The 135,882-nt window shown below is 40.4% G+C and overlaps 1 protein-coding gene and 1 long non-coding RNA gene across 3 annotated transcripts; one reads left to right on the top strand and one right to left on the bottom strand.

Moving 5' to 3' along the window:
* Positions 1–55,199: 55,199 nt before the first annotated feature.
* On the top strand, positions 55,200–131,803 carry MXI1 (MAX interactor 1, dimerization protein). 2 transcript variants are annotated; one of them, XM_010969782.3, is made up of 6 exons: positions 55,200–55,696; positions 73,856–73,988; positions 94,566–94,595; positions 124,510–124,624; positions 125,241–125,412; positions 129,987–131,803. In XM_010969782.3, the coding sequence occupies exons 1-6, from the start codon at positions 55,435–55,437 to the stop codon at positions 130,148–130,150; spliced, it is 876 nt and encodes a 291-aa protein (XP_010968084.2). In that variant the 5' UTR covers positions 55,200–55,434; the 3' UTR covers positions 130,151–131,803. The 2 variants fall into 2 exon arrangements, with proteins under 2 accessions (XP_010968084.2, XP_074229751.1); XM_074373650.1 differs by lacking the exon at positions 55,200–55,696 and adding an exon at positions 72,161–72,473.
* LOC123612782 (uncharacterized) lies at positions 67,329–68,428 on the bottom strand. Its single transcript, XR_006720064.2, has 3 exons — positions 68,261–68,428; positions 67,851–67,936; positions 67,329–67,442 (listed from the first exon to the last, which is right to left on the bottom strand). It is a non-coding gene; the product is annotated as an uncharacterized LOC123612782 (long non-coding RNA).
* Positions 131,804–135,882: the final 4,079 nt, after the last annotated feature.

The following is a 135,882-nucleotide window of genomic DNA, read 5'->3' as shown; positions in this document are numbered from 1 at the left end:
CCAGGTAACTCCTGTCACTAGACAAAATACTAGTTCCTCACTAAACTCTATGCCAATTTAGATATTCCAATTTATTTATTTTTTTAACTTTTTTTATTGAGTTGTAGTCATTTTACAATGTTGTGTCAAATTCCAGTGTAGAGCACAATTTTTCAGTTATACATGAACATACATATATTCATTGTCACTTTTTTTTTCACTGTGAGCTACCACAAGATCTTGTATATATTTCCCTGTGCTGTACAGTATAATCTTGTTTAGATATTCCAATTTAGATATTCAGTGAAGAATATTAAATTTCTAAGGAATCATTCTAAAGATTTTTAATGTACTTTTGAAATAACAATCAGCATGTAGTGTTTCTCCTCATTGTTTGTCTGCTTACATTAGACTCCCCCTCAGAAAGCCAGTAAGCATGTGATCCCTATGGAAAGACCAGTTTGGACTGTAAATTATTGGACTTCTTAGACCAGAGAACATCCTATCAGGTTGATATTTAGGCTTGAGACTCTTCAAGAAAAAAAGTTGGGTTTCCTAAGGTAGTAATATCCTAACAGATAGGGGTGGAAATGAGGAAGTGGTATGACTGTAAAATGCAGGAGTTAAGAGGTAGACTGTTCTGTGGATTTCCTACTGGTCCTCTTGACTTAAATATTTTCTGGGTTTTCCCAAAAAAAGTGGTAGTGACAGTCCCAGCCTGGACCTGGAGCTGCAGTGCTGCGAGACATTTTCAATGATTCTCCAGTGTGTCATCACTTAATGTAAGGGCACTTTTTTCATAAACAGGATCTAAACTAATTGTGTTTTCCAAAAGCAGGAGCTTCTGAAGATTCTTACTGATCAGGAGCCATGGAGGAAGTCATTGGTTCACTCTATAACTCCCCCCTTTCCTGCTGAGTAATGCTCTAGGGGCTGGATTTCAGTGGTGACTGGTGTGGTAGACTTTGACTTCTGAGTGGCTGACCTCGGTTTTATGAGAGAGCGTGTAGATACAGCCAACTTGTTGGCAGGCACAGGCACATTCTCCCAAAGGTGTTTACTGGACTAACAAGTTAAGGTTAAACATTACTTCTTACCTGATTTCTATTTTGGAAATGTTGGCTTCAATTGTTTCAACTGAAATAAATGTCATTTGAGGCCACTAAGACAACCAAAAATGTATTCCAAATATTATCTACCAGGCCACAGTGCTGGGAGGAAGAGGGGAGGAGGCAGGGTGAGGCTCCCACCTCATCTGGATGTTTGGGTGTGTTGAGCCCTTTAAAATATGTTGCGTGGTATTTGAGATTTTTTTTTTGACTGAGACCTTTTTTCTTTTCTTAATATTTTTTTTTTGCAGGAGGTTAGGTTGGTTGGTTTATTTATTTATTTACTTACTTACTTATTTATTAATGGAGGTACTAGGGATTGAACCCAGGAGCTCATGCATACTAAGCACATGCTCTACCACTGAGCTACACACTCCCCCAAGATATTTCATTTTTAAAGTATCTCTTAAGTCATTGAGTATTTTAGAACCGAGGTATGGTCTCAGGTCTCCATTTTGACCTTTCAGTTAACATTGAGCAAGAGCACATAACATACTTGCTAAAGTCAAGCTGAGCGCGGGTCAATTAATTGCAGAGGAACAGGGCAGACCGGGTGGGGCAAGCTCTGGAATTCTACCCGCTCTCTGAGCAAAGTCAGGCACTGGGGCCACAGCTTGAGCTGAAGCAGCCAGGAGGAAGTCCAGTCCAGCCCAGCAGGTGAGGCATTGGAATCCGGAGGATGTGGCAATCAACCAAAAGCACAATCTGGGAAAGTGGTCTGCATCGGGGAAGTGTCAGCCCCAGTCAGGAACGTGGAGCAGGAAAGCAGGACTGCGGGAGTCACGCGGCACGTGGAGGAGCTGGGCCCCAGGCTGAGCTCGAGAGCAGCGCTTCCTCTACTTCCTGTGGGGCAATGGCACCATCGGGGCAGCACCACAGGCTGATGGGGACTGAGGACAGTTCTTTGGGACAGCAACTCAGATGTCAGGAGGGTGACAGACGGGGATCCTATGGTCAGAGCTGAGGTACATGATTCTGGTCAGGAGCCCAGGAGTGAAACAGGGCTTGGAGCCAAGACATAAGGTCGTGACTGGCCTGGAGACGGGCGTGGCTTGATGCTGAGCTCATCCCAGAGCGTGGAACTAGAGCCGCCCTAGTTCCTCCTGCCTCATCAGGCCTGGTCCTGGAGCCCGCAGCCAGGTGAGGGAGTCAGGTGGCTCCCGCCAACGGGGGAGGAGAGTGCTGCAGAGACGGGAGGGGCCTGGCCTGAGTCTCACAATGGAGGCGGCCCCATCTGATGACAGAATCAGCAGGGCATCCGGAACCTACCTGGGAGGATGGAACCAAGTGCTACCAAAACACTAGCTGTGAAAATGGCCATATGTTCCTTGCAAACAGTTTCCTCCATCTGAAGACACAGTTTCACCACAGAAAAATTAGCTCTAGTGACAAGTGTCACCCCCCTACTGGGAGTCACTCTAAGACACTCCTCAAGAGTACTAACTGGGCGGAGAGGTGGGGGGAGTGCTAGCTGGATATAATAGAATCAGAGAGCGGTCTGTATTTCCTCCTCCTCCTGGAGGAACCACGGCTGTGAGTTTAGCACAGCAGCTTTGATTCTACGTGGTGCATCCTCCATAACCCTCTGGTGGTAGTAATAGCCTGTTGCCCCTGAGTCAGACCTCTGGTTTGTCTTGCCACCACCCATCCCAAATAATGACCTCAGTCGATTCCTCCAGGCTGTGCCTAGAGAGGAAGGCTTCCTCAGGCCCTTCCCTGTCAAAGCTCAGATCTGCCATCATCACTCATTTGAATCATTCTGTCCTCTACTCCAGTAGTTGTCTCTAGAACACCTGTTCCTACTCCCTAGCAACCAGAACCTTTTTACACCCATCTCCCTGCATATACCCGGCAGAGGGCTTGCGCCCTCTCAGGTGGCTTCCCAGCTCTCCAGGCATCCTTCACCTGGCCCCAATGATGGAGGCTGTTACTCTTATCAAAATGACCTCCTTCTTTACCAAACTCCAATGGCACTTTAGGGTCATACTTCTCTCAGCCTGTCTTAAATTAACATTATTGATTATAGATCTGTCTCCCCTACAAGACTGTGAGCTCTGGGAAGGCAGGAACTGTATCTTGTTCATCCTTTTGTCCTCTGCCATGCTTGGCCAGAAACAGACGCTGTGTTTTTGTTGCTCATGATGGACAATACTGTTCATGTGGATGACGGGGGTTAACAATATGTGCATAGCAAAGAGATGTTCTCAAAGATCTTAAATAGCCAAAGTCAGGAAGTGGCTTGAGGTGAAAATCCTGCTTGGAGTTACTAGTTTGATCTGTACGGCAACTAATAATAGTAGTAATTGCTACAGTTCATCAAGTGTCTACTGTGCGCAGGCATTTACTACATGTTTGAATTACAGTATCTCATTTAGTCCCCAATTCTGCATGGAAGGGAAACTGAGGCTTAGAAAGAAGGTAATAAATTGTCTCATATCACTACCCGGAAGTGGTAGATCCAGGATCCAGACTCCTTGCCTGTTTCTTACTTATGCCAGTTTATTCTCCAAATGCAGCCTTCTTGTCATAAGCTCTTAATTATTAGACCATAATGTTTTATTATTGGACAAAGAAAAAATGCTACAACAATTTCAAATGTGGAAATTTCAGGATATTATTGGTAATTGTTTGATAAGATAATATGTAACATGTCATGTGCCAGAGCTAGAGTATTTTAGCACAAAATGACTGAGCAGGAAAGAAATAATGTAGTGGGTTATTCAGTTGATGTCTGCTGTCCCCAGAGATCCATGTAAATGAAGAGGATGAATAAGATAACAGTTATTCTTAGGGATCAAAGACAGTAGAAATATAAGCTCTCAAGTTTGATTTCATAGGTTTCAATCCCAGCTTTTGCCACCTTGGGCAACTTCTCTAAAACATTTGTTTTTTTCATCTGTAAAGTGGGGCATAACAGTATCTACATCAGAGGTTTGTTGTATTAAATTAATGCATCCATTTAAAGCACTTGGTGCTCAGTAAGTTGTAGCTGTTACATTTTACCCACAGAGTTCTAATGTGACAGCAACCTTCAATTAAATAAACAATGAATGAAGATCCAATGTGCAATACTTGAATTTAAAAAAAAACACTGCTGATCAGGACGTGGTGGCCATATGACTGTTGATTTAATAGTATACCTGTAATAAGGTTTTGCTAAGACCAATACCCCATCTTCTATCCTTTTTGTATCTCCTGATTTGTCCTTGGGTTCCTAACCAAAAACACATTGTACATGTGCACAAGGAGCCCTCCCTTACTCTAGGTTACTGATTGCAATGGGGCTGCCCAGGCAGTCTGCCCTGGGGTCAACTCTTCCTCACCTAGAAGCACTTTAGCCATGAGGGACACCGATTGGGGAAGGCTTCTCTGACGTTGCTGCAAGTTCTAATACTTGATTTTTCTAATACTCTGGACTAATCGGGACCTAAGTTTGATTCCTGGCTCTTCACTCTTCTATGAAATGGGTATAATAATTGTACTGACCTCTTGGGATGATTATAGATTTAAGTGAGATTGTAATACACACAAAACTTAGCATGGAGCCCAGGATTAGTAAGCCCTCAGTTAATGCTGGTATTGCTTTTTTGGGTCTTCTTCATCTGCTAGAAGAGAATGCATATCAGAAGAAAGATTAAACTATAGACGGCTTGTCCTTTTCACTGTTATCCATTTGAAATGTTGTCATTCCTGTTCTTTTCAGAATTTGCACAACCAAGACCAGATTTCCAGGCTTTGAAAAAGAAGGGCAGAAGATGACAAGGAATGAGCAGATAACCTTCTGTAACTTGTCCTTTTCCAGTAGGAAACCTCACTGTTGGAAGGTGTGGTTTGTGCCTTGGGTAGGTGATGGATGATCCCTCCCAGACAAGGACACTCAGGAGCAGCCACTTCAAGAGCAGTGGGAGTGCCCAGATGTAAGGCGGCTCCCTGGAGAATCCTGTAGGACTATGACAGGTCACTGTGATTCTAAGATGTGTTCAGTGGAAGCGACTGCCTTTGGGGCTCTGGTTGAAAAGGACTACATTTCCTAGCTCTCTTTGTCCCTTGAAAGCTGAGTGCTGTCACACAGCAGGTTGGTCACCTGCAGGCTTTGTGGCCCCAACTGTCTGATCTTGGCGATCTAAGAAAGTCCTTTATGAACAAGCTTAAATGATGCTTCACAATTTCAGTTTTCCATCTAGAGGATGCTCTGGTGATGGAGGTTAGTCTGGGATGTTCTCACAGTAGGATGGAGAGGTCCCACAAAAGGCAGGTTCCTATCAGTCCTGGGCTGGGAGAACATTAGTAAGAAAATAAATATGCATCATGAGAAAAACCTGTATACGCTCACAATATAATGGTTAACGGTGCAGGAGAGGGAAGTGATGTAAAAGTAAATGAGGGGAACCCCAGAATGTAAAATTCTTTGTACAGTTTGAAAAATTAAATATACCATTTCTTATTCATAGGGAAAAATAGGAAAGAATACACACGAACAGCATGTATTTAACAGTGGTGATTTCTTGGTAGTGGGATCACATGTGCTTTTTATTTTTTTGACTCTTTTATATTTCCAAATTTTGAATATTAAAATCTTGAAAATTCATAAGATCAAAATTTATGATAATTAGCAGAAATGTTCTTTTTAAGTCATATATCAGTATCTGCAAAGAGCAGAATAGTGCCTGTAGTACGCTACCGTTCATGTAATAAAGGAGGCAAACAATATATATTATTTGTATATGTATAAAATATCCCAGGAAAATTAAACCAGAAGTCAGTTGCAGAGGATTGACCATAGGAAAGGAAACTGCCCTGTGGGAGACAGGAGCAGGATGGAGACTTTTCACTATAAACCCTTTTAGATTTTATTTTTCATCCAGTACCTATGTAAAAAATTTTAAAAGTACAGTATATTTTCCCCTATTTTTATAACATCAAGAGTTCCTGAAAACTGTCAGAAAGCACATCATTATTAGTGAACCGTGTGTTCACCATTTCACACATGCTCAGTACATCGATCGTAGGTAGCATGCCTGCAAGACACCACGATACCATCCACACGCTGTGTGGTGCTGTTTATCTAAAGGCCCACATGTCAAATGGGTATCCTCATTAGACCCAAAAGGAAAAAAAAATAGTTTTAATATGACACATCAACTTTCTGTTTTTGTCTTGGCTTCCAGGAAGCCTAGAGCTATGTTTTGTCTTCAACCAGATTTTCTGGGTGAAGGGAACAGACTCTTACCTGTGCCCACCCCATTTATTACTCCACTCTCATCTTTCAAATCTTGTTCTACTAGCTTTCCATTTAGCTATAGCTCTACCTTTCCCTAGACGCAGTTTCAAAACCTCTTTGGAAGGCAATGGATATGTATGAGTTATCTCTTGCTAGGTAAAGAGTCGCTTTTATTAGAGGCTTAAAACAACAGTATACCTTTATTATATCTCACAGATATATTTCTTTGGGTCAGAAATTTAGGAGCATTCTGGCTTGGGATCTTTCAAGAGGTTGCAGCAAAGATGTCATCCAGAGCTGCCATCTTCTGAGGGCTTGACTGGGGCTGGAGACCCTGCTTCCAGGTGGGTTGGCAAGCTGGTGCTGCCTGTTGGTGAGACTTTCCATCCTCCCCACATGGGCCTCTCCACAGGCTACTTGAGTGTCCCCATGACAGGGTGGCCCACGGAGCAGACGGTCCCAGGGAGAACGAGGCAGAAACCACGATGCCTTTTGTGACCTTGCCTCAGAAGTCACACACTTTCATTTCTGCCATCACTTCTTCACGAGAAGCAAGTCACCAGGTCCAGCCAGTCTTCAGGGGGAGGGCTATTCAGCTCCACTTTTGTCAAAGAATTTTTAGTCATATTTTTAAATTAGCACAGGGTGTAGTAGATAATCAAAATGAGTCAATTAATATCATATTAGTTAAATAAGATGGTACAGACGAGAAATAAGGGAAGATCACTTTCAGAACTGAACACCTGCTATGTCCTAGGCTCTGTACTTCACACAAGATTGTGTTTAATTCCATCAAAACTTATTCTCAGTTTTACAGATGAGGAATGTGACACTCAAGGAGGATGTACAGCTTGTCCAAGGTCACCAAGCTCGTAAATATCGGAGTTGCACAGCAAGCACATGTCAGCCTGAGGTCACAGCTGTGCCACCACCCCATCTCGGTGGGAAATGGAAAGCATTGTCAACTATTTGCTACCTTGACTTATCTTAAAACCCATGGCCATTTTGCCACCAGAGAGAAATGTGATTAATACTCCCAGGTTGAATGAATTCTTATATAGAGCTATTTAACTCGTTTCTAAATCCTCTGGGATCAAACATGTTAATTCTCCTTCAGAAGCACCTCCCTGCCTTCTGCCATTGCCAGTGTTTGCCCAATCCGGGCAGTGCCGTGCCTCTCCTCACTCCTGACTCTGAAAGCCAGCCAACTTCTCTTCCCATTGCAGCTGGCTGTGATACGGAGGCCAGTGGGGTCAATGGAGTAGGTGACACTGAGCACAGGGGTGTGTGAGGGCAAGGCCCTCCCTCGTATGGGAACTGAGCCAAGCCCAATAGGGTGGAGATGGGACAGCCCATCTGCCCCGGTGCCATACTAGACTGCGGGAGCCTGATAAGGTCAGGGAACCACCCATCCCGTTCCGTGTCCTCTTCCAAATATAGATTTCTGCCGACACTGCCCTCCCAGCCGTTGACTGTCACGTGAGTACTTGCCTCTGAAGGTAGCTGGTGGCATCTTTGCTGCTGCGAGATGGGACCTGATCCAGGGCAGGACCAGCTCTTTGGGGAGCAGGTTTGCTGGCTGGGGGCTGTGGAGAAAGCACTGAATTCCTGCCTCTCCTGCCCCCACTCTCCTTCTCAGTCTTGGCTACTTCATTCCTCTTAGGAAACAAACTTCTGATGGATTCACTGGTCAGCACTGCCCTTTCTGCTGAGAGTCCATGCTGGAGAGTCCCTGGAATTCTGCTCCACTGGTGGTCTCAGCTCCTAAGGCACATTTCCTCTTGCAGAGAATTCTCCTGGGGTTGGAAGTTGAGGAGACAGTGCTGTTGTCAGAGCCAGCTCTGGAGTGAGAAGTCAGCTGGGCCAGTAACCAGGGCTCCAGTCTATAAGGCCACTCAGAACCATCCTTCTAGATAAAAAGGATGAAGAATCTCAACTTCTTAGAAAGTAGCTTTCAACCATTTGTGACTGAAAGGATATATGATGAAATACTTCCAGGCAGGGGTTGGCACTGAGACCTCTTGCAACAATTTATCGCCAAAGGTGAAGATCTGCTTGACAGCAGGGCTTTTTTTCTGGGTGTGGTCTGTGCATTTGAAGTCCATTGCTGCTCCCACCCCACCCTGCTTGGTCCTCCACCCTTCTCTGTGCTCAGCCTCCTCTCTGAGAGCCTCCTCTGCTAAGGAGAAACACATATTTAGAGGTTTATCAGCCGGGAGCTGCCACCAAGTTGTCAGCTCACAGAGAAAGACCCAGGGCTTGTCTGCCCTGGTTGGAACAGTGTGTGCTTGGGGCAGGCTGCTCTCTGAGCAGGGCCTCTGGAGTGGATCCGAGCTGCCCACGCTGGGATAGAGGGAGACTCTGGGAGGGACCAGACCCATAAACTAACTGCTGGCCGTTTGCTTTCTCATCAGAACTTTCCCCTGGCTTTATGGCCAGCAATTAGGTTGAACTGAATTTTCCTTTTCTTTTTTTTCAATTTTTATTTTATTCTATTTTTAATGGAAGTGTAGTTGCTGTACAATATTATGTAAGTTACAGGTTTACCATATAGTGATTCACAACTTTTAAAGCTTATACTCCATTTATAGTTATGATAAAATATTGGCTATATTCCCATGTTGTCCAGCTTATTTTTGAGAGAGAAGAGGGGGCAGTGTAGGGGTAGGGGACTAAGGGGTACAGACTATTAGGAATTTTCCCTGTCTTTGCAGCTGGGGCTGATCCCTCACTTGGAAACCTCAGAGACATCTGACACTGATGAACCAAGCAGGGTGAGCCCTTGAGTCAGTGCCCGTCCGTGTTGTGCGCCAGTGAATACAACTCCTGCCCCACCTGTCCTGAGACCCTAGGGGTGTGCGGGGTGGGTCCTGGGGGAGGCCAGCCTAGTAGAAATTCCGGAATGATGAACCCTGCCACTATACGTCTAAGGCAGTGCTCTGGGTGCTCTGCAAGGAGGGTGCATTCCTGACAGTGCCCCATGGGGGGGCTCCCATCCCACTCACCCTGTTGTGAGTGGGAAGCTTCAGGCCCACAGACGCCAAACGACTTGCCCCAGATGGTGATGAATAAGCGAGGGTCGGGACTCAGGCTGGGGAATAGGAGTCCAGAGCCCTTGCAGCCGCTGTGTCCCTCCTGAGAGGAGTCGCCTCTTCAGTGCCTGGGACCCCCGACTCTTGCCCCTCCCAGGCCTCTGCTCAGCTCTGCCCTCCTCCAAGGCTAGGCCCTCTCACCCTGGGGAGCTCCCAAGATCACTGCTGTGAGAGAGGCTTTTCTCTCTGGGGCCTGAAACCAGGGTGTGCATCCCTGGAGAAGGCAGAGCCCAGCCTGGTGAGGAGACGCTGGGCTATGGGGGCGCATGGCTGGGACCTTGGCTGTGGACTCCCCTCCAGGGTGAGGGGATGGGGTGCGGCAGAGGCTGAGCCACCCAGCAGGAAGCAAGCGTGTGACCTTTGGAGCCAGAACCTGGGCCCGGGGTCAGCTGAGTGACCTTGGGCAAATTTCTTCTCTGAGCTCAGTTTTCTCAGCTCTAAAGTGGAAACAAGCATATTTACCTCAGAGGGTCAATGCTGGGGATGAAACCAGTGTGGGCCAAGGGCCTGCCCAGAGCTGGCCCAGTCCAGACTCCAGGTGTCACTGAAGGGCTCGTGCGGCCCTTCCTGGGGACCCCCCCCCCCACTGCACCTCTTCTGTTCCTGCCTCCTTCCTCTTCCTGCTCCTTCATTCTCTGTCTCCCTCTTCCTTCTTTGTGGCTGGAGGCCTCAGTGTAGCCAGAGAGATGTGGCTGAGCGTCCAGGGACACTCTGGGAGGGGTCACTGGACACACCTGCTGGTGGCTTAGAACACTTCCAACCAGAAGGGTTAACTGAGCCAGGCCCCGAGTCAATCGGGAACCTGTGTCCTGTGACAGCCACACCTCATGCTTCTCACCCACCCGCCCACCCACTCACTCACAGGCACCTGTTTGCCACTGTCCCTGCTCACCCCTGACCTCCAGCCCAGGAGTTCCAACTACTGTCTAGGGGAAAGAGCTGACTGCAAAGAGACCACGGCCATGGTCACTTTTAGCTGGAGGGGAGATGCAGACTGCCTTTCTCCCTCCCCCCACTCCCCCAACCCATAGGAAAAGGGAGGCAGGGGATGGGGCCCAGGGATCTCCACGCTTGGCTGGCTGGCTTTCTGTGTGCCGGGTATTGAGGCCGCCTAATTGACAGATAGTAAACACAGATAAAGACCCTGGGGCAGAGAAGAAGGGGGGTGGCTGGAGTGAGACAGGGGAGGCACTGGGGGTGGGGTTGAGGGTCTTGGGAGAAGACCAGATGGCTCCCTGCCATGTTCCCATCTGGGCCTCCGCTAACTTTAAGCTGAGTGAGAAGGGCCTCATAGACAAAGGCTGATATGCACACAGAGGGGAACCTGGGGGGGTACGGCCTTGGGGGAAGTGGAAGCAAGGTGTTCTCCGTGGAAGGCCTGGCAGCTTGAGACTCCCCTCCAGGTGCCCCTCCTTCACTGGACCCAATTGTGGACATCTTGGGCAGTGTCCACACTGCCCCTCGGCTCACCTGTTCCTGGGAGGCAGGCCTGGGACAGCTCCATGTTCTGTGTTCGTTTTTCCTGCAAGAAGATGGGTCCTCTGCAGCTCTGCTGGTAGCAGCATTTAGGAAGAGGCCCCAGGATGTTTGGGAGAGCCTGGCCTGAGTCAACAGCCCTGGGACCCCTCCCTCCCCAGGTTGGCCTCAAACCCAGAGGCTCTAGGCTCCCACCTCAGGCTAGGGTTCTCAATAAGGTGGCAGGTAGGGAGCTGCCTACTCTCCTCCCAGGCCCACATATCACTCTTACTCTGCTTACTCCAAATGCCGGCAAGCTGGGTCATGATCTACACTGAACATACTTCTGTTTCCAAGGCTTGTGTAGAGCCCCCACTAGAAGTGAGAGGATCAGAAGCACCTCAGCTCCTTTTGGGCAAATTCTCTTATTTCGCCCTCTGTCCTGCTCCTCCGAGAGGCCTTCCAGCCCTCAGCCTGACCCACCTGAGCCCTGAGCTGCCCATCAAGCTGAGCCTCTCCCTGAGAACTGTCCTCCCTGGGCCCTCCCGGCCCTCCCAGGGGGGCCCAGGCTTCACCGTAAGCGCACTAAGGCCCTCCCAGAAAGACACCAAGACGGACAAAGCAGGCAGACCTGGATTTAATTCCTGTCTATAACTTTGAGCAAGTCACTTACTCTCTTCGAGCCTCAGTTTCCTCATCTTCAACTGGGAAAGCGGGCACCTCGCTGCAGATTTGTAAGGATTTAGGGAGGTAAGATCTATAGAACGCTCTGCCGTAACAGGCCATATGGCCACCTACCCTTCGCTGAATCTCTCCCTCTTGGCCCCTCTTCCTATTCCCAACATCGCAGCCCTGGTCTAGGCTCCTCATTTTTCACCTGAATACATCAAAACGGCCCCCTTACTGGTCTCTCTGCTCCAGCCTCACACGGCTGGAGAGGGAGCCCTTTAAAATGCAAATCGTGGTCCTGTCACACCCCTCCCAGAGTCTATGACTTATTGCAAAGATGAAAGTCAGCTTTCTTTGCATTCAGGAGACCACTGGGGATCTGGCCCAGCTTTATTTCCACACTCTGTCCACTCACCTCACTCCAGTCACTCGTTTCACACACATGTCATTGCTCGTGCTCTTTCCTCGGAGTGGCATGTCCTTCCCCAGCTCATCTGAGAGCCAACCCCTCATTCTCCCGGGGGAGAAGGGCCCCGTACACCCTGCTGTGTGCCAGGCACTGTGCTGGGCATTTGATTTGCATTATCTCATGGGGTAGGTTCATTTATCATCCAGTCCCTTGAGAGAGAGAACTAAAGTCTCAAGTGGTTGATTCTGGGCCCAAATCCACACCCTTTGTTACAAACATCTCCCAGCTCAAAGGCTTCCTCCCCCACAAAGCTTTCCTCAGCTCCAAGTATGGAGGCTGGATCTGGCTTGGTGCCTGGGGGGACAGAGTGTATAGACGAGTTTCAGCGAAGCAAAAAGTTTGTTCAGGGAAGTGAATGGTCAGCCCAGCAAACATGGATTCAGTGGTTCCTGTATTCAAGGGACAGGTGTGGATGCTGTGTGGGATTAAAAACCAATTGGTAGACAAAAACAAGTGTTGGCAGGGATGGGGAGGAATTGGGTCTCCTTATGTGGCTCTTGGGAATATAAAATGGCACAACCATTTGGAAAACACTTTGGCAGGTCTTCAAAAGTTAAACGTACAGTTACCCTAAGAGTCAGCAATTCCACCCCTAGGAATACCCCCAAATAATTGAAAGCTATGTCCACATAAAAACTTGTATACAAATGTTCATAGCAGCCTTATTAGCCAAAAAGTGTGACAACTCAAATGTCCATCAACTGATGAACGCATAAACAAAATGCGGTATTATTCATCCAGTAGGATATTATTCAGCAGCAGGAAGGCAGTACTGATACCTGCTACAGTACAGGTGAGCCTCAGGAACATTGTGCTGAATGAAGTAAGCCACATATTGTTATGATTCCATTTATGTCAAATGTCGAGAAGAATCAAATCCATAAAGACAGAATGTAAACTAGAGGTTTGCAGGAGCTAGGGGTATAGTGATTGCTAGTAGCTATGAGGTTTCTTTTGGGGGTGATGAGAATGTTCTAAAACTAGATAGTGGTAATGATTGCAGAACTCTACATCTACTAAAAACCACTGAATTTTTCACCTTGAAGGGTGAATTTGGCAGGGGAGGGTATAGCTCAGTGGTAGAGTGCCTGCTTAGCATGCACAAGGTGCTGGATTCAATCCCTAGTACCTCTGTTAAAAAAATAAATAAACCTAATTACCTCCCCCCAGAAAAAAGGGTGAATTTTATGGTATGTGGATTATATCTCAATAAATCTGTTTAAGAAAAAAAAAACTACATACAACTTAAAGTCTCAGAAATAGAAGACTGGTTGAGAAAATTGTGATACAACTGTTGGAACACTCCGCAGTGATTTCCAATAATATTAAATGTTAATATGAAAATGTTTTAAGATTATTGAGCAGGCATAAAAGGAGTTACAGAACTCAAAATAGGATATTTGATTCCACTCTAAGTAAATGTGTGTGGGGTGGAGGGTGCCTGCTGAGGAAAATAGAAAGATCACCAAAATATTACAAGGCTTCCCAGATAAAATTTATCCCTTTTTTTTTGGAGAGGGGGCTTCCTGGGTTTTCTAATATTTCAACACAATAAACATACACTAGTTGTGTAATTTCTAAAAAGAGTGATTAAGAGGTCATCCATGTCGTTCCACGGGCTTGCAATCCAGCAGGGAAGACGGATATGAACCCTGCACAGGGAGGCTAAGAGGCTGGGAGACGGTGGAGTTAAGTTTTACTGAGGGGCTTCAGGGAGACTTCCTGGAGGGGATGGAGCTTGAAATTATGGCTGGAAGAAACATGTTGGGGGCAAATCAGAAAACTGGGCCAATGGTCCTTGCTTTTCCAGAGGACAAACGGAGAGGGACAAAGGGTGTGGCTCATCCGTTGTCGCAAAGATCCTGTGTCTTGTGACCTAGCCCTCCCCTAAGCTTGTTGAATGGTTCAGCTAGTGATTATGCCTTCCCCAGCCCCACAACCACTGGTGGGACAGTGGGGAAATTTGTCAAAACCAATAACCAAGATTCATCCAGGTTGGCCCTGGCAGCCTTTGATTTGGGTCTGGACTAGAGTTCCCTTGGGGCAGCCACTCTGGTGGGTCATAGGGGGGTTCCCACTTTCCCAGAAGAATGCATAAAGAAAGGAAGGACATCGACTCTCATTAGCCTACTGTTTCCCACCTTCTACTCTGGGTCTTTCTTTTTTAAATGCTGTTTCCTCTCCAGCGAGGGGAGTGGCCAGTGGGCTGTGAACAGTAGTCAGAAGCTGTGAAATAAAACAACCAAGATCAACAGGAAGCAGGGAGATAAATCACAAAGAGAATGACTTGAGAAGGGTGTGTGTTGGGTTTGGTCTTATTTTTAGTGGTCATGGTGGTCATGGTGGTGGGGAATTGAGGCCAGAAGCAGGAAGCCGAGTTTCCCAGCCTTAGCTTTGATGGTTTCCGGGTCTCCTTGGGCCTGTGAAGATGGAACTCATTTCTGTGATGAAGCAGCTCTTTTAAGTTACCCTTTATCTTTGAGAAGTCTTAACATGTTCCTGTGAAACTGCTGCTCCTAGGAGGGGGTCCCTCAAAACATGAGCAAAGCAGAGCATGTCAGCCATGGTCCAGGTATGGCCCTTAAAATTGAAACTTTGTGAATGAGCCCTCAGCATGTACACTCACATTCGATGTTCACTCACAACATGGGGAAGATAGCTTTCATCAGAATCTCCAAGGGACCCCCAATCTGCCCCAGATGAAGACTCACTGCATGGTGACTATGTTAATAATACTGTACTGCATATTTGGAAGCTGCTAAGAGTAGATCTTAAAAGTTATCATCATAAGAAATTGAAATTGTTTTGTAACTATATATGATAACATGTTAACTAGACTTATTGTGGTAATCATTTTGCAGTGTGTGCCAAGACAGAATCATGTTGCACACCTGAACTAACTTAATGTACTATGTCAACTATAGCTCAATTGGAAAAAAAAAAAAAAAAAGAATCACTACTGAAAGGAAAAGAGCATGAACTGGGCATCAAAAACAAAGTTTGAACCTCTGCTCTGCAACTTATTTGCTGTGTGGTATTAGGCAAATTATTGACTGTCTCTGAGCCTTGGTTTCCTCACCTAGAAATGATGCCTAAATGAGCTATGGTAAACTCTCCAGAGGCACTGCCACAAAGAGCCACTTCTTCCTCTGTTTGTCCCCCTCCTGCCCTTTCTCACGCCGATGTTCACCCAGAACCACACCATACACCCATGCACCAACCATCTTACTCCTTTTTTGTTGGCTTTTCTAGCTACCACATATTTGAATTGGTGTCCTAACTCCTCCAGAACGCTGGGGAGCATCTGGGTTGCAGAACTGGCCTGGGAGGGAGGTTAGCAGAGTGGAGTCCAACAGACCTCACTTGAAGCCTGGCTCTACTGACCTGTGAGACCTTGGGTCACTCAATCCCTCTGAGTGCCTTCCTCCTGAGATCTTGTTTTGAAGATTAAATGAGGTGTTCCATGTCAAAGCTTAGGCAGAACGAGGTAAGCTCTCAATGAGTCTTAGTTATTGTTTCTCTTCTTTCCTCTGGCCTGTGCAGTGCAGCACCGAGCAGGGCCTCGGCTCCCGAAACTCAGCCAGGCCTGGTTCCTGCCCTTCCCACAACCTTGCCTTTGTGAAGGGCGCTCCAGCGACTGGCTTATTACAAACGCGCACTCTATACTCTAAACGCCTTTTAGATTACTGAGTCCCAGACCTGGCCACAAGCAAAACGACCTGGGGAAGCTTTTGAAAAATATAAATTCCCCAGGGCCCTCACCTCACCTACCAAATCAATCTCTCGGAACGGGGCCTGGGAATCCACACGTTTAAAACACTCCTCACGTGACTCACACACAGCCAGGACATCCCCATTTTAAAGGAAAACACTCTTATTTCTGTGAAATCTCCTTGTTAGTAAGCTTTGAGCCACTTGTGCTATTATTCAGAACACATAATTGACAATGACAAGATGTGTTTATATTTTCATTAATTCAAAAAATATTCATTGACTTTCTCCTGTGTAGAATAATAAGAGTTTAGGCCCTGGGCCACTTACACCTATCAGGATGATTATAACCAAAAAGACAGAGCATCACAAGTGTCGGTGAGGCTGTGGAGACACTGGACCCCTCATACACGGCGGGTGGGAATGTAACATGGTGCAGCCACTTTGGAAAACAGTCTGGAAGTTCCTCAAACAGTTACAGAGTTCCCAAATCCACAGAGACAAAGTCGATCGGTGGATGCCTAGGGCTTGGGATTGGGGTAAGATGGAAAATCACTGCTAGTAGGTATAGGCTTTCTGGGGTGATGGTTGTTCTAAAATTGATGGTGGTAATCATTGCAGAACTCTGTGAATATACTGAAAACCATCTCACTGTACACTTTGAAGTGAGTGAATTGTGCAATATGTGAATTAGATCGTGGTAAATGTTATAAAAAAATTTAAAAATTCAACTCCCCAGCTTGGAACCCCAGCTCTGTCACTCTCTAACTGGGCAATTTGGATACATGTACTATAACCTCCCCATGCCTTAGTTAAGCTCATGCGGTTGTTGTAAAGATTAACAGAGTTAATACATGAAAAATCTATGGTAAGTGTTCAGTAACTATTAGCTATTGTTGCTTTCAGCCAGGCATATTCTAGACCTGTGCTGCCCGACATGGCAGCTACTGGCACTTGAAATTTAGCTACTCTGAATTGAGTTGCACTAAAAGTATAAAATGCATACCAGATTTCAAAGGCTTTGTATGCCAACTAAATAAAATATTTCATTAATAATTTTATATTGACTGCATGTTGAAATAATATTTTTTATAGATTGGGTTGAATGAAATATATTAGTAGAATTAATTTTACCTTTTTCTTAATGTGACTACCAGGCCACCAATTTTAAATCAATGCACAATTCACATCATAATTAATGATAAAAGACTGAAAGCTTCCCCCTAAGATCAGGAGTGAGACAAGGATATCCATTCTTGCCACTTCTCCAACATTGTGCTGGAGGTTCTAGCCAGAGAAATTAGGAAGAAAAAGAAATAAAAAGCATCCAGATTGAAAAGGAAGAAGTAAAACTATCTCTGTTGACAGATGATCTTTTATGTAGAAAATCCTATGGAATCTACTGTTAGAGCTAATGAACAAATTCAGCAAGTTTTCAGAATATAAGATCTATATACCAAAATCAATTGTATTTCTATACAACAGCAATGAACAATCTGAAAATGGAATTTAAAAGCAATTCCACTTACAATAGTATCAAAAAAGTACAATACCCAGGAATAAGCTTAACAGAAGAAGTGCAAGATTTGTCCAATGAAAACTGCAACACATTGTTAAAAGAAATTAAAGAAGACCTAAATAAATGGAAAGACAGCTTATATTCATGAATTGGAAGACAATATGGTTAAGACAGTAATATTTCCTAAATTGATCTGCAGATTCAGTGCATTTCCTATCAATTCCTTACAGCTCCCTTGCAGAGGTTGGTAAGCTGATCCTAAAATTCATATGGAAATGCAAGGAACTGAGAATTGCCAAAGCAATATTGGAAGACTCACACTTCCCAATTTCAAAACTTGCTACAAAGCTACAGTAATGATGACAGTGTGATACTGGCCTATGGATAGGCATATAGATCAATGAAATAGAATTGAGAGTCCAGAAATAAACCCTCACCCTTATAGTTCAACCAGTGCCAAGACTGTTCAATGGGGAAAAGAAGTCTTTTCAACAAATGGTGCTGATGCAAATGGAGATTCACATACAAAAGAATGAAATGAACCCCTAACCTGATACCATCTACAAAGTTTGACTCAAAGATGGACCAAAGATTTAAACATAAGTGCTAACACTATAAAAACCCTTAGAAGAAAACACAGGGATAAATCTGTGAGCCTGGATTTGGCAGTTATTTCTCATATATGGCATCAAAAGCACAAGCAACAAAAGAAAAATAGATAAATATCATCAAACTTAAAACCTGTTGTGCTGCAGAGGACACCATTAAGTCAGTGAAAAGACAGCCCACAAATTGGGAGAAAAGCTTTATAAATTATGTATCTTAGTGATCAGGGACTTGTATCTAGATATATATAAAGAATGATCACAACTTAATAATAAAAAGATAAGTCACCCATTTTTTTTTAAATGAGCAAAGAATCTGAATAGAAATTCTCCAAAGAAGATACACAAATGACCAATAAGCACATGAAAAGATGCTCAACATCATTAACCATTAGAGAAATGCAAGTCAAAACCACCATGAGATGCCACTTCACACTGGTAAAATGACTACAAGAAGCAAAACAAAACAAAAACAAAGCAAGTGAGTGCTGATGAGGATATGGAGAAGTTAATACACTGCTGGTGGGAATATAACATGGTCCAGCCACTTTGGCAGTTCCTCAAAAAGTTAAATATAGCTACCATATGATCCAACAGTTCCACTTCTAGGTATACAACCAAGAGAAATGAAAGCATATAAAATCTATGGAGACAGAAAGTAGATTAGTGGCTGCCAGAGCCCTGGGGAGCGGTAGGAACGGAGAGCAACTTCTCATAGATACAAGGTTTCAGACCTTTTCGGGGATAATGAAAGTATTCTCGAATTAGTGGTGATGGCTACGCAAACTTTTGAATATACTGAAAACCAGTGAACTGTATGTTCCCTTTAAAGGAGTGAGTTTTATGTTATGTGAATTATATCTTATTTTTAATGGAAATATACATATATATGTGTGGCTCACATTTTTAAGTAGACTTTATTTTTTAGAGCAGTTTTAGGGTCAGTAAAAATTGAACAGAGAAAGTGCAGAGAGTTCCCATATACACTGTGAACCATACACGCACAGCCTCCCCCACTATCAATATTCCACATCAGAATGAGGCATTTGTTAAAACTGGTGAGCCCACATCGGCAAATCATTATCACCTCAAATCCATAGTTTACATTAGGTTTTTTCACTTGTGGTGTGGTACATTCCATCAGCTTTGACAAATGCATAATGACATATATCCAGCATTATGGTATTATACAGAATCATTTCACTGCCCTAAAAATCCTCTGGGCTCTGCCTATTCATCCTCCACACCCTCCTCACCCCTGGCACCTGCTGATCTTTTTGCTGTCTCCATAGTTTTGCGTTTTCCAGACTATCATATTGTTGATATCATATAGTACGTAGCCTTTTCAAATTGTCTTCTTCCACCTGGCAATATGCATTTAAGGTTCCCCCATGTCTTTTCATGGCTTGATAGCTCTGAATAAAATTCCATTGTCTGTATGCACTACAGTTTGTGTATCCATTTATCTACTGAAGGACATCTTGGTTGCTTCCAAGTTTTGGCAATTATGAATAAAGCTGCTATAAACATCCTCATGCAGGGATTGACATAAGTTTTCAATTCCTTTGGGTAAATACCAAGGAGTACAATTGCTGGATTGTATGGTAAGAGTATGTTTAGTTTTGTAAGAAACTGCCAAACTGTCTTCCAAAGTGGCCGTGCCATTTTGCATTCCCAACAGGAATGTATGAGAATTCCTGTTAGTCCACATCCTCACCAGCATTTGGTGTTTCAGAGTTTTGGATTTTCACCAATCTAATGGGTATACGATGGTATGTCATTACTGTTTTATCATATTATATTTTTATTGAACAGCATTGCTATAGACACTGGGATTCAGCAGTGAGACCCACAAAACCCCAGGCCACGTGAAGATCCTACTTTTGTGGAAGATCACAGAGACAAGCCACACAGCTCGGTTGGCTTCTCCCAAAGAATAAGACCAAAGACCTGGTCCTAACCAGCAGGTGTGCACAACAACTTAGGTACATGATTATTCACCACAGCATCATTTCTAATAGGAAGCAGTGGAAGTGATCCATGTTCAGCAGCAGCAGGCTAGTTAAATACATTGTGATGCATCCATAAAGGGCCATAATATATATAGCAGTTAAAAATGTCAGAAAGCTCTTACCAATAGGGAACAATTTCCAAGATCCATAATTAAGTTAAAAAAGTAAGATACAGACAAGATGCAGAGTAGGTTCGTTTTGCCCTGGAGACAAAAAGGGGACACAGTGGTCTTGTCTTCCCCTCCCCTCCACTCCAGAACAGGAGATAAGTAACTCACACAGCAATTATGCAGACAGAATAGCCACCCATTCCCCTGACCCCCAGATCCTGCTGTTCAGGGAGGCTGAGGAGCTCAAGGTTCTGCAGACTGGAGCTTTGAACTCCTGGGACATTCGGCACCCTTCCACTGTCCCTGGATGCAGCTCAGGGTGGCCTTGTGGCTCTTCAGGAGTCTTAGGGCTGCCCCAAGTCTCCCCCATCTGACTGAGAGTCAGGAGGTCTGGCTCTGGCCCAGCTCTGGCCCTGACATGATGTGAGGAATCAGACAAGTAGGTGACCTGTCTGTTCCAGCAGTCCTCCCATAATTCCTGCCCCTCCTTCACTGGGACAGGTGAGGATCACAAAGGAGAATGTGAAACAGCCAGGCCCTGACTGGTTTCTGGGGCACACCAGTGCTCCTAAGGGGAGTAAGGGGCTCTGTGGTCAAAAAAAATCTGAGGAATGCTGGGTAAGCAGAGTTAATCAGTCCTTCACTACAGACCTTGTCAGAGCCTTGAACGTGCTAACTGCATTATGACCTTCAGATGTGGCTATAATATGTATCATTTCCCAAACTTTTCTGACTACAGAACCACTTTGGAGGAAAACATCTATTAAAATCTCCCGGAATAAAAGTAATTCGTGGAACACAGTTTGACAAATGCTGTTTTGATAAAAGTAGAGTAAACACAAAACATGATTCAAAGGCACAATGATAGAGATAATGACTGCAATATAAATTCCAGTCATTAACACCTCCTGTTCAGCTTCCCTGGCCCTGCTCACAGTGTGAGGCGGTTTTTTTTTAAACTGTGGATCATAAACCATTAGTGAGTAGTGAAATCGATTTAGCAGGTCACAACCAGCTTTCAAACCAATGAATTGGGCTAGAATAGAAAATCACCTAGCACACTGCCTTTAATAGGGGTGACTGTTGTTTTTCTGAAACACACACACACCCATGTGCATGCTGGGTTGTGCCAGAAAATGTATTTCTTACTGTGGGTTGTGGTCAGAAAGTCTGAAAAACACTGCTATAGAGCTCCTCCTCTTCCAGACAGAAGGAAACAATTGTGTGAGGGGTACCCCCATCGTCTGACTCAACCTGTGTGACTGTCTGGTGAGGGCTCCGGGGACAGGGGCCTCTCCCTGATCATGCAATTGTGGGATAGATTTTAAGATTAGCAGTGTCACCTTGCCAGACCCAGAGAATGACAGAGGCCCCCTTGTTATTCACCGTGCCCCAGAAATGCAACTGATCTTTCATTCCTTTTACAAATGCTGCTTATCCTCCCCGACCAGAAAGCACCTCTCCATCTGGGAAAACAGGCTGGCTGAAGCTCTTGATTCTTGCTTCAACTTAGACATTCAGAATGCAGCTTAAACCCTGAAGACTCATTTTGGATTTTCCTTTTTTTTTTTTTTTAAAGATAAAAGTAGGGTAGCTGTTGGATTTTCCTTTTTTTTAAATGCAGTGCCTTGACCTACGTCATCTCTTCATGCTGGTGCTAATTCTCTGTGACAGGTGAGCATTGTTTAAAATGTTGGGGTGTTTCACACTGACTGATTAGAGTAAATATCCTGTGGATCTTTATTTATGTGCTTTGTCAGAGTCCCAGCTCAGCAGCTGACCAGCTGTGTGACTTTGGGCTGGTGACCTGATCCCTCCATGCCTCCGTCTTCTCATCTGTCCAATGGGGGTAATCAAATTTGCCTCACTGGGAAGTTATGGGGATTAAATGAGACAGCCTCTATTAGACACTTATCACAGTCCTGACGCCTAGTAAGAGCATAATTAAGGACTAATTTAGCCACCACTCCTCCTACTGTTTCTTGGAGTGTAATTCATCTGTTTACTTGAAACTTGAGGTGAACTGGTCCAGCCTCTGTGTCTTTCAAGATTTGTAAAAAGGCCTAGAGGATTCAGGTGTGAGTCCCCAAATCTCCAGATAACCCAGCTTTCTTTCACCTCCTGCCTGGGTATGTTACCAAATACAAGCTCACGTGCCTGACACACAGTGAGGCCAAAAAATACCAAAACGTCAGAGTTTAGAGCAGAGAAATGTTTATTGCTGAGCCAAGCAAGGAGAATATGTGGCTTATGCCCCGCAAACCCCAAACTCCCCTAAAGGTTTCAGCTGAGCCTTTTTAAAGGCCAGCTGAGGGAGGGGTGTCCCAGGGTATGCGATCAGTTTGTACACAATTCTGATTGGTTGATGGTGGTCAATCCTTAGGCACCAGAAGGTATAGGGGTTATGTGCCCCATCAAGTAGTTAATTTCTTTCATTTGGTGGTGGTTTTAGCATCTGAAAAGCTCAAGAAATATGCATGAGATACTATTATTGGGGACTTCAGGGAAGAGCTAGAGCAGAGGATATGGGGGAGTGGTCTGTCCCAGGGGTCCTGCTTGGTTACAGGTGGAGCCTACTGTCATGAAGTGGGCAGGCATGCTCTTGTGTGCCTTGAGGGAGCACTTGGGGCCTTCTGAAGTTGACCTCAACCTGCCTTCCCTTTAGGGTCTGCCCAGGAATTTCCACTGAAAGTTCTACATCCTGAGAACCCCCTCTGTCCCCAGAAAAAAAGGGTCAGTTACCCTATTTCCCAAGTTCCTCCCCTCACCCTCTGTCACCCCTGTGCCCCCAACCAGCATCCACTGCAGCCTCTCACTGGGAATCATCTTCCTTCTCCAACACTCCGCTTTCCTGCCCCTGGGCTGGGCTCTGGCTCCCACAGGCCCCAGATTTCAAAAGCCCCAGGTTCACTGACATTTCTCGCTTGACTTATTCACCTTCTCAACCAGACTTTGGTCCCTTGAGGCCAGGAAATATGTCTTGTCCTATCAAATTCAGCCTCGTGTCCCTCAGCAGCTTTCTTAGCTCAGAGCAGAGACTCAGAAGGAGGCTTGGTAAAGGCCAGCGACTAGGAGCAGGGGAGGGAGGGAGGACAGGAGATGGATGGATATTGGGCAGCCCGCAGGGACTTAGGGAGGCAGCGCCGGGAAGAAGTTCCAGGGCCTTTACTCCCTGCTCAATGCACAAACCCAGGAGCCCCCACCCTGCCCCTCTGGGATTCTATACCATTGCTATTGCCCCAAGCATGAGTAGGTTAACCAAGAGTCCTCCTCTTAACTACAACTGCCAACAGAAAGGATAATGTGGACTCTGACCCTGGTCAGTCTTGGTCAGTGGGCCATCTCATCAGGAAGACTCAAGGCCTTTATTAAAAACATCTCAGATAGACTCAATTAGAATGGATTCAATTAGAATCTTTGGGGGTGGAGCCCAGGAATCTGCTTTTGAACCAGTGATTCTGATGAAAACGAAAATTTAAGACACCCTATGGTCTAGTTGTAGAACTTCCTTCACCTGTCCCACTCCCAGGTACCTTCCTTGCCTCCACCTCCTTTCCAGGAAGACAAACATAGGCCCAGGAATTTCAGGGCAAGAGGACATGTGTGAGAGGCAGCCTGACCACTCAGAGAGAAAGGTGTGGCCAGAGCTAACCTTGGGATAGACCCCAGGATCTGGGATTGGTGAAGGAGAGAAGGGAAATTCAGAGCAACCTGGCCAAAGACCCCAGGCCTGTGCATCCCACTTCCAGTATCTGGTCTTTCTGGAAGAGTGAAGCCAAATCTTTGTCTTGAATTTTGATTTAAAAAAAAATAATAATAGTTATTTAAAACCTAGAATTGGACCCCTGAAGAGCCCCAGATCCCCTGAAATTAAATTGTATGTGTACTGGGAGGGTAGTGGGGGGTACATGCTTCTTTGAGGTAAAGCAGTATAGAATAATGGTTAATGATGCAGACTTTGGGGTCAAACTCACCGAATTTGAAGCCTGGCTATACCAGTTTACAACCGTTGACACAAGTTACTCAACCTCTCGGAGGCTCTGCTTTCTCACCTGTTAAATGGGGATACCCTGAAGGGTGGTTGCTAGGATGAAAAGAATCAACACATGTAAAGCACCTAGATCAGTACTTGGCCCCTGGCAAATATTACTGATCATTAGCTGTTATCACAAAATAATAGCTTGCGGCACATCTTCAAAAGTCAGTGATCCAAAGGGTGGTTAAGAAACATTGAAGTTCTCTGGGGGCCTGAGAGGCAGTGTGTGGCATGGTTGGGAATGCGGTATCCCCATCAATGAGATCTGAAGCCTCTGCCTGCTATTGTGAGGCTGCGGACAAGTAAGCTCACCTCTCCAAGCTTCTTACCTCATCTGTAAAATGGGCATAGGCATGGTACTTACTTCGGGAGATTTTCCTGAGGGTTCACTGGGAGGCTGTCTGCAGGGTGCTCAGCATACAGTGTGGCACAAAACAAGCACTCAGACAGGCTCAGCAACCACCCCATCATTTTGGTGCTCAGGCTTTCCTAGAGATGGGTGGGGAGAATCCACGAATCCCCTCAGAGCTGGGAAATGAAAGGTCTTCCTCTCACCCCCCACCAATTGGCAAATGTGGCTTCCCTCTGCGTTCTCCAGGCTCCCAGGGCTCCTCCCAGCCCTGCTCCTCGTATCTCTGGGGCATCAGGGCGGCTCTGAAGACAGCTCAGGTGCCCTACAGCCACCAGAAGGTGCCAGAAAGTCTGACACGTTGGTTCAGGAAAGACCCACCTAAAAATAGAATCACAAAATCTCAGCCCACACAGGAGTTGGAGCCCTGAGAGGCTTCTGATCCAACTTCCTCGGTGCGGGACTCCCTAGAGCCATGTTTCCCAGAATTGCTGAGCGCTTGCTAGAAACAAACTCTGGGGCCCTCCCTGGAGGTCCGTCTGTGGTTCTGGGGTGAGGCCTGGGATGCTGGCTTTGAAGGAACACCTAGGGTGATTCTCGTGACCAGGCAAGTCACAGCATCCCTGGAGCACCTCTGAGAATGGCGAACGCATTATCGCTTCTAGAGGGTGGGGGAGAGGGTGGACTTCGGAGCCAGGTAAGGGTAGGGAGCTCAGCTTTCCCATGTGCTAACCCAGCCCCTTTCAACCAGCTACTCAACTTTACTGAGCTTAATTTCTCCTCCGTGAAGTAGGGACACTAATTAATTGCAGGCCTCTACTTCCCAGGTGGTCAAGTTTACTTAAGGCAGTGCAGATAAAAGCGCTTAGCATAACGCTTAACACTGTCTTCAACGAACGGCAGCTGTGAGAGTAATAATAACAACAGCAACACAAAAGTAGTCTTACGTTCTTTTTTATGTTAAATACGTTAGGCTGCTGTCTGCCTCCCTGGGATGTGTATCTTTCTGCCCTCTGAAGCCCCACTTCCTAATGTTTTTTTGTGATAGGATTTCAGGTGTCTGGCAAATACTATACTCCACTTTTTTTTCCTTTCTAGCTTTACTGAAGTATGATTGACGAATATAAACTGTATATAAAGTGTACAACATGATTTTTTTGTTGTTTTTTCACTTTATGTGTATTTGTATTGAAGTAGAGTCAGTTTACAATGCTGTGTCAGTTCCCAGTGTACAGCATAATGCTGCAGTCAAAACACGAGGTTTTGATATACGTGGATGTAGTGAAATGATTTCACCACAATCAAGATAATATATATGTATCACCTCACATAGTTATCTGGGTGTGTGTGTGTGTGTGTGTGTGTTGAGAACACTGAAGATCTACTCTCTTAGCAAATGTCAAGGTTACATCAATATTATTAACTACAGTCCCTGTGCTGCAGGTTAGGTGTCCAGAACCTGCTCACCTTACAACTGAAAGATGGACTCTTTGACCAAAATCTCCACATTCCCCCCATCCCCCAGCTTCTGGTAACCACAGTCTACTCTCTGTTACTCTGAGTTTGAGTATTTTTTAGATTCCATACACAACTGAGGTCATATAGCATTAGTCTTTGTCTGTGTGTATATGTGTGTGTATATAGCGTGTGTGTCTCTCTGTTTATATACATATAGATGCGTACACACAACCCACCACATTTTTTATCCATTCATCTGTTGACAACACAGGTTGTTTCCATATCTTGGCCACACCCTACTTAATTCCCCCACCCCCACAAGATTTTTTTCTGCCCCTGAATGTGAGGACCTCAAGGCTGGGTGGCACCTTCCCAGGCTCAATTTGAGGGAAAGATAGAGATCTCCCCCTCAGACCTCCTGTGGTGCCACAAATCCCCTGACACTTCCCGTTTTACTTCTAGAAGTTCTCTGGAAAAGTTTGTGACTTGAAGGAGGGAACAGGTGACTTTGGCAGCCAATAGCCCATGAGCACAGCTTAGCTTTAGAGTAAATTGGAGGAAGAGAGCGAGCTGCTGAGGGAAAGGGCCCCAGGGCTCTGCCCAGGATCAGCAGCCCAGGGGCCTGCTGCAGCTGGCAAGCTGAGACGCTGATCCCAAGTGTCCTCCCAGCGCTGAACACAGGCCCTTCCCTCTCCGCACCAAGTCCCCTGCCCCGTCCTGGCATTAACACATGGAATAACTGCTCCCTCTTTCCTCAGGAGGGAGAGGGGCCTCTAAGAACTTCCCGTTGACTGGTTATCAGGGGATGGAGGACGCCATGGAGTTTTTTCCAGCTTTGAGAGGAATCCAGAGTTCGGTATAGCGGTTGAGAGCTTAGGCTCTGGAAGCAGACGGCCTTGGTGCTAGTCTTGCCCTCTAACTCTTAACATTTCTAAGCCTCAATGTGTTCATCTGGCAAAAAAGGGATAGTAACTAATATCCACCTCACCCAGCTACTTTGAGAAATAAATAGGCTAACCCATATAAAAGTATCTAGCAAGTCTTTGCTACTGTTACTGTTACAAACTAAAGCTCCTCTCAAGCTGTGTGGGGAGTGGTCCAAATGCGAGGTGTCTTTTGTTTTGCTCCCCATGGTTTGACTGGCCACGGCTGGTCTGCCTGTTTCCACAGCTGGGAAATATTTGGTCTAACGTTCTGGGTGTCAGAGCATCAGGCAGGGTCCCCTAAAGCCTACCTGCTGAATAGGACACTGGAGCAGCTGTTTGTTCATGAAGAGAGATGAATTATCTGGACCAAGGGTTGGGGCTCTGTCACCAACATCCCCAACCCTGAGCAGCTGCTCGCGTGAGGCAGCCTAAGTCAGGACGCGCTGGGCTCTTTAAGGAGCTGCCCTTGAGCCCTCCGTGACCTGGGCTCTGTCCAAGGCTGCTGCCCCAGGAAGGGGATGATCAGGCTCCAGGTCCTTTTCTTTGAACTTGTGTAGGCGCTCCGGGGGCCTGTGTGCAGGTCTGTGTGCAGGTCTTTTGCCGGGGCAGGAATGGTGTGACTTGGCAGCAAGGGCTTCTCTGGTGACTTAGGAGATTGGCAGGGGAGGTTTTGCGGTGAAGGGGTGGGGGCCAGAGGGGGGAATCTTTTCTCCTCCCAACAGCCTTGAGCCAGAGGTTTGACACCACCCGGGGTCGATTTTCCTTGTTTGTATTTGGGCTATGGGAGGTTAAGCCTGATGTGTGGTCCTTCCCAGAGACGTCCCCGCCTTTCTGCCTTCCTCCCAGCCCATTTATTGTGTAGCTGCTGTGGGTTGCTGGGCCACCAGTGGCCAAAAATATTTTTTTAACTGCTAACAAAGAAGACTTCCTCTACCCTACAACTGCATTGAGGATCAGTAGACTTTCAAACAGAGATGGGAGATTGGGCTCAAAATAAGAAACCAGAAAAAAAAAAATCTCATCCTGTTTCCCTGGTGGTTTTGCTGCAACTTGCAGAAATATTCCTGGCTTTGGAACATCCATATTTACCTCTCCCAGGTCTAAGAGCGGTTGCTCTAAAGTCTGGCGGGGGAGGACAAGATCTGCCTTTTCTTTCAGGTCCAGTGACTCCCGACTTGGGTCTTAGCAGGCTCCTCGGGGCTCTGACCTGGGAGGACCTCAGCATCACACAGGGAGCCCAACCCTGTTGTCACAGGTGAGGAACCTGAGGGGAAATGACTCACCCAAGATCACAGCCACATGAATCCTGGGGGAGATCATACTTCATGTCTCAGAGTTGAACAGACCTGCGTCTAAATCACCACTGTATGATGTTGAATATACAAGTGATCTTTCTGAGATATATGTTCACCCACATAAAATAATACCCCCTTTTGCAGGGCTGTTGTGAGGATGAAATTATTGTCTTATATGGTGCCTGACCCTTAATAGGACATCAACTAGTCATCCTATGAGCCCCACCTTCCCCTGCCCTCACACAGAGTTACTAGTCACTCCCTTCTCTGCCCTGGTTCCCACAACACTTGTATTGCTCTCTTGGGGTATTTTATTATTATTATTTTATTATAATAACTTATTTAACTCAGTCTATCAGTGAGCACCTTGAGAGAGTTAAAGGATCAGAGAGGCAACCATAGCCCCATTCCATTCCTGTGCCTGCTCCAACCTGAGCTCCAAAACTCCCACACCCCAGCCGTTCATAACAAGATGGCAGACATCAAACACCATTGGCCAATGGTGGCAAGGATGGCACCAGTAAAGTTGAGTGCAAAGGCCTTGGCTTTCCAGTCTTGGCTTCTCCCCTGGGGGAGGGAGACCTGCCCTCTTCTTCCTCAGTGTCTTGTGCCCGTAGGTTCTTCCTCCTCTCATTAAAATGCGAAAATGATCCTCAGCTTCAAAGGGGCCAATGGGCTGGTAAGGCTGGGTTAGGATTTGCACTTTAGAATAAACTAAAGACTTTCAGTTCCATGCGTCTTGAAATCCCACATGCACCTGACAGGCTTGTTGACAAATAGTTTGTAGTCTGAATCAGAATCAGGATGTGGGGCCCAGTAATCTGCATTATTTATCAAGCATCTGAAGTCCAGGCTGAAGTTTGAGAACAGACAGGTTGAGTCTCAGGCTGTGCAATTTGGGGCACTAACCACTGGGAAGAGAAGTTATTTAGAGGGGATAGATGCACTGACCTGCCTCTGACTCCCAGAAACATCCTATATGGAGCATCCTGACAATAAAACTTGGATTTTTTCAAAACAAGTGGGGGATGCACAGCTCACCTCACTGCTCATCTTTGCTCTTCCTCATCATTAAGCAGTGCTTGCTACTTATAATAAAAAAACAAAACAAAAAACCTTGAATATAGGTTGAGGCCAGTCCTCCATGTGATGGATGAGCAGCTAAGTTACTGCTGTGGTTGGAAGGGCACCAAATAGACCCCTGAACTCTAAAACCCTCCCCCAGCATCTAGTCTTGTGTCTGAAATCTCATTACAGATACAGCTGCATGTTCAGTGGATATGGCTTTGTGTTTCTGGGGTCCCTGGACATGTCCCTGGGAGTGCCAACTCAGCGGCAATCCATCATTAAACCACTCAAAGTCCAGCTCTTGAATAACCACAACTTTTCCTAACCCCCCCCCCCCACTACTGTGTGCTGATTTTCTTCTCATTTGCACTATTGATGTTTTGTATGGTGTTCTAAGAGCCAGATAGCATGTGTCTCTCTCTTGCTACTTTCTAGATTTTTCACTGCATATTAAGCTTACATGACCAAAAACTTACAATCGTGCCCATTTACCTTAAAACAACTATTTTTATCTTACGATGTCTTCCTATAGTCATTGTCACTATGCACTTAAGATTTTACTCAAGTGTGAATGCTTAGAAGCTGTTTTGCATTTTTCTTTTAACCAATATTATTTTATATGCACTTGTCCATGAATCTGCTTAAGCCTAGTTATTATCCTTCTTACTGGCAAAGTAATATTTCATCAATTTGATAATGAAGAGTTTGCTTAATCAATCCTCTTTTGTTGGACATTTGGACAGTTTTCTAGATTTTCATCACTCTGAATCACTCTGCTATAAATATCTTTGTACAAATAGCATTTTAACTTTTGACCAATTTCCTGGAGGTGGCTTCCCCAGAAGGACATTTCCCAGGACCCATTTGGATTTTGAGCTGCTGGAAGGAAGAAACTGAGCTTACTGGTTTGCTGACCTTTCATATCCCCTATGCCCACCTCTAAACCCCTGATCTCACCAAGGACAGAAATCTGCCCACAGGGAGGGCTCTGTGCATCTGCTGACTGACCTTGCAGGAGGGTAGCCCTGTCTTCCCTACTGTCCTTCTAGAAATGAGTTGGTGATCTTTATTCAAGAAATACCCTAGTCCTTGAAGGATCAGCTGTTGGAACACATTGTCCAGAGGTGGGTGGGGAGGACACTCCCAGTGACCGTGCAGGAAGGACCCTCAGAGTACTCGGCTCGCTGTCCACATGTCAGCTGCAGAGTTTGACTTGGGTTGTTCTCCTTGAGATCTCTTGTGGGTCCTTCTATTTCCTGGCAGTGAGTGATGAGGACAATGAGAAGTTCTTCACCCCAGAAAAAAAGGCTTCTGGACTGAAAAAGCCCAAGACCTTGGTGCTGAGTCAAGGTGAGGTCTAAGTTGTGTTTCCAGGAGATGAGGAACATTTCATTTGAAGCTATCTGCATTCAATAAATAAAAAAGCAGAGGTTAATGTCCCATTAGTGAGACTCCTCATGGGCCCTCAGTGCTGCAGCAGCTGGTATACTGGGGGCCGTGTGGGCCCTGGGAGTCCCAGTCCTGCCACTTAGGGGCTATCTATCAAAGGGCAATGACTTCCTTGGAGGCTATACAATGCATACAATGCTGGTCCTGAGGGGCTCTGCAGAGAGATTGTGAATTTCAACAATGTAATATATGTGAAGGTCTAAGCACTAAGCAAATGCCATGTATTTCCATCATTATTGGCATTTATTGGATTTTCATTGTTGGCTCATTGGAGAATGCTCTCTTTATGCTTTTGAATGGGGCTATGACCTGTGCCTTCTCTTAGAGTATCAGGTAACTGAGCTTAACAGCTCATCCTACTCAAGAAAACTATGACTTTGATCATCACATATTGAAAGTTATTTTATGTGCAAGACACTGAACTTCATGTAGAAAGAGAAGGAGAGTCTAAGTGTCTCTTATTCTCCATCCACTACTTTATTCAATTCCTACTACAACTTCATATGATAGATGTTCTTATTCTCATGTAATAGAGCAAAATTTACTTGCTACAGGTCCTATCTCTGTATATGCCAGAGCTGGGATTTGAACTCAGTCCATCTCCATGGCCTCTGCTCTTGCCCTGATACCTTGCTATCTCTCTCTCCCTGGAGACTTTGGTCTAGATGAGCAATAGATCAAGATATATAGACAGGGAGTATGAGAGAAAGTACACTAATTTGCATTTACTATTTGCATTAGTTAGCTATGGCTGCATAACAAACCACCTCAAACTTCAGTGGCTTGAAATGGAAAACAAATAAATAGCTTTCAAGTCTATGTCTTGGCGGCTAGATGGTTCCTCTGGTCTAGGATGGCCTCACTCATGTTCCTGTGGTCAGCTGTGGGTTGATCATGGCTGGGCTTTCTCACATGTGGGAGGTGGGGCTCAGCTGGAAAAATAAGGCTAAGTCAGCTCTGCCTGACTTCGTCTCTCGTTGTCCAGCAGCCTACCTTGTTCTCTGGCAGAGCCACGGTCCCAACAGAACAGAAGTGGGTAAGACCTCTTGGGGCCTAGAACTGGCTGGTTGCTACTTCTGCTGGCTCAGACTCAAGGAGTGGAGGAGTGGACTCTTATTCTTCATGAGGGCTCCTCAAAACCACATGGCAAAGGGCTTAACTGAGGCCACCTGTGCAATGAATCTACAGTACAGTAGTTCTGTTCTACATGCTTTATCTGTATTAAGGCATTTCATCCTCATAACACCTCTATGAGATAGACACTACTAATAGCCCTGCTTTACAGATGGAGACATTGAGGTACAGGTGGATTAAGCAAAACTGGCCCAAAGGGGTAGAACTGCTAAGTGACAGAGGCAAGAGATGGTCTCACATTGAGGTGTGTCCCCAGCATAGAGCTCCCCTGAGAAGGGGCAGACACCAAGGCCATGGAGGGGGATGAGAAAGGTTACATAACACTGATTGCCGACTTTGCAGCTCTAGCAGGTGGTCAGTTTAACCAACTTATGTGACTTCCTTCTCCTGAGAAGCTCCTGAGGGAAGAGAGGGAAGGGGCCCTGGAGGGCGGCAGAGTCCAGCCTGCACCATCAGCCCCCATATCATAGAAAATGCTTGTTTTATTGCATTTAATTTTTTAGAAATGTCCCCTGGCTAGGACTTCCCGTGTCTGGCTCGGTCTGTGAGTTGTTTGTCTGGGAAGAGCTGGGAAGCCCTTGGACCTCAGAGGCCCCGACTACGTCGTCAGCTTGGCATTGTCACAAAAATAGCCCTTCTCGGGGAAGGCAGGTACTTCCTCCGGTTGCGTTTCCCCTCTCAGTTGCGCCTGACCCTCAGAAGAAAAGAGACAAGAACTGACTGCACACAGGACTGGGATGTGGCTGGTAAGAGGGCTTTATGGGGACTCAACAGTAACAAAGGGAGGAAATGAATATGCAGTATTAGTAATTATACTGTACGCGTCCCAATTTGTATTTCAATATGTCATTTCCATAATAAAACTGCCAAAGGGAGTAACTAATGACACAGACTCACGTCAGGGAGTTGGGGGAGGAAGGGGGGGATGGGGCTTCTTTTTTCCTAATAGCAAAATTGCCTTCAGTGAGAAACTCATGGCAGACTGGCTGTTTACAAGGCAAATATATTCCAGGAGATGAAACTGCAACCCAAGACTTCTATGGAAAAGGTGTCAAGGTTGATTGGCCAACTGGGAGCTCCCTGAGTTCCATGAATCTGTGGACTTGTTCCAGGGCAAGGACACAGCCTACAGGATCATTAGGCCAGATCAGAATAAACTGAGATGGGCATTGGGCTTTGGAAAGCCCATAAGGTTAAAATACGAGCTGGCAATAGCCTTGTGAATTTAGCTGTCCAATTCAAGGTTCCCAAACCTATTACATTGCTGAAAACCTCCATGCCTTTGCACACGCTGTTTCTTCCACTTGGAATGCCCTTTCCCTTTCCTTTGTCTTCTTGTTTGTTTGTTTGTTTGTTTAAACTCAGCATATGATCACCTCCCTAGAAGGTATCCCTGACCACCAGTCCCCAGTGTCAGATTTCCTGTTCTGGAAGGATCTGCTCTCCAAAGATTCAGAGGATATCTGCAACACTTACCACAATAGCTGGTAATAATCACTTTACTTCTTCCCTCCCCCACTGGACTGTAAGCCCCCTGAGGGCAGAGAGCCCTGGGGTGAGCAAGACCCCCTTCTGGGTAAAGGGGGGAGCAATTCTCATATCCCTCTCCTCCTTCTCTATGGCCAGGTGAGACTTACTTGGCTTTGCCCAAAGCTCATTTCCCTACTTACAGATGGAATAGAATGTCATCTTCAGGAAAAATAAGAGAATAAGTGTCTGCGTGTGAAAAAAATAATAATAGTGCCCCATAATTGTATGGTGCTTTACCAATTACAGAGTTCTTTGTGGGCTATTGCAGCTGATTCTCTCACAACAACACCGTGAAGTAACTGGGCAGGTATTATAATTATTCTCATTTCACAGAGAGGAGGCAAGAATAAGTGACCTGTCCAAGGTCACACAGGTGCATGGAGCTGCGACTCAAACCTGGGTCTTCAGTTCCAATTCCAGAGCTCGTCCCACTGATATGGAATGTGTCAGAAGTGGCTTCATGAAGTAAACTCATCATCAAGGCTCATGTTATCATAGTCCTGGAACTAGAGGACTTGAGTTACCTTTAGCTCAATTTTTTTTTAAAAAGCCAATACAAAAAGATTTAAAATAATATATATAGGAAGAACTTGCTTCTTCCGAAGCTAAAATTGGGTGAATGCACTTTAGAAATATCCTCTAGTGAATTTTTATCTTAAAACCAGAAGTTTTGGGCAAAGTGAAAGTAAATGAAGGTGCTTGATTCCCTAGCTGAGAGACCCAGCAAACACAAGTTTTTTAAAGTTACAAAATCATGTATTTAGTTCAATCTTTAATTAATCAAAATTTTTTTCATCGTTTCGTCCTCTCAGCCAGAAATCACACTTAAGTAGTTGACTTTATCTTAAAAGAGAAAATAATATCAATCAACAAGCAAATAAGAAACATCTTGCCTCAGCTCCATCTTCCTTTTTGTCCTGCACTAGACTTCTAGAAAGATCTTTCTCAAGGTCTCCACTGAACTGTCTTCATTCAGACCCCCTTTCTTTCCGTCCACAACTCAGCCAGGTCCATGTCCCTGATGTGGTTTAATTAAAAGGCCTGTGGTGGGCAGAACACAGGATACATCCTAAAATGCCCACCTCCTAATCCCTGGGACCAGTGACTAATTACTGTACGTGGTGAAAGGGACTTTGCAGATGTGACTAAGCTAGGGATCCTGAGATGGGGAGAGTACCTGGATTATCCAGCTAGGCCCAACAGATAGAACCACAAGGGTCCTTACATATGAAAAAAGGAGGCAAGAGAGAGAAAAAGAAAGTGATTTGAAGATGCTACACTGCTGGCTTTGAAGATGGAGAGAGGGGCTACGGGCCAAGGAATGTAGGCAGCCTCCAAAAGCTGGAAGAGTCAAGGAAATGGACTGTCCTCCAGAGACCCCAAAGGGATCATAGCACCTTTAGGCACCTTGATTTTAGGGCAGTAAAATCCATTTTAGATTTCTGACCTCAAGATCTATAAGATAGTAAGTTGGTGTTGTTTTAAGACACCAAGTTTGTAGTAATGTGCTAACTGCAATAGGAAACTTAATACAGGGCTTTTCATAGTTTTTCCTGACCTGCTTTGCCAACCTCATCTCCTGGTGACTCCCCCTTCCCACATCCCGCCCAGCCTCTCAGCCCTCCAGCCCCTCAGACTTCCCTCAGACATGCTATTCTCTTTCACATCGCTGTGCCGTTGCAAAGGCTGTTCCCTCTGACCCAAATGCTCTTCCCTTTTCAGCTGCTTGTGAACTCCCCCTCGTCCTTCAAGACTAATCTCAAGTGTCATCTCCATGTGAAGCTGTTCTCTGCCCTTCAGGCTGGTCTAGCTGCCCCCCACCAACTCCCACCCAGCCCACTGAACAACTATCTTTGTTTGAGCCTCTGAGGTAGGTTCTATGCATTTTTTTCTGTTTTGTTCACTGCTGTATCCTCCACACCTGGAGCAGGCACTCAATAAATATGTGTTGAGTAGCTGTGTCTTTCTTCCCTAATAGAACACTGAATCCTGGCACCTAAAATTTTTCTTCTTTATATCTCAAGCATCTGGTACAATGTCTGGTACCTGGGAACTCCTCAAATGCAGTCCTAATTAATTAATAGCAGTAAACCATGGTTTAAAAATAGATTGCTCTAAAAGCACATCCAAGGTGGGGGTATAGCTCAGTGGTAGGTTGTGTGCTTAGCATGAGGGAGGTCCTGGGTTCAATCCCCAGTACCTCCATTAAAAATAAATAAATGTGTAAGTGCATCTGATTTCAGAAAAGTAAAACTTTGACTTCTCCCTTGCTTCCTGGAAAAACTGGAATCTTCCACGTCAGGGCAGCTTGCTCAGCACCCTGTCACCTGTTCCAGCTGACTGTGCTTGCCATGTGTCTGCTGCCTTCAAACATATTCTCTCATGTTTTCTGCAGCACAACCCTGTGTGGTCCACGGGGTCATCCCCCATTTACCCATGAAGCAACTATGAAGTCAGTCTTGGAGGCTGGATTCCAATCCACGTCTCTTAATGCCAAAGCCACAATTCTTTCCACCCAGTCTTATTGCTTGTGGGATGACCAGCACTCGTTATCTCGTGGACTGTTATCTCTCTCCTTCAAAGTTCTGTTCCCTACCAACTTGCAAGGGGATGGGAGGAGGGAAGAAAGGGGGTGGTGAGGGGCTGTATTTAAATCACAGACTGTATTGACAGCCATGCTTGTGTGCACACAGAATATCTTCAGAAGGATACACAGGAAACCAGGTGGCCGAGTGGTGGCCATCCAGGAGTAGGAAGGAGACATCCTTTGTGTATTGGGTCACAATGTGTTGAATACTGTTTTAGGTACTGGGTATACATCAGTGGGCAAGACAGACACAATATACACCCCTTTGAACTGTTTGAATTTATCTATGTAAATATTCCCTTTTAAAATAATTTAAACCATTTAAATATTAAATAAAGCTGAGGGGGGAATCACATCCATACCATAGAATACTAGATACTTATTCAAAAGGATGGAAAGAACACCAAGGTATATTTTTAATGTGAAAAATAATCACAATTTATTCTATATTATTTTTGTGCATAAGAAGTTTAATATATGAAATTTAATATGTTTACAGAGACGAATGCAAACATATGAAGAAAAACCTGGAAGGACTGTGGAGAGTGATGGGGGAGTGACAGGATGAATGAGGTTTGTATTTTTTACACTATTTACTTCTGTATCATTTCAAATGTGTTTATGCATAAAAATATATACTTTTTTAGATTAAAAAAAAAGGACCTGGCAACCTATGAGGCCATAGCTGGTCTCAGAACACAGATCCCAGTGGAGGGGAGGTTCCATCAGCACTCGAAGGCTGCTTCCACTCCAGGTTTGGACTGGCATCCCCAGTGCAGCCAGGGCTGAAAAGCTCTCCCTTCTCTTCTCTGGAAATAAAGAAAGCCTGCCGGCTTTGAAAACTGATAACACTATACCTGAAGATCAGACCCGAGCCCTCGGGGAGGCTGGAGGAGTGGGAGGGTCATGGGTGCTGAAACAGCCACATTGTTCATGGTGTCACCCAGGCCCCCACTCCAGGAAACAACAATGAAAATATATTGGCAACTTTGACATGGAGGAAATTGCTTTCTTCTATAGGAAAGAGGAGTTCTGTTTTGAGGACAAAAAACCACTTGCCCTGACAAAATGCTTAATTAGGAGATAAGCCAGGGAGCAGTGGGAGGAGTGTTGTTTGCCAGGGGTCCTGGGGAGCGAGTACACAGATGCTGTCCTGATGTCCCACGGTCACTGCTGATCAGGGCTTTGCAGGCCACTGGAGAAGAGATGTGTGAGCGATTATGGTTAGGGCTCTCCTGGCCCTGGGACAAACTAATGAATCTGTCTGTCAGAACCTCAGTTTATTTATCTGTAAACTAGTGACCACGGGTGGAGGAGATTAAGTGAGACTCTGCATGTCAAGTTCTCAGTGCTGTGCCAGACACCCAGTTCATCTGCTCAGTGGCTGGTGGCTGATGTCACTGTGTTGTTACACAGGCAGTTCTGCATGGTGGCTAAGAATGTGGGCTCTGGGGTCAGACCACCTAGGTCAGATTTCCTGCTCCCTCACTTATCAGCTATGGGACTTGGGCAAACTCTTGGCCTCCATTTGCCTTAGTTTGCTTATCAGTAAAATGGGGAGAATGCTAGTACTTACCTCATAGAGTTGTTGTTAAGATTAAATGAGCTAAGCAATGTTTGCCTGTCCCATGGTGGTTGGCCCTTGGTACATACTAGGGGCTGTTAACCATAACAATGATAATAAATGGAAGGCAATCATGTCCTGAGGGCTCAAAATCCTCTTTCTCACCAGACATTTACTCCTTGTCCAACCCTGTTATAAGAGACATGGAATAGGACATCCCTTCTCCCTGTTGCTCAGATGGATGACACAGAGGAAAGAGGTTTTACTCCACATCCCCGGCTGCCCTGCTGGAGGGTTGAGACCCAAGATCCCCATTTTGTTAGTTTCAGAACCAATGCACTTTTCTCTACCTGTGGCTCAAAGGCAACCTGTCCAGTCAGTGAGGGACGTGGACTGTGTGCCTACTTGCTATGCAGCCTTGAGTAGTCCCTGTGAGAAGGACAAAGGCAAGGTGCAGTTCCTGTGCAGAATCTGAAACTAGAGATGGCCAAGAACTGGGCACTACCACCACTGAAGCTGGCAACCTGCGAGTAGAGATGACAAGGTGCCTGTCCTGGTGGGCAGGCACCTTGAGAGACAGGCTCTGCTGTTTTGAATGGAATCACTTCTTCCCAAAAGGGGTGGGGAGAGTAGTACTCTCAGCAAACTACCCCTCAGTGTGGTGGATAATAGTTGGGGACACCTCACAACTACCTCCTCTGATCTCTGAGTGCCAGCAGCAGATATTACAAAAGCAGAGTCCAGTAAAGGGCCACACCACCCTCCTCAGACACCCACATCTGAAGTGCAAATTGCCATGGAAAGGTCCAAACTTTGTCATCAGCCTAAACTTTTAGCATCAGTTGAGAGCTAATCAGGAATTAGCTGGCAGCTCCTTGAAAACTAGAATGGCACTCATGTGATGGGGACACTGTGTGGGTTGGGGAGAGGGGGTGGGACTTTTTCTTATACAAGAAGAAGGGAGCAAATTAACTGCAGGACAATTTGACAAAACCTTTTTACAACCTTAAAAAGGTGCAAATGTATATCCAGCTATTCCCTTCCAGGAATGGATCCTAAGGAAATAATTAAGGATGTACAAAGATTTTGCTCCAGGATGTTTATTGTAACATTATTTACAGCAGCAAAAAATATTTGGAAACAATTTAAATGGCTACCATAGAGATCCTGGTTAAATAAACTCTGGTACAGTCATACAATGGAATATTGTGTAGCTGTTAAAATATTTGAAAAGCATATTTACTGACCTGCAAAGATGCTCATGATTCATTATTGAGGGGAAAAAAAAGGTTAAAAAACACCCTGTGGAGTATGATCTCACTTTTTATTAAAAAAGTTATATATATATATATAAAACGTAGCTCCGGAGAACATTCTTTTAGGGAACACTTTGCTAAAGGCACGTGTAATATAAGGCCTTATGCAGGATGTTTCTGCATTATGGTAACACAGCTTTTTCACTGAACATGTTTTGACTTTACCTTAGAGGGAGGGGTGGTACAAATTAAGGGCCTGAAATGGGTTAAGTAGGTGTATTTGTGTGTATATATCAACCAAGATATTATCAGTAGCAGCTGAGATTTGGATGATTTTTATTGTCTCATTTTTTCTCTCCTCTGTATTTACTTATTTAAAGTTTAAGTTATTGGCAGGGGAAAAAAGACTAAAAGAAGTCCAAGCTGGATGACTGGAGGACCATGAGAGCAAGGAGGGAGGACAGGGAAGCTGAGAGAGCAACAAAGCAAACTCCAGGAGCTTCAGAATCTCACCCGCAGTCTGGTCTCTCAGGTACAGTGCCCGGGACCTTACCTGGGTCCTTGAAATACATGCTACCAATTGCCAGGCCCTCTTTTCTATAATCCTGTCTCTTTAGGGCAATCCTATGAACATGTGCTAGATTCTGTTTCTGGGTAGACACTAGGTCTCCTTGGCCAGATGGCCATGTGGCCACCTCATCTTTGGTGATGCCTGGAAAGGAGTAAAACCCAAATGAAACCAAAACTGCTGCTATCCAGGAAAGCTGAGTGGGAACTGACATGGCAGCTACTGGTCCCAGGACGTGTGAGAAAGAGAATTCCAACCCACAGGTCATGATGACACTCAGAAGAGAGAGCTCTTGCCTGTTTTGTGTGGGTTTTTAGCTGCAACCATTATTCAATGAACATATCATTAAAGTAAATATAACATAAAAGTGGTGACTATTAGAATCTTTGTTATATTGTATAAGCATATTGCATCAAACATTTGTGTTAGAGAAGCTCTATGCAACACTGCATTTTTTTTCTTTCTAAGTTTTACATTACAGTAAGATCATTCTAGTTCCTTTTGGACCCAAAGTAACCCATGTTGAAGTGGAATGAGGTATATTTTGACATACATATATTCTGCACTTACGAATGGGGTACACAGTTGTGTTTTCCAAGGGTAATTCTGATTCCTTTTCCTCTCTGGTCTATTTTTAATTAAACATTTTAATATAATTATAGATCCTGTCTACCCTTTACCTGGTTTCTCCCAGTGGTAATGTCTTGCAAGTAATGTGTGAGTGTGTGTATACACACACACACACACAGTCCTTACGTGTGTATATATATATGTATATATATAGTCCTTTTCCCCCAGCTTTATTGAGACATAGTTGTCATATAACATGGTGTAAATTTAAAATATATGGTGTGATGATTTGATATACATATATATTGTAAAATGGTTGCCACAGTTAGGTTAATTAACACATTATCACCTCACACAGTTGCTTTTTATATATGTGTTTGGTAAGTACTTTTTTTTTAAATTAGTGTTTTGGTTTTTTTAGATATATACCCAGGGGTGGAATTGCTGGGTCATACGGTAGTTTTAATTTTTAGTTTAAATTTTTTAATTTTTTTCTTTTTTGGTGGGGGGAAGGTAATTAGGTTTATTTACTTATTTATTTACTTACTTATTTATTTTTAGAGGAGATACTGGGGATTGAACCCAAGATCTCATGAATGCTAATCATGTGCTCTACCACTTGAGCTATACCCTCCTCCTCTGTAGGTACTTCTAAGATCTACTCTCTTAGCAACTTTCAAATATACAGTACAGTAGTATTAAATATAGTCACTGTGCTGTACATTAGATCCCCAGAACTTATTTATCTTATAACTGGAAGTTTGCATTCTTTGACCACTTTTACTCACTTTCCCCAAACTTGCCTCTGGCAACTACAAATCTACTCTATTTCCATGGGTTCAGGTTTGGGTTTTTGTTTTTTTTTTAGATTCCACATATAACTGAGATCATACAGTATTTGTCTTTCTCTGTCTGACTTATTTCACTTAGTATAATGCCCTCAAGGATTACCTATGTTGTTGCATAGGTAATGGGGATTTCCTTCGTTTTATGGCTGAATAATATTCCATTCTGTATGTATGTATACCACTTTTCTTGATTCATTCATTTGTTGATGATCACTTAGGTTGTTTTCATGTCTTGTCTATTGTAGATAATGCTACAATGAACATGGAGTGCAGATATCTCTTTGAGACAGTGATTTCGTTTCCTTCAGATATATATTCAGAAGTGGAATCGCTGGATTTTATGGTAGTTCTATTTTTAATTTCTTGAGGAACTTCCATACCATTTTCTATAGTGGCTGCACCAATTTGCATTCCCACCAACATTGCACTTGGGGTCCCTTTTTTTCACATTCTCACCAGTGCTTGTTATCTTTTAGGTAAAGGCCATTCTAACAGTTGTGAGATAATATCTCATTGTGATTTTGATTTGCATTTCCCCAATGACTAATGATGTTGAGCACTTCTTATGTGCCTGTTGGCCATCTTTTTTGGAAAAATGTCTATTCAGGACATTTGCCCATTTAAAATTAGATTAATTTTTTTTTTTTTTTGCTATTGAGTTGTATGAATTCCTTATATATTTTGGATATTAACCCCTCATCAGATTTACAATTTGCAAATATTTTCTCCCATTCTGTAGGTTGCTTTTCATTTTGTTGATTGTTTCCTTTGCTATGCAGAAGTGTTTTTAGTTTGATATAGTTCTACTTGTTTATTTTTGCTTTTGTCTCTTGCACCTTTAGTGTCATATCCAAAAAATCATTGCCAAGACCAAAGTCAAGTAGCACTTTCCCTATGTTTTCTTCTAGGATTCTTATTTTTTCAGCTCTTACACTTGAGTCCTTAATCCATTTCAAGTCAATTTTTGTTGAGTGGTGTGAGATAGAGTTTACACTAACTCTTGATATTAAGCAGATAGAGTCAAAATTGTTTTAGCTATTCTAATTCACTTGTCTTTCCATATAAATTTTAGAATAATCATGTATATATATATACACTTTTCTCTGACTGCTTTCAAGATGTTTTTCTTTGTGTTGTTGTTGTTGTTGTTGTTGTTGTTGTTGTTGTTGTTGTTGTTGTTGTTTTTGTTGTCAGAAGTTTAATTATGGTGTGTCTTGTCATGGATTTCTTTGGATTTATCCTGTCTGGGAGTCACTCAGTTTAGGTCTCAACAAATTTGGGAAGTTCTCAATCATTATTTCTTCAAGTATTTTTTTCAGCCTTGCCCTTTTTCTCTCCTTCTGGGACTCCAGTGATTTTAATCTTAGATAATTTGCTATATATAGTCACATGTTCTGAGGTTCTGTTCTTTTTTTTTTTTTTAAGTCTGTTTTCTCTCAGTTGTTCAGACTGGATAATTTCTATTGTCCTATCTTCCAGATCACTGATTATTTCTTCTGTCCCCTCCATTCCACTGTTGAGCCCATCCACTGAGCTTTTTATTTGGGTTACTATACTTTTCAGTTCTAAAAGTTCCATTTTGCTCTTCTGTAGATCTTTTATTTCTGTGCTGAGTTTTTCCATTTTTTAATTTGTTTCAAGCATGTTTGTAATTGTTCATTGAAACATGTTCATCATGTCTATTTCTCTGTTAACTAGGTGTTGGCATCTCTTGATTGTCTTTTTCCATTTGGTTTGAGCTCTTCCTGGTTCTTGGAATGGATTATCCCTCATTAGATATACAATTTACAATGGAATGGTTTTTCTACTGGAACCTAGATGTTTTCATGTTGGAAGATTTGGCATCTTATTTAAACCTTCTGTTTCACAAAGCGTCCTCTGACATCGCTGTAGCAGGTGAATGGGGACACTGCCTTGTTACTGGTAGGGGGAGACTTGACTCCAGGTTCTCCTCTCAGCCCAGTTGACACCTGATGAGGATGGCCTTTTATTGAGCTGAGTAGAGGTGGGAGTTCCCCATGTGGTCTGCACTAACACTGCAGAGGGAGGGCTCTCTTTACCAGCCATGGGAATGAAAGTCCTGGCTCCCTGTTCTGCCTACTCTAAGACAATTCTAACAGCGGTTGTTGGGGAGCCTTGTTACAGCCTGGCTAGGGTGGAAGTCTAGTCTCCCCACTTGGCCTTTACTGGTATGGGTATTGGTGGGCCCATAATTTTTCTGTCGTGTTTGGCTGAAGCAGAGTGATTATTATCTAAAAGTTTTTGTCTTGCCAGGCTGCCCCTTCCCTAGTCCTTTTACTAGAGAGGACAGACTTTTGTTTGGAGTTGTTTTTTTTTTTTTTTTTTTGTCTGCACTTGGCATTTCCGGGTTGCTGGCTTCTTCAACTCCAAGTCTGGGGTAAATGAAGCAAAAATAAAACCCAGAGAACTTAACACTGTGTTGTTCCTTGGGTCCTGAGATCTCTGATTGGTCTGCCTTTCTCTCTCCACCTCTAAGACCCTTCTTGTGTTTGTTATATATATAGGATGTCCAAAGTTTTTAGTTGTGCTTAGTATGAAGAATAGTGAAGAGTATGTCTACCTCATCTTCCTAGGATTGGAAGTACCCCCCCCCATTTTTACTTACACTTCTTACCCAAAGCAAAAATCAACTGAAATTTCAGTATCATGCTAACTTTGGACATAACTTACCAACACTTTTAAGTGACCAAAGTCCTTTGCTAATAGAATGTCTCCATGAGATATTTTGGGCCCATCTTCCCAAAGAGATAATCAGTCTTGAATTATGCAAGGATCCTTTCTGGGTAAATCTGTTAGCACAGTAAAATTAACCCCATCAAAGTATGTTAAATTATGATAGTTCAAAGGGGGAAGGTGGAGATAGTTTTACACCAAGAACAGTTATCCTAAAAACACCAAAATGACTAGCTGTTGGGTCTTGCTTCACCACGCCAAAACTCCAACTGCTTGCTGACAAGATCCCCCCAAATTAATTATCTGCAAACTCCAACTTTGGAGTTTGATTTCCTAGAGATATTGCCCAAATTCTTATTTTGTTTCTTTCACCACAATTTACCAAAACCAAATCAGAAACAAATCTCTGAATATTATTAATAAAGGAGGAGTTTCCTTTGAACTAGAGCCTTTTTAACTGTGTTTCCCAGAGATTTCCTGTGCAGCTTCAAAAGGAGTTCATGACCACTTTGATTAGGACTTTATCTCAAGCCCTAATTGAGATAGGCGTGTTCCCAGACTATCCATCAGCATGGATGTTAGCCAGTTATGTTCCCTTGTTAAAAAGCAACACAACCCCTCCTTGGGATACACACTGATAAAATTATCTTCTTCATCAGAAGTGAGAGTTGGCTATTTCTTCAGCTCTGAGCCCTGTGGCAGGAAAAGTTCTGAAAACTAAAGAGGACTTTTCTGTTATTACTTGGTTTGTTCGTAGATCCATATTGAACACGTGGACAGAATGCTGTCTGTTACAACCAGATTCTTTTATTGCACTATTATTTCAGCCATTTAGAGGTTTGGAGAAAGATGGTGGGTGGGGAAAAGCTAATGGAGACAGATGGCCAGTGTAATTATCACTTGAAAAACAGGTTTGTCCTTCAAAAATGACAACAGCAGTGGACTCTCAATGGCAGGTGAAATTTGAAAAAGGATTAGTAAGGGATTACCTAATAGAAAAAGAACAGGTGCATCCAAGGTGTTCCAGTTGGAGGGGGGCACTTTAGCTTTTGAATGACACCTTCAAAATCGCCCCTTCACATTTTGATTTGCACCATGGATTTTGGCAATGACCGGTGGTGGTGAGTGTGGGATCATTGTAAAGAAAGGGGAAAAAGAAACACTGAAGTTTCCCTCCATTCTTTTTTTTTTTCTTCCTTTTTGCCAATCTTTCTTTATTGAAGTATAGTTGATTTACAATATTGTGTTAGTTTCAGATATACAGCAGTGTTCAGATATATATTTACATACATATGTATTCTTTTCCAGAATCTTTTCCATTATAGATTATTACAACATATTGAATATAGTTCCCTGTGCTAGACAGTAATCCTTATTGTTTATCTATTTTATACATAGTCGTGTGTATCTGTTATTCCTATACTCCTAATTTATCCTTCCCCCTTCCTCCTTTGGTAACCAGAAAGTTGTTGTCTATATCTGTGAGTCTGTTTCTGTTTTATAGGTAAGTTCATTTGTATTATTATTTAAATTCCACATATAAGTGATATCATATAATATTTGTCTTTCTCTAACTTACTTCACTTAGTATGATAATCACTAGGTCCATCCATGTTGCTGCAAATGATAATATTTCATTCTTTTTTATGGCTGAGTAATATTGTATGTATATACCACATCTTCTCTATCCAGTCACCTGTTAACGGACACTTAGGTTGCTTCTATGCCATGGCTGTTGTAAATAGTGCTGCTACGAACATTCTGGTGTATGTATCTTTTCAAATTAGAGTTTTTGCCTTTTCCAGATATATACCCAGGAGTTGGATTGCTGGATCATATGGTAACTGAATTTTTAGTTTTTTAAGGAATCTCTGTACTGTTTTCCATAGTGGCTGCACCAAATTTCCACCAACAGTGTAGGAGGGTTCTCTTTTCTCCACAACCTCTCCAGCATTTATTATTTGTAGACTTTCTGATGATGGCCATTCTAGCTGGTGTGAGGTGGTACTCCCTCCATTATTTGAAGGGAAAATATAACTTAAACAGGAGGGTATATTGGACTTTTTAGCAAAATAGAGTATATATGTACCTGAAGAGAAGGTGGGAAACCCACCACTCTCAAAGCTCTCCACCCTGCATGAACACTGAAGCTCCACTTCAGAACTCTGAGAATAGACAGAAAAAGAATCTTCATTCTCTGAGAAGAGTGGCTGTGGAGTCAGGGCCAGAATTTCTACAGGTGAGCTGATCACAGAGCATTATGACTAGATGTGACCATCTGGCATAGATCCATTTTATAAGATAAAGAAACTTAGCCGTGAGAGGTGTAATGACCTGCCTGAGATCATGGCCAATTAGTGATAAAGTCACAACTGAAATTCAGAGAGTTAGGTCCCTTTTGTGCAATCTAAGCCCTTTCCTTTATGCTATGAGTAATCCTGTCTTACAAGGCTTGGTCAAGGGCTCAGAGTTAGAAGGGTGAGAACAAGGGAGTCTGAGCCTATGTTCGTCCAGTAGAGGGACTCCCTGGGAAACTCTGGGTGGTACAGTACTGGAGCCCCACCTATACGATCTTTTGCTCCCAAGCCTTGGGAGAGGAAGATCTGCAGGGGGCATCTGGGAAAGGGAGCAGCAATGAAATAACAGTAACAGCTCCTTATTGAATGCTTCCTCCATGCTGGACACTGTGCTAAGCACTTTATGGGCATTATCTCATTTCATCTTCACAATAAACTTATAAGGTAAGTATAATTATCATTTCCATTTTGCAGATGAAAAACTGAGGTTCAGAGAGTTTATGTAACTTACCCAAGCTTATAGACAGAAACAGAATTTGAACCATCTCTGCTTGGCATTAAACTTCAAACTTTTGGGGGGAGGGTATAGCTCAGTGGTCGAGTGCGTGCTTAGCATGCACAAGGTCCTGGAATCAATCCCCAGTACCTCCATTTAAATAAATAAATTTATAAATAAATAAACTTAATTACATCCCCCCCAAAAAATACTCAAGCTTTAAACCCATATATTGTGTTACTTCTCAAAGGCAATCTATCCTCTGAGCTCCCTAAGTCATGGTAGAAATTTGGGTTCCTGCTTAATTCAGATATGCAAAGGAAATAAAATTTGATACATGCTAGCTTAGCTGTTTCAGGATGGAGATGGTAGAGGGAAGACTGGTATCTCATCTGTGGAGGGCACCAAGATCCCTAGAGATGGTACTGGGCACCCCACTGTGGCCCTGAAGATACGATGCTGGCTTCACAGTCCAGCTCCACTCCAACTCTGCTTGGTGGTTGCTGGGATGTGGCCCAACTGAGCTCCCTGAAGGCAGACCCTTGGGTAAGTGAAATTTGTTACCTGTCTCCACTACTTTCTGCTGGGGAGTTGTCCACCCTGGGCCAAACCCCATTTCTCCTCTACCCTCCAAGATACTAGGTCTCTTCTCTCAGTGATTCTCAGGCATAGCTGCACATGAGAATCACTGAAGGAACATTTTAAAATTATTGGTATCTGAATCCCATTTCCAGAGATTCTAATTTAATTGTACTAGGTTAAGCTCCTCAATTAAGGTTGCCAGATAAAATACAGGACACTCAGTTAAATTTGAATTTCAGATGAACAGTAGCATGAATATGTCCCAAATACTGCATAGATCATACTTACACTAAAACATCATTTATTGTTCATCTAAAATTCAAATTATTGTATTTTCATTTGATAAATCTGGGAATCCTAACTCCAGGTCATTCTAATGCATAGGCCCAGGCTGAGACTCTCTTCCCTGTGTGATCAACAGTCCTTCTAAGTGCACTTAAGTGTTGACTCAGCTTTACAAACTTTGGTGCGGGTGGCAAACACATGTGTTATCATAGGGCCTTCTGTGGCACAATGACTGTCTTCTAGCTCAGCAGTGAGGCTAACTGTGTAAAGGGGAGGACAGATCATGAAAGTTTACCTGGGGTGCCAAGGGAAGATTGGCAGTGTCTGATAAATAACACTGAAGGTGCTGCCTACCCTCTGAGTTGGCCCTGTGCAGAGTTCTTAGCAATTGAGCAATGCATGTTGCATAGTTGTTTTGCAATGTGGGTCACTTGTTAGGCACTGCAGGGGATGCCATGGAAGCTGTGGAAGAACTCCCAGCCTGGGGAAGGGGATTGTCTGGAGATAATCCAGTCTCCAGATTGTAGACTGGAGAAATTTCAGTCTACAAGCTAATGAGAATTTGGAACAAGCAGCCCCATTATGCATTTAAACCCAGTTAGCAAGACTGCATAAACGTACACCCGACCCATGTGTGGCTGGACAGAAATGAATGAAGGTAAGTGGGTTATAAACAGAAAGAGGGAACATCCTGCGGTGCTAGGCTGGGAGCCTTCAGCTCTGCAACTTGGTAGCTGTGCCATCTGGGCCAAGGCACTTCTTTTTCCTCAGCCTCCATTTCTTCATCTGTAAAATGGGGGTGATGATAATAGCTCATGGAGTGAGTCTGAGGATGAAATAAAACTGCTTGGACAACAGGGCCTGGAATATTATAAGCATTCTATGAATACTAACTCTTATACTTACAGGGTCTCTAAGACAACATGGGACCACATGTTGTATATGTATGTATAATGCACTCAAAAGCACTCATGTCCAAAAGATGTAAAATTAAACAAGATGAGAGGCATTTTCCTCAGCATCAGCTTAGTCTAAGATTTCATAGAGCCCAGTTCTTCCAAGACTTTGAAAAGCAAACCAGGAAATGGAGAATTTCCCAGTAACAGCTTCTGTGTTTGGGACTTTCTACTCAATTCTACTTTAACAATGATGCAATTAACTATCAAAAATCTAAGGCAGATTCTTGCAACTATATGCCAACATGTTATTCTCATGTGCCTGCCTGTCTGGGATGGCTGTTCTTAAGGTGTAGTTATATGGGAATAGCCTCTGATTACGTTTCTGACTATTCCAGGTAAGTTATAATTTTAGACAGTTGTTTTGACGTGACTCTTTGGCAGGCCACACATACCTATGAGATTTTCAGATCTCTGTGAATTAGAATAACACATGAAAAATTTTAAAAATTTAACTGTTCTGATACTACATGATGTGGTATGCCTTACTATGTGGAAACATGCAAAGGGTCAGTGTATGCAAATGAAAGTCAATTTCCAATGTAAGCGAGAAGACAGAAAGGGAAACATGGAGGCAAACCCTTTCTTACTCTCTTTTATGACTATTTCTAGGATGCATGAGAGGATATAACAGTTTCACTGTATGAATTCCTATTACTCTGGCTCCAACTTGGAGTCTACATTTCATCTGCTGATGGACCCAGGAGTAAAGGGTCTTCGTGTGCATGTATGTGCCTATGTATACGTCTGCATGTGGACCACTGGTCCTACGTCACATGTATACCTGGATAAGAAATAAGTCCTGTGAGGGTGAGAGTTTTGGCTCTTTGCCTACTGCTGTGCCCCTACACCTAGAAGAAGCCTGACACACGGGAGACTATGTCTTCTGATGGGATGAATTAATCTGTGTGTTAAGTACGTGCTCATGCATCAGTTATCCCCAATAAATATATCCGCTTCAGTGCTCATCAACCTTTTCAGCCAGGAGAACTGAACTCTGGGTCAGGAAGGGGAGAGGGCAACCTGCAGGCCTCAGGGACGAGGGATGAGAAAAGAAGAAAGAGGGAAAAACGGCTTCAATGGGGAGGAGAGCATGGGTGGTAGGCAGGTGTCCAGGCAGAAGGCTGAGGACAGGAAGCAGCACCATTCTGGGCTGCTTCTTCCCTGGAGATTTTGTATATCCCCCATTGTGGGGGCTGTTTCCCAGATTATTGAGTCCAGTGGTTCACAGACACGGGTCCAAGTCCCCCCAGACCTCCTTGAAGACAGGAATGAGTCTCTCTCAATTGTTTTTTGTTTATTTTCCAAAAAGGATCAATGGGAAGTAGGTTCTTCCCAGAGATAAGTCAGATTGGGTGAACTAAAATGCCAGTTTCTTTACTTTCGGCTAGAATTTTACCAGCTCGGTGTGGTCACCTGGTTCTCCCATGCTGACCCAAAACCCCAGTGGGTAGTGACATCCCAGTCTGTGATTAATGAACATGGAGGAGATGAATTAATTATGCTTTTTTGGAAAGGAAGAGAGAGGTAAACAGTATGCCAATGGAACTTTCCCATCATCAGTGAGGACATTGATGCTGCAAATATGAGATTATTTCTCCAAAATTACACAGTAGTGCAGTGGAACAGCTGGCCCCAAAGTCTGGGATTCTAACTTGCTCCCATCGTTTTGTCATTGTTTTTATTTTCCCTGAAAATCTTCCAGGACTTTCCTAGGCTAATACTATCCTGACACGTGCACAGCACTTTACAGTTTCCAAAATCTTTGTTTATATACCCTCTCACAAAGGCAAACATTGTTTTCCCACTTTGTAGATGAGAATACTAAAGCCAAGTAACTTACACAATCAGCCAGCTAATTATCAGGAAGAAGATCCTTTGCCACCTGCATAATACCTTTCCTTTCCACTTCCTGGTACCTAATGTTTCACCATTAGAACAGCATTCCTTTAGCTTAAGGCATTGGGCATCTTTTCATTCCAAATGCCTCTGGAAGTGATCATATTTGACCTAGTGTCATTCACTGGTACCTTAATGTACCTGAATTTAGAATCTTTGTTGAGTTCATTTTAAAAAATATGAAGACATTAAGGAAAGTAGAGGCCTGAAGGATCTTCTAGTAGACACCCTAGAATAAGAAGACATTGAACAAAGTAAGCTCCGCATGATTCCCACTTTGGTCTCAGGCCACTGCCTTCATTGCCTGCTGATTTTGGAAAATTCTCCATCAGAGGCATTTTATTACATTAGAGACCCATCTTGTCACCAGATTCGTAGAGCAATAAGAACAGGGGGAAAGGGCAGTCAGGCCTCTGCACTTTTTGGGACAGGAACTTCAACCATCTGGCTCAGTGGGTTTCTGGCTTCTCCACAGAGGCAGCATTTTGATATTTAAACTTTAATGTGAATGACTCAGGAATAGTTTTGCAGACAGTATCAAATGCCTCTTCTTGCCACGCTGGAGCAAGGAAGCCATGAAAGGCCAGCACCAAGGTTGCAGCCAGACAAGGAAAGGGCATTTATCTGTTTGACTGTCATGGCCTACGCCTCTCTTTTGTGCCACTCTTGTGCTGTGCTGGGTGCCAGGGACTGGGAATGCTGGGGCAGCAAAGCATGCTCCCTGCCCTCGATGAGCTCATAGTCTAATGAACCCTGTAAGTACTGGGCGTTGCATAGGAGAAGCCCAGGAGCTGGCCGAGTCAGGAAGGGCCTGCCAGCCTCAGAGGTCCAGGAGAAGGGAGGGCAGAGTCCAGAGGAGCAGAGATAATGCCCAGGAGCAGGTGACATCCGGGTGAGCTCCAGTGGGCGGAGGCTCTTTATCCTCTGCCCATGTCTACACCTGCTGGTGATTGTATGGGTGGGGGTGGAGGGCAGGGGAATGGTTGAAGGAAGCCTGTGCCCGAGTCAGTAAGAGAGGAAGAGTCCCACAGTTCTCCTCATTCCTGTCATTCTGCTCGTGTCTCACCAGTCCCTAATCCCCAACTCCTGGGCTTTTCTTGAAGCCACTTCTCGCTTCTAATAGATGAAGGCAAGGTAAAGGCTCCCAAGGAGCGGAGCCCTGAGGCAGCTCCTCAGATCGTTGCCAGACAATACCTTTCCAAAGGGAGAGCTGCCGAGGAAAAATGTGGCTAAGAAAGTTCTGAGGATTGGAAGTCAAGTGTTAATGCAGAAGACAGAAGATCTCTTGAAGGTGTTTTCCAAGCCTGAGTACAAAGACCACAGGTCAAAGAGCAGAGAAGAACCTGATCTGGCTGTGCTGACAAGGTCCAAGGAAAAGCTAGATGTTGGAGGGTGGACTTAGGCAGAAAGGGCTAGTGAGGGGTGCATGGGTAAGGAGGAAGAACAGGGCTAAGGAGCCCAGGAGAGCCAAAGTGGTCCAGGACGGGGAAGGGCATCCCATGCAAATGCAGGATGGTGAGATCTGGGGGCAATTCTCATATCGCAGCCTCAGTAATTAACCAGATTCTGTGTACCTGAAGACATAATTACAGTCAAAACAACTCCTCTGCCTTTGATGTAAGAGTGTAGAACGTCTGAGGGAAAAGAGGGGCAAATAAAAGAAAGAGTGATTTTGCTTTAATATGCAAACAAGGTGGATGGAAAAATATTACCAGACAAGCAAATAGGCCAAACAAAGAAACAGAAGATTGGGAAAACAAGACCCAGACAGAGTGGGTACCCAAGACATCTAGGGCTCTTGGGAGCACTGGCCTCATTGGGCATCGCGAAAAGTCACTGCTTTTCTTTTAAAGAAGTCACATGTTTTTATCAGGCTGGTCACCTTCTCAGCCCCCACCTGTTCTCTGCAGAAATTCTCAGCAAGTTTCCAAAGAGGCCTGTTTTTTTTTTTTTTTTTTAATGGAGTCAAAGCACTGGAGAAAGAGGTGCAAAGTGTTCGAACAGCTCCTCCTGGGAAGCAAAGCTAATTGGGAATGGAGCTGAGCTTGTAACCCAGCTTCTTGAATGCCTGTCCCATGATATAACCCTGAAATACCACTCTTTCTGTTAGGGCCAACTTTATTAGAGACATCAGTTAATAGTGAGGGAGGAGAAGGGGGAGCAATATGACACTAACATGATTTAACACTTGATGGGCTCCGAAAAAAATAAGGAAGGGCCTTTGAGCTTTAGCCTGGCACATTCATCGCTCCATGGACATGTTACCAAAATTAATATATGCAACTAGACTGTATGTGAGATTCTGGGGCACAATAGCATAGACTTGGTGAAACAAAAAGGCACTTCTTCTGCTTCCACTGTGTCTCTTGTGGTGCCATTGTCTGATGCTAAGAACTCACATAATAACAAAAAACAATGCTCCTATAATGGGGGGAAGACTTGATTTGGCACCAGCAGTGGTATTTTCCATGGGAATGATGGTGGGGGCTGTGGCTGACTGTGGGAATACTGCAAATCAGCACTTTTTTGTAGATTTTCTTCAAGCCATTGTTTATTTTGGCTTTGGTCAGATCCGTGGCCCAGCTTGAAGATTCCCACTGGGCTTTCTGAAGCTCACAGACCTATGAGATGAAACACGGATAAATAAATAATGACAAAATACACTACCCCTGCCCTGGCACTCATGTGTTGGGTGTGCCTATCTTGGTGGGTGTGTATATACATATATGTAGGTCTCAGTACTGCATATGTGCACATTTGACCCATGCCTCCCTTGGGGAATTAAAGATATACCAAGGTTTTCTTCGGGCTTAGGTGGTTCATTGTCTCACTATCAACTTTCATTTGGGGCAAGGGAGATCAGGACTGTTTCACACAAGCCCCAGTTTTTGCGAAATGGCATTGGATAAAACTTGTTTGAAACTGTACTTCCTGAAGTCCTTAGACTTAAAAACATGAGTAACTCAGACAGTGGCTCCAGCAGAACAAATAGTAAGTAATTGTGCTGATAATGGAAGGTAAACTTTTTAAAAATTTGCATATCTATTTAGTTATTCATTTATTTATTTTTATTGAAGTATAGTCATTTACAATGTGCCAATTTCTGGTGTACAGAACAATGTCCCAGTCATGCATATAAATATATTTGTTTTCATATTCTTTTTATTACAGGTTATTACAAGATATTGAATATAGTTCCTTATACTATAAAGAAGAAATTTGTTTTTTTAAATCTATTTTTATATATAGTGGCTAACATTTGCAAATCTCAAACTCCCAAATTTATCCCTTCCCACCTTCTTTCTCCCGGTAACCATAAAATTGTTTACTGTGTCTGTGAGTCTGTTTCTGTTTTGTAGAAGAGTTCATTAGTGTCCTCTTTTTTTTCTTTTTTTTAGACCCCACATATGAGTGATATCATATGGTATTTTTCTTTCTCTTTCTGGCTTACTTAGACTGATCTCTAGGTCTATCCATGTTGCTGCAAATGGCATTATTTTATTTATTTTTATGGCTGAGTAGTAGTCCATTGTATAAATATACCACAGCTTCTTTATCCAGTCATCTGTTGATGGACGTCTGGGTTGTTTCCATGCCTTGGGTATTGTATATAGTGCTGCTATGAACATTGGGGTGCATGTATCTTTTCGAAGTAGAGTTCCCTCTGGATATATGCTCAGGAGTGAGATTGCTGGATCATATAAGTCTATTTTTAATTTTTTTGAGGAATCTCCATACTGTTTTCCATAATGACTTCACCAAACTACATTCCCAAAACAAACAACCCAATCCAAAAATGGGCAGAAGACCTAAACAAACAATTCTCCTGTGGCCAATAGGTGCGTGAAAAAAATGCTCAATATCGCTAATTATCAGAGAAATGCAAATCAAAACTATAATGAGGTATCACCTCACACCAGTCAGAATGGCCATCATTAAAAAGTCCATGAACGATAAATGGTGGAAAGGGTGTGGAGAAAAGGGAACCCTCCTACACTGTTGGAAGGTAAACTTTTCTCTCACAGCTTTTAGGAGCTTTTTCTCTACCCTAGCCAAAGGATGCAGAGATCACCCAAGATGGAAAATGAACAGAGTATGTGTAGTATATTATATTATGGTCCAAATGTGAATATATTGGCTTTAAAATGCCAGTTACTGATTGTTCTTGTCATATCAGCAGGTTATTATAGTCTAAAAGTACGCAAGACTTTTGTGAGGATGTGTGTACTGTTTTACATGTTTTCTAAAGAAAGGTACTTTCTCCCTTTTTTCCAAAAAGTTTCCATTTCCAGTAAAAGTCTTCTAGACAAATGTGTATGAAGCTGTCTCTAAGTAGGGTAGCTGGGTCGCACAACTCCAGGGGGCAGCATTCACTGTGCCTTCTATGTAAATTGTCCCCCTGGAGGAAAATTCCAAGTGGCTTTGCAAGGTAACAATATTTAGATAGACTTATTGCAGAGATTTTTTATTCAACAAAGTGCAAGTCTTATTTCCTGCAGCTTAACCACCCCCCCAGCCCCCTTAGATGCAAGTAGGGGACTCGGGGTCTTGTCTGGGTCTATATTGGAAGAAAACGATCTTACCATGGGCCAGGCAGCGTGCTAAGTGCAGATATATTTTAATCAGCAAGTGAATCTTATCAGAGGTTTCACGGATGAGGAAACCTAGGCCAAGAGAGGTTAGAGGACTTGCTCAGGCACACACAGTCTGTATGAAGTAAAGCTGGCACTTGAATCCTTCTCTATGGCACTCCTAAGGGTCCTGACTCCCACCACACTTCCCAGGTCTGGAAAGCATCTGTGGTTCCTGCAGGGTCTGCAGTAGCAGTGAAAACAATGTCAACTAGGGTAGGAATCTTCAGAGCCAAAAGGTGGAATTCCTCTGGAGTGGTGGTGGTGGTGGTGGGGGATGGGGGAGTTCCTGGGCTGCCATTCCTGCCTTTCTGTCAAATAAAAGGGAACTAGGTGTGGAGGCACCCTACTGTGAGCTTTGCACAGCTGGACTGAGGCTGGAAAGAAGAGTGTGGAGAGAGATGCTTACATCTCCTCCCCCTTCCTGGAAAATAACTTTGCATTTGAAGGGAGAAAGAACGAGTGAGTAAATCTGTAACTGGGATTTGGTGGTTACCATTTATTGGGAACCTACTATGTGCCAGACATTGGTATTATTTTTATGTGAAGAAGAAAAACAGTTCGTTTTTATGCAGGTGCACTCAGAACCACCGAATATTTTTTTCTATTCGGGTTCAATTACAACGCTCTACACTGTGGTAAGATTTGGGGAGAGGCGGGGAAGGGTGCGGGGAGAGGCAGGGGGCGGTCCCTGCCTCTCTTGTCTCCACCTTTTATTTTGACCGGTCCGATGGTGACAGCCTCGCACTAGGACCCAGGCGCCAGAGCGCCTCCGTCTGTCCTGTAGGTTCATTCAATCTCCCATACACACAGACCCACAGCGAGACCGACACACACTCACACACACTGGAACACACAACTGCACGCAGCGAGGCTCAGGAAGTCAGGTCGCCTCCTCGCCTCGGCGCTTTCTTCGCTCCAGCCAGCCGGGTCTCCCCTGGGGCCCTTAGCTGCCCGGCCGCGCAGCCCCAAAAGAGGACGAGCTCGGCGGACCCCGGTCCCTCCATGGGCAAACGCGGGCGGCCGCGCAAGGAGGCGCGCTGCGAGGGCGCGGGGCTGGCCCCCGCCGCGCCCCCGGCAGTGGCCGCGCCCCAGCCCCCGGCCCAGCCGGAGGAGCCAGCGGGGGCCAAGCTCAGGTGCCCCTTCTCGGACATTTTCAACACCAGCGAGAACTCGATGGAGAAGCACATCAACACTTTTCTGCAGAACGTGCAAATTCTGCTCGAGGCCGCTAGCTACCTGGAGCAGATCGAGAAAGAAAACAAAAGTAAGTTTGGGGGCCCCTGCTCCTCCGGGCGCCCGGCTCTTTCTTCCTCGCCGACTTGGGTGACCCCGGTGGCCTGCCTGGCCCCCGCTCCCCCCAACACACACATCCAGCCCTCGGCAGTAAAGCTGATGACACCGGAGAAAGGACACGCACGCACAAAGCTGCTAAAGATGTAACAAAGACGAGCGGGGGGTGGGGTGGGGGAGGGGGGCCTGTCGGTGCGTCCGTCTGTCGGTCTCCGAGAGGCTGGGAGGACCGCTGGGGCGAGGAGCGGGGGAGTGCTGTTATATGCTGACAACTAAGCCAAGAGCTCTTCTCTTCGAGGTCGCCTTTCTTCCCTTTTTTTTTTTTCGGAGCTTACTCGGGCAGACAAGTGTTGTTTTTCTGTCGCTCGTTCCTGGGTGGGGTGGGGATTAGAAGCTGAAAGTTGGAAACCGTAGGCAGAGCTCAGCAGCTCCAGAAAGAAAACACACAGACACACACGACAACGATAACAACAACCAAACAGCCCTCCACGGCGTGGGCTCTGGCTGACTCGGCTCTGCTTCTCCCTCCTGTCTACTTTGCTTTTTCCTCTCCTCTCGCAGCAGGGCTGGGCTCAGGCCATTGCGTCCACAGATACAGTTCCCTTGCGCCTCTATTGCCCTGGGGTGCCCCTGTCGCCCCCTCCCCCCACAAAGAAACTGGCTGGCAAAGCCAAGCAGGGCCAGCAGCTCGCCCCGACTCGCCGTCCTGCGCTCGGGAAACTTGGCGAGGGGGACACAGCTAGAAGGAAACTTTGGGATCTCGCAGGAAACAATAGTTGGGGAAGAAGGTGTGGGCTGTTATGTGCGGTTTCCTTATTTTCCGGGAGACGGCTCCTGACTGAGCGCGTTGGGAGAGAAAGACAAATGCCTTCCTGGTGGATTTATACTGCCCCCCCCCCCCCATTCAGGTGGAGAGAGACGAATTGTGGGGGTGTGCTGGGAGCCCCACCCCAGCGTGGCCTCCTTTTTATATTTGTTTCATTTTTGGCCCTGCCGGTTGGGTCCCCCAATTCTCCCCAGGCAGTCGACTCAGCTCCCTAACGGGGGCACGCGTGTGCGGTGTCTCCAGCACGGTCCTCAAATAATAGCTGCGAGAAGAGGGAAGGGGCCGACGCAGACAGACCGAAAGACTAGAGAAAAGCAGACTGTTTAATCTGTCCGAACAAGTAGGAAGATCAATGAGTTGGGGACGGGGCGGGGGGGGGGGTAATGGTTCGATTGCAACGTGTCAGATTTTGCAACCTCCCCCAACAAACAATAACAACCCTCAAACACAAAAACACCTTAGCTGACCGACATCCCAGGCCTTCAGGGTTAAAGTAGCTGTGTGATGGCAGCAAAATCGTGCGGTAGCTTAAGGCAAAAACAAGGATTTGTGTTGGGAGGTCGGCGGTGCGTTCTTTTCTTTTCTTCTCTCCTGTTTTTTCGGAGTGCCTGGGTTGCGAGAAAGGCGCATCGCCGGCGGTGTAGCCGAATCAGTTTGCAATTATTCACTCCGGGGTGTGGGGGTGGGGAATGTGCATTCGTCAAGAGGGTAGTTTCTGAAAAGCCATAGCTGTTGGGGAGCTGGGTGAAGACGTGGTTTTGTTTGGTGTGTTTGCTTTTGTTGGAGGGGGGAGGGGCGTGATTTCTTTAGCTATTCCCTGCCCGGGTCCCCCGTTCCCCGGAGTCTGTCCCGTGGCGCCGGCTCTGGCGGGGGATGCACCCAAATAGGGCACCTTGGTAGTGTGTGGCAAACCTGGTTTGCCCCCTAGACCCCCGCCCCAGAGAGGTGTACTAAGGAGGCGGCTGGAGCTTCCACCGCGTCCCGCCCCCCGCCCCCCCAAGCTTTCGCAGACAATCAGAGACCTCCGCCCCCACCCTCCCGCCCCAGGCCGCCGCCACCTCCTTGTTTACCCGGTGCCGGGGCTCCGGCGTGGCCACCAGTCACGTAAGCAGAGGGCCGGGCGCGCCGCGCTGGGCTGCCCCGCACAGAGCGGGCCAGCAGCAGCGGAGCCGGGTTCCCGAGACTGTGGAAGCCAAGCGGCTTCCTCCCGGTCCCTTTCCCGAGGCGTTCGCGCTGCAGGCCCCCCGAGCGGGGCTAGGGAACCTCAGCGCCCCAAAGTCAACTTAGTGTGCGTCATCAGCCCCTCGGCCCAGCTGCCCCCCTCCTCCGTTCGGCTCCGCGGGAGTATTTTTAGCTCTCTTGCTTCTTTTCGGCGCCGCTGTTTGGCTCAGCATGACGTGATGCCAGCGGCCCCCAGATTTCCCCGAGAGCGTGGGGCGCCGTGCCGTGCTCCGTTGGACTGCGAGGACCCTGCTCTAGGCCCTCGCCCCCTTCCCAACAGCTCCCGCAGGCAAGGGTGACCTCCAACAAACTAAGGGCTACCATCCACCGGGCCCTCTATTATCTCCCCTGCAAACAGGAGCGGCCCACGGGGGCCACTTTATTTTCCTCACTCTCGGTTCCCCCTCTCCTCCCGGTCTGGGTCTCCCGGTACGGAAAACAGTGGGTCCTACGTCTGCCTTGTTTTATTGGGGGCTTTTCTCCGCGCTGGCGGCGCTCGCCGTTGTTTTCTGCTCGCTGCACACAATGCCCGCGCGTCACGGCAGTCCGCGTGTGCACCGCAATAACGCGAGTCGGGGGGCGGGTCGTGCGTGCGCCGATCTCGGGCACTGCGGGTTGCTCCGCGCGCGCGGGGCTTGTTTTGCTTCAGAGCCCCGCTTTCCGAAACGCTTACATCATTCGGTTGTTGGGGGAGGGAGGGGAATCGAGGCGTTCCGATAGGATTCCAGCATCTCAGGTCCCTGGTTTTTGGAAGGAAGCAGGGACCCTAGCTTTTAAATTATTTTTATGATGGGGGCGGGCTCAAGTTTTGTTTGTTTTGCAGGGTTTTGTTTTTGTTTTTGCTTTTGTTTTTAGGTCACTACTGTAAAGGGCATTACTGGCCGGCTCAGGTGCACAACCTCCCCGCCTTCATTTCAGCCAGTTCTCCTGTAATCACTTGATCTCAGTTTCTCCGCCTCCTCCTCTTCCCCCTCCCAGCTAGAGACACATGGTTTCCACATGGAGACAAACTTCTTTCCTCTGACTGGACTTGACCTAGCTGCGTAGCTCAGCCAATCGGCAGCTTTAGCTTCCTCTGACGTCACGCGTTGCTGAGGCTTGAGACTGAGGGGTGGAACCAGGAGGCCGGCCAGAAAATCTCTGGGAGCTGTAGTGCGGCCAGCTGGTACAATTTCTTCTTAAAGGGACGCTCTTCACCCCGGCGACGGGTGTTGAGCCTCAATTCTCCATTTCGGGTTCAGTGAGACACTTTCTAAATGCACCGATAGACCCTGTTCATGAGTTCACACGTTCTTTTTTTTTTTTTTTTTTTACTGTTTGCAAAGTACTTACTTGGCAGGAGCTTGCCTTATTTTCCACTGTCACCAGAACTGCTTTTCATTGCCTAGTTGAGGTTTCCGTACTAGGAGTGTTCACCAAGTGTGTCCACAGTACGGAATTATTCCTAGTAGATATGATGCGTTTTCTTGTGGGAGAGGGTTCAAATTAAGTCACCCAGTATTGATTGTTTTGTGCAAGGCAAGGATTCCTTAGAATATGCAGGTACATTCTCCCGAAGTTCAAACTGATGTGAGTCCCTAAGAATCTCAAATCATAGGCCTCCAGAAATATTAATCATGGATACTGTGACCCTGTTATCACAAATTCAGAAATTATATATAAATAACCTCTGACATAATCACCTATATCCATTTGGGGTCCAGTGAAGAGGTAGCAATTTAGGACTGACTGATTATTAGAAAAAATATTTACTTCCTGTTTTGGAAAAGGTTAAAACTGAAAGGGAAGAAGAAAGAAATTCACAAAGGGGTGTGTTGGGCACAAAAGCTGTTCAGAAGGCAGGTGGAAGTTACTGTAATGGGTAAGGCCTAAAGGACAGAAATGGGCTTCCCAGTGTCTAGGGAAGGTGGCTTTGGGGCAATGCTTAAGATAGAGAAGAATGATGGAAGTAAATGGAAGTAGAAGCCATGTGTTGCCCTCTGGAGTGGATTACCTGGACTTGACGATGAGGTGCTTTTCTAGGGGCACTGACAGGCCAAAAAGCAGCCTCTTCCTCCTGAGGGAGTAAGCTGCTGATGTGTGGTGTCATTTGGCCCCACCTTGCCTTCCTGACTTAATCTCCTCTGCTCCCGTCCAGCAGGTCCACCGGCAAGCAGACTTCACAGTCATGCCTCTGTGCTTGACTCAGACTCTTCCCTCTGTGTAGAATATGCCCATTCTCTTACTCCCCTGGGGTTATCTTTGTCTTACCCACCTTTCAATTCCTAGGTCAGTTCCCACCTCCTCCAGGAAGCCTCCCCTGACTATTTCTTAAATCAGCGTAGTTGACAGAATGAAAGCTTTACAGTTACCCAGAGCAAGGCCCAAATTCCTCCTTCACTGCTTACTGGCTATGTGATCTTGGGCACAAGTTACCTAACCTCTCAGATTCCATTTCTTTTTTTTTTTTTTTTTTTTTTTTTTGTAGAACGGGGATAACAATAGCATGAGCCTCCTGTCATTGCTGAACAACTAACCGAGATGCTCCATTTAAACATTTAAAGTACCTGGAATATAGTAGCTGCTCAATAAGTAGTAACTATTTTGAGCTTTAATAATCAGTACTATGCAATTTTCTACTTGCTTGCTTTGCATTAGCTTTCTCCTTAGAGGGAGATGATTAGCATCTTAAGGGAAAAGATCACCTACAGTACTTCAGTGTATGTACCATCACATATAGCATAACACTGGGCACACAGTAGACACCTTATATACATTATTTGATTGGTTGGATTTGTCACTTATTGGCTACGGCACAGTGATCAGGTTTGAAGGCCAGGAGACACATGACAGGCTTTCTGAAGACGTGATGGGCTTTCTGAAGACATGGAGAAGAGCTGGAAATACCGATCTCTTCCAAGGAGGAAGGATGTCTCCCATAATCAACACAGATTGCCCTTGGGCTGTAAAGACCAGGGCCTGTAAGGAGATGGTAGGTCAGGTCTGGAGAACTGAAACTGCATACTGTCATCAGCTGTGACTCTGCAGATGGATCAGTTATGGGCTTAGAGAGCAGGGAACCAGGGCAATTTGTGCTAAAATTGAGGGCTTTCATGGCAACAAATGTTTATGCAGGTCACATTTCTGCATGGCAGCATTTTATGATTCATTCATTCATTCATCCTACAAATATGTATTGAGCATTTACTATGTGCAATTGCTTTTTTTTTTCTTGAAAACTCTGTGGGTTGATTTATGGTGGGAGTGGAGTGGGGTATTTGTTTTTGGTGGAGCTGTGTAAAGAGCATTCTTAAATCAGGCTTCTATTTCCTCTGCATTTTAAATTATGTTCCTCAGACTCAACTTTTTTTTCAGTTTTAAATATGATCTTGGCCCATTGGTAAATGTCAGAAGTAGACTTTTGAGGATACTGTTGTAGCTTTCAGAGTTCCAGAGCTCCAGGGTCTGGGTCCTCTGTGGAAAGGAACCAGGAAAAGCAGCTGGGCCTTAGGATGTTGGAGAGGCTGAACTGGGCCATTTCTGGTTTAGGGGGGAAAAGTTGCTCCACCAGGTCCAAGACAAAATAACAGCTGCTCACCTACCTTCCCTCTCTGACCAAAACACTCTCCCATTGACAGGGGATTTTCATTTGAGGATGGCTGGCAAAAGTCTAGAGGCAGAACTAAGGGAAATGAAGAGGGTACCAGCATGCAGCAGCAACAATTAATTGCACTACTACCATTTATTAAGCACTGGCTTAATACTGGCTACCATTTATTAAGCACTAACTGTCTACCAAGTTTGGGGTTAAACATGCATTATCTCCTTTAGTCTTCACAACTCCATGATGTCTACAATTTTATTACCTCCATTTTACAGAAGGGGTAACTGAGGAACAGGGAAGCTCAGTAACTTGCCCAGAGGTCACATGGTTAGTAACAGCAGAGTTGAGTTTTGAACCTAGGCCTCTGACTCCAGAATGAGCCTGTGGTCTTAACCATATAGGCGTGTATGCATTTTCCAGCCAAGGAATGAAGTCCAGACAGGTGAAATGACTTCTTCAAGGTCACCCAACAACCTGAAGCAGAGTGGTTATTTGAAACACTCTGTTGATTGTCCAAAGTCTTCCTGTACACACTCTGCTTAGAAAAGCTTTAGAAGTAAGGCTGGAGGCAGAATAACCAACCAGAAAGGGTTTTTTTCACCCCCCTTCGGAGTTGTTCAACTCTTCTGGCCCTAACTCAAGTCAAGGCTCCTAGGAAACACCACCCCCTCCTGCTGCCTTTCCCAAGTCTGTCCTCTGGACATATTAGAAGACTTGGGGCTGTTGCTATGGTACTGGGGCCAACAGCAGGTTTATCAAAAGCTGGGTCTTTTGCCTTTAAAAAAAAAAAAAACAAAACCTGGCCCTGCAGAAACGAGTTGGCCACAAAGATTTGCATCCGTCATTGTGGCTTGTTCTGTTTTAGATCCCCCTGCCTCCCCACCCCACCCCCTCTTCCCTACTACCACCACTTTCTATAAATACATTTGGATAAATATTGATTTAAACTGGGTTTCTGGAGGAGAAGCACACGGTTGCCCTGGCCTGGTCCTCACTTAGATACCACCAGTATGCCAGGCCCGACAAACCTAATCCCTGACAGCTCTGGCTTCCCAATGACCCGTTTTGGGGAGGTGAGTTGTGGTTTTGTGGCTTTTGAGTTAAAAAGGAGAGAGAGAATGAAAAAGAAGGGTAAAAAGCAACAACCCAGCAAGAAATGGGAATCTTCCTGCAGAATGAAGAAAGCCATTTTCAGCAGGCAGAAAAGGGGGGAAGTTTATTGCAGCCTGGCCTTCTGAACTAGTTCTCTTCCCTTTCCCATTCTTCCTTCCACTCCATTTTGGGTTTTGTTTTTAAAGGAGGCAGGTGGTTAGACAGAGCGAGGGCCCGAAGGAGCACCAGAGGTCACAGAGCATCCGTCAACTTCACTATACAGATGGGGAGGCTGAGGCCCAGAGAGGGACAGTGGCTTGCCCAAGATGACACAGCAGAGGCAGAACCAGGTCCTTCTGGGCTATGTTCTCTCCTGCCTGTGAGAATGGGTCTCAGGCAGAGCCCCAAACTGGGCTTTTGTTTTACAGGTCAGATGCTCATAAAGTCAGCAATTCTCAACCCTAGTTTACTGATCCCAGGGTGTGTCTGGTTATTGCAGAGGTCATTGCAACATTCTCAATAGTCTTTCAAAGTGAAGCTAATTTGAATTTGCCATTTAGAAAAAATATTTTCTTTTACATTTAGGGTGGGGGGAGTGGGAGATGCCCAAAGGTGGTGACAGTGACAGGATGGCTACCCAGCCATAACTGAGAAGGTGGAATTCAAATCTTCCTGGAGGAGCCCCTCCTTCTGGGGGTGGAGGGTGGAGCTCTGAGCTCACAATGCAGAGAAGCTTCAGATCCACAGGGACAGACACCTGGTCTCTTCTGCTAAACTAAAGGGAAGTAATTGTCTCTGATATGATTGTCCCTGAGTGGCCTGGCTGGAGGTGTTAAAGGTGTCAGCAGCTGACTTGATCTCTCTGGCCAAAACTGATGGGCATTTGCCACCATCCTCCTGAGATGGAGGTTCCTTCTTTGCTTCCTCATCTTGGCAGAATGCTGTGCAGGGCCCCTTGCTTGTGAAATATTTTGAAAGTTCAGGTGACCCTTATTTTGAGCAATACATCTCCAGGAAATGTATGTACATAGGATCCCTTTTTCAAAAACTTAGATTAGAGAACCTCTCTTTAAAAGGCTCTTGTGGCAAGTACTTTTATAAAATGTGGAATTATGTTTTCTGCCAGGAATTCTCCCTAAGTTTGTTCTGTGAGTTCATTCATTCATCTGTTCATCAAACTGATATTTAAGGAGTACACACTGCTTTATGTCAGGCTCTGTGCTAGGACCTGGATGTACAGTCCCTGCCCTCATGGAGTTATATTCTCCATTCCAGTGCCAGGGTTTAGACATTCAGTTATTTTAAAGTAAGCCTCAAGAATGTGGGACTGCATCTGACTTGGCCTTTGATTCTAGCTATCATTACAGACAGAATGAAAATTTGTGTTGGGCTTCCAAAATAAGGAATAGTCCCTCCCCTCCCTGCATGGACCCTCCACCCCCCAGCCTGGTGTTTAAAATCCTTTGTGTTTCATGTTTATCCTTGTAATTTTTACAGAGCTGGCGCTTTTTTTTTTTTTTAAAGCTGCCTGAGCTTAGGAAATCAAGTACCATGTAAGCAACCTTGTAAATAAACACATTCCACTCAGTTCTTTACAGATTGGGGCATTCTGCACTTGGAGGATTGTCCGTACCAGTGTTCCTACCAAGCCTGCTCTCCCATACAACATGCCCTTGGCCACATACCTCTAATAGCCAACTCCAATGTCTGCTAAGGAAATTTAAACACAGCAAAATTAGAAAGATAAACACAATGTCCTGTGGGAGAGAAAGATTGGGAAATTTAAACAAAAGCTAATAAAAGGGGATTTGGAGTACCTGCTATTTGAGATATTTTACTCTGTATCTTTATTCCATTAGCAAGGATACTTGAATAAAAATGATTTGGACTTTTAATACTGTTGTATAAAAATATTAAATGTTGTATTAATGGAGGGCATGCCCAGGGCTGCTCTGTTTCTGGCCATGGGTGGCAAGTGTGAGCTCACATGGCCTTTGTTTTTATTTCTGCAAGAGTCCAGAGCTACCTTATAAAGTCCCTGTGTTAGCTCCTTCTTACCTTCACCACACTTGACCACCTCTACCATATTTCTTGACTCCCAAGACCCTGAGTGTCTTGTATACAACTTTCTTTCGTTCTTTCCACCAGCTGGAAAATTTAGCTCAGTTCAACAAATAATTTCTAACACCAGTGAGGAGACACGCACTGTGCTTGGTGCTTCCAAAGTTCAGTATGTATGGTCTCCAGTTTTCGATCTATATTCCAGTGCAAATGATAGACAAATAGAGACCAATAAATAATACTTGTCTGTCTCCTGGGAGTCTGATAGTCTGTCCCCAGGGGGCCACTAACAAGAGCAATGTCATCTCTGTTTTCCAAAGGAATAGTGATAATGGTCCCTTTTACTGAGCTGTTACTATGAGCCAACACAATGCTAAGTGCTTTATAGTAAATCCTCACAACCCTCCAACAGGAGGGTGCTATAATTATCCTCATTTTATAGATGAGGAAAGCCTTAGCAAGGCTCACTAACTTTCCCAAGGCCACCTACCAACAAAGAGTGGAGCTGAGACTTGAAACCAGGTTTTTCTTTCTTCCAAGGACACTTCAGGGCTCTGAGAGATGCGTCAGAGAGCAAGAGGCAAAAAGTGGAATCTGGAATGTTTGACGTCCAGGCTGAGGGTCCCCTTGGGGATGCTTCCCTGGAGTGACTTCCTTTACTTGCCACTCATCCTAGGGCAGAGAGAGGGCAGCCAGAACCTTCCGGGGCTCTTTACACACTGACACTGAAGCCAGATAGGGCCCTTTTTCTGGGAGGCCATGGTCTAGGTGTTGCCACTTGCACTGGCAGTACCACCTTGCCCAGCACCCCCTGGGGAACTCACCTGACCAGTAGGGCTCCCTGCATGCTAGGGTGTCAGGGGTGTGAATCCACACCCTGTCAGGCTCTGCTAGGGTTCCTGAAGGTGCCTGAGCTGGTAGGGCAACTGGTCTGGCCTACGCTTGGCAAGTGTGGGCGGCACAGATGAGTTTAGGCCCTGGCTGCCACCTTCCCAGTGTGGGCCAGCTGGGTCCGGTCAAACAGCACAGGTCCAACCTCTTCCTCTCATCCATCGAGATCTAGGAAACAGGAGTGATCTTAACTATAACTGGGTTCATGTCATTTACTTGGTGAAAGCCCTTCAATAGTTTCTTTCCTTTCCTATCTCACTTAGAATAAAATCCAGATTCCCTGCATGGCCTTCACCCTTACTGTTTAGCGTGAGTGTGGTCTAAGATGGACAGCCTTGGTGTCTGTCTGCTGGGGAGCTTGGCAGAAAATGGGACACCCAGTTCCCTCCTACCCTGAGCTGCTGAATCAGAATCTGCATTTTACCACAATTCCGAGGTGATTGGTGTGTTCACTAAAGTTTGAAAGGTTGGTGGAAACAGCCCTCATGATTGCCCTGATCCCTCCACCCACCTAAACTTCCGCTCCATTTATTATCTATTCCTTATCCTACTCATCATAGTTTATCATCAGTCTGTCAGGCTAGAATTCAAGCACCTTGAGGATAGAGACCATAAGTAGTTTTGTTCATTATTCTGTCTTTAACATCTAGGTTAGTGTCCAGCACATAATGGATGCTTAAGGAGTATTTGTTGAATGAATGATGAGTTCTCAGCCTTTAACCTTCTGACCTAGTGTTTATCAACAAAGGAGCTGTGGTGAGATATTTCTTCTTGAGCAGATTAGTCCAGAATACTGCAGGATTTAACATCTGTGGTTCTCACTCACTAAATGTCAGGAGAACTCCCCAGTCATTGTGATGTTCAAGAAAGACACCTATACGTTTCCAAAGCGTCCTGGGTGGATGGTATTACTCCTGGTTGAGACAATTGCCCTAAACAATTTTGTTTGAACTTGTCTGATTGAACATACCCTCAAGTATGCTGTGGGGTCCAAGAGTTAAAAAAAATCCAGATTTGAATCCGTTTGCTACCTGTGTGACCTTGGGCAAATCACTTAACCTTTCCGGGCCTCATGTGTGAAACAGAACTCTTAAGAAGTGTGCTAAGGAGTAAATGAACTGACTGTACAAGTAGCACCATGCACGTAGTTGGCTCTCATGACATGGCAGCTAGTAGGCAAATGGAGGCATATTGTTCGAGGATCTCTGGAGAATCCCAGAATCCCGGAATAAGAATGCTGGAACGGGCAGAGATGGCAAGATCGCCAGTGGCTTTGGTCAGCAAGGGCCTGGTATTGTATTCTAAATAGTGCACCTGAGGCTGAGAACTCAGACATGAGGCAGCAGCGCTAGGTGTGTGATTTAGTGTCCAAGGCCTTGCTGGGCCTAACAGTGACCTCCACAAGTTTCTGCTGCCTGGAAGGGAGTGGTGATGCCAAGGGGTGGAGGCAGGGCAATTCTAGGCAGGTTCCTGGCAGAGGAGGGAGGGTTACCCAGGGCTGTGGCAAGAATGTGGGGCATCCTCTTCGCAGCAGGGGAAGGCCTCTGGCGATTTTTTTTTTTGAAGGTTTTAAATTAAGTTGCATCTATTTTTGAAAGAATAGATCATTGCATCCAAAACCTGATAAATACAACAAGAAATTACAGTATATTCTTGCTTTTGAATATAGGTGCAAACATTCTAAACAAAATAAACAAAATGTTAATCATGGAATGAACAGTGTTTCAAAAGGATAAGATACAATGGCTGACCAGGCTATATGCGAGAGATGGCCAAAAGTCACAAATCTACCAGTATAAATGATTATAACCACAAATTAAAGGAGAATAATACATGACTACAGCAACACATGATGAAATGTCATTTAAAAAAAAAGTATTCAGGAGGCATTCCTAATGAAGGAAACCACTTCCATACAACAAAGATCATTCACCTGTGATGGTCTTTTATTTAAAGTGGGGTGGCGAGGTTGGGCCCATGGCTTGTGGTCGCAACCAGCAGAAGAGTTGATTCTGATGCCAACCTTTCCTTAGGGAAGAATGAATCCTGAACAGAAAACAAAGGCAGGCTTTAGATCCCTTTGGAATGTAACTTGATCTTGATATTTAAAGGACTGGGCCCCCACAAATTTAAAAGACCAGAAAATGTATTCCACTCTATTTATCTGTTTATTTTTAAAAATGTGAATCAACCAGGAAAATAATTATGGAGATGGGTAGAGAGCCCTGGATGAGAGTGTAGGCCTGAGTCCTAACCCTTTCTCTATCAGTTTGATCAGCTGTGTGGCCTTAGGTAAGTTACCATACCTCTCTGAGCCTCAGTTTTCTCATCTGAAAAATGGAAGCTGGATTGACGAATAAGCTTAATGATACAAATTTCTATGAAGTAAACCCTGAAAGGTTTGCTTGGAGGAACATTCCCTTGGCGTGGCCCCAGCAAAATCCTCCTGAATACCTTATCAGTTGCACCCCCAATGGGGTGCTCCGGGGTAAGCAAGAGTCTTAGATGTGCATATTAATTGAGTCCTGCAATGCAGATTTCTTCTTGAGTCCAAGTTAATGCAAAAAAGAAGGAAAAGGACATTCGTGAGATTAACCCATCCATTATAATCACGGAAATAGGCTGCTGTTGTAAGGGCCATTTCATAAAATGTAAGAAGCCCTTTTCTAAGGGGGAAGAGACAGGCCAGGATGGAAGTCAAGTGCAGCTGTTTGAGCCTCTGCCAGTGGCCTGATCTCACCAGAAAACTGAAGTTAAAAAACAACAAACTTCCAGATTCAGCGATCTCAGATTAACACTGCCTCCCCCTGCTGTTTCCTCCCACCCGTGTGTCCTTTCTTTCCTTTTTTCCCCAGCTCAGGCACCTGGGTGGCTTGGTGCTTTTCCGTGTGGTTGGGATGTCAGTCAGCAGCCCTGGCGACTGGAGCCCTGGGAGACGGCAGCTACCTCTCGGGTTTAGCATTACGTCATCCTTTCTAGACCCAAATTTATCTCGGCTGCACACAGACCCGCAGCTCTGAGCTGCCGCGACTCGAGGAGAGCTTACGCATGAAGTTAGGCAAGGCTGACTCACGAGGCAGAGGGAAAGGGTTTCTGCTGCTCTTCACGTTTCTGGGCTCCAAAGGGAGATGCGAGGCGGAAGCTGCGGTTGTCATTTTGGGGTGGGGGATGGAAAAATGTGTAACAGTTCTGCTTCTTATTTAAGAGCTCGGGACTCATCCTCCCCTGTCCTCAACCTTGATTATTTGAAGACCCCCCCCACACCCCCATTCTTAAAAATAATTGTGGAAAACAGTGCCCTGCACAGTAAGCACTTTGCAGTTTCAGGGAAGTTCTCTTAAGCACCAGGTGTCACCAACCGAGTGACTTTGGGTTTGTACCTTAACCTCATGGCCCCTTCCCCTCCTTTCATCTTTCCTGTCTGCAGAAACGATGTAACACAGACCAGCCGTCTCCATTGTTCATGAATCTGCAATAAATCATTTGGAAATTTACACTGAGTAAACTGTGCAGGGAAAGGACCCCTAAGAATGGAGAGCTTTTGCCTGCTTCCTCCGCAAAGCAGGTCGCCCCCATCTGGGCTGTTTGTTATAGGCCTGGGATACTCTGGAGGACTTTTTCCATCTTCAAATGAGACTCCCCTGAGAGAGATACTTTAGGGAGAAGACAGAACCAGAGACTGTGGTAAGATTCCAGGTTCTTTTGTCAGTAAACTCCGGAAACCTTGCTTTTCCTCAGTTTCCCCATCTGCATTTGTAGTGTAGATTGGATTTACCTGAATAAAAGGAAAGTCATGGTTGCCTCTGGGCTCCCAGGCTGGGCTGGTGCTGAGGGATGGTTTGTGTGTAGCATCACTCTCCCAAGGCTAGAGCCCCAAGTTTTGTGCTGTGGGAGGCCCGTATGGCCAATGTCCAAACAAGAACTCCCGGAGTCAGATGGAGCAGGGAGAAGGAAGTGGCACCTTTAACCACTGTTAGAAAAGGCTGGCTCTTCCTGTACAGAAACTAGTCCTTAACATTGCCAACCAACACAATCACCTCTTCTCTTTTCCAACATATGCATGTGGCCTTTCAGTGATTCTTGTGCTATTTTCCATCTCCTTGTCTCCCTCTTGGGCATGGCTTTAAAAGAAGGGTTAGGAAACAAACTTATGTTTACCAGTGGAGGAAGAGGGTGAGAAGGGATAAATTGGGAGTTTGAGATTTGCAGATACTAGCTACTATATATAAAATAGATGAACAATAAATTTATACTGTGTAGCACAGGGAACTATTTTCAGTATCTTGTAGTAACTTATGATCAAAAAATATGAAAATGAATATATGTATGTTCCTATATGACTGAAGTATTATGCTGTACATCAGAAATTGGCACATTAAGCTGACTATACTTCAATAAAAATGTGTTTTAAAAATAACCTTTAATGGAAAAAAAAAAAGAAGGGTTAGTTAATTCATCTGGAGGTCAATTGTGAAAGGCCAGGCATGTGCAACAAGCATCCTGGCTTCTCTAATACCCTGCTAGGGCTTATGATATATGGCTTAAACTCATCTTGGACCCAAGTGTATTTTCAGTTTGTGCTTTATTTCTTGATTGTGTGTCACATGGTTTACCTTCTATTGGGTAGAATTTTACTTGTCATATAACTACCTCTTTTAAGTTCCTGGGGTAACCCGTGATTTGGGATCTACAGTTTACAGGGGTTATTATGTAAGTGGTAGAAACTAACAATTTCTACCCTCGACTTACAAGATGTTCTGAGTAAATAGGTATTTTCTTTTAAACAATTCCATTTTGCCCCTACCCAACATGTCCCTTGCTGAATGTGGAGAATTGTTGTTACCAATACCAATGGGAAAGCCCAGATCTGAAGCAACCCAACCAACAGCTGAAAAAGCACAGTTCCTGTTTCAAAGCCTTTATAAAAAAAAAAATAAATACACTCTCCTGTGGTTTGTGAACATCTCTCATTCTGGGTCTCCCTGTATTTGGTTCTCCATCTATTTGGTTCTTAAATGTGGTGCCAAGTTTAATATTTAAAAGGGCTGGAAGAATTTTGCAGCTTTTGACCTCATTGGAAATCTTGTTCACTTTGGGGAAAGAAAGTGGGGGGTGGGGAAGCATATTAAAATGCAGCATGAAGCCCATAACATTTTTGAGAGTAACATTTTCATCCTGAGATGGTATTTTCTGCAGTAGACACTGGAATGATCATAGGGAAGGGGAAATTCTCCCCTCACCAAGTTTCTTGTTATTTTGTGTGTCCACCAGCAGGTTAAAGCCATCAGGGTGGGAAAAAGTTATGGATGTTTACAGAAGCTTGCTCCTGGAGCATTTAACAGTTACAACCCTCTTGCCCTTCCTCACTCTAGACCAGGGATTCTCAATCAGGGGATTTTGTGCCCCAAGAGACATTTGGCATTGTCTGGAGACGTTTTTGGTTGTCATACCTGAGTTGGTGGTGTGCTACTGGTGTCTAGTGGGTAGAGGCCAGGTATCCTGCTGAATATCCTACAATGCACAGGTCTCCCTCCATCCCCCACCCCCAACAAGGAATTATTCACCCGAAATGTCAGTTATGCTGAGACTGAGAAACTCTGGTCTAGACTTTAAGGACTTGTTAGATTGGGTACCTGGAAAGGCAATGGCGGTGAGAGCATCCATTGGCAGTCTTGTAATGTGGTCCTGCTCTCTTTAGCCTTTGCCTTCAGTTCCCTCTGTATGGAGAAGAACATGAAAGGAAACAATCATCATAGCTTCCATTTATGGAGTGCCATGTACTAACTGCTGGAATTATTTCATTAAATCTTCGCAATAAGCCCTATGGACTTTACACTCCTTGGGAGCAGGGTCCATGTCTGTTTCTCTCATTATTGTACACATTATGTCTAGTACAATACCTGGCAGACAGCAGGCTTTCCATGTTTGGATACCTGGAGTAATTATACCCATTTATACATGAGGAAAATGAGGCCTGAAGAGTCCACACAGCTAGTGTTAAGTAGCAGAGTCAGGATTTGAATTGAGACCTGTGTGACTCCAGCACCAAATCACTTACCCACTGAATTATATCCTTCACTTGCAAGCACCCGAGAAGTTTCCTAACCTCTAAAATCATGAATGAGGGGCTGAAGGAGGAGAAAGGAGTTTCTTAAAATTGTGTGTGTGTATATAAGTAAGTAAGTAAGTGAGTAAGTAAGTAAGTAAGTAAGTAAGTATCTCCCAACAAAAAAACCCTCTACTTTTTGAAAACTTAGGTGGTATAAGGGCCATAGGAAGCCCTCTCTGGCTCTGATAGGATCATCCCTTGTTTCTGAACAGTAAACTGTTTCTGAACAGTTTCAAGTATTTCCCTGTGTGTTGTCTGAGCAGCACATTCCGCAGATGGGTAAGCTTAGGCACAGAAGTTTCCCGAGAAAGTAGTAGTAGATACTGAACGTGGCACTTGGGATAAAGTATGCTGTGGCTCTTGGGCACTTTCAGGGAATCACTGAAAAAAGGCCTTCCCGGGAGTAGATTCTCTCAACTCTTCTGTCTGAGAAGCAAAGGCCAGAAAACTTCGTAGTCTTTATAACCGGGACGGGGAAATCCAGCGGACTACAACTCCTAGCGGCCATCGCGGACGCAGGCGCACTGAGGCGGCGTGCGTACTACGACTCCCGGGGTGCAGTGGGCGGGGCAGGACTACATTTCCCAAGAGGCAGAGGAAGGGGCGGGAGGGGGCGGGCCGTGGCACTGCTCCCGCCCTCCCCCCGTGCTCGCGCGGAGAGGTAAACAAACCGCGTGCGGGCTGCCGGAGGAGCGGCGGGAGTGGCAGGGGCTGCGGGGACAGCGGGGCGGCGGGGGCGACGGGGACGGCAGAGAGCGCGCCAAGCTGCGACAGGGCTGGCCCGCCCGCCCGCCGCACATGTCTCCGGGCGGCGCCGGGCTGTAGCCGCCGGCGGCGCCTCCTGTCGGCCGGGGAGGGGAGCGCGGAGAGGCCCTGGTCGCCGCCCGCGGTGCCCATGGAGCGGGTGCGGATGATCAACGTGCAGCGCCTGCTGGAGGCGGCCGAGTTTTTGGAGCGCCGGGACCGAGGTAACGGCTGGACGCCGCCGCCTCCTCCACCGCCTGAGCCCGCGCACTCCTGCTCCGCGAGGGGATTGCGGTGCGGCGGGTGAGGGGTGCGTGTGTGAGGAGGGGGGTGTGCGTGTGAGGAGGGGGTGCGCGTGTGAGGAGGGGTGCGCGTGTGAGGAGTGTGCTTGTGAGGAGGGGTGCGCGTGTGAGGAGTGTGCGTGTGAGGAGGGGGTGCGCGTGTGAGGAGTGTGCTTGTGAGGAGGGGGTGCGCGTGTGAGGAGTGTGCTTGTGAGGAGGGGTGCGCGTGTGAGGAGTGTGCGTGTGAGGAGGGGGTGCGTGTGTGAGGAGTGTGCTTGTGAGGAGGGGGTGCGCGTGTGAGGAGTGTGCATGTGAGGAGGGGGTGCGCGTGTGAGGAGGGATGCACTATAAGGAGGAGGTGCGCGTGTGAGGTGGGTGCGCTGTGAGGAGAGGGTCCGCTGTAGGAGGGGGTGCGCGTGTGAGGAGGGGGTGCATGTGTGAGGAGTGTGCCTCGTGTGAGGTGCGTGTGTGATGAGGGGTGCCTGTGGGAGGGGGCGTACATTAGTGCATGTGTGTGAGGGGGCGCGAGTGTATGTGCACGGGGAGCAGGGGAGCAGACTGTCATCTGGGGGATGGGAGGGAGCTGGCCCTGAGGGGAGGTGGAGCAGAGGAGAGGGAGGGAAGGAGGATGCTGAGAGTGGAGGTGATCTGAGGACCTGGACAGAAAGAGCTGAAGGAAGCTGGTGGGAGCAGTGCCGGTCCGGGTGGAGGAGAGCTGAGAGCAAGGAAGGCAATGCAGCTGAAGAGCAGGGAGGAGGCCAGACACTTGTGGGAAAGGGACCTCTGCCAATCCTAAGTGTGGTGTGATGCGATCCCTCTAGGAATGGAGACTAAAAGAGATGTAAAGAGATTGGGATATGAAGAGTACCAACTCTGGGAATTGTGGTATCAGGAGAGAAAGGATCCTTCAAAGACTGGTGATTGAATTATTTGAAGTACACAAAAATGTAGGGCTTGGAGTGACACCTTCTAGAAAGTGGGGATAGTTAAAGGAAAAGGGATTTTGAGGCAAGTAAAATAATTGAGGTGAATGGTAACTGGTTTCAGAAATGGAGAGAAGGATTTTGGAGAGGAGGGAGAAATTACTTGGTTTAGAGGAGGTATTGGTACACCTTCCAAGTGAGAGTTGCATCTGTATATAATGTCACAGGATTGATGTCCAGGCAAGGGCTAGGAATTTTATCTTCCACCCAGAAAGAGTGGGGAAAATGTACCTCTTTTTCTTCTCTTGTTTTCAACAGCCTGTTACTGCAAGGACTTCAGATCTGTGAATCCATGAATTTGGGTGTATTCCTCTTTATCTTTTTTTCTTGCTATCTCCTTAGAGTGTGAACATGGCTACGCCTCAACGTTCCCCTCCATGCCAAGCCCCCGGCTGCAGCATTCAAAGACCCCACGGAGGTTGAGCCGGGCACAGAAACATAGCAGCGGGAGCAGCAACACCAGCACTGCCAACAGGTAGTAAGCTGGGGAGGTTTAGAAAGGGCAGCTGGAGGGAGGGAGGAAGGGAGCACTCAGACCGAAGTGCTGACCCTGCTGACCTCAGTTCTCTAATACCAGGTCTAGAGCAACACTGAACAGCCAAATGGGTGCTTTTACCACCATTCCCAGGGATTTGCCCTTTTTGAAATAATAAAGTCTAGGGATCATAACCTGACTTTGTGTAGAAGGGAAGGAATAGACTCTGGAGAGACAACCAAAGAACTCCTTGCTGGGATTATTAAGTGGAGATGTCTGTGACTGAGGGGAATGTAAGTTTAGAGACTTGGCAGCATGTGTCCAAGCGTGCAACCACATGCTAAATGTAATCTTGGGCCAGCTTTAAACTTGGATGATCCAAGAATTTTTAAAAATCAGGAATAGCTCAGGCCAGCTATAAAGCAGAATCAAGGGTTTTGTTAAAGAAATAAAAATATTTAAGTAGAATAGGAAGTTCGTGGGCACTTTTTTTTTTAAAGGATAAGACTGAATTGGTAAGGGAGCTTTCAAAGCAAAAACAAAACAAAACAAAACAAAACAAAACCCAGAAAGAAAATGCTTATTCTTTGGTCAAAACAAATACCTAAAAAATACTTGTCTGGGTGTATTCAGACATAGTTGACTTCTGTTTTTTGAAAATTTTTGGTAGTGTCCAGCTGTCTCTTCAGTGTTTTTGTTCTAGAGGGCCAGTGAATTCTAAAGATTCATCTCATACGAAGTTTTCAAAAGGTTTTTCTTGAAATCAACAGATGCTTGCCTTTTCCATTGATAAAAAGAATTGAATGAGACCTTTGCCCCAAAGTTTTGTAAGGAGAATATAAGCATTCATTTTGGAGGGGCACAGAGCAATCTCTGGGTAACTAAGTTTGCCTGAAGACTTTGGGGAACTCCAGACAGGTACTTAAGTAGTCACTTGAGGAGATGGGCTAGGGAGGGAGCAGAAGTATGGGCTTCTACTAACTGATGCAGAAAACCCGAGGTTTCCTATAGATTAGAGTTCAAAAGGTCAGATCTTCCCACTCTGCGTTTCTGACATCACTGAGGCAAATCACTAGGATTCACCCTTCTTTTTGATTTATCTTTAAAGCTGTGTGTTTGCTATTTTGGCTTCTATTCTTCGGTAAGGTATTCTGTATATTAAACAATTTTTAAAATTATAAAAATAATTAGCCATAAGCATAATATGCTGCATTTATGTTTTTGTGTGTGTCTAGAGGGTTTCTTGTGGTAAGTTTGGGATGAAAATATAATACGCAGCATTTTTAAAAAATGTATAAATTTTCTTGCTCTTTACTGTTTCTCTGGTTAAGGTGTCAGCAATTAACATCTGTATTCTGGAATTTATGAGTTTTCCGATCTATGTGTAGATTAAACAAAAAAATTTTTTTTTAACTTTTGAGACATGGGGAAAGTACCAGATAGGGAAACCAAATGTGTGTTGTCATGCTACAAGTATTGATTGATTGTTTCCTGCTTTCTAGAAATCATGTATATGAACTCATTACATTTTTTTGTCTGTCCTTTACTATTCTCATGGTAAATTGAGGGGATGAACTACATACTCAACAAAGTCCCTTCTTCCCCTGAAGTTCTGTGACAGTGATTTATTGACAGTTTTAGAGATGAGTTACTATATTGTTTACTCAGTATACCACCCCATCATTGTAGATGTGCCATTCTTACTAATAACTCAAGGATTATATAGAGGCATAAATAGGATGTGTATTTCTAGATTTTACAAATGATGTTACAGGTTATTAATGTCTTTGTCATCTGTTAACTTATACTTTGCTCAGCTTGGGGTTTTGACTAAGTGGTGTTTCTCTTTCATGCTAGTGTTCTTGTTAGGGTTCTACTATTGTATATGGGACCACATTGCTAATTAGTGTGTATTTTAACACAGCATGTCAGAAAATTCGTAAAACTACAAGTATACCACATTGTTCTTAGTACCCCAGGGAAAATAATTACATGTATATTGGACTACCCCACCTAAGACTGAGTAAGGTAATTTTTCATGGGAATATAAATAGTAAAAAAGAAAGAAAAAGATTTTAGACTGTATTATCTTGGGGTCCACTGACGTGTGGCATTTAGGCTGGGAACTATAGATGAGAACTAGTATGTTAAAGTGGAACACTAGAAATACCATTTAAAATTTCAGCTTCCTGGAGTAGGGGAGCCAAGGATCAAATTCCAGTACTGGGGTACTTGGGAGATAGTGTTAGTTCATTTGTAAGGGAACACTGGAGACACTGTTAACTCTAAACTTATTCCTGGATTTAATAAAGATTTTATTATACAGGTTACAGAAAGCAGAAAGAAATAAACTTGTAAAAATTTCCATTTATTAGTCATCTGAATAGAGTTAATGAGTATTATGTGTCTTCTTTTCCTTATCAAAAAGCTTCCTGTATGGCAGTTGCTGTTCCTATTACGTATCTTGATCATTGATCTCCTGTGTGTCATAAAATGACACTTGTTTTCCTGACACTGTAGCATCTTTAAGATATAAAGTTGGTTGACTTTTTTACCCTAATATTCTCAGGTATAATGTGATATTCTTGATATAAAATGCTACTTTATAAATTTATAGAGCTGAGAATTGACTCATTATAAATTCCTATTCCTTCTTTCTCCCAAGACTTGAAATCTTAACTTTCACAGAAGTACAAAGTAGAGAAAATGAGTGATACAATGTAATATTAAAAGCATATACCTCAACAATCCTAGTAGTTTTATCATTTGGGATCCTTCTGACAACTGGGAAGTGGAATCTATAATACATAATTTTTAAAAAATTCATGGTTGACTTTACTGTAGTCTTGGTCATGGCCTTCTGGCACACTTCCCAAAATCATCCTTACTGAGATGTTACTGCTTCTAGAGAACTGGCTGGAATCTCTGTCTGGCTCATCAAGTAGCATTGGATAAGCTCAGATTCCCAGCTTCTTTACTGTTGGTCTCAGAACTGAAAAATATCAAGATCTGTCACCTTTAAAACTCTGCTAACACTACTCTACATGGCTTCAGTGTAACACCAATTTCCTCCTAAATAACTCTTGAATCTACCTTCTTTTCTCTTCCCTTTCTTACTACCCTCCTAATCCAAGATATCATCACTTCTCACCTGGACACTCTTGCCCCAGATACAATTCTGATGAATTGTGTTGGCTAGTCTTCTTTCAGTTCCTTTGGTACTCTGTGTTTCCTCCTACTTCAGGGTCTTTGCACATTCTCTATTTTTTTCTGAGGATCGTTTTTCTTCCCCTTTTGCCAAGGTATCACTATCTAATAACACTTTTACTTCATCTCAGTAATGACTTCTTCAGGGAAGCCTTTCCTGATCTGCCAAAGTAGATCAGGTAGTCACATATCTCATGGCATCCCCACTTTTCCTTTGTAGTGTTTATCACAGTCTGTAGAGATACACTTATCTGATTGTTTGATAAATTCATGTCTCATTTATTGGACTAAAAACTCCATGAAGACAAGGATTGAATCTCTTCTGCCTAAAGATTTATCCCTAGTATCTATAACAGTGTTCTGTAGACAGTAGATGTTTCTTGAGGAGTAGAAGGTTTTCAAACTTAGGTAGACTGTCCTAAATTGGAACTGAGCTTCTCTTTTGTGCCGAGTCTGATTAGACTCTGGAATGAGAAATAATGGAAGAATATGCAACTCCTGCTTTGGCAAACCCCCTGATTACTTTGTATTCTAAAGGATGTTAATATATTTGGAAAGGAAAACAATATGTAGTATTTGAAGAATGAAAATCTTTAAACTGCCTGTTCTTTTAAACAAGTATATTCTAGTAGAGTTCAGAAAGCTACAATTAATTTTAAAGAACACTCTTGTCATTCTGTGTCATGAGAATAAAATGGTATCAGAACTTATATATGCAAAGAACCGTAAGTCTGTCAAAATTGGCAATAAATATTGATAGGAACCTGTGACACATATATAGTAATTGCATTACTTTGAGGTCGTCTAGAAAGTAGTAAGTACAGGCACACCTCATTTTATTACACTTCCCTTTATTGTGCTTCACGGATACTGCGTTTATTACAGATTGAAGGTGTGGCATTGTCAGATGATGGCAATCTTTTTATTTTAAGCGATAAAGTATTTTTGAATTAAAGTATGTACATTTTTTAGACATAATGCAATTACACATTTAATAGACTACAGTACAGTGTAAGCATAATTTTTATGTGCACTGAGAAATAAAAAAAATTGTGTGACTTACTTTGTTGTGATATTCACTTTATTGTAGTGGTCTGGAACCAAATCCACAGTATCTCCAAGGTATACCTGTACTAATTTATGGTTGAATTTCAAGTTAATTTAAAAAAAAATGTCTTCTATTTAGTATCCTTAAAGAATCTTAAAACAGCAGCAATGTTTCGGTACTACCTTCTAAGATTGAGGGCATAAAAAGCAAAACAAAACAACTTTCCTTTTGCTTGTAAGACTTGAACTTTTACAGTCTTTTTGGATGTCTTCTTCATGGATTATTAGGTTTTTGGGGTTTTTTTGTATGTGTGTGAGAGGGAGATGAATTCTTTTTTTAGGATAGTTTTAGAGGATTTTTCCCCCCAGTGTAAGTAATTTGAGATATGTTATATCTTCTATTTTTGCTCTAAAAATGTCATAGAATAATTGAATGGAGGCTTATTTTTATTTTTGTGAAATTTCTTTCTAGTTTATATTTTTCAAATTTTCTGTATTAAATAACTAGTTGCTGGGTCTTTGTCCAATAGAAAGGTCCCAAAATTTCAGGACAAAAGTGGAAATTAGTAGCAGTTAAACTCTTAATGATATTAGTGTTGTTCTTCAGTATTTTCCACATGTTGAGTGATGTGATGTGTTCTGTGATATTGTCTTCCACTAAAACCGAGATTAAATAAAAAATCTTGAGAATTATTTATATACCTCAGTAAACTCACACTTTCCATTAAATGCTTCATTGAAGCATAAGTTTGCTGTTGCTGGATTTCTTAAGACTATATTCCCCTGTGGAAGTATCATGTGAAGGAGACTTGCATGATTACGCCTTGTAAGTTGGTAGGACAACTGCTTCTGTTCCTATTTGATGAGAAACCTTTCACCAGAATATTGATGTGATACTATGATGTAGAAGATCACAAATCGCAGAAAGGGAATTCAGGATTTAATCTGAAAAAGCTCTCTGCTTTATGAAGGTAAGATATTATCACGCATTTTATGGTTAAAGCACATGTGGCCTAGAGATGGTTAAGTAATTTACCCAAGCCTTATAGCTATAGGTGGTGGTTGAGTTTAATATCAAGCTGGATTTTAAGCAGTTTATGCATAGTTCTAACTAGGCAGGAGTGTTGACCAGAAGAAAGCTTTCTCTTGTAGATTTCTCCTTACAAGTGAAACAGCATTGCCTCTTTTTGGATATAGCATGATTCTTTGTCATTTCTTAGATGAAGACAGTTCCCAGATACTAATCTAATCAAAGAGATTCTGCGGTATGATTTGACAAAATATATACCCAGGTTCCATTTCTGTTCAATAGTGCTGATGTAATTTAAGCATGCATTTTTTGGATAGATTGTTTTTATTTTCATTTTGGTTTCTGACATTTTTAAATAGTGGCTGACTTTTTTTCTCCTCTGCGCATGCTTTTGTGTGTGTATGCGTATGTGTATGCATATGTATATATACATATATATATACCATCTTCATTATCATCTAACACATGTTATCACTTAAAGATATAAATACATCATTTTAAACTATGATGAGCTTAACTGAGGAAAAATAAAGGATCCTGTGAGGGCTCTAATAGAGGACCTGATCCAGTTTGACAGATAAAAGAAGAGAATGAACCTTTTGCAATCTTGTGTTCATTTATCCTGAACATTTTTTCAAGTTCATATGCATCTGTTAAATCATTTTTGATTACATAATTACATACTTAAAAATGTTTAAAGTTTATACCAATAGATCATTTTGTTTCTTTAAACAGTCACCAGATTAAATATGATACTCTATTTCATGTGTGTACCATAAAGTTAATTTTAGGTTGTTTTGTTTTTTTCATTTCAAACAGGGATGTTATGAACACCTTTACACAGATACTTTTGTGCATTTGTCCACCTAGATCCTTAGGATAAATATGAAGAATTAGAATTGTTGGGTCAAAGGGTAGAATCCATCTTCAATAATGATAATAGTAACACCTTGCATTTAGTATACTACTTGTATACGAAGCCCTTTAAGATACCTTATTATTTAATTTGAATTTCAGAACAATTCTGTGAGGTAAAGTGGAATTAATTTCTCTAATTTTTGATAAGGAAACTGGACTTACATGCAAAGTAACCTTTGCAGGTAGAACTAGGAGATAAGAGGTATCCTTGGGATTTGTTTTTCTGGGATCAGCAAACAGTCCTTACTAATAATTTAGTTAAAAACTGAGACTCAGTGACCTGACCTGAAATCTATGTGTTTTAGTGTTCTCCATTTCTGCTCTGCCAAATGCCTGAAACTTGTGGTCTGCACCTGTTGCTTTAATGCCTTCCCACCAGAGCTCTTTTCATCCTTGGCAATTTGCGTCCTTTTCCCCTAGCTATTGAAACTGCTCTCTTAAAGTAATTAGTAACCCAATTTATTGAGCTTACACTATGTACATAGAACTGTTGCTGTACGTGTTTCCCTGCGGTAGAGGAGCTTATGATATATTTGGAAAGACAGTATTTATAGTAAAAATGATAAATAATACAAGCCAGTAAGATGTTATAGACTGGGCCATTTTTATTTGTGTCAGATGACTATACGGAGAGTAAATTACTTAAATTCATAGAAAAAGAGATTACAAGGGGTTAATTGTAGAAATGCTATGGATTCATAGTATATACTTGTTCACTGATTAAATTTAACATGTATTCAAGGAGATAGAGGGATTCTGTAACTTGGTATTAGAGTAAAATTCCTTATATTTTATCTAAGTAATGAATTTCTTACAAGAGAAGATATGTGGTTTAGTAGATAATTTTGTTTTTAATGTTACTGCATACATTTCAGGGAAAAGTGTTAAAGATTTTCTTTTTATTTAGTTTTATGACATTGGATAAAAAGGTTTTCATGTGGTATGTATTTCCTTGCCTTTGTTTATCGTGAGAAGTATTTTTGATAGTCTTTTGAGAACACTGTGTAAACACCATTTGTGGAGGCCACATGATGAGAGCTTTAAAGCCATTGGAAATGGACATTTTTAAATTATAGAAGAACATAATTTTAGTCTTTAGTCAATCATGTATTTTGATAAAGCAAGTGATTTTCCTTTATTCTTACTTTGATTAATTAGTCAGGGACAATTTAGGATTCTCTTTGAGGAACTATGAAGAACCTTTCCTTTCATGTAATAAGAGACTAGAGGGTAAAATGTGATAAGTTTGCCTTGGTATTAAAGGAAATGTAAATTTTCAGATTTTTAATTTTGATCACTATAATTCTGTGATAGTTATATATCTTCTGTATGAATAACATAACAAAAGTGATCTTCAGTCTCCACAAAACTGTATAATATATTGTCAATAATTCTTAGTATGTTAGGATTGGTTTCTGTAGTCTTTGCTGGTAATAACAAATGCATATGAGTTACAATTTAAAATTTAGACTTCTAGGCCTGGCTCTAAAGATTTGGTATACTTAATATTGTCATTTTAACATGTTATTCAGTCAGTTGTCCTTTGGAAGGTTACATTCCTGGAAAGGGCACTAGAAGTCAAAAAGAAGTATTTGAATCTCATTTTTCTACAGAATGATTCTGTAGAATCATTGTTTATTGTGTAGTTACCAAAAGCTGAAAGCCTAATATTTTAATGGAGTTTGTCACAAACAGCATATTTAATCTGGTGACCATTTAAAGAAACAAAATGATTTATTTGTATAAACTTTTAACATTTTTAAGTATGTAGAAATTAGTTAAAAAGAATTATATGGTGGTTGTCTTAACAGTGTAAGGATGTAGTGCCAAAGTGTATAACATATAGTTATAATTTTCTTAATAAGTCTTGCTTTTTTTTTTTTTTTTTTCAAAATACAAACTACATGAAGGCATGGACATTGAATTTTTAGAGTTCTTATACTTCCGGTGTAGGTACTCAATAAATACTAAGTGAATGAATGGCTGAATACTTGGAGCACAATTATGTAGACCTGAAGGTACTTTTTAACAAAATATATTTTGTGAAGACTTTTCAAGAAATTTAGGCTTAATTGATTGCTTTTTATGAAGCTGATCTAGGGATGTTTAATGTCTTTATTCTCATTGTCAGTTTATTTGTAGCAGGTATACTCATTGGAGACAAAGTTGTTTTTTTTTTTTAATTGGAAGTTAAGACATATATTATGAGGAATAACTGAGTAACATGTTTCTTTTTTTTTTTATAAAAACAAACACTTAAGTATCAATAGGAATTTAATTTGTCAAGTATCAGTATGTACCTTATACTGTTGGCCATTTTCACATATGTGAAAAATAACTTGAATGTTAATGGTAAAGTGTAACAAGTGTGTGGTGGTGTCCTATAAGATGTAGGTCTCCTATTCTACCAGAGTCCACAGGAAGACTTGAACATGCATGGTCATGGTGTTATTCATAATCACAAAAAGCTAGAAACAATTGAAATGTCCATTAGCTAGTGAATGGATAAACAAAATATAGTATAGTCATACAATGGAATAATACCCAGCAATAAAAAGAAAAAAAAACCCCTCATACGTATAACAAAATGGATGAACCACAAAAACCTTATGTAAACAAAGTCAGATACATAATAGTACATATTGTATGATTCCATTATATGAAATTTGTTTAAAAAAAGCAAAACTATAGAGAGAAAGCATATCAGTGTGGGCTAAGGGTGGGATTGGAGATCGACTGCAGATGGACATGGGGGAACTTCTGGGGTGATATAAGTGTTCTAAAACTGGATTGTGATAATAGGTACCTAAATATATAAATTTACTAAAGCTTATTGAACTGTGCACTTAAAATGGTTGAATTTTATAGTATTTTATAGTATGTAAATTATACCTCAATAAAACTATTAAAAAGAGAAGATTCTCTTATTTATTACAGTAAGATAATGAAGAGTCTTAAACATATGACAAATGCTAAAAAGAACTAAAGGCAGAATGAATGAATGAATATTAAGCAGTGGTACCTTTATTTTTTTCTTCCAGTTTTATTGAGATATAATTGACAGCATAATAATTTGACATACACATCATGAAGTGATTATCACAATAAATTTAGGAAACTTCTGTTATCTCATAGACAGATAAAATAAAAGAAAAAAAATCTTTTCCTTGTGATGAAAACTCAGGATTTACTTTTACCAACTTTCATATATTAATACATTAGTGTTAATTATATTAATCATGTTTTATATTACATCCCTGTTACTTACTTTATAACTGGAAGTTTGTATCTTTTAACTGCCTTCATCCAATTTCCCTACCCACAAGCCTGGCCTCTGGTAACCAGAAATCTGATCTCTTTTTTGCTTGTTAGTTTTTGAAGTATAATTGACCAACAGCAATATATTAGTTCCTATGCAGAACATAGTGATTTGATATTTCTGTACATTACAAAATGATCACCACAGCAATTGTTCCTTTAAAACTTGAAATAAATCAATAAGGAATGAGGAGTGGGGAGTGAATCCATTGGAAGAAGACACCTCCACTCTCCTTCAGCTTCCAGAGCAAGAATTCAGCTATCCTGCCAACCCCTCATCCCTTACTCCCTTTGAGAATCACTTTTCTGTGTAATTTACTTCCCTTAGTAAGATTCTTTGAAATAGATGTATACCATCTGTGTCTGCTTCTAGTACTATAGGGAGGAATCGAGTGTGTTAACAATGAAAATTAGGATCCATGGGCTTTCTATTATGAGTAGTACTGTTAATTATGGTACTGTTATTTTTTTTTTTTCCCTTCAGCAGGTCTCTACTGAATGTTTATTCCATGCCTGACTCCTTCCTAAAATACTGAATTACAGTTTGGAAGTCAGGAGAAATCAGTGATATTTTTTCCATTCTTAAAGATTTTTAGAATGTCGCTCTGTAGCAGAATGTGTTATCAAATAATGAAGCAGTCTAGGTAATTAGTGGTTTGTCTTCTTAAATGTCCTGTTTTAACTTGTGAAAATATGCTTAAGAGCAATAATTTAATCTTCAGAATTTTCTGTAGTTCCCAATATTGTGCTCTCACCTAAGAAGTGATTTCACAAATGTTGTGTAACTTTAGTATGTACTAAGTGCGTCTTAGTTTCTGGCACTAAGAATAGAGAATGAGCTAGTTATCTTTTATTTTAAATTCAGTTTTGACATTTTAAAAAGTAATACATGTATATGGTTTTAAAAGTTAATACTAAATGGCTTATAAAAAATAACATTCCCATCTTATCTCTTTTTCCAATTTCTGCTTCTTAGAGGCTACCACTTCCAATAATTTAAGTTTCTTCTTCTGTTTGCTTTCATATTTCCAAACAAAAGCTTATTCTGCTTGTATGCTTCTTACTATCTGTTGACTTCCTGTTATGAAGATGAAGAAGTGACAACAGATTAATCATATTCCAGAAATGAAAAAAAAATTAAATACAGGAAAGTACAGATATTCCCCAAAGGAATGATGTTTTTAAATTATGCACTTCCTAGTAATTTCTATCATTAGTCTTCTAGAATAAGGAATTGATTTTTTACTCTCACTCCTGAGTCTTTTGTGGAAGATTAGATTATTGCCTCAATTTCAGGATAAGGTTTATAACTTAGAAAAAGTAAGTTTTATTGTGATGTAATTTCCATAAATCAAATTCCACAATGTCTAGTGTGTGATTCAGTGACTTAATATGTATACAGTCATTCAACCTCCAACACAATTATGATACAGAACATTTTTATCACCTCAAAATATTCTCATGCCTCTATAGTCAGTTTTCTGTCTTCACTTTCTGATCTGTTTTCTGGCACTACAGTTTTGCCATTTCTAGAATTTCATATAAATGAAATAATGTAGCGTATATACTATTTTGTGTCTTCCACTTAGCATTATGTTATTTGAAATTCATTCATGTTGTCCTATGAATCAGTAGTTCAGTCCTTTATATTGCTGAGTCTATTGTTTGAATCTATCATGGTTTTTTATTCATTCACCAGTTGATACACATTTAGGTTTTATATATAGTTTTTAGCTTTTATAAGGAAAGATGCTACATAATTTTATAAACAGGTCTTTTTGTGGACATATGTTTTCATTTTTCTTGGATACCTAGGAGTAGAATGCTGGGTCATATAAAAGTATCTATTTAACTTTATAAAGAAACTACCAAACCATTCTCCAAAGTGGCTGTATCATTTTACTTTGACTAGCAAGGTACTTCCTGTGGTTCTACTTGGTATTGTCGGTCTTTTAAATTTTAGCCATTTTAGTGGGTGTGTCATAGTATCTCACTGTGTTTTAATTTACATTGTCCTAGAGATGTTGAGCATCTTTTTATGTGATTGTTTGCCATTGATATATCTTCTTTGGTGAGGTGTCTGTTCATATCTTTTGCCTTTTATTCTATTGAGTTGTTTGTTTTCTTGTTGACATGTTAGAGTTCTTTGGACATTCTGGATACAAGTTCTTTGTTACATATGTGTTTTGCAAACATTTTCTCCTACTCAGTGTTTTGTCTTTGTCATTTTCTTAGCAGTGTCTTTTGAAACAAAAAGTTGTACATTTTGATGAAGGCCATTTTACATGTTTATCTTTTATGGTTCATGCTTCTTATGTCCTAAGATATCTTTGCATAATCCAAGGTAAGAAAAATTTTCTCATATGTTTTCTTCTAGCAGTTTTATAGTATTGGATTTTACATTTAGATCTAAGATTCATTTAGAATTAATTATTGTAGGAGGTGTGAGGTAAGAATTGAAATTCATTTTTTGGCAAATGGCCATTCAGTTGTTCCAGTACCAGTTATTGAAAAGAGATTTCTACATTGAATTGCCTTGGCATCTTTGTGAAAAACCTATTGACCACATATGTATAAATCTATTTCTGGACTCTGTTCTGTTCCATTGATCTAAATGTTTATCTTTACTCTGATATCACACTGCCTTAATTACTGTGGTTTTTCTAGTAAGTTATGAAATCAGGTAGTATAAGTCTTCCAACTTGGTTCTTCTTTTTCAAAAGTTCTTTGACTGTTCTAGATATTTTGCATTTTCACATATATTATGGAATCTTCTTGTCAATTTCAATAACAGAGCCTGCTGGAGTTTTGATTGGGATTACATTGAATCTATAGATTAATTTGGGGGAGACTTGACACATCTGAAAACATTGAATCTTTTGATGCATGAACATGGTATGTCTCTCCATTTATTCAACTATTTAGATATTTAAAAATTTTTGCAATATTTTATAGTTTTTTAGAGCATGAGTAATGCACATACTTTGTTAAATTTATCCTTAAGTATTTAATAATCTTTGATGCTATTTTAATGGCCATTGAATTTGGTATATTGACCTTGTAAACTGACTTGTTGCTAAGCTCACTTCTAATAATGTGTATATTACTTAGGATTTTCTAAATAGACACTAAATAATGTTTATGATAAAGATATTTTTATTTCTTCCTTGCCAATCTGTATGATGTTTATTTTTCTTGCCTTATTTCATTGGCTAGGACCTCTACACAGTGCTGAATAGAAGCTGATGAGAGTGAACATACTTGCCTTGTTCCTGATATTGGGACAATATTTTTTCTTTATCACTGAGTATAACTGTAGATTTTTTATAGATGCATTTTAACAAGTTGAGGACATTCCTTTCTTTCCTAATTTGCTGAAAGTTTTTGTCATGAATGGATGGTGAATTTTGTCAAATGCTTTTTCTGCATCTCTTGATATTATAGTGTGGGTTTTTCTTTTTTATTCTGTTAATATGGTCAATTACATTGATTGATGTTTTGACTCTTAAACTAATCTTGCATTCCTGGAATAAACCCTACTTGGTCATGGTGTATTTTGTATTTTGCAATTCTGATGCTAACCAACTGTAATTAGCAGACTCCATAATTTTAAGGATGCAGTCCCCAACATGACTGCTCTCACTGCAGATGCCAGCTGCAAGTTCAAGAGTCCCCAGGCCACCCAAACTTCTGACCAGCTGGCTGCAAATTTAAGGGTTCCTACAGTGCCCTCAGGTTTGATTGTCCGCTAGAATTATTCAAAGAACTCAGGAAAATGCTATATTTAGATTACAAGTTTTGTTACAAATAATACCAATCAGAACTAGCCATAAATGAAGAGATGCATATGGTCAGGCCCGGGAGAGTCCAGGGCATAGAGCTTCTATATCCTCTCCCTGTAGAATCAGGATACATTACCCTCCTGTTAGATTGATAAATTCACCAGCTGCAAATCTCACCTGAACCACACATTCCAGAGTTTTTATTTCCATATCATTATGTAGTCACAGTTGATTCAATCATTGGCCATGTGATTGAACTCCATCTCTAGTGACCCTCCTCTGCGCAGAGGTTGCCTGATAGCAGTGTCTCAATGCCCCAACCTTCTAATTGCATGGTTGTTCTTTCTGGCATGACCAGCTCCCAATTTAAGTCATCTCCTTAGCATAAACTCAAGTGTGGTCCAGGGGCCCACTGTGAATAACAGAGACACTCCTATAACTGAGGAAATTCCAAGGTTTCAGAAGCTCTGTCCCAGGAAGTTGGGATGAAGACCAGACAAGTTTTTTTTTCTTTTAATTGTAAAACTGATACTTTCTACAAATTCGCTAATGTTTTCCTAAGAATTTTTATATCTGTGTTCATGAGGGAATGGTAGTCTGTGGTTTTGTGGGGTTGTTTTGCAGTGTAATTTCTTTGTCAGGTTTTGGTATCAGGGTAATAATGGCCTTAAAATAAATTGGGAAATCTTCCCATTTCCTTTATTTTTTGAAAGACTTTCTGAAGGATTGGTATTATTTATTCCTTAAATGCTTGGTAAAATTGCCAGTGAATACTTCTGGGCTTGGAGTTTTCTTTGTAGGCAGGTTTTTTGATTGTGAATTCAATTTCTTTAATAGATGCAAGGCTATTCAGGGTTTCTGTTACTTCTTGAGTTAGTTTTGATAATTTGTGTTTTTCAAGTTTGTCCTCTTCATCTAAATGGTGAATTTATTGGCATAAAGCTGTTCATAATATTCTCTTACCATTCTTTTAATGTGTGTAGGGTCTATAGTGTTGTGCTGTCTTCCATTTCTGATATTGATTTTTTTTTCTTGTATTGGTAATTTTTACTTTTTTTCTTCGGTCTTAGATACATATTGATCAATTTTATTGATTTTTTTTGGTCAGCTTTCACTTTTATTGATACTCTCTGTTGTTTTCTGTTTTCTGTTTTGTTTATTCCTTTCTTGGCTTTATTACTTCTTCCTCTACTTCAGAGTTTTTCAACCCCAGCACTGTTGGCCAGGTAATTCTGTTTTGAGCATCATAGGGTGTTTAGCAACATCCCTGGCCTCTCCTCACAAAATGCCAGGAATATCTCCCTAGTGTGATAACCAAAAATGTCTCCAGACATTGCCAAATATCTTCTGGTAGGCAAAATAGCCCACAGTTGAGAACTACTGCTCACCTTCTTTTGGTTTAGTTTGCTGCTTTTTCTAGCTTCTAAAGGTGGAAGGCATTGATTTTGGACTCCACCCCTGCCCCCTACTATAAGGATTTAAAACTATAAATACTTTTCTCTAAGTACTACTTTAGCTGCATCCAATAAATTTTGAAATGTTGTATTTCTTTATCATCCAGCTGAAGATACTTTCTATTTTCTTTGTGATTTGTTTTTTAACCTGTGACTTCTTATTTCTTTCCTCTATTTCTTTGGGTTTAATTTGCTCTTCTTCTTGTAGCTTCTTAAGGTGAAAGACCATTGATTTTGAACCTTTTTTTCTAATGGAATTTAAAGCTAAACATTTCTAACAACTGCCTTCGATATATTTTGATATGTTGTGTTTTCATTATCATTCAGTTCAGAATAGTTTCTAATTTCTTTGATTTGTGGCTTATTTTCCAAGTATTGTTATTTTTCTCGTTACCTTATTGTTATTGATTTCTAATTTAATTCCATGGTACTTAGAGAACTTACTCTGTATGGTTTTAGTACTTACAAATTTATTGAAAATTATGCTTTACAAAGTGCATAATAACTTAAGGATGTTTGTGTAGTATATTGAAAGATTTACTAGTGACTTAAAGAGTGTTGCCATATTTGAAATAAGAATTGATTTTTACTGAGTTCAATTCATGTATAATTTTTTCATTTTTTCCTATTTATTGAAAGTGTACATACAGAAAAGTTTATAAATCCTAAGTGTATAGCTTGTTGAATTTTCACAAAGGTGAAGAAATAAAATATTACAGACTCATTGTCACCAATCTTTTGGTACCATCAGTTTTGCCAGTTTTTAACTTTATATGCATGGAGTTATGCAGTATGTATTTTTGTGTGTCTGCCTTTTTTCATTCATCCATATTATTGAATAATAGTTGTTCATTCTTAGTGCTCTATAGTATTATATTGTATGAATAGTCCACAATTTATTCATCTGTTCTACTATTGATGGACACTTTCCAGTTTTTGGCTAGTATGAAAAGAATGATTATTCTTTAGTATGTCCTTTAGTGAACATATATATGTTCAAGGTATGCCTATGAGTGGAAATGCTGAGTCATAAGGTATGCATATATTCAGCTTTGATATGTAAGTTTTAAGAAAAAAATTACTGATTATAGTTATTGTTATGCATCCTTTTTAGACGCTTGCTTTTTTTTGGTCTTAGTTATTGGGTGGTTGCTTTTGTCATTGTTACAGAAGAAGCAGTACATTTTTTATGAGACATTTTTCCTAAAAATCTGCACTATTCAAGTTTTATCATCTTTAATGGTTTTTTAAAAATACATGCTTTTGATAGAAACAAATGTACAGAACTGTCTCTTTGAAAGAATTCCTTTATTGGCAAAGAGCATGATTTTCTTCTATTACAGTGTTCTTCAAACTTTATTAACCACTTTATCATATACCACTAGCAGCAAAAAAGTTCTATATCCCTAGTATATGTGAATGTATTTATAATTGTATGCATGTATTACTGTACTAATGTTTTATAAACACAGAATAAAGTTTAAGAAGAAGAATAAACATAAATAGAAGTTTTACTATTCTAATTCTATTTCAACCCCCTTCAGGTATATACTTTGGAGACCCCTGCTCTAATGTAGCTGAAGCTCTTTTTCTTGCCCTTTGAGTGTGTGTATATGAAGTATAAGCTTTAGGATATAGTTAGGAAATTTTCATTTAGCTTCATAGGATGTGTTCTTTTCATTGTGTGGAAGACAACATCCATTAGGCACTTTAGGATTAGGAAGTGAAACGAAAATGTTAACAAATTAGGGGTTGGCTCATTAATTCAACAAAGATAGAGATCTTTTCTTTTGTTGAAAGAGAATATTAATTGTGGGAATGGGAGCTTTTATTTTACTTCCTTGGTGGCATTACTCTTGAGCCAAATGTTACCATTTTGTGTAGTTTCAATTCTATGCTTCATTTCATTGAGTGCCACCAAACTGCACCCTAAAGAATTAAAAGTTTATATATTAGAGCAGTGCTGTAGTCAATAAAAAGCCACAGATCTGGTTGAGATAATGACTCTCATTCAAATAGGGAATGTGTTAGCTTGTCTTTTAAAGGTTTGTTGTTTGTGAAAAAGATTACCTGTGACTTGATGATAAAATTATAGAAATGTCTTTATCTCTGTCCTTGTAAGTTGTTAAACATTCAGAGTAAGGATGTATGAAAGGAAGACATTCATTAGTGTTTGCTGATGGTACATTTTTGTTTGGAGAAGAAAAGTATGCTGACCAGATGAATTATTCAGAACATCTCAACCTTATAGTGAATTTATCATAATGGAATATTTCAATGGCATATTATTGGAAGCGCTTGGTTGGACACATAGGCTCAGAGAAACAAAGGGATAGTTTCTGAATGTGCTAGGATGTGATGCATTCAGTTACTCTATTGGCCAGAACTATTTGGATCATTATTTTCTCTGTGCACAGTTAGGCGTCTTTCTCTGTGTCATACCTTAAAACTTATACATCCTTACAGCTGATTAAATGATCAAAACACCTATCTCTTCCTCTGTTTTAATCATTATGGTTGTTTGTTTCCAGGTTAGTTCCAAGTATTATTGAGAACCTCTCAATTTGTTGCCCCATGTAATATATTTAACATTGTTTTGGGTACTATATTTTTAGCCTTGTTAAAATAATAAGAATATTTTCGGTGGCTAACGTTTACTGAGTACTTAGTGTGTGCTAATGCTTTTGCATTACTCTCTAATTATCACAGTAACCTAGCCAAGGCATGCAGTATTATTCCAATTTTACAAATGAGAAAACTGTTAATTAAAAAGGTTAAATAATTTGTCCAAAGTTACACAGCTAATGTGAGTGACAGGGATAATATTTAAACGCAGGGCTTTTTTTCCATTGTTCTGTAGTTTTGCTTTGGACTTCACAGCTCTGCTTGTTTGCCTATGCTATCTTTTCCACTTGGAATGTCCTCTCCCTCCCAGGTCTAGTCTCTAGTAGTAGCAAGTGTACTCATCATGTGAGCCCCAGACCTAACGCCCTCTTTTCTAAAGACTCATTTTCTGATAGTCCCATTTGTAAGTAAACTCTGCCTCCATTGAACTCCCACAACACTTTGTACCTTTGCATATTTACTTTGCTTTGATTTAGAATTATTTTCATATATATCTTAATTTACCAGACTGACTTTGACTCCTTGCATTCTAAGACAGTCTTGAACGCTGAAGATACCCAGTATTTGTTGACTTAATATTACAGGCAAAAAAGTCATCAAAATGGGAGTAAACACTACCAATGAATTTTTTTTAATTGGAAGAATATGGCAATATGATAAAGATTAGTACATACATAATCATTTTTGCTTCTTGGTATTTGTAAATCTTGTTAAAATTTTACTAGTGGTGTAACTAGATATGGCATGCATTTTCTGGTTTGGTGGAAAAGTTCATATTCTTTCCTATCATTTTGTATTTTTTTTAGAAAGAAGGTAAATAAAGAAAAATCTGAGAGAGGTGGGAAGAATCTGCTGTTTTAATGTTGATCACAGCAGTGGTTCAGATTATGTTCTTTTGGTGCTAACTTTGATAATATAATACTGGAATTCAACAGTTTGGCTTTTATCTTTGGCTATATATCTTTTGCATTTAATGCCATATATAGGATGCCAGACTGTTTAGAGTAAGTGTATGGCAAATAGTCTACTTCTCTCTAAACAGGTTATTTCCATCTATTACTTACTCTAGTATTTCATTCTTTATTTTTTAAATGTATTTTTTATTGAAGTATAGTCAGTTTACAATGTTGTGCCAATTTCTGGTGTACAGCATAATGCTTCAATCATACATGAACATACGTATATTTGTTTTCATAGTCTTTTTCACCATGTTACTGCAAGATATTGAATATAGTTCCCTGTGCTATACAGAATGAACTTGTTTACATTATTATTTTTTCACTTGTTCTGAGTTTTCTACTTAGATGAAGGCAGTTAAACCAAAACTTACTAAGAGTGGGTGGGGAAGTTTATTATTCATTACCCATTCAAATTTGGAGCAGTATTTTTTGCTTTAAATCTCTTCAAAATATGCTTTTCCCTCTTCTGACTTTTTTATTTACTTTGACATTTTAGTCAAACATAAAAGAACTTAAGCCTTTTTGTAAGTACTTATATGGTGAAAGATACTTGGTTATAATTTACTTACTGAGTTTTGAACTCTGAATCTCCATTAGACTAAAAGTCCTGTGTTTTTATAGTTTCTTCCATCTGAGCCATACATATCCTTGCCATTAATTTGGCTGAACTCTTGAAGCATCGTAAGTTTTTTTCCTTAAACCTCCTTTGAAAGAGACTCTCTTATTAAGGTAATTTCTTGAAAATGAACATCAGTCTTTTTATCCTGTGTCACATGGATCTTACGAAACTGCTAAGGTAGACAGGTGACAGTAACTCAAAGAAGCCTTTTGGCTCTTGAAATAAGACAGTGGGCAAAATTTCCACAAATTATGACACTGACAAAAATATTATTGTTAAAGTTTAGAAATTTGATTATTAAATATCCATTGGAATGGTAAATCAGATAAAGTAATCAGTAATGTAATATTCTGAAAGCATTTTACATTAACCAGAATATATTAAATGATTAAAATTTTAGTTCTGATGACAGGAACTTAAATTTTCCTGTGTAAAATTCCATGATTGCTAATGCTAAACTGTTGTAGAAATAACATGTTTATTCAAGAGAACTTAGTATAACACATGTCTAAATAGTAGCTAACTTTAGAGTTTGTTCTATTTTCTGTTCAGTGTAAACTTGTTTATTCCTCATAACAATCATATGAGGCAAGTAATGTTATTATTTTTCCTGTTTCATAGATGAGGAAACTGAGCACAGAGAAATGAAGGGAATTTTAAAAGACCACACAATATTTGAGCCCAGGCTGTCTGGTTTTAAAGTTCGTAACTTTAACCTCTCTTCAGTATTGCTTGTCACCAAGTGGTTAAGAATTTGGGATTTGGAATAAGAAAGACCTGGGCTTAAATCATTGCTGCAACTTATGTTCTTGGGACAAGAGCATGCCTTTTGACCTCTCTAAGCCTCAGTATTCTTATTTATAAAACAAGGGTTGTTTGGGGGATAAGATGAGGTAATATATGTTGACCTTTAGCAGGCACTCAGCTTGTTCAATAGATGGTATTATAACAAATAGTGATAAGCAAAACAAAAAAAAGTCACAAAAAGAACAACTTTTGTTGACATTTAGAGGTGTATCCTTCCAGTCTTTTAATATTCATATATCTTCTTCTGTGTATGTTATTTTTTTTCTTGTATAACTTTTTTTTTGGTTTATGTTTCACACAATTTTCTGTACCACTTAGCAATAATAAAGCAAGCCTGTTTCAGCACCTATGCTGGCCAAAACTTTTTTCTCCCTATGTTGAGAACTGGGTAAGTGCAGATGGAAGAGGACACAAAAGTGTATACACCCTTCTTTTTCTTTTTAAACAAAAAATGGGATAACGTTTGAATTAAAATTTCTGATATGATGTCAACAAATCAATAAAATGTAGGATACTAGAAGTAGGCAAGACTACTAATACGTACTAGTATTAATTTTATTAAAAACAATAAAATCTCAATTTCAAAATATTAAATAGTTAACTGAAAACACTGTATCTAAATGAGCAGTCTTAATGAATGTAGACTATTTCTTCTTGATGAATGAGATTATAGAAGTCGGACCGTATATTGCATTGTTAAATAAATTCACTGGGTTTACTATAGCAGTACCTAAACTATTTCTGCTTTCTATAGCCTTAGCAACAAAACATGGCTAATGCTCTTTTTTTTTTCTTCCCCTCCTCCTTTTAGGTCTACACACAATGAGCTGGAAAAGAATCGGTGAGTCAGTGATGAGGTGCAGCTTTCGTATACGTTAAAAAGAAAACTCAACTATTGAACTGTGAAAATAATACAATAGAGCGTATGTAGTTATAACTTTATTTTTTACATATGCTTATGCTCTCTAAACTGGAAGACATAAATACATTTTAAGTGCATTTGAGTTTTGAGTTTATGCTGAGCCGTCTTTTATTTCTGTCTCTAAAAACAGGTTAATTGTGATAGCTCATGACTTAAAATACGGTCTTGCTCAAGGATTAGGTTTCTGTAATGTAGCTAATAAGTATTGTGACATATTGTAGGACATTGAATTTCTCTTTCTTTGCAGTTTGTTCATTCATTCTTTTATTCATGCATTCAACAGACGTTTATGTAGCACCAGCTATATGTCAGTGCCAAGCAGGCTTAATGCTTTCATAGGAAATACAAGAATGTGTAGGATAGGAATTTATAGCTTCTGGGGGAGACAGACAGGTAATTAAAATACTGTGTAGTGTGCTAAGTATGGTGATGGAGACACGGAGGGTGCTGAAAGATCATTTTGGAGGGTCACCTGATTCTCTCTTGAGGGAATCCTGGAAGGCTTTCCAGAGGATAGTGAGCACTGTTTATTGAGAGAACTGCCAGAGGTTCAATATGAGTATGAAAGATTGTAGCATGAGGCAAGCCAGGCCAGATGTTAACAATTATGCTGAAGAGTTTGAACATTTTCCGAGAACAATAAGGAGCAGTTGAATGATTTTAAGGTGGGTTGTCATAGGATCAGATTTGTGTTTTGGAAAGATCACTTTGGCTACAGTGTGAAGAACTGGTTGATTGGCAGAAGGGATTTCAGAGAAAAGAAAGCTCTTTTGGAGGCCATTGGAAGCCTCCAGGGTAAGAGATGATAGTAACCATTGGAGATAGAAGTAGATAGAATAAAGAAGTAGTATGGAATAGAATCAATAGAAATTGGTGATGAGTTGGCTATGGAAAGTTAAGTTTTAGGTGGTATTACCATTTACCAAGAAAAGCAATATGGGAAGAGGATAAGTTTGGGAGAGAAGATGAGGCTTGTATGAGTAAAAAATTCTGTTTTTGATACAGAGGTTAACTTAATAACCAACAAACTGAAATTGTCTACACCAGCCATTTTTTAAATAATATAAATTTCAGGTGTACAGCACTGTAATTCGACATCTGTATACACTGTAAAGTGATCACCATACAGTTGACCCCCTTCATCCATTTCACCCTACCCCACAATCTCCTTTCCCTCTGGTAACTACTAATCTGTTCTCTGTATCTGTGAGTTTGTTTTCATTTTATTTTGTTTGTATTGGTTTTTTAGATTCCATATGTAAGTGAAATCATATGTATTTGTCTTTCTCTGTCTGGCTTATTTCACTTAGCATAATACTTTCAGGGTCCATTCATGTTGGCATAAATGACAGAATTTCATCCTTTTTATGACTGAGTAGTATTCTAATGTATGTATATATTACATCATTGTTATCCATTCATCCATCGATGAACACTTAGGTTATTTCCATATCTTTGCTGTTGTAGCTAATGCTGCCATGAATTATAAGCGTATATGTATCTTTTCAAATTAGTGTTTTCATGTTCTTCAGATAAAAACCCAGAGGTAGAACAGCTGATAGAATAACCATTTTTGACAAACAAGATCTCCATGACCTTCAACTTTGTCCTGCCCTGTCTTAAATAGAAGGGACCTTACAGATTGACGAACTTAACTGCCTCATTACAGATGAGTTTAAATGTCAAGTCCTCTTGAACAGGTTTAGCATAGTCCTCAAGCTGACTTAGTGGCTTTTACCACTTTATTTGCACAATGCTCTGTTCATATCTCCGATTGTAAAACTTAATCAGGTAGTAGTATACTTATCTCTTCATATGTCTCTTTCTGCCAAATGATTATGACTACCTTAAAGGTAGGGACTGTGTTTTGTTCAGTTTTATATCCTCAGTGTCTAGCATTTGATGTATGTATAGTAGATGACGGTTTTACTATTGAGTGAAGGATAAAACTGGAGCAAAGTTCAGTGGTCAAGTCAAAAACGTTTTGCTAGTTTGTGGCAAAGCAGTTTGGCAGAAAAATCTTTTATTTCAAAGACTCTCTTTCCTACCTTACATTTCTGGTATATTAAAGGAAGTATCTGGCTAGTTTAAACATGGCAAAAAGACTAAGAAATGACAGCTTTGAGGATTCTAAAAATAAAACCTTATATTGACCTTTACAGCACAGAGAGTATTTTGGGACATATGTTTTAAATACTGATAAGTATGTGGCTTTTATAATTATTTCACCCACCTGAATGTGGTTTTTGGGAGACTCTCAATGGAAATCTTGCAAAAACCTTTAACACTATAGTAAAGAGACTCTTTAGTAAACTATTCGGAATGGAACTTTATAAATCTTTGAGTAAACTTTGTTTAATGCATTCTGCATATCAATTATGATTTGTTGATAACCTTATCACCCATAGTATTACTTTGATATGCCATGTTAGTTGTTTTATCTAGTATTTGACTGTGGCACTGGTGTAACATGCATGGCTTTTATTGCCTGGATGTACGTGATCTCCAGTGTCTCTCGTGAAGGCTTTTTGTTCCCATTTTATTTACTTAGGTCTAAGACTTTCTGGCTGGTGTCCTACCCTATCTCTCTTAAGGCATGGTTCATTCATCCTCTTCTGATAATCCTAGATGTCTTTATTTCTCAAATACTCTCTTCTTTCTCACTTCTTCTCTCCTATTCTTTCTCCCCCACCCCCACTTCCTTAAGGTTTAGTTGAAAGATAGTGTAGAATTAACCTTTCCAAGATGTATTTGTTTTCAAAAAGGGTATTTATCAATATAAATAAATCTCTAATTTAGTGGAATGTGTCAGAAGATGAGTGCTAAAGAAGAATCCAATTTAGTGACCTGTACTCCACTTCTGAAAAGTTACTGGCTTACGATATAACAAAAAGCAAAAATATTGGTAGACACAGGATGATTTAAAGGGAGGGTGAGGTGTTTTAGCCAGATAGCAAGAAGGCAGCGCAGGAATATTTTAAAAATTTAAGTCTGTATTGTTATTACAGTTTTTAAGCCCCGACTCAGCTCTATTTAACAGTCCTTTTTCCCAAGGCACCATTTTTATTTGGTGTATTAAAAAAAAAGTTAACCTAAATTTGGCATCCTTTAAAATAAATAGAATTTTGGCTTTACTATTCATTTGCATTTGAGTGTGAGCTTATGTGAGGAAAGTAATTCACTGACAAATGGATGATTTAATTTTGTTTTCATTCTAAAAAGATATTCCTGAAACAATTCATATTTTTGAAATTTTGCCATCTACATATAACATATTCATGTCAAAAGTTTTTTTTGCTTGTTGTTTTTTGTTTTTAGCTTAGTTCTAAAACCTTGTATATAAAGCTGCTCTAAGTTAGTGTTTTTTTTTTTTTTTTTTTACTGGGGCAGTGCAGTGAGAATTAGAGTAGATGATTTTAAATTATTAGTGAATGACAGAGTAATTCCAGATGGCTATCTTCAACAAAGCCGTAAGATTGTTGAAGCCCTAGGTATGGCCATGAGGAGACAATAGCCAACAAATGGAGGTTCGTTCTTTCAGATTTCAGAGGGTCTGGTGAGCCCAGAGTAATTTGCTGTGGCCCACAATTACCCCAGGATGCCTATAGCCCATTAGGGAGCTTTAGGTTGTTTCAGAACTGATAAAGAAATTCAGATTCTTTTTTGGATAGAAGTGAAAAAAATTCTTTATTCTACCTAAAACCCTGATGGTTATACTGAGCCTGGTCTAGATGGTACTTGTGTGCACACCCTGTCACCCTAGACCTACAACAGGTCTTAACAGGCTCAGGAGGTAGAAATAAAGAGAAGCAGAATACCTTTAAATGATCTGCATTTCTCAGGAGCCTATATGAATCATCTCATGGGGAAATTAATCTTACCTTTGAGTCTTTGAGATTTGAGAATTAAGAATTTACATTGCCCCCATTGGCTTATCTTAAAAGTTGAGTCCTTTGCCAGGGAAGAAAACCATTTAGTACAAATTTTAGATCACTTCATTGTTTTTTCATTTTCTTAATTCAAATTACTGAAGATGTTTTCAAAAGAGTCAATAACTTTAATAGGGCTTTAATGGTCAAGAACCTAGTGCTGACAGCAGGAGAGGCCATTCAACCTTAATAGCTGTCATTCCATTGAAACAAAAGGCTTACTCTTATCCCAACTTTGGCAAAGCTAGAAGGACCAAATGAGGACACTGGACCTTACAGTGACTTCCTAGGCAGAGCAGAAGTACCTGAGTATTTATGATAAAAGAGAAGCATGTCCAATGAATGGTAATAGGTGTCTCCATATAGAGAGTTTCTCACACTTCTGAAGAAAAGATGAAAAGAAGCATTTAGAGAGTACTTACTGTGTTCCCCTATTATGCAAGATCATTATTTAATCCTGTAAAGTAGGAAGGCAGAAAGTGTAGATGGAAGTGTTACTGAAAACTAGCCATTCTGACCATGATAACTACAATTTGAAACAAGATGATAGGAACACCAAACAGTCCTTCATGATCCTATCTGATCATACATATGATAGCTATGTTTAATATCAATCTTTCTTATTAATAAATACTGTGCTTGGCATCGTGGTAGATAAAATGAAGTATAAGATACTGCCCCTACCCTATCCTTAAGGTTAAGGCCATTATAGTTTGGTAGTTATAAGTTTCATCTTTCAATACCAATATCTAGTTAAATTCCCAGTGAATATTTAGAAAGATACATTAATATGTAAACAGCTCATACAACTTAATAGTAAAAAACAAACAACCCAATCCAAAAATGAGCAGAAGACCTAAACAAGCAATTCTCCAATGAAGACATACAAATGGCACCTGAAAAAAATGCTCAATATCACTAATTATCAGAGAAATGCAAATCAAAACTGTAATGAGGTATCAGCTCACATGAGTCAGAATGGCCATCATTCAAAAGTCCACAAATGATAAATACTGGATAGGGTGTGGAGAAAAGGGAACCCTCCTGTGCTGTTGGTGGGAATGTAGTTTGGTGTAGCCGTTATGGAAAACATTACTGAGACTCTTCAGAATACTAAAAATAGACTTACCATATGATCCAGCAATCCCATTCCTGGGCATACATCCAGAGGTAACCTTAATTCAAGAAGATACATGCACCCCAATGATCACAGCAGCACTATTTACAATAGCCAAGACATGTAAACAACCTTAATGTTCATTGACAGATGACTGGATAAAGTTGTGGTGTATTTATACAATGGAATACTACTCAGCCATACAAAATAACAAAATAATGCTATTTGCAGCAACATGGATGGACCTGAAGATTGTCATTCTAAGTGAAGTAAGCCGGAAAGAGAAAGAAAAATATTATGATATCACTTATATGTAGAATCTAAAAAAGAAAAAAAAAGACAAATGAACTTATTTACAAAACAGAAACAGACTCACATAGAAAACAAACTTATAGAGGGGAAGAGGGTGGGAAGGGATAAATTGGGAGTTTGAGATTTGCAGATACTAACCACTGTATATAAAATAGATAAACAACAAGTTCATACTGTATAGTACAGGGAACTATATTCAATAGTTCTTGTAGTTAATATCTTGTAGTTACTTATGGTGAAAAAGAATATGAAAACAAATATATGTATGTTTATGTATGGCTCTAGCATTATGCTGTACACCAGAAATTGAAACAACATTGTAAACTGACTATACTTCAATTAAAAAAAATATTGAAAAAGAAAAAGTTGCATTGAAAGTATTTTTCAAACTGAAGGTTGAAACTCTTTAATAGTCTATGGGATCATTTTAGTGAGTCATTTGAAAAAGAAATAGAATGGAATAGAAGATACCAAGGTGCATTGCTTGAAGTAATGTTAAGTGTAGAACTGTGAAACTTGTATATACTGGGTCATGATGTAAAATGCTGTGGTCATAGTCAAAAAGCTGCTGCCTGGATAGTCAAGGAGAATATAAGCTGAGCCATGAAGAAAAGAGAGACTTTGAATTTAAGGAAAAAACTAAAGAAAGGGCTCAGTGTAAGTAGAACCATGGAATCAGGAAGGGTGGCATCATAAGCTCTGTCCAGGAAAGAGTGAGAGCACCCTACAGAATGGAGAGTAGAGTCTATCAGATTAGCAGTGGGAAATGAGGCCAGAAAGGTGGTTTGGGATTAGACTGTGTAATGTTATTAAATGTTAAGGAATTTGGATTTTATTTTGTTGGTAGTAGCGAGTTTTTGAGGCTTTTGAGATTTTGAGGCTTTTGAAGCAAAGAAATGGGTATGATCAAAGCACACACACACACACACACACACTCACTCACTCACTCACTCACTCTAGCTGTGGAAGCAGGGAGACTAGTTTGAATATTTTTGAAGTAGCCCAGGTGGGAGAAGGATAAAGAACCAGCATTCAGTTGATGGAATTGGGAACAGAAGGAGAGAGAGGACTAAGAAACACCATAAAGAAATATTATTTTTTGTTAATTTCTACTTTTCATTCCTCTTTAGATTTCATTCTTTACATAGCATAATCTTGAAGGATGTATCAGATCATGCCATTTCTGTTTACAATTCTCCACTGGCTTCCCATTGCAACTAGGTAAAATCTATGGCCTACAAAGTCCTGCCACTCAATCCCTCATCTCCTAAGGTCCAGCTGGCACTGTCTCTTTCTTTTCCTTAAATACACTGTGTTTATTTCCATCTTAGGGCTTTTGTACTTGCTGTTTCTTCTGCTTGGAAATTCCCTGGGCTAGTCCTTCATCATTGTTTAGTTCTTAGTTTTCGGGTAATTTCCTTAGAGAACAGTAATTGCCCCCAGGCACTGTCTATCCCACTGCCTTTTCTGTCACTTTAATATTTATCTCTGAATTCTTTATTTGTTTGAGTTATTTGACAACTTTTACTAGAATATAAGTTTCAGGAAGGCAGGGACTTTGTTTTATTTACCCTTAGTATATAGCAGTCATTCAGTAAAAGTTCATTGAGTGAAAAAATGATTATATGTGCTATTGAGTATTTCTGTAATCAAAATATATGTTATTTATTGAATTTGAATGACTTAAGTGAAAAATGACACATATAATGACATTAGAGTCCTGAGAGTTCAACAGACATATTATTACAGTAAAACAATTTCATAGGAGGTAAATGGGAAACTTAATGAATTCTTAAAATGTAAATAAATTATGTGAAAAAACTTGGTAACTGGGAACACATTAAAGGATTTTTACCATTCAGGACTTTATCCTACTCATAAGAAGAGAATTAATTAACTTTTTTTAAAGAGGCTAATTGATTCTTTCTGTTCATTAAGATATTATATAGCACACTAAGACAAAGACAGGTAATTTTGTAAAGAGGAACAGTTTACCTGATGGAATTCATGCTCTACTTGTGAGATCTTTTAAGCATACTTCAAGATAAAGATTTATATATACTTGGAGACTAGTATATCATAAATAATTTCACCTTTTTGTGTTAGAATTTTTTTTGGGGGGGGGAAGTAATTAGGTTTATTCATTTATTTGTTTTTTAATGGAGGTACTGAGGGTTGAACCCTGTGCAGGCTAGGCAAGCACTCTACCATTGAGCTTATACCCTCCCCACCATGTTAGAATTTTTGATGTATTAATTATATTTATCCCACTGCTTTGGACATGATAATGTATGCAGTATTTTTTTTAGACTATCTACATGTCCTCATTTGACATGGACATTTTAACAGAGTGATTGTTTTGCTCTACCTGATCTTAGAACAAGACATAAGAGTAAATCTTTGTGACCCTGGATTTAACAATTGTTTCCTAGTACATCACTTGACTATTTAGTATTTAGGAGTCCTTGGCAGGAAAAACACATCTTAACAGTTTTAGCTGCATATTTTGGGTGCTTGTGTGACATGTGTTTAAAAAGAACATACATCTTTGTGTACAGTGTACACATTCTAGAAAAAAAGATACATTTGTTTTGTAAGGAGGAAAAGCATATTGCAAGATTGGTTTGGCAGAACTTTCATTTACACTCTTACCTCAACTAAGAGTACTTAAAAGATACTTGCTTGCATTAAAACCAAGTTATGGAGTTAGGGAAACTAAACCTTTATTGTAGGTTTGAAAAACTGCAGCTGGATCAAAAGTCTGCAGTTTTGGATTGGGTCCAGTAATTCTGGAAAGTTTAGTTGAAAGTTTTCCTTAGCCTTGACTATTACTAAGATATAAATTTCATTATGAAAATACCTTATAGTAACTCCCTTAGTCTGATAAAGGGCGTTTATGGAAAACCCACAACTAACATTATACTTAGTGGTGAAAGACTAAATGCTTTCCCTTAAGATCAGGACTAAGACAGGCATGGCTCTCGTGGTTTCTACTCAGTATTATACTGGAGGGTCTAGCCAGGGCATTTAGGCAAGAGAAAGAAATAAAAGGCATTCAGACTGGAAAGGAAGAAGTAAAACCATTTCTATTTGCAGATATCGTAGTCTTGTCTTATGTATAGAAAATCCTAAGGAATACACACAAAAAACTGTTAGAGCTCATAAACAAATTTAGCAAAGTGGCAAGGTTCAGGCTTGACACACAAAAGCGAGTTGTGTTTCTATACAATATAGCAATCTGAAATACAACATAACAATATGAAAACAAGTTTAAGAAAACAATTCCATTAACAATAGCATCTTAAAAATACCTAGAAATAAACTTAACAAGGGAGGTGGAAGATTTGCACACTGAAAACTACAAAATACTGTTTAAAGAAATTAAAAGAAGACCTAAATAGATGGAGAGAGATCCTGTGTTTATGGGTTGGAAGACAATATTGTACTCTCCATATTGGTCCGTAGGTTCAGTGCAAGCCCTGTCAAAAATCCCAGCTTTTTTTTTTTTTTAAACAGAAATTGACAACTAATCCTAAAATTTCTATGGAAATGCATAGTACCTGGATAGCCAAAACACTCTTGAAAAGAACGTATTTACCAATATTTACCAATACTTATATTTACCAATTTCAAAACTTACTACAAAGCTACATAAGCAAGACAGGGTAGTATTGACCTGTAGACTTATCAATCAGTTGAATAGATTCCAGAGATAATCCCTCACATTTGCAGTCAATTAATTTTCAACAAGGGTACCAAGACAATTTAATGTCTTTTCAACAAATGGTGCTGACATGACTGGATACCTACATGCAAAATAATGAAGTTAGATCTCTATCTCACACCGTATACAAAATGAACTTAAAATGGATCACAGACCTGAATTTAATAGCTAAAACTGTAAAATTCTTAGAAGAAAACATGAGAGTAAATCTTTGTGACTTTGGCCTAGGTAATAGTTTCTTATGTATGACACCAGATGCACAAGCAACACAAGAAAAAATAGATGCTTTGGACTTTATCAAAATTTTAAACATTTGTGCTTCAAAAGACACCATCAAGAAAGTGAGGGCACAGAATGGGAGAAAATACTTGTAAAACATATATCTAATGAGAGACTTATATCCAGAATATATAAAAAGCTCTTACAACTAGACAATAAAAAGACAAACCAATATAAAAACAGGCAAAAGATTTGAATAGGTTATACAAATAGTCAATAAGCACATAAAAAGATGCTCAGTATCAGTAATCATTAGGGAACTGCAACTCCGAACTACAAGATACCACTTCACGCCCACTAAAATGACTTAATTGCTCACCAACTTTGTGGTCATCCATTCACCATACCAGTCACCATTGTCTGGGGCAAAGGTCCTAAAAAATCCACTGACCTTACAGCCCAGCACTTAAAAAGTGGTAACTTCATAATTGTCTGATGGCACTGCACAAATGACTTAATACCTTACAACTACTTAAGACATATAATTAGCCACAGATAAGTTTCTAATATATTATATGGTGCTGCTGCCTAATGTGATTTGAGTACTTGATAATTAGGAAGGGTTGAGTTCTGTAGCATATAAAAAAGGAATATTTGAAGATTTTTAAGAGCCTCTAATTAACAATGAAATTGAACAAAATTAAGGCCATATATTAAAAGAATATAGTAATTGTATCAGTTTTACTTAAGGAATCCAATATATAACTTGATTGTATTTGTTAGGCCTTAAACAGCAAAATTTTAAAAGTGTAGCTATGGAGGGAAGGAGAAACAACATTGTCCAGAGATCAGGAAATAGCTACTGATCTAGTTTTCTGACAAGGCAAATAAAAATGATGGCTGTTTCCTCTTTTTAGTCTAAAGATGGAAAACTCACACCCTTATTTTTAAAATTCATGTTAAAGCCTGAAAAAGTTAATTTTATTCTTTGTACTTTTTTAGACAGTAGGGGTCCAGTTATAGTACTGAGTTATTGAGGGTAACTACAGATCACTAAAAAAGTAGCTATGCATTAAAAAGTAGGGGACACATATTTAACAGAATTTGACTGTTTATGGAGCTACAGAACCAGATAAATATAGACATTAACATTACCAAACAGTATGCAGAGTAATATCATCATTTGTCAGAGAGACATATAATTGATGCATTTATTGTTGTATGCAAGTAAATGAATATTTTAACTGTATTTTTATAGGGGTAGGAATGCTGAAAAGTGTAGACGAACTAAAAATAGCTGTCAGAGTGCAGAGATAGGCACCTGTTAGAGTTAGAATTGAATGTTACATGAGATAGAGGTGAAGTAATGGGTGGGTTTCGGAGATAAAATTTATAGCTAATAGAGGAGAAGCATAGCCAGGATAAAATTACACATCTAAAATGCAGCCTACGCAGTGAAGTCATTGCAGTAGTGTCTAGATAGAGTCACAGTTTCTATATTGACCTTTGTCAGAAATAGCTCATTAAGGCTAAGCTTTCTACTCCCTGACCCAGGCAGCAAGGTGACTCAGACAAGGACTGCACTCTAGAAACCAAGTGTTCTCAGAACTTCAGCTATCTAATTCCTAGAGTTTAAATCAATTTTATAGCTGATATCTGGGAAGAGATGAGATCATTAGGCCTTAAAAACAACCAAGAAATATTATAACTTGAAACTCAGAGCCTAAAATTCTGTCTAGAAATAAATAAGTCACACTTTAAATAATTGACATGCTGAGTATTATAGTGAAGGTGTAGTAGTAGCTTTTTATTCAAGTGATTGCACTGTGTATCTCAGTGCAGCTGTAACTTGTTTAAGAAAACACTTCCTCTCAAACTGTGAATTCGTGATTTAAAAAAAGGGAATAGTTTAAATAACAGATTTTCTTGATATATTTTAGAAGATGAGGTATACAAAAATTTATTTTATATAAGCTTTAAGGGGTGTGTTTGATTGATAAAGCTGACTGTACCTTTTACACTGCTGTTCATAATAATTATACAGCAGCAGAATTCCATTAGATTTTTAAGACAGTGAGCTATTTTGCTAAATTCTTTTGCTGCATATAGTAACTGCAGTGTAAGTGTGCTGATAAATACTGGTTTAATAATAATAACTGCAATTCAAATACTTTTTCTTAAATTAGCACCTTCTACATTTAAAGAAATTCCTATTTTGATACAAATTTTGGCAATTAAAGCATGTCAAAAGATGCATTAGTAAGATATCTTTTTATTACATAAGAGACTTCTTTAGTATCTTGCATTTATTTACTTTTAAAAATGAAGAGATTCAGACTCTTTGATGCGTTTTAGCTGTTGGAGAGAAGAGGATAATTATTTTGTCCATGCTTATCTTTTTCTGTGTATTCTAGTGAATAATGCCAATTGGAAGTCCCATGAGTGTTAGAAGTGAAAAACCACAGGTCTAAAGGAGGAGTAATGAGAATAGAATTTCCTAATATGGTTACTTGCTAACTAGTTATTTTTTGTTTGTTTGTTTGTTTCGTGGGCTTTTTTTTTTTCAGATTTTTATTTTTTTGTGGGGAGGTAATTTGGATTATTTATTTATTTTTAAGTGGAGGTACTGTGGAATGAACTCAGGACCTCATGCATGCTAAGCATGCGCTCTACCACTGAGCTCTACCTTCTCGCTGCTAACCAGTTTTTGAAGACAAGTTTGCTTGGAAAATAATTAATTCAGCCCTGGGACAAACACATGACATACTGCTTATATTCATATCTTCTAAATGAATAAAGCTGAAACTTTATGAACTCATAAGTACAAATGATTTCCTCATTTTCATGTTATTTTGGGGAAAGTCAATAGAAGTAGATTTTAATACTACATACAGTTTCAGAGCTAAATTGTCAAAAAGCATACCTAAAATCCAACACAGATGACTTTTTTGGGGATATGTGATGAATGCATTGATACGAAAATTGTACCAGAAGTTACAAGATAATAATTTTTCTTTTCATTTCTACTACTGGTAGGTTGTGAATGTTATATAAGTTATCTAACTTCTTGGAGGTCTTTCTTTCCTCACCTGTAAAAAAAGGAGGGGACCTAAATGATCTCTGATTTCCTCCCTACATGAAAAGTTTTACAGTTCTGTGAGTTTTTTAAGTTCAATCATTATAGGCATATTAAAAACCTAAATACTATCCTGCTGTCTCCAAAGCATTTTCCTTGATATAAATACATACATATGTATGTATATAACCCCCCTACCACACCACATACATATAAAATGAAAGAGCAACTGGAAAAATGATTAGAACCTCACCTCATTCAAACTTGAACTTTGTAACATACTTAAAAATTATTACAGCACAGGGTTCTATAGCTATGATAAAGGCTATTTTGTAATAAGTACTTATTTTATAATGATTAATAGTAAATATTTCTATAAAACTAGTATTTTCCCTAAGGAACATATGTATCTTTGTGTGTATAAATAATATAAACATATTCCTTAGATCTGTATACATATACACATACAAATATGCATATGAATTCTGAGATATAAGTACTACTGAATATTCAGACCTTGTCCCTTTTGGAAAAATACCTACCATTGACTTCTAATGGAATGTAACAAGTTAATCTCTAAATATTTTTATACTAAATCCTGGTCACATTTTTTTTTGTTTGTTTTCTGTGACAAGTTTAAATTTGCTCAGGCTTCAGAAATCGGGTTTTGTGGTTGTAACTGCATTATATTGCTGTATCTAATCAGTCATTTAATAGGTGCCAGTAATCACTAGATGAAGGGTGCCATACCAGGAGGAAAATGCACACTGCTATTACACAAAACTCCAAGAAAGGACAGGTTAGCTTATTTAAAACCTTTGTCTATAAACAATCTGAAGAGGAAGTAGGTCAGTATATTGGGATCTGTCTTCCTTACCATTTGGACAAATCAAAGTGGCTTTTCATTAATGTCCTCATTGCTTTGATAGTCTGCCAAGCCCATCCCTAATTTTGGGACACCTCCACTTAATTTTTTTCCCTTCGCAGAGTTGGTAAGAGTTGCTGGAAATCAGAGCTATGTTGACTGGGTCTACTAGAAACGTATGCTATCTTTTAAATGTAACTTTATGGATCAATTATTCTCACTTCTTATTGCCTCTGTATAGCATTTATCACAGTGACCATTCAAACCTTTTTTTTTTTTAATCCTTTCAGCAGCATGTGGGGCAAAAACTTAAAGTTAGGGGGTCATCAAAATACATTCTAGTTTATGGATAAGACTTTGGTTTCTCTAAAATCTGGTGGTATAATTGGGTGATCTTTAAGCTCTCTTCTAGTCTGGAAAAATTCTGAGATTTCATATCCAGTCCCACTTTTTACTGTCAGATCTAGTTTGTGAACCAAGGGCTAGGACCCATATCTTTCAACTCCTAGTCTAAAGATACTTCCAGTATATTATTCTGACTCTCATTTCCTCCTTTGCTGAAAATAAGAACATCGGGTTTGAACTTCTTCATCTTCCTCTTAATTCTCTACCTTTTATGCTTTTGGCTCAAATTCTTTACTGCTCCCCCCCCCCCTTTGAACTTCTGATGCACAGAGAGGTATGAATAAGAATAACAAAAATGTTTATAATAACCCCAAATTAAAAGTAACCTGAATTCCTATCAAACGGGGAAAGACTAAATAAATGATAATACATCCATACCTTGCAGCAGGTAAAAAGAATGATACGGAACTCTATGTGTGTACGTGGAGAGATTTCCAAGACACATTAAGTAAAATAAAGCAAATTGAAAACTTGTATTTCCAGTATGATATCATTTGTCTTAAAAATAACACAATCATATATATAAATACATTGGAAAAGTTCTGGAAAGATACACGTCAAACTGATTGACTTGTTGCCTCTGGGGAAGGATTATCATGTTGATTTTATTGTTAGCTTTTGAAGTAAGAGTGTATTATTTGTGAACTTAAAGACTTTTTTGAAAAGCAATAAATGTAACCCTATCCATACATTTTCATAGATAATAAAGCTGGAAGGGACGTTAGAAAATCTAGTCTAGTATCTTTATTTAATAGATAAGGAAGCTAAGTCCCTCCAAGTTACATATTCCACCAAGCTGATTAAATGACAGAAGTCTGGATGAGGATCTAGATTTTCTGATTCCCAAACCAGAACATCTTCATACTGCCTTCAGGGTTAGCTAAAATATGTTTTTCACAAAGTCTTTTCTCATTATCTAAAGTGATAGCTCTTCTAAATTCCTATCTGTTCACTGTGTCACTCATATGAATTTTAACCCACACTACCTCATAGTGTAATGTCCTCCCTTTCTAGATCGTATAAATTCCATGTGGAGAGAGACTGTAACTTGCTCGTCTTTGTATCTGATACAGTGTCTTGCGTTGAACACACGTTCAGTGAATTAGTAATTAACATTTTTGATTTTTGTAGCAGCCTGTGCACCTTGTATTAGATTAAGAGAAAAAAGTTAAATGCCAATTCAAATAGATGGTTTTTCTGGGAGGGGTTTTGTTGATTTTGATTTTTTGTGGAAACTGCCACTCAAGATAGAAAATATTTTAGGAAGGCACATAGATATTTGCTACCGTGAAAGTATCTTCCCTTTCCAAGGAAAATACTTTTGTTCTCCACTCCTGTTTCAGAGAGAACAGTTTGTCCTCATAGGGTATTCTAGGTAATATGACCCACTTAGGAATTATGTGGTGATTGTGCCTCATAATAGGACCTCTACTAAAGTCGTATTATGGGAAAATGCCTCTTGAGTGAGATGGTTTTACGGATGCAGATACATATCTCTCTGTATTTGAATTGGTACAGCAGATCAAGAAACTCATTGTGGCTTAAAGTTTTGCTGTAAATAACATAGAACCTATAACAGATCTCTTCTGTTTGTTTGTGAAAACATTTCCTCAAAATATTTAGAATTTATATAGATATCTTGCTCTGGAAGTATTGTTACCCTGTTCTGTCTACATAGCCCTGTAACTTAAGATGGAACATCTTATTACATTTTAGCTTGCTTTTTGAGATGTAGACTCTTCCCTATGATTTTTATCTGCAGTTGTGTTAGTCCTGTTTTGCTTCTGATTTTTTGGTAACTTGATTTATTCTGATAGCTGTTTAATTTGACATCATTGAAAGCCTGTAGAATATCTAAATAGATGATTTCATGAAAGGTTCCATGATCATTTAGAACACTGTTCTTGGGTGGCACCTTGGGAAGACATTCTTTTTTGGGAAGGCTAATGTCTCTCTTTGTTTAGAACTAATAGCTTGAGGAAAACCATCATAGAATACTGAGAATTTCCATAAATGCTTCTAGCCATAGAGATCATTACTGAAATGGCCAGTTGGTGCTCAGAGGTATTAATCTAGAGCCATTTCTTTTATGCCAGAATTTAACTGTGTGTGTGTGTGTGTGTGTGTGTGTGTGTGTGTGTGTGTGTGTGAATTTAATAAGCAGCTATGAGTTTGGCTCATTTGAAAGCTGTGAAGTAATTAAAATAGAGATAAGAGTTTATTAGATGAAAAGTGATCTGTAACTACTTTAGTGGATTTCAGATATGGTATATTGAAACTTGCTCTTGCTCTGTTGAGCATTTGATTAGAATTTTTAAAAATAAGTATGTTTAGTACATTTTGATCTGCTATGTTTGGTAAGAAAGATATTAGTGGTTAGTTTTCTCCTATTCTTGAGATTCTAGATTTTTTATTTTCTTACCAAGATGTGTAGATTAATTTACTTGTTATGCAGTTAATAGATGCTATCATTTTCTAAACTTTTGATTGGCTTTAGAATTAGCTATAATAAAATTCCTTTTATTTTAAAATTGTAGTCAACATGTTTAGTTTAGTAATATTTGAATAGAATAAAAAATGGATTTTTAAACATTAGCTTCAGGGCATTTTCTGGTTAGTGCTTTAACTTATAAATAATTTTTTTTTCAGATGGTGGTCCTCAAGGGAGAAACTTTTTTGGAAATAATATAAAGAACTATATTTTACTTCTATCTAAGATTTCTTGGTTTAGATCTAGCAAAGCTGGAGCTCAAACATATGTTTCAACTTGGCAGCTTCAATTTGCAAAATGTCCCTACCTTTCTTGGCAAATGAAGGTGGAGAAGTTTCTCAACATTTTTGATAGAACTTTAGGTACTTTGAGGGGTTGGTTGGATGCTAGTATAGGTCCAACAGACAGTGGCTAGGAATAAACAGCAGTTTTGTCTTTTAGCAGCAGTTTTACTGTCCCTGCTAAAGTACAATTTGACTTCTAACTCTCCCCTCCTCCACCCTTTGCACTTTTACTTGAGATAACCAGGAAATATGTTGAAAATTCCAGTTTAGGCTTTGTTTCAAACATCTTTGATCTTGAAAATACGGAATTTGTTTTGAACTTCCTTTAAATATCAACCTGGGATGACTTATAAGTTATTGTTAATGGTCAGATGTCTATGCTAGTGTCTGTTAACAGTCTTACTTACAAGATCATGTTTTCTGATTTAAAACCTTTGGTGGAAATGGGAGTTTATTTGAAGTGGCTTAGTTCCTGGCACTGACAAAGGACTCCTAAAGATAATCACAGATCAACTGACAAGCATTTATTAGGCATTGGCTGTGTGCTAGGTAGTAGGGATAGGAAAAAAGAAAGAGAAATTCTGGGCCCTGCTTTTGAGGATTTAGAGTCTTAACTAGGTAGAAGACAAAAGATATTATAAAGCCCCTACAAACAATATATAACTAACTGCTGAGTTATATGTGTCCCAGATGGGAGTTGAGGTAAACTCAAAGCAGGGGGTTATCATGGGCTGAAGCTTGCATGAACAATTTAGTTATGAGTGATTATTCCTATGACTTGCATGATTCTGTGTTTGAGTTCACCAAAATTGGCTTTAAAACATTTTCAGCATGTTTTAAAGGGATTTCAGGAGAAATGCTGCATCTGAAACATTGTTATTGTTGTTCTGTCTTTCATTCATTAAAGTATTGTCACTTATTCTAGGGTGAAAGTGGACTTTCAGCTATTCAGCATGGATAAGATAGTTATACAGGCCTGGGACTACATTTAGAGACTGTGATAAAGCCTTCTTATTCTTTTAATCTGTAGTTGCTTTCCTGGTATGTCTCTAATGACAGCTAAAATACAGTGTCATTTTTAACAGCTGTTTCCCTGTGAAGGGTGTCTGCTAGGGTACTCCCTCTTTTGTAGTGGCAATGTTGTTGAATGCCTAAGTGCCTCGTGAAAACAACCAAAATCTTCAACTGGGGCAGATATATCTGCTATAGCTTTGGATAAATAAGGATAATGCCAAAAGCCCATTTCCTTAGCTCTCTGGAATCTCTTAGATTTTGTTTTGGAGTACTGTTGAAGATGTTCATTTTGTTCTACTAAGGCCTTTATGATGAAGAGCTAAATAACTTTTGAGATCATGTATTTCTCCTTGTAACTTATATTTCATCTGAGCTTCTCAGATTTATCAATTTATTCTTTTATAGAGAACTCAAAACAAGATATTTCTGTGGGAAACCCTGTGCCTTTGTGAACTTTATGCCTGGCTCTAGTATATCAACCTTAGATCTTTGACTTTTAAAAATTTCAACATACAACCTATCTCTTTTAAGTTTGCCTAAAAACTGATTAAGGAGGTTGATAAAGGATTTCATGCCATTACCAGGATATCTGGTTTTTTTTTTTTATAGAATTCTTTATTTTCCAGTACTTTTATCCCAAAGTAATTAGAGCAATGCTGAGCCTTTAAAATTAATCCAAAATTAAATGAGAAAAATATGATCTTTCTAAGCTGGAAATGCAATAGCAAAATTAGAACAAGGGAAAAATCTGGAAATTAAGAAAGGGTAGGTACAATGACCCAGGAATCCCGCTCCTAGGCATATATCCAGAAGGAACCCTACTTCAAAATGACACCTGCACCCAATGTTCATAGCAGCACTATTTACAATAGCCAAGACATGGAAACAGCCTAAATGTCCATCAATAGATGACTGGATAAAAAAGATGTGGTATATTTACACAGTGGAATACTATTCAGCCATAAAAACTGACAACATAACACCATTTGCAGCAACATGGATGTTCCTGGAGAATGTCATTCTAAGTGAAGAAAGCCAGAAAGAGAAAGAAAAATACCATATGAGGTCGCTCATATGTGGAATCTAAAAAACCCCACAAAACATAAATACAAAACAGAAACAGACTCATAGACATAGAATACAAACTTGTGGTTGCCAGGGGGACAGGGACAGACTGGGATTTCAAAATGTAGAATAGATAAACAAGATTGTACTGTGTAGCACAGGGTAATATATACAGGATCTTGTGGTAGCTCACAGCAAAAGAGAATGTGACAATGAATGTATGTATGTTCATGTATAACTGAAAAATTGTGCTCTACACTGGAACTTCACATAACCTTGTAAAATGACTATAACTCAGTAAAAAAAAGATGTTAAAAAATAAAATAATAAAAAATAAAAAATTAAAATGATTTAAAAAAAAAGGGGGTAGGTACAACTAAGATTTTTTCACCAAAACCATAATGACTATAATTAGGAAGTATATACTCCTTTGAAACTTATAAAGCTTGAAGAAGGAATTTACAGATTAAAAAAAAAAAAGACAGCCCTACTTTACACAGTGAGTGCTAACTCTATAGGGATTTATACCTTAATACAAAGTGAAAATAAAATCAAACCAATTTAGATCAGTTCTTCGATAAAACATTGCTATTGGGCTTTGATAAGAAGATGTTAGTGGTATGTTTCTGTAACACATACGTATTTTCATGGAGGACAACCATCATAGTTTTCCCGAGCCTTCTGGTGTCACTGACAAAAATGTACTCTTTGGCGTTTGAAGGATCATTGGTGTAACCAATTATTGCATTTTCCTCTAGGATTGTAATGTCTGTATGGTTTTTCTATCTTGATTCACTTTATTCCAGCCTGATTCACGATTATTCCTTTACAGAACAGCTTGTATTTGGCATAGCTGTAAAAAAAAAAAAATTCAGTCTATTCTAAATAAGGTTCTTTTTCAATTGGAAATTCCATCTTTGCAGTTAAAACATTTGTAAACATAACACAATTTAGGTACAGCTGAACGACTTTGCAAGACTGCTATTTTTGAAATGGAGGAGACTTTTCATAAAGAGCAATTTGTTGATACTGGGCTCTGAGAACTCCCTTGAAAGTAGTTGGAATTACTGCTGCATATATTGGGTCAGATGAAGGAAGGCTGGCTTGCAACGTTCAGGAAAAATTGGTGTGTTTAGAAGAATACTGAATAAATTTGGGACTCATTTTTCTTTATTCCAGAGGATCTTTCATGTTTCTTTTGTTCCTTGAGATTAGAGATGTTGGTGATCCTAAAAGATGTTTTAAGACTTTCATCCTGCAGTATTTCTAATATCTGAAACGAACTGTAGCCAGGTCGGACAAACTTATTCTCCAAACTCTACCACCTTTTTTGGTTGGAGCAACAGTTTTTATTTTCTTGTTATTGGAATATATTTAGGTGAGGGAGCCACACAACCTGCCCTGATGAACAGCCAGAACTTTGATTGATAGTGGTAACAAAATGGAGCATGTTCCCTAAGCCTGGCTTTTCCTTCTTCTCAAATTCACAGGACAGTGTAGATTTTTCAAGGCTGTTCTCCTGGAATCAAAGTGTAATGGCACTTTCATAGCAGACCTTCTTGAACAGAAAACTAGTGGTACTGAGTTGAGGCTGGAATCACACAAAATAAATATTAGATCCCCGATTCTTCTCTCATTTAATTTCTTTCTGGGCTTATCCAGAGTAGAATCAAACTAAGATTTAGACAAATAGAAACAACTCACAAAGTATAGTGTTGCAGTCTTAATTTGAACCCAGTTTGTATTGTTAAAAGTTTGCCTTTTAGGAGACTATTGAAATTGTTGTTACTCTTTTGAATACCTTTCCTTTTCAGAAGGGCTTTTAAAATTAAAGTAGTTCTTAAGGCATGTTCACTTTCTACCTGCCTAAAACTGCTCATCTGTCAGTACTCTAATACCACTCTGAGAAAATTTCTGCTTTATCAGAGGAGTGCATGCCCAGGATTGGTGCCAGGTGTTATGTGAGGCTGCCTCTAAAAGTAACTCTCAAAAACTACTCTTCAACTGGGCCTTTTGTGGTCAGAAAAAAAAGTAATACAGTATATTGAAAGAGAAAGATCAGAAGAGTTAGGTAACTTTCAAATAAGAACATTAATTCTCTGTCGTTGTCAGGACTATAGCATGTTTTAAGTTCTGTGAATCTTATTTTTTCAGAGGTTCCAAATGCCCTACAAATACTTCAGGATTAATTTTCTTAATTGCATACTGGCCAACAGTTGCTCTTTGTTGCCCCTTTTCCTGCCCCAGATTTTATCTCCCTAAAACAAAACAAAAACAAAAAAACCCTGCATTTCAGTTTTAGAGAAATTTTGCTAAAAAGGGGCTTTAAGAATAATCCCTGGCTGGCTTGACTGAATTGGCAGATGTCCAGCAATGCCAAACCATTTGCTGTCTGCCAGTAGTAAGCATGGTCACCACTTTTAATCATTTAGCTCTCTATTTCAGGTTACTCACATTCAGTGCAAATTGTGAATATTCATTTTCTACGCGTGCATAAATTCTTAGGCCAGAGTGTTTCTGTTCCATTAATAAAAAGTATCTTTCCTTGTAAGTGAATACACCCCCTTAAAATGAACTATTATGCTAATCACTTCATAGTGGGGCCATTTTTTAAAATTGAATTATAGTCAGTTTACAATGTTGTGTCAATTTCTGGTGTACAGCACAATGCTTCAGTCATACAGGAATATATGTATATTTGTCTTCATATTCTTTTTCACCATAAGCTACTACAAGATATCAAATATAGTTCCCTGTGCTATACAGTATAAACTTGTTTACCTATTTTGTATATACCAGTCAGTATATGCAAATCTCGAACTCCCAATTTATCCCTTCCCATCCCCTTCCCATAAGTTTGTTTTCTATGTCTGTAAGTCTGTTTCTGCTTTGTAAGTTCATTTGTCTTTCTTTTTTTTAGATCCCACATATGAGTGATATCATATAGTATTTTTCTTTCTCTTTCTGACTTACTTCACTTAGAACAACAATTTCCAGGTCCATACATGTTGCTGCAAATGGCATTATTTTATTAATAGTGGGGCCATTTTTAAAGTTGTTACGCTATTTTCATTTTATGCTTCTAAATGAACATTTACATTAAAAAACATTCTTCGAGTGTGCTGTGTAGGATCGCCATTTTATTAGAGATCTTTAACAATATTTGTGTATTTTCCTCTGACATCCTGGACTATGATTTGATATAATAAAACAGTTGTACTGGGCTGTGGGTAGGAATGGGTCTGTGAGAATTAGACTTAAGCTTTTATAGAATAGTAAACTAATGCTTGTTGTGTGCATTTTATCTGTAAAACTAGGGCAGTGTCTTATAGAACGTTATCACTGTGTCTCAAATCTGACTTGCCAGCACGTAGAAAGTTTGTTTTGGTTTCAAAATGTACTTTACCCCATGGTGGCTGGCAGGGTACAATGCTATTGACATCACTGTGTTTCAAATAGAAAATTAACAAGTAGCTACTGTTGTGATTGCAGATTGCCTTCCCAGTCCCTGTGAGAGAATGCTTTTTCTTTTGGACAGCAACACTTCTCAGCCCCTTGGTACCATTAAATCAACCAATGGGGGCTGCCAGAATAGGGATGAACACCAACAAAGAACTGAAGAGTATAAAAACTGTTAATAATGCAAAAATCTTTAATCACTTTCCAAATTGAGGTGAAAGAGAAATGATTTTTAAAAATTTCTCTCCCACCCACATCCAAGTTTTGACAGTAGGCCAGGTTCAGAGCCTGATCTCCCTAGAGAGGAGTATCCTTTCCCTCCACCCAAACCCCTGGAGAATTGCCAAAGGAAAATAAGCTATTTTGTATTTAGAACAAATTGCCACTGTTTTCACCAGTGATGTAGCCCTATTTCCCAGACTTTGAAACTTGGAATACAGAAAGTTCTTATGTGACCAAAGAAGAAATATGGTGAATGAATGATCAAGTTTCTTTTTTTTTTTTAAACCAAATCCTCATAAACTGATAAGAGAAGGAATGAGATGTATGCATGGAAGCTAAGTTTAGCACAGACTGGACATCAAGTGAGCAATTTCTGTTAAATCACTTTGGAGATTGGGTTCCTTGTGGGAATTTCAGTAGAGAACATAAGCCCCTGGAACCAGATTTTAATTATTTTTTTCAAATGAGGTTGTCAAAAATCAAGTCTTCCTTAGAGATGAATGCAGGACAATAAAATTTTTTTTAATGTGTTCTGTACTTTAGGCTTCAAATGATCAGCAGTCCTGGGATCTTGTAAAAACTATACAGACATGTTTCTTGTGTTACCAGATGGGATAAAAAAATGTTCATTTAATTTTTTTTTCTCTTGCATTATGGAGTATTTCTTTTTAGACTTTTCTCTCTCATACTTGGATTTTCTTAGCTATTTTTTCCTTTTTTCCTCCTTAGTAATTGCCTTCCTGTCACTTGTTATTATCACCATTTCTTGAACAACAGCTGGAACAGAGGCCAAACTTAAATCAGTCAGATTTTCTGCTTGGTAGGAGGCCTGATGTCAGTAAGTTCAGAAGGTTAACATTGGTGACCAAAAAATTGGATTAAAAATTATCTATGAATTTTATTTGACATTGTTGCCTTGGTCTCCCATCACTATCAATACTTTAATAAGTCACTGTGTTGTAATGGCTGCAATTCTTAACCTTCTGCTTCACTATTAAAAGAGATGTTGACTCTAATCAAGAGTTAAGTTGAAGATTATCAGTTATTCTACATGTAGTCATCCTTGGTGGTGACCTCAGCTGCACACAGAAAAACCCAGTGTAGAGTTCTGGCATCCATAAGCAGATCCCTCGTGAATGTTGGCCTGGCATCTGCTCATACTGTTTGGAGGCTCCTGTATAACCTCAATTTTGGTGAGTTAGAGAGACCCAGAAATCCACTAGAATTTGGTGCATCCCCCTCCCCACTGTGTGCCAGTCTCTCTTGTTTTGTGTTGGAAGAATTAAAATGACTAAAAAGTATGGATTCTGTTTTATCTAGAAGATAATTCAAATATAGTGTGATTAGTGTGAAAATCAAATACTAATTATCTGAGGAAGGGGTATGGCAAGCAAGGCCTCATGAAAGAAGCAGTAGTTGGCTGTGGGCTGACAAATGAGTTAGATGCTCACTAGGTGGACAGAGGAGAAAATTGTGTTCCAGGTAGAGAAATTGGTAAACATAAACCTTTGGTTTGTGGAAGAGGTTTGCAAAAGGGTATGGGTAATGGGAAGTGGGGCCGGGCTGGAAAGGTGGTAGGCAGGAGGTCAGATTATAGCATCTTCCAACAGATAAAGATTATTACTGGTATCTGTTAAAAATCTTTACAGCATCTAATTCAGTGGCACAATAGGGTGCAGCTCATTGTTTACTGATGATTATTGTTTTTGACTAAGTGGCATTTCAGCCTCTTCATGCCTCTGAGATGTAAAGGCTAAATAAAATTTCAGCCTATACAGAATTGGTGTAGTCTGAGAAAGAATATGTTACTATTTTGTCATCATTTGTTTGAGCACTCACATCTCTCTCCCTCTCTCCTGCCCCCCACCTTCCTCTCTCTCTAAACCTTTGAAAGACATAATCCCAGCAGTAATTCAGAAATGATGTTCTGATGTCCAGAGCTCTGATAGTGATCTATAGTAAACTGCTCTAATAATTTGACATAGATTCCTGGAGGTCTTGGGTTGTATGGTAAAATAATTATTTGGAGTCTTCTTTTATTTTAAAAGTATACTTTGCATTATCTGTGCTTGTTTTTATATAAAATAGTATTCTTCATCCAAATCTTTGAGGAAAATTACAACTTCTGGTAGGCACTATATTTAATTTTCTGGCATTAAATACTCTCTGGCTCCCTCCCCTAAGGACTACTCTGATTTTATTGGGAGAAAGTGATTTTCAAAAGTCTTCCAAGTGTGAGTAGCTTGTATCTCAACCTTACTGATTTTCTGTCTTATTTTGTATATAGATGAGCCCTTTAGTGCTGAGGTGGACAATTTGACTGTAGAATAATTTATTTTACTTTAATATTGTATAGTATATATAATTTACAAAATGTATAACTTCATTTTAACACTTGTTGATATTCCTGTCTGATTATTTTACAAGATGCCAGTTGAATTAAGAGGAATATTAATGAAAGCAGCTTTTTTTTTTTTTGAAAAGTAAGAAGAAGGTCCTAGCTATTCTCCTAAGTTTTTATTTTGTTGTCGTTAAGCCCCGTGACACCACAGCCAGTTCCAACGCTGAGGAAATGCCACTTACCAATTCACTCACTGGGAGTTAATAGTCTGTTTATTTTTTGTGAAGTAGATAATGTATAAGTTGTAAGTGAAACATATAATTATCATATGCCATTTTATGGGGATGGCTTGTCTAAGCTTCCTAATTTCACAAACAAAATAAGCTGAACAGCAAGAATATGATTATATTTGTTTTTGTAAATAAAATTCATGAGTAGCATGAATATGCTTGGTATCTGGATCCATTTTTAATATCATTTTTTTTATAAGAAAAGGAGGCAGGCAGTTGTTTTTGGTAACTTTGGAGATTTTCAGAAAATTCTTGCCATGTTACATTTTAGAGAAATGTTGGAATATAAAATATGTAGGATAAGCAGCTAGCTACTGTCATGTGCAGAAGTGTTGTGTAGGGAGTTGGGAAACCTGGCCACAAGCCACTGCAGCTTTGAAGAATGTGGCTTAAGGGAGGACTCACAGCCCCTTGCATAACGTTCAACAGAGGAAAATACAAGTACTGTTCCTATCACTTGACTTGTTTTCCATTTTGATTTAGTTATTTGGCAAAGTCTTGGTATCCTGTAGTGGAGGAATGAAAGACAAGCAAGTTCCAGTGAAGGACCGTGCCTCCAAGGGCATCAGCCAGTGGACAGTTTGTGAGGCTGGACAGGCGTTAAATTTCTTGTTGTTTGGACAGAGGGACTAGAGTTTCAAGAGATGACTTGAAAAAATATCATCATATGATACTTTCAGTTTTTTTCTGAAAGGAAATTCTTTCCTCTCCTCCCTCAGCACTGCGTGCTTCCTATGGTTGATATACCTGTGCTTTAAAATATCACAGCTACTAGCAGGGGCCATTTTATAGCAAAATCATTTCCCCTCATGTTCTGTGATATTTCAGTTTGGCAGCAGAGTTTACAAGGTTTGAAATCAAAAGCAGCACTGGTTCCTTCAGGAAAAATGATCCCAATATACCAAAATAAAAGCTAAACAGACTCTAATTGTTCCTTTTCCCACAAGGAGCTTGCGCTGTTTGAAGGTGTAGGTAATTTTGATAGGACCTTCTCTCTAATAGGGTTAGTCACTGGGTATTGCCTCTTCCCCTGGGTAAAACCCACTTTTAAATCTCATTTTAAAACAGACCTCAAAGTGTCTTTGAAAATAAAAGTACCCTGGTTTCTTTCCATTCTCTTGCCCCACTCCCTCTCAGCAAGGAAACTCCTGTTTTCTCACAGGGCACCTCCTGCTGCAGGGTCTAATCCTAACTTTGCTTTACAGTCACTCATGCTAAACTAGGAAAGATTTTAGATGCATAGCTTTTATTGAGCCATCCATGTATTGTAAAAAGTTAGGTAAATGTTAACCAGGGTGCTAAATTTTTTTCTCATTTTCCATTAAGTCTAATTATGTCAATTTTACAACGTCAGCTTTTTTTTCCTGTTGGTTGTTAGTCTAGTGTTCATCAGAATATTCAGAGCAGCAGCCTTAACTATCCCCAGCCTTCTCACCCTACTTTCACTAAAGGTGCAGGGCCATGCCTTTCATGAATCCTTGTTCTTCATGTCAACCCTTCCTTCCTTGGACTTGAAAAAGATCATCTTATGGTACTTGCAAGTTTTTCCTCAGAACATAGAGATTTTCAAATCAAACCAAGCTTTTTTTCTTTTTCTTCTCTGTTTCTTGTCCTCTTTTCTCTCCTCCAGTGTCTTTCAGTTCATGATTTGGCAACTCCATACAGGAGGCTTCTGAGCCACCAGTCACATGAGAATGAAGTCAAGAAAAGAAAGGACCAGATGGCATCAAAAGATATGCCTTTCTAGGTCATTGATGGTTAAGCTTGCAATCTGGTTACCAGCAGGGAGACTATGGGGGAGAGAGTAGAGAGCAGCACAGCACCATTGTAAGGGAGGAAGAATTTTGCCAGACAGTTCATTCCATAATTTGCTAGAGAGAAAATACTTACACATAGAGGAGAACAGATTTCCTGATTCAACTTTCCAGATAACAATCACAGGGAATCCATTGCATTTACTTGAAAGTGGCATATAAGCACCTGTGGAAAACTGTGTGCAGTATTTGGATGGCAACTTTGAAAAGTGTGACACCGCCTTGGTCAGCTGCTAACCTCCAATTTCCATTAACCCTTTGTTATTCTGTTCTCCAAATGCCTGATTCACTTACAAGGACAAGAACTGGAGGAAATGACACTGGCTCCAGCCACATATACACCTTTCCCCACAGAGGAGCAGAGGACATCGTTCACCACGCATCCTTTATACTGTTACCTATTTTGGAGGGCTGTGTTTACAAAACATGGCAAGTGGCATCACTGCCTTTTATGAGACATGATATCTCAGGGTCTGTTTTCTTGGTATAAACTGTATCTTGGAGCAGTTAAAATTACTTGAGTGAAGAAATGTTCAATAATGGCTAATAAAAAAAAATTCTTAGAAGGCAGTCTGCCTTCCTCGTTCTTTTAGGCATTACTTACACCCTGACTCCTTTGGCCTGGGCAGCTCCTGATTTGAGTGTTCTTGTGAGATCACCAGACAGCTGAACTTGGCTGATATTTTCCTATAGAATTCCAGTTCACTTGTTTTGAATGAAACAAATTAAAATGTTTTTAATTTTAGGTTTAAACTTGGTCCCTATATATGAACTTTGAATCCTTTCTTCTTAATTACCTTGAAAACCCTTGCTTTTTCATAAACAAATTCAGTATCCCTCAAGTTTAGAGTCAAGTTTCAACTCCTTTATAAGGCTACCTTCTCCAATTATTATCTCTCCTTTTATACAGTTTCTGCTGCCCTTGATAGCTGTATGACTCATTTCATTGTGAACCAAATGAAACAAAAAAAAAATTTCATTCTGTAATCTGGATTATAAACTCTTGAAGTTTACTTTTTTTTTTTTTTTAACTTCTCCCACTCAAGCAAGTGTCTGGAACATTGCTGAGTACACAAAAGTCATGTAATAAATAATGCAACTGAATGAATTTTTAAAAAGAAAAAACACAGACATTTTAATATTGTTAGTTGATTTTTGCCTAGATTTTAATATGACTTTAACTTAGATCTCACAAAACAGAAAATTGACCCTTTTTTTTTCTTGATATGAAACTACAGTAAAGAGTCATTCTGAAGTTTCATATAGTAAAATTAAAAGATGTTTCCTATATATGTACTGAATTTCTGGGGTTAAATAATTTAAATAAAATTGACAAGTTATTCCTGTGGCAACATACTTGTGAGCTTTACTAGTTAGTTGCTTTGTTAACTTTTTTAGATGACTAAATTCAGAGGCCCCTTGGGAGCCTCTGATTATTAGCAAGAGAACCACCAGTCTCTCTCTACCCTCCGGTCACATCATATAGTGCAGTTGTTAGGCATATACTGTAATAATCTTAATGAAGAGTTTAATGGCACTCTTTACTGTGAATTTATTGTTGTTTCATTTTAGTCTGCTCAGTAAAAGCACTCTGTGATCATGTGAGATTTTCCAGTTAAAAATGAAAATTCTGCTAAAGGTTCTATGATTTGGGGTAGCACAGCAGGGGAAGGGAGTGACTTTAAAATTATTAGATCTCATTAAGGGGAATCCATTGATAAACCTTTCATTTAAGAAAAATGAAAAATTTTCCTTGTCCACATCAGGTATGTCAGGTTTCAGCCTGGAACCAATTACTAGATTTGAGTTAGTGAACTCAGTAAAGAGCTTTGGAATGGAAATATCTAACGGGCTAGTGGGTACTGGAAGAATCTTGACCATTCATCAGCCATACCTCTGACCTCACTACCCCTTAGTCATCCTTTCAGTGACAGAATTGGCTGGCTTCTCCTAACCCTCTTTGAAATTTCTAGCATTTGAGAGTTTCTCTTGACATTATTTCTTGTGTATTATTAAGACAGAGAAAGCATAGTTTGGTGGATGAGCTAGTAAACCATTTTGGCCCTCTTTGAGGAGAAAATGGAGGATGTATTTTCCAGGGTCAGTTGCTAAATGTACAGTTATAGCTCTTTAAGGAATAGGGTCATCTATGAACACATTTGTGGGTTTTCTTTTCAGATATACTATTAACTGCTGAATTATGTTATACCTTATGACGCACAGGACCACATATGTGAACTAGTATTGTTTCAGGGTGGAATTATGTACCCAGAACTCTCATCATGGTAATCACAGTTCCTGTAGGGTACAGGGAATGTAAATTTATGAGGTTCTCTGCTAGCATTTCCAGGAGAAATTTCCCATAACTGGCCCACAGGATGGGTATATTAATGCATGGACTTTTAGTGAAGAATTTTGTGACCTGATTTTTTTCTGTGTGTAGAAAACTGGAGGTAGCAAGTAAGAGAGGAAAGGGATAAAGAGAAATAAAAATGAAAAGCTAATAGTAGCTGGTACACTTAGGTATTAGGAAGCAGGAGACTGTTCCATGAGTTGTGGTTTTAGTGGCTAGAATTGGCCTCAGGGCCATATATTTTGCCTAACCCTATCCTTGCTGGTCACAGAATTTTGCTGTTTTCTGTTGTGTTGGATCATACAAAGTTGTCATTTTTATAAATGAGAAATGGTTTACTACCAGAAATTTTGTGTGGTTCAACCTAATACATAATAACAGACACTGTTGGATGGTTACAGTTGTGGATAGGAGGTTGTGTGTGTCTGTAAATGAAAAGCGGGAGGGAGGAAATGGAAATTTGTGAGCATTTTGGGGTACTGAAGCTGAAAATGTCTACTCTAGCCTGTGGTTTTAGGCATTCAAAATCAAATACAGTTGCCTCAGTATGCTTTCCTACTTCCATGTTAATGCAGTTGAGACAGTTTATGGGGCAGGTGAAAATTAAATCACTTCTGACAGAGGATTACCATTGGGAATAACAATCTGAAGTGACCGGTGTCCGCAGCGTGCAACAGAAATGGCAGAGATGGAAAGCCTGTAGGCACACCTGCACTTGCATGCAGATACTTTGTTGAAACTGATTTAGGGTGTAACAAGGCTACAGACTGAATAATGTGCAAATTAATAGATTTTAGGACGTTTTTAGTGGAATATTCAGGCTGTGCTGATTTGACTTTTTTGTCTTCCTTAGACGAGCTCATCTTCGCCTGTGTTTAGAACGCTTGAAAGTTCTGATTCCACTAGGACCAGACTGCACCAGGCACACAACGCTAGGTTTGCTCAACAAAGCCAAAGCACACATCAAGGTAAGAATTTTTACTTTCATATTTACACATGATTCTCTCAGTCCTGATTTCTTTTTAGCAATTCCTATTCATGTATATCAGCCATCTCACAGTGCCCTCCTTTAATAACTGACCTCAAGAGAAATTTTCTGAAAACTTATCAGCTAATCTGGTGGGAGCAATATAACCTGATTAAACTGAACTGTTTTGACAGCATGGCGATTTGAAGAGCTGGGAATATGAGGAAAATAACAATTACTCTGCTGATGCCCTGAAGGAAGGCAGTTGTGCCCTCTGGTGGAGATGGCTTCATTTGGCTCTGTCCCTCAGTATTTTTCCATCAAACTATACTGCAGAGCAAGTTTCTCTTTCGTGGAGACAACTTGACAGACTGAGAATTCCGTTCTGTCCTACTAATGTAGCATTCATTACACATACGCACAAAAAAAGTGAAGAAAACTATTTTTGATGTTTAAAAATATATATTTATGTATGTTCTTAAATATACACATACATTTGTATAGTCATTCGTGTTTCCTTGGTCAAAGAAGAAATCTTTTGAGATGTTAGGTAGGAATCAGTTTTTATTGTTTCTGCTGGACTACACACAAACCTAAATACCACTTTATCATTGTAGAAACTTGAAGAAGCTGAAAGGAAGAGCCAGCACCAGCTAGAGAACTTGGAACGAGAACAGAGATTTTTGAAGCGGCGACTGGAACAGCTGCAGGGTCCTCAGGAGATGGAACGAATACGAATGGACAGCATTGGATCAACTATTTCTTCAGATCGTTCTGATTCAGAGCGAGGTAGGCAGTGTGCTGCTTCCCTAATGAAATACTAGCATCCCTATGACTGGACTTAGGGAAGGTAGGTTGGAGGACACTGTATTTGCTTTCTTCTTTTTTGCCAACAAGTATGTAACATTCTAGATTTTATACAGTCACAGTATTGTCTAGCAATACCTGTATGAACTATAGAACCTTTTTTCTTGGTTATGTATGTATTTAAAATTTTAGACTTAAAGTTTTAAGTTTTCTGTAGAAAACTGTAGAGTTCTCATACCATTCATGCAGGTTCCCCTAATGTTAGTATCTTATGTAATCATAATACAGTTACCGAAACCAAAAAAATTAACAATCATGCAATAGTGTTACTCTATAAACCTTATTCAAATTTCACCACTCTTCCCAAAAATGTCCTTTGCCTACTCCAGGATCCAGTGCAGGATCCTACATTGCATTAGCTAGCTCTTCAGTCTTTCATGACCATGCCACTTTTGAAGAATATTGGTCAGTTATTTTATGCAGTGTTCCTCAATTTGGGTTTGTCTGATGTTTTCTCATTAGAATGAGGTGTTACACATTTGAGGGGAAGAGATGTCACAGAAGTAATGTTGGGCCCTTCTCAATTCATTGCATCAGGAAAATACAGGATGTTGATATGTTTTATAACTGGTGATGTTAATTTTTAAACCTATATTTTAAAGTACCACATCCTTTATTTCTCTTTACATCTGTCCCAGAACATTTGTCTTTGGCAGAATTCAAGAACAAAAATCAACTGAAAAAGAAACTGTTTGAACTCTACTGATCTGCTCATCTATAGCTCCCACCCGCCACACCACAGTAAAAGATCCCAGAGGTGAACTCTGGTGACTTTAAGCTTTACATTTGGTAAACTAGAGCTCATGAGATCTTGAGAATTCTAAATTTCTTTTGACTTTTTATTATGGAAATTTTCAAACATACACAAAAGTAGAATAGGATAATGAACTCTCACATACCCATCATCCAGTTTGAACAGCTGTCAACATCCTGTCACTCTTATTTCACCTGTTCTTTACCACCTCACCACTTTTTCTAGAATGCAGGAATCAAATGGAATGTTTTAAATCAAATATCTGGAATGTTTTAAATCAAATCTCAGATAACATTATCACTTTGTCCCTAAATACTTCAGTATCTATCTTTAATAAATAGGACTTTAAAGAATATAATACTATTATAAGAGCCCACACAACTAATAAAATCAGATAATACTTTTTTTAAGCCTTTTATTTATTTTAAACTTATTTTTTTATTTTTGGGGGGGGAGGTAATTCGGTTTTTATTTATTTATCTTTAATGGAAGTACTGGGGATTGAACCCAGGACCTTGTACATGCTAGGCATGCACTCTACCACTGAGCTATATACCCCCCCACCCCGATAATCCTATTTAATGTCATCTAATACCCAGTCTCTGATAGCTTGTCTCAAAAATGGCATCTTACCATTGGTATGTTTGAATTATAATCCAAACAAAGTTCACACTGCATTTGCTTGTACCTTTTAAGATACAGTTGATCCTTGAACAACAGGTTTGAACTGCACGGGTCCACTTATAAGAGGATGTTTTTCAATAAATACGCGCTACAGTACTACACGATCTGCAGTTGGTTGAATCCACAGATAGGGAGGACTGACTGTAATGCTATATTCAGATTTTTGACTGCGTGGAGGGTTTGGCATCCCTAACTCCCTGTTGTTCAAGGGTCAGCTGTACTTTTAATCTATAATAGTTTTCCTTTCCCCAATGTCAGTTATTTGTTGTCAAAACTGGGAAAACTGGGTCATTTTTCTTACATATAGTTTCCCCCATTCTAGATTTGGCTAATGAATCCTCATGATGTCACTTAACATGTTCTGTCCCCTGGGGGGAGGGAAATAGCTCAATGGTAGACCACAAGCTTAGCATGCACGAGGCCCTGGGTTTGATCCCCAGTACCTCCACTGAAAAAAAGCAGTATTTTTGTCCCTCATATTTCTTGTAAACTAGTTGGTAGATCTAGGGGCTTGATTAAATTCATATTTTTTGAGGCAAGAATCCTGCATGAGTGGTGCTGTGTACTTCCTGTTGCATCAGTATTATGTTTAGTTGTCCCATGCTAGTGAGAACACTGGTCAGTGAGTTCAGGTGATGTCATCTTGATACATCTATGCAATTGTATCAACTTTTCACATAATAGTTTTAGTAATCATTGATGACTGTTGCCCTGATCATTACTTTTGCTTGTTTGATTTATGAGGGGGAGGTAATTAGGTTTACTCACTTCTGTTTGGAGGAGGTACTGGAGATTGAACCCAGGACCTCCTGCGTACTAAGCATGTGCTCTACCACTTGAGCTATACCCTTCCCCCTGCCCTGATCATTACTCTATTAAGTGTAACAAAATAATGGTTTTCTAATTTTGTCATTCTTCTTGGGTTTATTAACTTTTTCTTCTTTAAAGAAATTTCCTCATCAACTTTTTGGTTACCCTGAAAAAGTCCTTACTGGGAAGACAGGATAAATACTTTTTCTTGTTTTGGTTTTGCTTCATCAATTTTCTAAATAATGAGTTGATGCCTTAGCAACCTCCAGAGGTAACAAGGTTTTGTGTTCTGTTCTTTGTTTTTGATTATCTTATGAACTCATGTTTTCATGTACTGAATGTGTTCCAGTCCACTGTAGTCATTCTTTTTAATTCTTTTTTAATACTTAATTTCCCAAATTCTGTGGGAGCCTTTCAGATGGGTTTTAAATTCCCTTTAACATAACCCTTGGATTTGTTTTTGTTGTTTTGCTATGTAAAAGTTTATTTTTTATGTGGCACTCAGGTTTGAAGAACAAAAGTTTACAAGTAGCAGCAGGAACCTCAAGGCTATCTATATTTGAGTGACAGGGGAGGTGTAGCAGAAAGAACCCCGAATCAGGAGGCGACTTGGTCCTAGTCTTTCTTTTGCAGCTTACTAGCTCTGTGACCTGCAGGCTTTAACTGCCCTTCTTGCTGTTATCTCCTCCTTGTACCCACCCCACCTCCGAATTTCAGAGGATGTGTCTTCATCATTATAGTTCTTTTTTAGTATTCCCAGGAGTGTGCAAGTACCTTACTACCTTTTTGGGGGGAGGGGAGAATTAGGTTTATTTATTTATTTAATGGAGGTACTGGGGATTGAACCCAGGATCTCGTGCATGCTAAGCCACACACTCTACCACTGAGCTATACCCTCACCCCCAGTTCTTATCCTTATCCAGCAGCCTTCTTTCCCAGCGTTACAAAGACTTTTAGTAAAATCTCTAGTCCATTTGGCTAGAGCAGTCTCTCATTTTACTTTGTTTTGAGTTCAGCAAGCTCTGTTGGATAGGGTGTCTTGATTTTATTTCCCAAATGTAGGTTGGATGAGTGATGTTAAGAAACACTAAATAGCCTATGAAGCATTATGGATATGAAACAAATAATTAAGAATTCATAGGATTATTTGTGCAGCTTGTTTGGGCAACTGCCTACATTTTAAAAACAGATTGCTAAAACTTTCCGAAGCAACAAGCCCTTTGAAAATTATTCTTTGAAATAACTTACTCTGTCTTCTTGGGCTCAGCAACAATCTGCTTTTCTTAAAGCAGTTGTGATCAATGTGAACCATTAAAGTCAGTGCCAAATATGAAACACCAGGCTTTGAATTTAAGAGAACTGAAGGATATTGAGTTCATGCCAGCTGTTGTGGGAGAAAACAATTTTTCAACTGCCTTTTATTTTTTTAATATATTTTTTAATGTATTACTGGTGATCAATTATTGATATTAAGATCTCTAGAGACAGCTGGGTCATACTGTATTTAGGATTTTTTAAAATCATTTTTGGTTTTTGAAGTTAAATACCACCACTGAAATGCCATTACTATAATCTTTACTATAGCCTGCTCTATAATCCAGAGACTTTTAAGCCTTAGGTCCTCATTTCAAGCTATATCTGATGCAGGAAAATTAAAGTGAATTGAAGACAAATCCCTGAGTCCACTTTATAATAACTGGCTTCTTTTGGTTATTGAATGGTCAGAGATCTTTATGATGAATCCAAAAAAGTCTGTAGAACTGTCTGTAGAATGATACCACCAAAGGCTTGGATGGGTACATTTTCTAGTTCTCTTATATTAAATTTATGCTTTTTTCCCCCTTTAAGGCAACTCTGCTTAATAAACATCACTGAGAATTAGTTTCTAGTTTAATGTAAAACAGATGTGGTTAAATCAACTGGGATTGGGATCTTTTAATATTAAGCACTAATTCCCAAACAGGTCAACTGCTTTTGGTGGGAGGTCTAGACAGACTGGCATCAAAGGCTTTAGTATACTTGCTGCCTGAATTGAGACCACCACTCTATACGAGACATTTCCCTTTGTAAAATATATCACTGTGTCTCCTCACCTTTGGTTCCTTCTGTTCTTCAGAGATCACTGATAATAGCTTGTATAACAATGACTTTATACCACAAAAAGTAATCACTTTTCCTCATCCCTGTTAGTCCTTGAAAGTGCACATATATTAGGTTACTAATGTTCTTCCTTTTTTCCCTTTGGCAGAGGAGATTGAAGTGGATGTTGAAAGCACAGAGTTCTCCCATGGAGAAGTGGACAATATCAGTACCACCAGCATCAGTGACATTGATGACCACAGCAGCCTGCAGAGTATTGGGAGTGACGAGGGTTACTCCAGTGCCAGTGTCAAACTTTCATTCACTTCCTAGAACCCAGCATGACATAACAGTGCAGGGCAAAATATTCACTGGGCCAATTCAATCCAAACAATCTCTTAAATTGGGTTCATGATGCAGTCTCCTCTTTAAAACTAAACAAAACTATACTTGAACAAAAAGGGTCAAAAGACCTCCATTTAAGCAAATATTTAGCAAAAAGTGGGGCAGAGCCTCCCCAACAGAACAAATATTCATAATATTCGTATTTGAAAATCAGTTTCTAATGGCAGCAGAAAACTTGTATGAAATTTTCTTGATTTGATTGAGTTGATTTGAAAGAGGACATTGGAGATTCCATCCTCTTTTCTTTTCTAGTTTGCTCATACTACATTGAGTAGACACATTTAAGGATGGGATTATGAACCCTTCCTGAGCTTTTTGGTCCTAAAAACAAACAAAAATCAAACGTATAGTAATGACAAGACAAGATAATCAGGCATTAATCTTGGATGGCTAAAGATCTATTAAAACTCAGCCTGGGACAGCTTATCATGAAGCCTGTGGATGATCAATTCTTTAAAAATACAACAAAAAAAAATTCATTTCATGCTCTGCAAAGGAGAGACTCCCATGAAGCCTTTTGAAAGGGATCATCATGCAGCTCAGCTTTCTGTTGGATTCCATGCTAAGCAAGCTAACCTTATCCTGCATTGTTAGCAGTAGGGCACCCAACCGCCAGCTCAACAGTCAGCTGCCCTTAGGCCCTTGGGCAGCATGGGGCAGTCCATGTGCATGACAGCCTCTACCACACAGGGCCTCAGTTCAGATTTAGGGGCCAGAAGGAAAAAGATCCACGTGCCTCTGTGTCTGCGTGGGCCAGAAGAGTTGTGCACGCAGATTAGCAGGCCAAGGTCTGAGCCACGGCAGCATTTTTATTTCAGATTTTGATAAATGTTTGTATGTGTTGAAAACCAAAATGACATCTTTTTAAAGCTTGTCCATAAGAAACATAGACGTCTTTTATAGTAAAAAAAAAAAAAAAAAAAAAAAAAAACCACATGGGAAAAAATCATCTATTTTGATGCAGCATTTGATAATGATAAAACACCTCACACCTCACTCTTTATAGTGCACAAAATGAATGAGGTCTGGGCTAAGTAAAAAAAGGTCAATGCTGTTTTTGTTTTCTTTTAGAATCATTTTTTTTTTTACCATCTTTTAACCATCTGATAAATATAGTAGACACACTATCATAGTTAACATAGTTAAGTTTGGCACTTGTCTCATTTTAATGTAAAGATCTGCTTCCATTTTCCTACAGGCAGTCTCTCTCCTTCCTCACAATCCCACTGTGCAGGTGCTATTGTTGCTCTTGTCAAGATTTTCAGAAATGTTACTTTCTTTTAAGTGAAATTTCTAGCCTGCACTTTGATGTCATGTGTTCCCTTTGTTCTTTCAAACTCCAAGGCCCTATCCCTTACCCCAGGAAGCCTTGGAAACCTTACCCTGCTCTTTGGACTTTGTATACTTTAAATAATTTAACTACCCTTAATTACTTAAAAAAGAAAAAAAAAAAAGCTTTATGATTTTCATAACTTATTGCTGATTTTCATGGGTTGTTAATTTCAGTCCTGTAGTTTTATTTTGTTTAGATAGGGCTGGGCAAGGAAAAAGAAAATAAAGACAACCATATTTAGCAGTGCAGAGTTGAGTTGTGTGTGTAATGTTAGACTATCCTTTGTAAGTAGCACTTTAACAGCTTTCACTGCTTCTATATATGAAGTGAACCATCTTGGTCACACACAAGGCCTCATCATGTACTTACTTGTTCTTGTGCTCTTCCTGTGCCTCCAAAAATATTTTATCCTTGATTGTGGTATGTTTGAGTGGAAGAATTTCTTTGAAGTAGATGTGTGAAAAACTGCATGCCTTTAGAAGCCCGTTATTAGAACTTGCTACTTCAGGTGCTGGGGACTTAATGAAAAACATGATAAAACAAATTCACTTCTGTGGCCCAGATAAATTATTTCTGGTTTCATTTATTAATTACTCCTGGCTGGGTCAAAATGTTGCTCTATATAGTTGCTTACTTTTGACTTTCCCAAGGGAGACAATTGGAAGACTGCTACCTACCATGGAAGTAGATGGAAGCCGATGACCGAGCTTCCATTTTGTTAATCCCATGGCATTCACTTGCATCACCTGCCTAGGGCTAGAATTTGGGACTTCAGGTGAACTTGAGGTGCTGCCATTTTGTTGTATATGTACAGAATGGTGGGCTGGGAAGCCTTTCTCACAAACCTATAATACCTATTTCAACTGCCCCCTAAATTCCTCCTCCCCTGGTTTGTTTTCTTGGGGGAAGGGGATGGATTGTATGATGAGTGAGACGTATTAATTTTTTAAAAGACAAATCGACTTTGAAGATACAAAAAGTTAACTGCAAGAAATAAAAATTGTGAATGAAGAATACCCGAGTGCTTTTTGTACCACCCTTTTCTATGAAGGAAAAAATGAGTGAGCAGCCACACCTTGAGAGGCAACTATCTCCTTAAATGTCTGTTTTAGTACTATTTCAGTGATTTGAATTAATGGCAATTTAAATCATTGCCATTTCCTGTTTATAATTTAAACAGCTACCTTTTTGACTGATAATTTCACATAATCCTAACTGCAAATGGTTTAATGTACCCGATAATCTTAACTGCTTCAGCTAGGATGCAAAGCCATTTGTCATTGTTTTTATCTGTTCTACAAAGTAACTTTTTAGGGAAACCTTTTGGCTATACTATTCAAACTGAACATTAGTCTGGAAGTTCCCATTTAGTCCCCAGTAACCTGAGTTAATGTTGCCCTCTGTGTAAAATGTCTGAGTGATGTATTAATAGGTACAGATAAATCCTACTTCTGTACATATTATTACAAAAGAAAATTCTGATGAAGTTAATGTAACTAGTTTCTGATTAGGAATGAGAAACCCCAGCAAAAATGCCTCTTCAGGGCCATAACAATGACAACTTCTTTTAACATTATGAAAGGATCTTAAAAGGCAGTGAGGATTTTTGAGGCAAAGCTCCTAACCTAAGGCCACACTGCTTCCTGGGTATTCTCATAAGAAAATTGTTTAGCCTCTTGGGGAAGGTTTTTTCTAGAGTTTGTTTTCTTCCACTTGAAGAAGCAACTAGCTGCCCTTTCTCTTTCTTTTATTAACCTTCCACCTCAAAAATTCCATACACTCTTCCAAAAACAGCATAAAAAGGGAGGAACAAGGGTTTTGGTCACGTTGAAATAGATGTTCTAATATTTGCTAAGGACCCTGGGCAAATTACTTAGTTTCTTCATGGAAACTGTTTCGTCCTGAAAAGTTGGTAATAAATACTAACTCCGTCCTGAAAGGTTGTAAGGATTAAAACTTACACAAATGCACCCCATCCCCATAATCTAGGAATTTGTAGTGCCGAAGTAAATTAAAGTGGTGTGGACTTCTCTACTTTCTCTGATGAATGCAGCCTTCTAATCTTTGTCCTTAATCTTGAATTTTAATTATCCCGAGTCTTGCAGAAAAAGACTTAATAAAATGGTTCATTTTCACAAAATTCCATGGCAGGTTAATATGTTGTAAGTCAATTTTGACACCCTGTAGAAATTTTTAAACAGAAGCTTCATAAGATTCATTTATCTCTGGTTTTAGAACCAGTCTTTCTATTTCTAAAAGAGGGAAAGGACCTGTGCTTGAGAGTACGTTATACACTGATAATAACCATTGCATAATAATTGAGTGCTCTAATTAATATTTTAGTGCTGGCCTTGTGAAGAAAAAAATCTTATTGGCCTATGTACCAGATCAAACAAGAAACTAGTTTTCTTGTGGAATACACCTGATTCTTTTAAATAATCAGTATAGTATAAGGATAGATGTCCAGGCTGACAGCTTCACTTGTTTTTGTTTTACCTTCCTATATAGTAATAAATTATTAGGGGAAATGGCTTAAATGAAGCTCTTTTAAAGTACTGCCAACTTTCTGTAACTTTGGAATTATTATTTCCTCAAGCCCTTAGCTATGGAGGAATGTTTTTAAAGTATTTATTGGTAGGACAATAACTGGGATATTTTAGACTTTCACACCAGGGCACAGAATAGCATTGTAAAAATAACAATAGCCATAAAGTATCTCTAAAATGTATATAAAAAATACAAATTTAAGAAGTCGGTTATTTCTAAATTAGCAGCTTCATCACACTTACTCTGAAAGCTAGGTCAACTAAGCTTGACAGTTAGGAGGGGAAAAACTTGGCGAAAGAACCAAAGGGATACTTACTCCTCCTTCCTGCATACTTCTGAGCAATGTACAACTGGACAATTACCATCTATTAAAGACTAGCCTAGCTGCAGATCTCAGGCTTCAACTTTAGTTTTCCCAGGATATAGAGTCAAAGTGTTTCCTCCAAGCCTGAATTCTTTGTTTCTCTGGTCAGAAATTCACTGCATCTTGCTAAAGTGAGTACAGGGCTTGAAAGGGGAAAAAACAAAAGCACATCAGTTTTACCAAGGAAAATCATGAGCCAGCAAAATAATAACCATGATTTGGGGGCCTCAAGTTGAGAAAGTAGCCCTTCAAAAAAAAGCAAACCTTTTCTTTTAACGAGCGTAACTATGGCTTTAGCTTTGCTCTTAAAAAAGACTAAACTGGGGAAACAAATTATAATTTTAATAATTCCAGTAACTTAAGTTTGTACTGGTTTTGTAAAAATCAACTGGTGAGGTGCTTGGTAGAAGTAAATTGCTAGTTTTTATTTTCAGGGAACTAAAAGGTGACTTAAGTATCCAAAATTTGATATTTTTAGTTAATTCAGCTGTTAAGTACCACAAGCTCAGCATTATTCCCAGATCTGCTTCACCCTCCTCAAGGCCACAAAAGAACCATTTTTATATACATAAGCTGAATTCAAGGCAGAAAAGGCAAGTGAAGACCCTCATAGAAATCTAACGCTTTTGTCTGTTCTTTTTTTAAACTACTTATTTTTGGCTATGCCAAAACAAATTCTTAGAATGTCAATATTGGTTTCTGAACCTCTTTTCTGAGATGTTTCTTAAGAACATATCTATATACATAGACATGCTTAAAAAAAAAAAAAAGGTGTAAGGGGAGTCAACAACTTGGGTTTTGTTTAAACTATGGTATTACCTGTTATTTTGCCTGATAGGCTCTTCCTCTCCACTGCAGTAAAAATTCAGTTTAACTTGCAACTCAAAAATCCTAGATACAAAGAATGTTTACATTTACTGTTGAACTTACAAGTTACCATTTATACTAACTGGCTTTTTCATAGTATAATACAAATACTTAATACAGGTCAGCACATGTTTATTGAACTCTCCAAATATTAACAAATACAAAACCTTATTGGTTTTAATAGATTTTCTTCCTTTATATTTAAGTTAATACCAAGCTGAGGCAAAAAGCCAAATCAAAGCTTTAAAAATATATTTTGGCTTAAATCGTAAGTGGTATTTTTCACCTTACATAATCACAATCTACAGACACACCACTTACAAAACCGTAATTTTCCTTTGTTACCTGCTGGTTTTCCCTTGTCATTTTAAAGGCAAACACACTCAGCATTAAAACTGCATTGTAAAGGAAATACATACACATACATGCATACCCTTCATTGTGAGAAAACAAGCATTGAAAAAAAAAAACAAGTAGTTACATTAAACGGACCCATTTCATTTTGGTTTGATGCCTGAGTCTTCATAATTGGGCTCAGAAAACTGCCAG

This window comes from Camelus bactrianus, chromosome 11 (genome assembly GCF_048773025.1).
Source record: "Camelus bactrianus isolate YW-2024 breed Bactrian camel chromosome 11, ASM4877302v1, whole genome shotgun sequence".
In the NCBI taxonomy this organism is placed as follows: Eukaryota; Metazoa; Chordata; class Mammalia; order Artiodactyla; family Camelidae; genus Camelus; species Camelus bactrianus.
This window is presented reverse-complemented; position numbering and strand designations above follow the sequence as displayed.

Excerpts from the sequence above, each read along its gene's own strand:
- MXI1 (XM_010969782.3), top strand. The coding sequence starts at position 55,435 with ATGGGCAAACGCGGGCGGCCGCGCAAGGAGGCGCGCTGCGAGGGCGCG. Across the intron at positions 73,989-94,565 it reads AACACCAGCACTGCCAACAG|GTCTACACACAATGAGCTGG; the intron begins GTAGTAAGCTGG and ends TCCTCCTTTTAG. Across the intron at positions 124,625-125,240 it reads AAGCCAAAGCACACATCAAG|AAACTTGAAGAAGCTGAAAG; the intron begins GTAAGAATTTTT and ends TTATCATTGTAG.